This window comes from Bufo bufo, chromosome 4 (assembly GCF_905171765.1).
Source record: "Bufo bufo chromosome 4, aBufBuf1.1, whole genome shotgun sequence".
NCBI classification, from domain to species: Eukaryota; Metazoa; Chordata; class Amphibia; order Anura; family Bufonidae; genus Bufo; species Bufo bufo.
Window position 1 is genome coordinate 607,161,038 of NC_053392.1, and position 144,179 is coordinate 607,305,216.

A 144,179-nucleotide genomic window follows, 5' to 3' on the forward strand; every position below is an offset into this window, starting at 1 on the left:
CCATCATCTAAACTTAAGAAAACAACACAGTATGAGTAACAACGCAGCAAAAACTTTATCAAACATATACCTGCCTATTTTAGCCCTTTGACTTATGCCATACTTTAGCCAGCAGCAAGTTGAGGACTTTTGTTTTTTTTTAAAGAAAAACAAACTACAGGGTACCTCTGCTAGGCTAATATAGCCTTAGGTGTTATGCCTATTTAGGATAATAACCCAATCAATACTTTGAGACTACCTCGAAACAGAGTAATATATATGCGTCCATATATCTACATGGAATACAGTGACGACAAGTTAGTCATAATTGATAGACAAACAATATGGTTAGTATAACTGTTCAGTCTCTTTTCAGTCATACAATACCACCACCAATCATATGAAATTTATGATGTGTCTCCATCTTCCAATTTTTTTGATTTTTCAATCTCAGTTCAGCTCTTGGCGTTTTTAGCACTGAAATAAAACTCTACACAAACATTATGTTAATGATCCTGTGGAAAAAATTGATTAGTAATCAATATCATTAATCATTTATTGACTTTCTATAATTATTAATTTAATGAAGTAGTTTGCTTCGTTTACTGGACATTCCTATGTCAGAGAAGTATTAAATAACTTTTCCTTTACTCTTTATTCACTTCATGAAATAAAGAATTTACATTCAATGGAGTTGGGAGAATCTTACTCTTCCTTTTCATTAGGCTGACTTAAAAAATCAGCTCGCAGCGCAGCTCTGTGACCTCTGACCTTTTCACTGACATGTACCTATATTTAGGAATGTGCTCCTCACCCCTCCCTTAGGAGACTTTTTAAGGCAACTAGGGTTAGTTAACAGAGCAATTTAAGATACAGTTTTGCGCTTTTCACTACAAAACAAATTAGCAGGTTCTAGGTACTCTGCTTAAAAAATAATAATTCACAAACAGATAAAAAAAAATCTGAAACGATTAATCAGAGATATATAAAAACAATTCCCCCCTTAGGGAATTATCATATCTGCGGCAATTGCAGATTGTACATTAGGATCCTATAAGAAAGCATGGTTACATTAGCATACATAGCAATTAACCTGTTTAAAACTGTTTTCTTATAGATTCTATTTATCAATAACATTGGGTCAGACTTTATGTATAAAGTTCCTCTATTATCCTGTAACGCCCTGAGCTACTAAACTCAACCTCCCTGTATATGGGGGTAAATCTCCAACTATGGGAGTTAACTGGCCAGGAATTAATAGGAAGGTTCCTGAGTCAAACAAAGGACTAGAACCGGACCCTGTACCGCCTAGGCTAATGAGACCTACATCTGTTCCCTATCTTGGGACAATTTACTATTAATTTCTGGCGATACAAAAACATCAATTATGTTTAGCATGGACAAACAACTCCTGAGTTGATTTACATGTCATGCACTGGTTGCATTCGTGTAATAACACTTTACTGCAACAACTCATCTGCGGTTCTGGTATGGGCTTAACCCCTTCAGTACCAGGACATTCATATTGACTGTATATACCACGCCCTTCTAAGGGTTGTAAACGTGATCTGGCTGTAACATTCTAATGCCAGCAACAATATACATGACAATTTATCATTAATATGTCATCTCATCAATCAATCTCGCTGGGGCCTCCATTTATGTCGGTGGGTAATAATTCAATTAAGAATTATTAATTATGGTCATAAAAATTATTAATCATAAAAAAATTAAATTTATAAAATTTGTCATAAATTCTTAAAATCATGACCTGGTGAATTGTAGACAACCTAATTGATACAATTCACATCTGAGTCCGACTATTTCCTCAGATAAATAAGTTCTTTTTGACGTGAGATGACGTTAATGATAAAATGTAGTTCTACATTATGCAATAATACATAGGTATTATAAAAATATGCAGATTTATTGGTTACAAGGTTATAAACATATATAAGTAAATAAACACAATGATACATGCAAATGAATATATATAGCGTTAATATAAAGCATTACAAGCTTAACAATACATGTGAGTGGAAATAACTCGTCACATTATAACAAAGCTATTATTAGGTTAGGATATCAAAATATGAACATAAGTTATATACATTACTTCTGTTCAGAGAAAACCTCATGATATCAGGATGGGCATGTCTAATCCTAGACATCATTATAGAATGCTAAATACATTCTGCCCCCCCTAACCAACTACACATCACATGACTTCAGGCATGGGCAAATCCATCCAAGGATATAACTTAGAAGAGATAACTATATCCTTCCGCCCCATCCTGGACTATTTTCAAATATATAACTTTGGTAAGACTATTAAGACAAATAACAGGGATCTAGGATTTTGCTAGACCATATCTTAAATGGGAAGGACTTGAAATAAGTCTTTCCTGTGGGAATCCATCACTTAGCTTGGCGAAGAATGTTCTATCAATAAATATATATATATATATATATATATAAGCAATTATTTAATGCTTTGCTAGATTATGAGTCCAGATTCTTCTGCAGGTAGAATGAAGCCTCACAATATCCTAAAACTACATCTCAATATGGAGATGATCAATTAATTTAATTATTTATTTATTCGCCAATCTAGATGGTATAATTTCACCCACACTATCAAATTAGTCTTAATAAAATGAAATATCATTTCCTGTGTCTCTTACCAAGTCCTAGTAGGAATCTCACTTCTGCTCCTAGGAAAGCTGGGTGGTCCATCATAGCGCATCTCACCATGGCATTCATCTAGATAGACCTCAACTTCTCTTCTCCTCTCTTTCTCCTTCTCTTTTCCTTTCTCCTTTTTTCTCTAACTCCTGTGTATGGCTTATGATCCCAAACTTATCAGTTAGACACACCTTCCTGGTTTGGAACTTTCCAATCATTGTCGGATGGGCGTGACCATTGATAAAAAAGTGACATCATAACCTTACCCAGAATGCACTTTTGCTACTGTTGTAATGTCACCTACTGATACCTAGGTGGCACTGCTGTATAAGCTATCTGCATCATAGTATAAAGGGTTAACTTATGTAGGTCTGAATATACATTTTGACCTTAGAAGCTTTAATTCAAAGCCATAGGGATTAATTCTGACACTTGTAGCAATTAGAGACAGACCTCTAGGCGTCTCTTTTGAATGTTTTTCACACTTAATTTATGGATCGTAAATGGCTTGTTTTCTCACAGAGATATCAGTACCTCCTCTGTCATACCAAAGATGTGATTAATTGTTACAAAATACACATCTTCACAGACACTCTTCTAATGAGAAATATATACAATATACTGGATACATGTTGTCTTCGTAACATATAACAATATAATATAAAGTAATATATATATATATGTCCTACTGATTTTCTTATGCTAAGGACTAAGGCTCAATAAATGAATACATACATATTATGTATTTTGCTTCATTTATAAATGCCTAATTGTATAGGTAATTATCACCAGCTGCTTCTTATCTTATCTCCTGTCATAAATTTAAGTAAGTAAACAAGGCGGATTCTTCTCAGACTGGTACATTCATGAGAAGGATAACACTGAAGAGTATAAACCTTTGTGTGACCTTAATTTGGCCTACTCAAGACATACAAAATTGCAACTATAGTCGAGCATGGCTCTTAAAGGCAATGAACATCCATTTTGACAATAATGAATTGGATATCAATGCATTTACCTATGAAAAGGCACAACAAGGTGCAGTATTATAGTAGTTATATTCTTGTACATAGGAGCAGTATTATAGTAGTTATATTCTTGTACATAGGAGCAGTATTATAGTAGTTATATTCTTGTACATAGGAGCAGTATTATAGTAGTTATATTCTTGTACATAGGAGACAGTATTATAGTAGATATATTCTTGTACATAGGAGCAGTATTATAGTAGTTATATTCTTGTACATAGGAGCAGTATTATAGTAGTTATATTCTTGTACATAGGAGGCAGTATTATAGTAGTTATATTCTTGTACATAGGAGCAGTATTATAGTAGTTATATTCTTGTACATAGGAGCAGTATTATAGTAGTTATATTCTTGTACATAGGAGCAGTATTATAGTAGTTATATTCTTGTACATAGGAGCAGTATTATAGTAGGTATATTCTTGTACACAGGAGCGGTATTATAGTAGTTATATTATTGTACATAGGAGCAGTATTATAGTAGTTATATTCTTGTACATAGGAGGCAGTATTATAGTAGTTATATTCTTGTACATAGGAGCAGTATTACAGTAGTTATATTCTTGTACATAGGAGCAGTATTATAGTAGTTATATTCTTGAACATAGGAGACAGTATTAAAGTAGATATATTCTTGTACATAGGAGCAGTATTATAGTAGTTATATTCTTGTACATAGGAGCAGTATTATAGTAGATATATTCTTGTATATAGGAGCAGTATTATAGTAGTTATATTCTTGTACATAGGAGCAGTATTATAGTAGTTATATTATTGTACATAGGAGCAGTATTATAGTAGTTATATTCTTGTACATAGGAGGCAGTATTATAGTAGTTATATTCTTGTACATAGGAGCAGTATTATAGTAGTTATATTCTTGTACATAGGAGGAAGTATTATAGTAGTTATATTCTTGTACATAGGGGCAGTATTATAGTAGTTATATTCTTGTACATAGGAGCAGTATTATAGTAGTTATATTCTTGTACATAGGAGCAGTATTATAGTAGTTATATTCCTGTACATAGGAGCAGTATTTTAGTAGTTATATTCTTGTACAAAGGTGCAGTATTATAGTAGTTATATTCTTGTACATAGGAGCAGTATTATAGTAGTTATATTCTTGTACATAGGAGCAGTATTATAGTAGTTATATTCTTGTACATAGGAGCAGTATTATAGTAGGTATATTCTTGTACACAGGAGCGGTATTATAGTAGTTATATTATTGTACATAGGAGCGGTATTATAGTAGTTATATTATTGTACATAGGAGGCAGTATTATAGTAGTTATATTCTTGTACATAGGAGCAGTATTATAGTAGTTATATTCTTGTACATAGGAGCAGTATTATAGTAGTTATATTCATGTACATAGGAGACAGTATTATAGTAGATATATTCTTGTACATAGGAGCAGTATTATAGTAGTTATATTCTTGTACATAGGAGCAGTATTATAGTAGTTATATTTTTGTACATAGGAGGCAGTATTATAGTAGTTATATTCTTGTACATAGGAGCAGTATTATAGTAGTTATATTCTTGTACACAGGAGCAGTATTATAGTAGTTATATTCTTGTACACAGGAGCAGTATTATAGTAGTTATATTCTTGTACATAGGAGCAGTATTATAGTAGTTATATTCTTGTACATAGGAGCAGTATTATAGTAGTTATATTCTTGTACATAGGAGCAGTATTATAGTAGTTATATTCTTGTACATAGGAGCAGTATTATAGTAGTTATATTCTTGTACATAGGAGGCAGTATTATAGTAGTTATATTCTTGTACATAGGAGGCAGTATTATAGTAGTTATATTCTTGTACACAGGAAGAAGTATTATAGTTATTATTTTCTTGTAGTTACAGTGTTATTGTAGTTATGTTCTTGTACAAAGGGGCACTATGATAGTAGTTATAACAGTGTACTGTGTGTCTTTTTGTAAATGATTTTCAACTTTTAATTACTTTTACTAATCTGCTGTCTATTTTTACATAATAAGCTCCAACTTTTACTGACATCATTGTCTTATGGTTTTCAGGATTGGTTCCGTACCATTGATGTGAATCGGACAGGATACCTTGATAGATTTGGCTTTGCAAAAGCCATTAAAACAGCAGGTAGAATTCTCAAGATGAGCTGCAGAATATTATGGATTTTTATTACTGGGTATTACAAAGGGTTAAACCCTTGACATTAGAGCAGCACGACCTTCGTGTCCCTCACCAGTCAGTAAATCACTGCAGTCCCAGATCTTTAAGCTGGAAAATATGGATGGATACGTTCTTCCAGTGAACAGACAAAGGCTTATTACATACACTTTTAGAATAAGATGTGGTAACGCTGATGGATCGGCTGCGCCAACTCTGAGTTTAATGGTATTGAGGTTTTAGGGTTCATTGAGGGATGATCACTGTGTAATGACATTAATCGTAATTCACGGGGGAAGGGGGGGGGGGGGCAGATCCTGAATCAGGAATTTGTGGAGTTTCTTCTTTGATTTGTTCCAGTCTTTGCATTAGAGATGAGCAAATCGATTCTTAAAGAATTGGATTAATTACAGATTTCACTCAAATTCTGCTGCCAAATTTAGCGATTTGCATTGGACGAATCTAGCAAAAAAGGTGCCATGGCCCTTTTATAGTGAAATTTGGTGGAGAAAATGGCAGGGAATGGGATAATGATGATGGAGGATCACATAACCTTGAGAGGGAAAGGACTTGCCTGGATTGACTCTGGGGGGCTGGCAGAAAGCCTGGGAGCCAATCAGGGGCAGTAGTTAGAAAGGTCCTCCAGCCTTTTGGCCGGGGAGACGCTATTCTGAGCATAGATGGTGATCTGAGAGCTTGTATATTCGCAATATCTGTTAAAAAGCAAATACAGACACAAGCCATAATTAATTAGTTACACTTTATCAATAGTAAGAAAAGTCAGGGTTTTAGGGAGGGACTGTTTTCTCTTTATACAGCTTCTTGCAAGTGAAAATTTTATGTTGCACTGCAAATTCTTCAATCAACAAAATCCTGCAACTCTCCCTCCTGTTTTAATAAAATCTCAAGTTTCTACAGTTTATAATTGTTTTATAGGCTTATTGTGAGCACCTCCAGCATCAATAGCATAAATTCTGCTGCAAATGCATTGTATTGCACCAAGATACCGTGCAGGTTCAGTGAGCTTGTTGTACTGGAATAGCATGATTAATATACGTATTAATTAACACATTTTATTGTGTCAAGATAGCGTGCCGTTTTAGTGAATGCATTGCACTGCTATAACTGCATTAAACCCTTTAGGACCTTGTGATTTTCTATTTTTGCGTTTTCGATTTTTTTTACTTTCTGCCCTCCCAGAGCCATAACTTTATCATTGTTCCATTCACATAAGCGCATGATGGCTTGTTTTTTGTGGGCCAAGTTGTATTTTCTAGTGGCACCATTTAATAATGCATATGATGTAGTGGGAAGCTGGAAAAAATGAGGTGGAACTGGAAAAAAAAACGCAATTCCCCCACAGTTTTATGAGTTTCGTTTCTACAGCATTTCCTATGCAGTAAATCTGACCTATTATCTTCATTCTCCAGTTCAGTATGATTATGGTGATAACACATTCATATAGTTTTTCTTGTGTTTTAATACTTAACTATATAAAATCTTTGGAAAAATACATTTTTTCTTTGCATCTCCATATGCTGACCTTCATAACTTTTTTATATTCATGTCTATGGAGCTGTGAGAGCTTTTTTTTGCGGGATGATCTGTCGTTTTTATTGATACCATCTTGGAGTGTGTACCACTTTTTAATCCCTTTTTAATGATTTTTTTGGGGAGGTTAAGCAACGGAGAAATGGTGAATCGGCCATTTAGATTTTTTTTTTCCATTACAGCGTTCACCATACAAGATGAATACATTTATATTTTAATAGTGAAGACATTTTGGGATATGAGGGTGCAATTTATCTTTAAATATTTTTATTGTTTATTTTTATTATGGGAAAAGAGGGTGATTAAATTTTTTAAAATATATTTTTAAAAACTTTATTTAACTTTTTTTCTGCATTACCCTGCAATGATTTATCATTGCAATGTATTGCAGATTCACTATGTTCTTATGGAGCCCTGCCACTTTTAAGCCTCCAAAGGCCTACAGCTGTAATAGGCTAAGTTTCTTCAGAGAGACCCAGGCTATTACCTTACCACGAATGAACAGCTTCCCCGATTGCAGCGCGAGGGAGCTATTCAGGCCATGGGAGCGCAGCACCCCCAGGGAAAGCTGCCTTAGATGCTGTGGTCACAATTAACCATGGCATCTGAGTGGGTAATGTCGGTGAATGGCATTATCGTCGATAGCAGACATTAGCCTCGGGTATCTGCTGTTTAAATGGCAGCCTCTGCGTTCGGGAGTGGGTGCCATTTTTATAGACAGGACTTCCATTGTACATGTACGGTGAAGGTCCAGAAAGGGTTAAGAGCAGTTTCATTCCATGCATTGTGTTACCATTGTAAATTGTCAATACCAGTATGCAGTGTGTTTTTAGAAGGAAAGGGACATTGTATTGCACCTTTGTCGGCAAATTACAGAAAAACACTTGAGATTTTGCTAGTACCATTCAATATTCTGTGTACCAATACTGTTACTTTACATTTATAGGCCTCATATTAAAATGTATGGTAAATGAAAGAATACAAAACAAAAGATCCATGTCTCATCATCCGAGAGTCAGGATATGGGTGGCTGTATGGGTGTAGTAGTGCAAACAGCAGCAGCACCAGCTGTCTGGCCAGTAGTAGCAGCAGGTCACAGTTTTTCCTGGTTTATGATATGTGGCAGATTATTGCGGAATAGATGGTTCACTTATCATTTCAGTCACAGAAGGATGATGTCCATGTCACCTCCTGTGAGTCTGACACCGTGCCTTAGAGCCAGGGCTCACAGCATTCCTCCTGCTCCTCCTCCTCCTTGCAGCACCAGAGAAGCTTTCCAGTTGTATAATCTCTGTCTTCACTGTCCCCTCCTAGTGGGGAACCTTCTTTTTTCCTAAGAAGAGGCAACAAAACCCCACATGCTATGGAAGATACTCAAGAGAGTCGTTGTGTTGATGAGTTGTTTGAGAGCAGTCAGAGGTTGCTCTTCCGTCATCCCTTGTTGCATCAGTGTGAGCATCTGCTCTAAGATGGATATATCAGTTGTCCCTATAGATGCCACAGTTGTCCCTACTGACAAATCTGGTAGCTTCTTCGAAGCGGCTGAGTACACAATAAGCATCTCCAATCGGATGCCACTGACTGACCTCAAAACAACACATGCTCCCTGTTGAGGTGGTCTAGCGCATGGCAAAATCATTCAACGATTCTCTTACAGACCCTATAGCATATGCATGGTGAAGTTCCAGCTAGTTGGAATGTCGTGGATCAAGCGGTGCAACGCCATACCTTTCTGTCACTGCAAGTGCAGGAAGGATCTCCTTGCCACATAAAAATGGCTGAAATGCGATGACAGTCTCCTGGACATTGCCAGAACCCTCTACAAGCCACTGTACTTTTTAAAAAAGCATTGCATGACTAAACTATCACATGCACCATGAAAGGAGCATCTGTTATTTCCCTCAAATGCAGCATGATCACTATGTTCCTGCTCTTGTCCCTGACCACCTTACCCAGTTGGAGTTGGGGGAAAGACAGCCAGCGCAATGTTTGCTGCTTGGTACACTTAGCATCTAATCTACTATGGGGCTATTCTTGTTCCAGGCAATCAGCTCTAACACCGCATGGCAATGCTGTGCCCTGCTTCTGATGGGGATGGGAGGATGTCCAAGAGGGAGGATGTGAAGGATCGCGGATAAGCGACTGGCGTGGAAACCAGATCGACACAAATGTGGAGGTGTCAATTGGATCTAGCCTTGTTGCTGCAGTGCTAACTCCCCGCGAAAAACATTGACCCAATAGTCTGTGAAAGACATGTACTGTCTCTGCCCATAACAGCTGCACTAGGTGTCCACCATGGCGTCCACCTTGGCTACACAGTGAGAATTGAAAGGAGCAGCCCACATTCTCTGGCACGTGACAGTACAAGGCAGGAATGGCTATTTTGGAGAAATAATGGTGGCTAGGTATCTTCAAGTGAGGCTGAGCTCATGCCATCATCTTCCTAAAGGCAGCAGAATCCACTAAGTGATATGGCAACGATTGCACAGCCAGCTACTTGGACAGGTGGGAGTTTAACTTGCCGCACCAGTGGATTGTTACCTGGCCACACATCTTGTTATCGATGACTGATGATGTAGCGGAGAAGTAGGAGTAGTCTCAGTGGGAGAAGCAGTAACTGATGATGACAAGGAAACTGTAGTGTACGTGGATGCGGCTTGTCTACTGCAAAGGAGACTGGGAGAAAGAGGACACACTTGTTGCACTAGCTGGTGGCCACTTCAATTTTCACACAATAACTGGTGATGCTGCATCATGTACTGCAGTACAGCCGTGGTGCCTATTTTTGTGTTTGAATGCTTTCGGCTTGTTTTCAGCCTACAGAGCTTGCACACGGCAATGCTTTTCTTCCGGCATTATAAAGAAAAACTGCCAGATGGGAGATATTTGCACACTCTGCACAGCAACCCAAGCTTGGCTTAGGTTTGGCATGTTTTGAGCCTGCACCCACAGTATCAGCTGCATCACCAGTTCCCAAGCTGACTGTAATAGAAGCAGAACTGGCTCTAGCAGCTTATTGGAGGTTCTAGCCATATTCCTCCAATGTTATCGCCTCCTTAGCACCTCGATCTTGCTCCCAGGTCCTATCCAACACACAATCTTCATCATCCTCGTCACCCTCCCGCCACTTTTATCAGACAGTGATATGTTATTGTGGGCTCCTTGGACCTTTCCTGATTCCCCGATCTGTGTTTGCCCTGCGTGCCACTGTATGCTACTACTGCCCTAAGTGCCACTGCTACCACCACCTCAACCAACACGGGTATAAAAATGGCATTATTGCAGTATTGCTTTTGCCGTAATATGAAATGCATTCAGTAACATGGGTATAATGCACTGATATGCCCAAATACAAATGGTAAATTTAAACTGGTTTTTAGATGACAAAATATTGTAGTTGAAAAAAAGTGCAATTGCTCACCATTTGGAGCAGAATATATTGGGGTGCTTGCAATAAGCCTAGAAACCGTTAAAATATGAGGTTTAAAAAAAAAAAAGCTTTCTGTTTATATACCAAAAAAAATATTTTTCTTGCAGGGTTTGGTAACGTAAAACTAGCTGCCAGCAGCTGTATTTAACACTCAACTGACCTGTACTCCCTGTCTCACTCCCTCACTCTCTCTATATGCTCTCCCTGATCAAAGTCCCTAAAATATACCCAATTATATCTTCTTATTCTCTCCCTATAGTCTCCTTAGTGTCCCTATCACTATCACGACCGGCGTGCCGATCACATATGTGACGCAAAGGGAGGGAAACGGGAAGGCCCTGTCCAAGGGAGAGGGAAAGGTGGTGACCCCTAACTCACCTTGAGGCTGGCACCTGACTGCCCTGACGTCCCTAGTACGCCGATCACGTGCCTAAACCCTGGCTTTCCCTAAGATGAGCCCTAAGTAGTGAATAGGGCGGTGGGGACACTAGTCCGCACCACTAACACTAAGGCCTCTTTCACACGGGCGTTGCGGAAAAATGTGCGGGTGCGTTGCGGGAACACCCGCGATTTTTCCGTGCGAGTGCAAAACATTGTAATGCGTTTTGCACTCGCGTGAGAAAAATCACGCATGTTTGGTACCCAAACCCGAACTTCTTGACAGAAGTTCGGGCTTGGGATCGGTGTTCTGTAGATTGTATTATTTTCCCTTATAACATGGTTATAAGGGAAAATAATAGCATTCTGAATACAGAATGCATAGTAGGTGATCAATTGAGGGTTAAAAAAAAATAAAAAAATAAACTCACCTTCTCCTTTTGTTCGCATAGCTCCGGGTCTCTTCTTTACTTCTCAAAAGATGAACTATCGGCTAAAGGACCTTTGGTGACGTCAGATCACATGCTCCAATCACATGGTACATCACCGTGGTGTGAAAGGGGCCTAAAGGAAAACGCCAAGGAGAGGACAGACAATACTGACAAAACATATAATCCCAGGTGGGCGACAACAGCGAACAACAAAAGCCCAACAGGGATCGGGAGGGTAACGCTCTGGAACGACAACCAGGAATCACAGCTACACAGCTCCAGTGGGTCAGTATAGAGTGTCCAGGCAGGAAGCTCTATATCTGGCAACCAGAGAAGAGGGAGAGGGGAATATAAGGAGGTTGGGAGTGCTGGACAAGAAACAGCTGAGGAGAAGAAGCTACGGATCCCTGAGTGAGCCAAAAAGGATTGCAAGGCAAACCCAGAAAGCTACCATTAAGAAACAGCACTATCTTTAGACATAGAGCACGCAGCCACCCGCTGCGACTTCCTGACCCCGGGTAATAACGGAGTCGGACGTGGCTCTTGACACCCTCGTGACAATCACACTACATACTGGCTTGTGTCTGTAATAGGTTTTAGTTAGATACTGGCACAAGCTGAAGACAGTATGGCGATTCTTCTCTCTCTGCATATGGACCTACCTGCCTACGGCCCCCTCCAACCACTTCCTCCCAGTGTCGTGTGATCCTCTATATCCTTTCTACGTCTTGGTTTTCGCCGCCAATTCACAGTAAAATGGCACTGGTTGCAGTTTTTGCATGATTCATGCAAAGCGAATCGCAAAAACAGCGGATTCTTTTGTTGGGTGAATTTTTGCGAAATTTGTAAAGAATCTGATTAGTTTAGAATCGATTCGCTCATCTCTAATATAAAACTATTTTGGACTTCTTTGGCAGGTCTGCTGGTTAGTGACACGGTGCTGAACATCATGGTCATGAGATACGGAAACTACGCACAGAAGCTGAGCTTTGCGGACTTTGTCTGCTGTATGATCCGACTGGAGACTGTGACAAGTAAGTGATGTAAATCTGGAGGTCGTTCTGTGGTATTTTTGGGAATTTGTAGTGAAGTATTAGTACAGGCTGCATGGATAAACTACCTTGCCCATGTACTACAGGAAGCACTGCGGCCACCTACCTAGGATTTAGGCCACAATACATGTTGAAACTTATTAATGGGTATCAATAGCTGTAAAGTTGCAGCATGAAAGTGAATTTAGTCCATGACGATCAATTCATCATATCACATGCAGCGCTGCACCGGTGTCATGTCCCAGCTCCAGCCTGTATTACCCTTCACTGACTGACAAATCAGAATAGACACTGACTATGGCCTCATGCACACGACAGTATTTTTTCACGGTCTGCAAAACGGGGTTCCGTTGTTCCGTGAACCGTTTCCGTTTTTTTTCCCGTGTGTCTTCCTTGATTTTTGGAGGATCACAAGACATGAAAAGTGAAAAAAAAATCTAAGTCAAGTTTGCCTTGAAAATGATAGGAAAAAAACGGACACGGACGCGGATGACAATCTTGTGTGCCTCCATGTTTTTTCACGGACCCATTGACTTGAATGGGTCCGCGAACCGTTGTCCGTGAAAAAAATAGAACAGGTCATATTTTTTTCACTGACTGGAAACACGGATCACGGACGCGGATGACAAACGGTGCATTTTCCGAGTTTTCAATGGACCCATTGAAAGTCAAAGGGGGCCGCAGAAAATCACGGAAAACGGAACAACGGACACGGAACCCAACAACAGTCGTGTGCATGAGGCCTATGGCTGACAGTATTATGGAGGCACTGTGCCTGACGCTGCTATGGAGGCACTGACTATAGCAGACAATATTATGGAGGCATCAACTATGTCTGACATTATTATGGAGGCACTGACTATTGCAGACAATATTATGCAGTCACTATTTCTGTTATCATTATGGAGGCACTGACTATGGCATACAATATTATGGAGGCACTGTGCCTGACGTTGCTTTGGAGGCACTGATTATTGCAGACAATATTATGGAGTCACTATTTCTGTTATCATTATGGAGGCACTGAATATGGCAAACAATATTATGGAGGAACTTACTATGCCTGACAATGTTATGGGGGCACATATTATGGCTGGTAATGTTATAGATGCTCTGAGTATGAATGGCAATCTAAAGCCGGCATTGACAATGGCTCTAAATTTTATGGAGACAATACCCATGGATGTCAATGTGTTGCCCGATGCTGGCAATGTTATGGAGGCACCGAGCATGGCATGGGTGTGACTGGCAAGACGTGTGTGTCTGTGAACTCCTACCCTGTGTGTCCCCCATATGAGACAAGATATGGAGGTACTGTACTTTACACACTGTATGGCCCATGTGACAGATATAACACCCCAGTTATCATCATCCATTTCCAGAAGTCTTCAGGAGCTTAAAGAATGGAGCGGGAGTCTACCTGAGCGCAGAGGAGGTGAGTGACACATGACAACTACATCACCCATCATTCTCCTGTGCACAACTTAAATACCAGTCCACAGTGCAGCAGGCAGTGCCAGCCCAACAGGTTACCCTGGCTGATCCCCCTCTTCAATATCCATGCCATGCCAAGTCAACTAAGCATATTAAAGGGGGATTCACATCTTACAAATTCATGGTATCACTAAGATCTGCTATCACTTTAAGATCGGAGGAGGTCTGACCTCAGTGACCCCCACTAACCTGAGGATGAAGGACACTGCAGTACACCAGCTCTGCAGCCCCTCCATTCTCAGGATCAGTGGAGGTCCCAGAGGTCGGACCCCCTCCAATCATAAAGTAAAGGCCTGACTTTCTAAAAGGGAGAACCCCTTTAATACATCATGAACCCATTGCAAAAGCTGAATATGTGACATGTGGATTCTGTCCTGTTAGTTTGCTACAATGTATCAATGCAGATAAACTGTATCAGTGCAGACTGTTAATGTCACACAGAATTGTCCAAACTGGATACAGCTGTAAAAAAAACCTCTTCCCTGAGAAACATTACATCTGTACAGGGTTTCCAGGCACACTGCCATTCACTGACAGCAAGCAGAGATCAGGAAAAAATGGCATATTGAACCAAAAAGTCGATTAGAAAACATTACCGAACTTTTATTTATGCAATGTCTGTTTTCCAGAAACCCATTCTCACACTATTGTCCCTTTTTATTGGTGCAGTAGTAGTAATGTGACTTTTTGCTGCACCCTAAAATGAAAGAGAGAAAGATAAGCAGCAATCAGGCACTGCTTTTCCTGAGCCTGTCTGAAAAATCTGACATGGCTGCTGTTCTCCCCTTCAGAGCAGGCGCTCATAGGTGCCTCACAGGCTCTTATATAACGTAGATCAGCCATCTCTAACCTGCGGCTGTCCAGCTGTTGCCTGATGGGAGTTAGGGTTTCATTAAAGAACCACATGTTCCAGGCCACTGCCTGAGATTATCAGCGACAGACGGGAAGGAGTAGAAGATCGTACACATTATCTGTGATCAACGCCGATCCTGCTTTTTGCAGAATTGTTAAATGACTGTGCGGATTGTGTGTTTTCTTTGCAGTGGATGCAAATTATTATGTCCAGCTGATCAAGGAGGCAGGTAAGTCACTGTACAGGCCACCATAAACAGGAAGGGTGTGGCCACAAAACTCTGCAGGATATAGAGCTGAAATCTCCCAGCATTCCCTGTCTGTTCTTCAGACCGTGTACAGAGTGTTTTTTTATTATTTGTATACTAGAAAGTGGTAACCAAGTTCTGTAAAGTCATCACTTGTAGGCAAACGTAAATGCCCCCCTTCCCCCCTACAACATAGGAGCTCGGGAGTATAATACAGGCTGGAACTCAGGATCAGTACAGGATAAGTAATGTAATGTATGTACACAGTGACTGCACCAGCAGAATAGTCAGTGCAGCTCTGGAGTATAATACAGGCTGGAACTCAGGATCAGTACAGGATAAGTAATGTAATGTATGTACACAGTGACTGCACCAGCAGAATAGTCAGTGCAGCTCTGAAGCATGATACAGGATGTAACTCAGGATCAGTGCAGGATAAGTAATGTAATGTATGTACATAGTGACTCCCCCAGCAGAATAGCGAGTGCAGCTCTGGAGTATAATACAGGATGTAATTCAGGATCAGTACAGGATAAGTAATGTAATATATGTACACAGTGACTCCGCCAGCAGAATAGCGAGTGCAGCTCTGGAGTATAATACAGGATGTAATTCAGGATCAGTACAGGATAAGTAATGTAATGTATGTGCCCAGTGACTGCACCAGCAGAATAGTGAGTGCAGCTCTGGAGTAAAATACAGGATGTAATTCAGGATCAGTACAGGATAAGTAATGTAATGTATGTGCCCAGTGACTGCACCAGCAGAATAGTGAGTGCAGCTCTGGAGCAAAATACAGGATGTAACTCAGGATCAGTACAGGATAAGTAATGTAATGTATGTGCCCAGTGACTGCACCAGCAGAATAGTGAGTGCAGCTCTGGAGTATAATACAGGATGTAACTCAGGATCAGTACAGGATAAGTAATGTATGTACACAGTGACTGCACCAGCAGAATAGTGAGTGCAGCTCTGGAGTATAATACAGGATGTAACTCAGGATCAGTACAGGATAAGTAATATAATGTATGTACACAGTGACTCCACCATCAGAATAGTGAGTGCAGTTCTGGAGTATAATACAGGATGTAACTCAGGATCAGTACAGGATAAGTAATGTAATGTATGTACACAGTGACTGCACCAGCAGAATAGTGAGTGCAGCTCTGGAGTATAATACAGGATGTAACTCAGGATCAGTAAAGGATAAGTAATATAATGTATGTACACAGTGACTCCACCAGCAGAATAGTGAGTGCAGCTCTGGAGTAAAATACAGGATGTAACTCAGGATCAGTACAGGATAAGTAGTGTAATGTATGTACACAGTGACTCCCCCAGCAGAATAGCGAGTGCAGCTCTGGAGTATAATACAGGATGTAACTCAGGATCAGTAAAGGATAAGTAATATAATGTATGTACACAGTGACTCCACCAGCAGAATAGTGAGTGCAGCTCTGGAGTAAAATACAGGATGTAACTCAGGATCAGTACAGGATAAGTAATGTAATGTATGTACACAGTGACTCCCCCAGCAGAATAGCGAGTGCAGCTCTGGAGTATAATACAGGATGTAATTCAGGATCAGTACAGGATAAGTAATGTAATGAATGTGCCCAGTGACTGCACCAGCAGAATAGTGAGTGCAGCTCTGGAGTATAATACAGGATGTAACTCAGGATCAGTACAGGATAAGTAATGTATGTACACAGTGACTGCACCAGCAGAATAGTGAGTGCAGTTCTGGAGTATAATACAGGATGTAACTCAGGATCAGTACAGGATAAGTAATGTAATGTATGTACACAGTGACTGCACCAGCAGAATAGTGAGTGCAGCTCTGGAGTATAATACAGGATGTAACTCAGGATCAGTAAAGGATAAGTAATATAATGTATGTACACAGTGACTCCACCAGCAGAATAGTGAGTGCAGCTCTGGAGTAAAATACAGGATGTAACTCAGGATCAGTACAGGATAAGTAGTGTAATGTATGTACACAGTGACTCCCCCAGCAGAATAGCGAGTGCAGCTCTGGAGTATAATACAGGATGTAACTCAGGATCAGTAAAGGATAAGTAATATAATGTATGTACACAGTGACTCCACCAGCAGAATAGTGAGTGCAGCTCTGGAGTAAAATACAGGATGTAACTCAGGATCAGTACAGGATAAGTAATGTAATGTATGTACACAGTGACTCCCCCAGCAGAATAGCGAGTGCAGCTCTGGAGTATAATACAGGATGTAATTCAGGATCAGTACAGGATAAGTAATGTAATGAATGTGCCCAGTGACTGCACCAGCAGAATAGTGAGTGCAGCTCTGGAGTATAATACAGGATGTAACTCAGGATCAGTACAGGATAAGTAATGTATGTACACAGTGACTGCACCAGCAGAATAGTGAGTGCAGCTCTGGAGTATAATACAGGATGTAACTCAGGATCAGTACAGGATAAGTAATGTAATGTATGTACACAGTGACTCCACCAGCAGAATAGTGAGTGCAGCTCTGGAGTATAATACAGGATGTAACTCAGGATCAGTACAGGATAAGTAATGTAATGTATTTGCACAGTGACAACATTTGTCACATCAACCATTACAGATATCAATATATATCTGTAGTTAATGGATATATTTAACCATTATCTTGTAGGAGATGACTATCCACAACAAATCCATGTTGGTGACTTGCCTGCACAGCTTTTCTTCCGATTCTTTATGCTTGAGACTGATGATGTTTCGCTGTAGTTTAAATTCCTTTCTTCCTTTTATAATGTGTGATAAATGTGTTGTATTATGTAATACAAAATTTGCAGACTCTTATATCACCCACTCCAAACTGATCTCTTATGTCAGTGATGTTTTTGTAGATAATTTCTTACATTTAAAATGAAAGCTTAGCTTAGGCTACTTTCACACTAGCGTTAATATTTTCCGGTATTGAGATCCATCATAGGGTCTCAATACCAAAAAAAAAAAAGAACGGAGTGCTCCAAAATGCATTCCGTTTTGTTCTCATACGGTTTGCTTTCCCTCCGGGGAAAATGGATTGGTCCCTCATTGACTTTCAATAGAGTTCATGACGGCTATGTTAAAGGCTATGTCTTGGCTATGTTAAAGATGACACAACGTTCATAACGGATGCAGATGGTTGTATTAGGCTACTTTCACACTGGCGTTTCTGGGTCCGCTTGCGAGATCCGTTTCAGGGCTCTCACACGCGGTCCAAAATAGATCAGTTCAGCCCCAATGCATTCTGAATGGATAAGGATCCGTTCAGAATGCATCAGTTTGCCTCCGTTCAGCCTCCATTCCGCTCTGGAGGCCGCCTGCAGCGTTTTGATGTCCGCCTGACGATGCAGAGCCAAACGGATCCGTCCTGACTTACAATGGGGACGGATCCGTTTTCACTGACACAATATGGTGCGATTGAAAACGGATCCGTCCCCCATTGACTTTCAATGTAAGGACATTGGGCCCTATGGGAATTCGCTCTGGCAGTTAGGATTAGCGGGTGCAGCACAGAGGCAAAGTGCAAGTTCTTGGTTCACAACATCAGGGTTTATTCACACGTGAAAGCAAAACAAAAACGCAAGTTGCTTGTTGATCGTTCACACACATGAAAAGTTCATATACAAAACAGTCACCTTTTCTCCTGGGTGTTACATCACACCCTGTTGGAAGTTCTGCCTTCTCAAGTCCACAGGCAGGCGTTAGGCGCCCTGTTCGCCCTCACAGGGGTCTTATCCCTCCAGACCGGCTCAAGCCACAGATCCCAACACAGCCCTCAGATCACAGCACACAGACCTCCTGACCGCCACTGTCAGATGGTGGTAATCCTCTCCACCTGGCAGTGCTGGCTTATTTTTATGCCTGGCAAAACCCGGCCTGGGACATGGGGAGTAGTCACCCAGCCAGCACTTTGATTACTCCCAGTAAGAGCCGTCCCGGATCATCTATTATAGTCATACTAAGTATCAAGGTGTCAAACAGCAACTGCTGCTGAGACATAAAAAACGTCTCTTACTCCACCAAGGCCAGGAACCTCCGTGACACATACCTATCATCCACAATGATTCCTTGTACCTTCTTACAGCCCCCAGAATAAATTTTACTGGTGGGTTCTATGCACAAGAGTCCGACACTGGTCAGACACCCTGGAGATCACATACTCTGAAGGGCAGAGGAGCATTTACGCAAAGAAAGCCATAAAACATGCAACAGTCAGACAAAATTCAGAAATCCTTTTTGTGACTTTATCTCCACATGGAATATAATAGGACATTCAATGTCCTATTCTATACTGAGTTGCCCTCCGCCTTGCATGCAGGAGTTAAAGACCCACAAAATATCTAGGATATCACACTTACCATCAACCTATATAATAATCGAACCACAGTAATACAAGGCAAGGAAGGACAACCTAGTTATAATGGGCAGTTGGTGTGAAACCACTGTGCCAACTAACCAGTTTAACTTTGAGATATCTATAAGGGCATTATCTTAGTGGTGCCTTGATTTTCACCCTTCAACCTCTATACAGGAATCTAGTCTTCACTGCAAGGGAGCCACCTTGAAATAGTCCCAGTGTAGTTGGCATGGAAGTCACAGACACCCAAAGACACTGGTGCGAAGCACTGAGGGATCAGGCAATATTTGTAGTCAAAAACACGCCAAGGTCAGTGCAGGCAGCGTTTGTGCATATCTGTGAAACCAGTCCAAAGTCAGGACAGGGAGCAATGTTACAATATGGTGGTCAAGCTATAGTCAGGGCAGGCAGCGGATGATCAGATGAACAGGCAAAGGTACAGAACACAGGCAGACAAACAGATAAACACACCTTCACTGGAACACTGGGAACTTAGGAACCTATTGCTAAGGCACCTCTCCTTGGGGAAAGTTTAAGTACCCACAGATGTCCAGCCATGGGCTGGTGAAATACAGAACAGATAAGCTGGCCCATTAAGTGCCAGGAGATTTGTACCCAATGGGACAGGGATCTAGCAGCCAAGAGCACGCTGCAGGCTGCTGCAGCGGCGGCCAAGGGCTTCAGCGACTGGTCCTGTCAGAGGAGGGCAGAGGAAGGCTGGCAGGGGGAAACTGCATCAGGAGGGGGAGTGTAGCGGCACCCATGCCCTTCCTGGATAGTGGGACAGCGGAGGAGTTGGAACACTGCCATGACAATACCCTTTCCCTTACACAGCCCCTCTTCTTTGGACCGGAGAATTGTAAGAACTTCTTCAGGAAAATTGGGACATAAATGTACTCCAAAGGTTTCCAGGATCTCTCCTCAGGACCAGTGTCTTGCCAGTCAATTCGGAAATAGTTTTTCCCTTCAAACTTCTTCATATCCAGAATGCTGTTCACCTTCTACACACCTTCATAGCTGGCCAGGGGGAGAGGGGGGAGCAGGAGCAGAATGTCTGTAGTTGGTTGAGTACCACTGGCTTGAGGAGACATACATGAAAGGAGTTAGAAATCGGTCATGAGGCAGGAAGCCTCAACTTGTAAAATAAACGATTCAATTGCTTCAACACCTTGAAAGGCCTAATAAAATGAGGTGCCAACTTTTATGAGGTTACCAAGCCTAATGTCTCTCGAGGAGAGCCAGGTAAATTGAGATGAAACCTTGCGTTTTCAATCTACAAGTCTATTTCAGGCAGAGGCCTGTAGCAGGTAAGTTTTTTTCTCTTGCCAAATCTGAAAAAAAATTATTGACAGTAGAGTCAGTCCAGGAAATCAAGGTAGCCCAATCGTCATGGCGTGCCAACATGAAATGCCACAAGTCCTGGTTGATACGCTCAAACTGCCCATTGGTTTGGGAGTGATATGCAGAGGCAAAGTGTAATGCCACATTCAGAAGCTTGCAGACAGTTCTCCAGAATTTTCAGTTTTCCGATCAGACACAAAGTGATCAGGCAATCCATGTCAATGAAAAATATGTCAGGTCAGTAATAAAGTCCATAGCTATATATTGCCACAAGACCTTGAGTGCAGGAAAGGGAAGAAGTCCAGTCAGTCTGGTCTAGATACTAGGAAACTTATTTTGCACACAGGTGGAACAGGCAACAACAACAGCCTTGATATTCTTGTCAGCTGGATGGAAATGTAGAAAAAAATTCTAACTGGACGAAGAACAGTGACCATTGAGCTTGACGAGGTTTAAGCCACTGGGCAGACTGGATATAAGACAAGTTCTTATGGTCAGAGCAGATTACAGAAGGATGCTTGGCTCCCTCCAGAAAATGGTGCTTCTCTAGTGCCATCTTAATTGTAAGCAGCTCCCTGTCACCAATGGGGTAGTTGCCTGAGGAGAAGGCTTTAGAAAAGTTGTCACAAGTGACCATCTTACAGAGGAACTCTTCTGGATGAGGACAGCTCCGACTCCTATGGAAGCTGCATCCACCTCGAGGAAAAACTGTTTGAGTACATTGAGATGGTGCAGAACTGAAGCAGAGGAGAAGGCCTGCTTGAGTGTCTGGAATGCCGATTCTGCCTTGGGTGTCCACTGTGTAACATTCACTCCTCTGTGGATAAGGGCAGAGATAAGCCTCATTCACACGTCAATGTTTTCCCATCAGTGATTGTGAGCCAAAACCAGGATTGGAGTCTCGACAGACATAAGGTATAAGGGAAACATCTGCACCTGTTCTGTGTTTAGAGCCGCACCTGGTTTTGGCTCAAAATCACTGATGGAAATCACTGACGTGTGAATGAGGCTATAGAGGTTGCAAGAGTGGAATTATGTGGTATAAATTGTTAGTAATAGTAGGCGAAGCCTAGGAACTGCTGGACCACATGCAGGCCAGTAGATTGTGACCACTCTAATACAGCATTTTCTCTGGATCCATGAATATACCCTTGTCGGAAATGATGTAGCCCAGGAAGGGTAAGGACTTCTTCTCGAACAAGCATTTTTTAAACTTTGTGTACAGCTGGTTCTCCCGCAGCAGCGGCAGAACGATACAGACATGTCTCTGGTTTGTGGGCAGGTCGGGGGAGAAGATTAAGATACGATCCAGATATATCACAACACAGGAGTTAAGCAGGTCACGGAAGACATCGTCCACTAACTCCTGAAAGACAGTGGGTACATTTCAGAAACTGAAGGACATCGCTAGATATTCAAAGTTATTTGGTCACTTCAGCAATACAGATTAGCATCCAAGTTATAGCGTCACTTGGTGAGGTGAAGTTTCAGCACCAGCATAACATAAAGCAATTAGAAAAGCTACAATTTCTGGGGAAATTGTGTGAAATGTTCTTGCCTCCACCAGTAGTCTACAACTGGAGTGGGCGGAGTAACTGGGTGGAGTGGCTTGAGTAACTGTTGTGTGGTTGGAGTCGCTGGAGTAACTGTGGAAAGGTTGGACTAGGCAGAGTAACTTTATGGAGTGGGCAGAGTAACTGTGGAGTGTTTGGAGTAAGTAAAGATAGTAAACATTACACTAACCAATTGATTGATCAAATTTAAAAAGTGCACATGGCAAGCTTGATAGAGTGAGAAATGCATTTCAACTTCTATTTATTTATAAGCTCATTTAATTGCAATGTTGTTGCCCAAAGTGCTTCACAGTTACATTAAAACATACATTTATAAAAACATTAGCAGCCGATTTGTGTAGGTGGGCTTGAAAATGAGGGAGTGGTGGCAGTTTAGAAATCATATCCTGATTTTTCAGCTCACACTCTAGCTTTTGTCACTCTGCTGGCTGCTCACACACCTAAGTTCCTATGGCAACTCACTCTACAGCAAGGGCAGTTTAAAAACAAACTGCTCCAACTTGCTCACTTCCCATGTATAGTATGTCTCTGAATATTAAAAATGAAGGCACAGTCGCAGTTTAGAAATTGCCCTTCAAATTTGAGGTGGCTAGAGTTTCAATGAATGTCAATGGGCGGTGTAAGTTGCAAACAAATGGTCATATTGTGAAAACGATTTTTAGTGACAGCAGGGATAGCTGAACGTTTTGATATAAGATTTGTGTAGGTGGGCTTGAAAATGAGGGAGGGGTGGCAGTTTAGAAATCATGTCCTGATTTTTCAGCTCACACTCTAGCTTTTGTCAGCTCCCACTCTAGTTTTGAACATTCCGCCATTCATTCCTATGGGACCAATTTCTCCACAAAAACGCCGATATTTCGTTAACCATTCGGCGAAACGTTCCACAAAGTAATAGCACACCAATCGGGAACAATCTGCACGTTTCGGTATATTACTGTCTATGTAGTGTAAAAACTGTTGGAGGAGTTAGGGGGTATAAATTTGGCTATAATAATAAGAATATATATGTGAGATAACAGTAAGTGGTCTTGCCATGCATACCTGCCCGTCTGGGCTCTACTTTATTTACAGGCGATTCCTGTCTCATCTATAGATCACTGTTCACACCAGGGAAGATCTGGCTTCACACAGCCATACAGTCTAACAGCCCTTCTGGCTGTGACCACACAAAGCCTCTCAGGTTTCCTTCTCCCCCAGACTGACATTCTGTGGTCTGCTTTATTTCCCCAGTGATGATCCCAGCAGGCCTCACCTGAGATCACCTCGGGTTAGGGGAAAAACTTGTACTGGAGGGGTGTGGACTGGGAAATCCCTCTACCAAATCACCCAGTCCAAAGAAATACTGACAATATAAGCTTAAACAAAGAGCTCCAGCAGACTATGCTCTGCTGAAGCAAATGCATCTTTCTGGATTTCAGCTACCTCACCCAACTGAGGAACCTGGGTGAGAAATAAACTCCCTTCACTAATTTACTATACACATCACCACAATAGATAGATAGATATGCGATAGATGGATAGATAGATAGATAGATAGATAGATAGATAGATAGATCTGGATTGATCAATGTGGATCAGTGTCCATATCATAAAGGGGGTCCACCTTTTCGGTAGCTTTTTGCTGTAACGAGCTGCTCATCTGTCTAAGTTGCCTCTGTAAGCCTTTTGAATAATTACCACCGGGTAGATTTGAACAATACAGGGAAATTTCTGAGCCACCGCCCACAGCAACAAATCAGATCTTCTCTCATGCCCTGACCTGTAATGGAGAAACATAAGCTGTTGCTGGGATGGCTGGTGCACACAGTGGATCTCCTTTATGCTTGAGCTTCTCTACGTTGCACCCATAGATGTAAAAGATGTCCCTGGCCCCGGAGATTGAGCATGTTCTGCACTTGTCAAGTACAAAATCATTGTGTGAATGATCCACCCGTCCCCGGCTGCTACCCTCACACTTCCCTGCACTTGTGAGCGTCATAACTTTAATGCACTTTTTAATAGAAATCCAATTTTCATCAAGTTGTAGCTTGACGAGTCTCAAAATACAAAAAAGCCCCAAACCGAAGAATTTTATGGTGCAATTTTTGCTGTTTTACGGTATCCCATAACATGAAAAGAAACTGCTGAATTATATTAACCCCTAAACATCCGCCCTTCACAAATTAATATCCAATATCTGTGAAAATGCAACTACTAGGTGAGGAAAAATGGTTAAAAGAAAAATCCCTCTCCGGAATGAAAAAGTCACCAAATCACTTTAATCTTCTAAACAATAACAAAGTTATAGCTTGTAGCCAGCGAGTGATATTTCTGTAGAAATGTCCTTAATGAAATGCTGGCAGATTGTAAACATTGACTATCAAATGTGTTTTAGCCGTAAAAAGAAAAACTATGGCCCTGATTTATCAAAATCCACATCTGCTGTGCTGGTCTTAACAGGGCCTGATCTGCCGGAGGAGACATGGAATTTATGAGGCACAGACCTCGTTATAAATACCCTTGCTCCTCTGGCAGTCCGTGCGCCAGAATGAAATCTGCAGCAGCTCCAAGCAGTTTATGGAGTAAGTAATGATGAAGATGCCCATGACCCCACCCAATTCCTACCCTGGCCAAGCACTCTTTTCATAAACCTGGAGAGGGTGGTGGAAAAATGCCTGTTGGGACTCCTATGTACCTAGATTTTCTCAAAGCTCCTATGCACCCAAAAGTAAAAAAAAAAATTAAGCAACTTTGCAAAAATCATTAATAAAAAAAAAGAAGGTAATTTCAGGTACCTAGCCCCTATACAGAGCAATGTGTCTCCATAGACACATAAACCATCAGAAGACATCTGTACGACGTTGGACTATGAGCCAGACGTCTAGCTACGTGTATTCTATTGACCTCATGCCACTGCTTTCAAAGGTTACCATGGTGCACAGCAAGACGGCAATGGAGGCTTCATCGATAAGTCCTACTTTTCTCTCAGATGCAGCGATAGCTGGAGATTAGTCCGGAGACCATGTGGGCAACGCCACGAAGAGGATTCACAAAGGAAATGTCACACCGGTCCTACTCCCGGGATTATGGTGTGGGGTGGCGTAATGTATGGTCACTGGACCCCTCTAGTCTTCATTTCAGGTACACTAAAAGCTCAGCGTCACATTGATTTATATTGTGCAAGTGCATTCAACATGGCACACAGCGGCGTAACTAGAAAACGCTAGATCCCATGGCAAAATTTTAAACGGGGCTCCCTCTCCTCCCTGAGCAAGTTCCCTGCAACCCTACCTCTCACAGATAGTCATGACTTCCGACCAATGACATAGAACCCCCCCACACACAGTAGTTATACCCTCTTAGTCCCCCCACACAGTAGTTATGTCCCCTTAGTCCACCTTCACAGTAGTGTCCCCCTTAATGCCGTCACACAGTAGTACTCCTGCTAATATAAGTGATGGCCACAAGTGATGTAAATAAAAATCAGTAATACTCACTTAGACCCATTCTCCCGATGAGCACATCCCGCTCCAGCAGGCGCCATGAAGTGAGGTAATTGCACCTCCTGGGATGAGTAGACGAGGACAGGTCAGGAAATGCGCTCTTCTACTCAGTCCAGCAGGCTATGTCACTGCATCGCGCCTGCTGGAGGGTAATGGATGACACAGTCATTCACTAAAGCCCGGGCCTCACCTGGGTACACACACAGTAGTCATTATTACTGTGTGTATGTCATGGCCGCAGGGTGGCCACTTTCATAACCCCAAAAAGAAAGGCATCATATAGTACAACAATCTCTTTCTAAAAAAAAGCTAGAACCAGTCTTGTACCTCATGTGAATCCATAGATCTCCCAGCATTTCCCTGACTCTCACACTGAATCCATGCTTCTCCACTTTCTTCTCCAAAGTTTGACTAACTCATGTCACATGACGTCATCTCAGGTCCTTCACCACCACGTCTCCCAATCCCTGCGGAGCTCTGCCCCCTCTTGCGCTGATAACAGGATGGTGATATCATTACAAGTCCTTCGTTGCCACTTCTCCTCTCCACTGCCAAGCCATTTAAGCCATATTCTTATCAGTATCATAACAATTGCACTAATATAAGTATTTATAAGGTCAGAGATGGAACAGAGTGAAAATTCAGAGCCTACTACTGGAGAATCTCAAGGCTGCACAGAGACAAGGGTTAAAAATCTTTAATAAAGACCAACTAAAAAAAAAGATTTTAGCTCAAAATGAGTACAAAAGCCCCAAAGGTTGGCCCCAGGTTCATGTGGGCCCTTGGGCGATAAAGTCTCAGTGCGCCCCCTTACACAGTTATAACTCTCTGAGTACAGAAAATGTAGAGTGTTACCTGCAGTCCTATGTAACGGCACAGATGACACTAGTGCTAATAATGTGGTAGTGTTACCTGCAGTCCTATGTAAAACCACAGATAACACTAATGTAGATCATGGGGTAGTGTTACCTACGTCCCTAGTGTGCCTCCCTGTGTCTCTCCCACGGACTCCATCTTCATCTTTCCCCACATAGAACATCCTGATGCAGCTGCGTCAAGGCAAAGGAACACTGTGGGCATGGTGATGGTGACACACAGGGACAGACACACACACAGGGAGAGACACACACACACACACACATAGGGAGAGACACACACACAGGGAGACACACACACAGGGACAGACACACACACAGGGAGACACACACACACAGGGAGACACACACACACACACAGGGACAGACACACACACAGGGAGACACACACACACAGGGAGACACACACACACGGAGAGAGAGACACACACACAGGGAGACACACACAGCGAGAGACACACACACAGGGAGAGACACACACACACATAGGGAGACACACACACAGGGAGAGACACACACACACGGAGAGACACACACACACACAGGGAGAGACACACACAGAGAGACACACACACAGGGAGACACACACACACACACACACACAGGGAGAGACACACACACGGAGAGACACACACACACACACACACAGGGAGAGACACACACACACATAGGGAGACACACACACAGGGAGAGACACACACACACGGAGAGACACACACACACACACAGGGAGAGACATACACAGAGAGACACACACACAGGGAGACACACACACACACAGGGAGAGACACACACACGGAGAGACACACACACACACACACAGGGAGAGACACACACACACGGAGAGACACACACACACAGGGAGAGACACACGCACAGGGACAGACACACACACAGGGAGAGAGACACACACAGGGAGAGAGACACACACAGGGAGAGACACACACACACAGGGAGAGACACACACACAGGGAGAGACACACACACACAGGGAGACACACACACACAGGGAGAGACACACACACAGGGAGAGACACACACAGGGAGAGACACACACACACACACAGGGAGAGACACACAGGGACAGGCACACACACACACACACACACAGGGAGAAACACACACACAGAGACACACACACTGGGAGACACACACACACAGGGAGAGACACACACAGAGACACACACAGGGAGAGACACACACACAGGGACAGACACACACAGGGACAGACACACACACACACAGGGACAGACACACACATAGGGACGGATACACACAGGGACACACACACATACACAGGGACAGACAGACAAACACACACACACACACACACACACACACACGCACGCAGGGGAGGTCAAATACACACAGGGACAGATACACAGACACACACATCTAGCCCTCACCACATTCCAGCCAGGCTCCTGTCCATACTGGAAGACATCTCTCTGCTCCTCCGGCTGTTCACATGGGAGGATGACATCAGGAAGGTCCTTTAGCCCAGTAGGAAACTCCATCTACCCTGTTCTGAGTCCTGGGGCCGCCCACCCCAGCAGTGCACATGGCGTAAATTCTCTGCATTGCTGGGGTAAGCTGCCCTAGAATTCAGCACAGGCAGTTTAATGAAGACCAGGACACAACTGCAGGAGTGAGCGGGCACAGTGGGCCCCTCAGGAGCAGTGGGCCCCGGAACTTGCACGGGTGTGTCGGGTGCTGACGCCGTCCCTCTACATAGTCTTTAAACATCCTAAAGAACACAGCAAGAGCAAGATTCCAAAAGAGAAGAATGTCTCCATTCTGCAACATTTTCAAAAAGGGCGTGAGGTCTTCACTGGGAAATTATAGACTGGTAATGACTTAACAACATCCATTGTGGGAAAAATGTTTGAGGGCCTTCTACGGGACTACATACAGGACTATGTAGCTGTCAATACTATAATAAGTGATAGCCAACATGGTTTTACTAAGGACAGAAGTTATCAAACCAACCTGACTTGTTTTTATGAGGAGGTGAGTAGAAGTCTGGACAGAGGGAAAGCTGTCGATATTGTGTTTTTGGACTTTGCAAAGGTGTTCGATACTGTCCCTAATGGGTAAATTGAGGTCTATTGGTTTAGAAAATATAATTTGTAACTGGATTGAAAATTGGCTTCATGATCGTATCCAAAGAGTTGTGGTCATGATTCCTACTCTGAATGATCCCCATGGAGTCCCCCAAGGCTTGGTCCTCTGTTTCTATTTTTGCAGATGACACCAAACTTTGTAGTGCTTACTGTTTAGGCCTCCACTTGGCAAATGAGGTTCAATAGAGATAAATGTAAAGTTATGCACTTGGGGTCTTATAATCTGCATGCCACATATGTCCTAGCAGAAGTGAAACTGGGAGAGTCACTTATTGAGAAGGATCTGGGTATATAAGTAGATCATAGACTAAATAACAGCAATGCCAGTCAGCTGCCTCTAAGGCCAACAGAATTTTGTCATGGACAGGGATGTAATATTGCCACTATACAAAGCGTTGGTACAGCCTCTCCTGGAATATGCAGTTTAGTTCTGGGCACCTGTTCATAAAAAGGATGCCCTAGAGTTAGAAAAAGTGCAAAGGAGAGCGACTAAACTCATAAAGAGCCTGGAAGACCTTAGCTACGAGCAAAAATTAAACAAACTAAATTTGTTTAGCCTTGAAAAAAGACGTCTAAGGGAGGACATGATTAACCTGTACAAATATATCAACGGACCATACAAAAAATATCAAGGGAAGCAGTGGAGTACATAGAGAAGTAAGGGCTCCATACCAAGGATCAAACCAGACCCGCCACACAGGACAGAAGGGTTTCTGCCTAAACCCCTTGGGCCATTTTTCCACTGCCTCATTTTCTAAAGGTTGTTTCTTTAGACGGTAGAGTCCTGAAGAGAAGATAATCCCAACTAAGACTGGGCCCCCCCTTATCCTGGTCCCCATAGCAGTCGCATGGTCTGCCGCTACGGTAATTACGCCCCTGAAGGGAAGGTGTTCTTTGTTAAATGCCCTCAAAAAACAAGGGGGAACTTCCTAAGCCCGGAGAATAGAAGATTCAGTCATAAGAGGCAAGAAGCATTCTTTACAGTAAAATCTGTGAATCTCTGGGGCTGGTCACAGCAGATACAGGAGATGCTTCAAAAAAGGTTTAGACTTTTTATGTCAAAGTAACATTGAGGCTTCTGACAAAGTATAGAAATCTTGTTCTACACACCCTTTCCCTTTGGCCCAACCCCTCCTTAAAAGGAAGTAGGACATTCTGATTGCCACATCTGGATTCGGGAAGGATTATTTTTTCCCCTCATAGGATTTTTTTTGTCTTCCCCTGGATCAATGTAGCAGGATTACAGGTTATACTTGATGGACTTTTATCTGTTTTTAACCTTAACTACTAAGTAACATTGTATAATCTTCATGAAACCTGTTACATTTCCAATCTCTTGGGTGCGCCCGCAGTATAGACGATCTGCTTATTACGTCTCACTCACAAACGTCTACATTATGAAGGCGGTCTATTAAAACACAATATTCCGAACAGAATAATTCACTACAAATCCAAATGATTATTAGTGTCTTGGCATTTCTAGGCGGCGGTGACTTTGTTGTACAGATACGCTCATTAGTCACTTAGGAGGGCGACATATTAGATGTTCCCCCCTCCCCCATGTGACATTATCCGCGGACATTTAATGGAATGAGCTGTCTGTGAACTGCCGCTAATAGCAGCCGAGCCTCGTAACCATTAAGTAAAGTGGCATCATCAGAGCGGGCACAGACAGGCGGCACATTAACAATCTTACACTTGTAAAGCCCCCGTGTTAATGTGACTATGATGGCCGCTGTCATTGTGTTCGCTGATAACAATGGACGCTCGCTTTATAATCGACGGCGGTGACAGCGTCATTATCACTGTTTAGTTCAATCTGCACATGAGACACGGTTTATCAGATGACTCCATAATGGACGGCGGGTGTCGGGTCAATTAGTCCCTTAGAATAAAGTATCAAATGGAAATCAGTGATCAACTGCTGGAGGAAAATGACCCCGAGCTTAAAGGGAAACCCAACCTGATACAATATTCTTCTTTCTGATCTGTTCTTTAATTGCAGGTTTCTTTAGATGATTATGGACGTGAGAACCTTGAGTTAGAGAATGACTCATTGAATTAATTTCAACGGGAGAATATAGTGGACATCAATCATTTATCTATCTATCTATCTATCTATCTATCTATCTATCTATCTATCTATCTATCGGCGTGGCATGGGTAAATACATATTAGCATTGCCAAAGCAAGTGAGAAATAATTGTGTAGCTTAGGGGGACGGGGACACATCCAGGGTGGGGTATAGGAGTCCATGACATATCAGGCTCTGCTCAGTCTATGGCAGGCAGTAATATATTGTGCTCCTATGGCCGTTGTGTTCTCCTCTTCCCCAGCAGTATGGAGAGTCTCTCTTCCTCTGTATCACATATCTATGTTTGTATTGCATGTCTATCTATTTTATATTTAGGAGTCCTTCTGTGACTGAGGTTACTTATGTTCTTGTGGTTGTCCCCAGATCATATAAAGAAAACAGAATAAACATCATACTGTCAGAAAATAGAAGTCTAGGCCTGAACTGCTGGCAGCTTCTCTCAGGTTCTTCATCACTTAAAGAGTAGTCTCCGCTTTTGGTTTATTTTCCATATTGTGTAGGGACGCGGATGATAAACATTTTCGTAATGTACTTCCTTAGGGAAAGATATTTCTTTCTACTAGAATAAAGAATCTTCTTAGGGTACTTTCACACTAACGTTATTCTTTTCCGGTATTGAAATCCAGTAAAGGAACTCAATACCGGAAAAAAAACGCATCAGTTTTGTCCCCATGCATTCTGAATGGAAAGCAATCCGTTCAGTATACATCAGGATGTCTTACGTTCCGTCTCTTGTACGGTATTTGACCGGACAAAATACTGCAGAAAAATCCCGGGACACTGCCGTACTTGCCGGATCTGGCATTAATTTCCATTAAAATGTATTAATGCTGGATCCGGTTCCAAGTGTTCCGTAAATTGTCGCATTGCCGGATCCGGTTTTCCGGTCTGCGCATGCGCAGTTCTTTCTAGCTTTCTGCATCAGTTATTCCGGATGATACCGTAAAGACGTATCCTGTATTTCAATGAATAAGATCTGGAAAAAAAAGATATCCGGCAACGGAACTGCCTGACGGATTCTTCTAACGCTAGTGTGAAAGTGCCCGGAGCAAAGCTGTAATAGTGCTGCTAAGGATTATCTGTCTTCAGTCTGCAGAAGACTCCTGTGTGCAACGTGCAGAGGCTTCCAGGCTTCTTGTCCTGACCTTAGTCCCTGACTATGGACATGTGGCCTATCACTGTCCACCACTCTGCCTATCTGACCTGTTACACACAGGCATCTTCAGTGCTCAGAAAAATGACTCTCACAAGACGCACTCTTAGTGAAGCTCAGTTACAGCTTTGATAGAAGACTCTTTAAACCGAAACAACAGTCACTCTTTAAGGATGTCTCTCAGCCCACTGGTTTGCTCTTCGGGGGCTGATCTCAGACCCTTCCCTCTGGTCACTCTCAGAAGAGGTCTCTCTCTAGCTTGTCCTGCCCTCACCATGCCCACACACTCTCACTTATAGACATGTCTTTACCTCCACCTCTCATTGTGTTTGGCAGGGTCACCTAGTGCTCTTAGTGCAATGCCCCCTGCTATCTGACACCCTGTCCTTCTACAACTTGGCTTCCATGAGGACCTACTGCTGGTGCCGACTACTCTGATAGGATATACTGACACCTCCATAGGCAGAGCTCCAGCAGACCATCACCAGTGCGGGCTGACAGGTGCATGAACTCAATAGGGTCCATTAATATACAGTTAACAGGTCCCAAACGAGGGGACTAAACCTCGCTTGTTTGTGGGATTCAAACTGGTTAATAAGTTCTCCCAAGGTGCCAGGGGATGCGTTCGACCTAAAGAATCAGAGACCCAGACTTTGCTGGCTAAAGTATTCTCTGCCAGGCAACATCCGTAGACCAAATTTTATGAGTTATACACTGGGGGTCCAATCACCCCCCTTTAGCCATCAATTTTGATATATACAATCACAAGTATTTATTAAAGCAACCCATCAGAAACATAATGGTATGGAAGAACACATGTACATGTACACACAGACATGACTCAGAATTTAGCAAATGTCCCTGTTTATATTTCATAATGCCTCAGCGTCCGAGTATTTCCTTATAAATGTTACGAAATGTTTCCTTAAATGCATATATACAACATTTTGTAAAAAGAGGATGGAGTGGTTATACCTGCTCAAACAAGGAAAGTCCTGAAATGCTATTAGGAGCTGGTTTATAGTAACTTGCACTGTTGCTAACATAAAAAAACATAAAAACAAATAGATTTTCATAATTTTTTACCTTAATGTGCCCCCCTCCTTCCTGGGTCCTGTTTGGACAGAATCAGTCTCCTTCCCCCTCTGGCAGCTGACAATGTAGTTCATTTTTGTCCCTCTGCAGAAAGAGACTACTCAGCTATTCTGCCATTCTATTTCAGAGTATCTGCTCTTCTTCTGAACAGCAGGCCAAAAAGATTTTTTTATTGACTGCTGTGCAGTGAGCAGAGGGTCAGTATGCAGAGGCCTGGCTGTGAGGAGAGTGACTGAGCACGTGTGTCCAAGACAATCAGCTTATTAGGTGGATGTGCATATTGCCATACACTTTGAACAGTTGGCGGCACCGTACTATGCAAGTGAATGAACACCAGCTGGCACCATACTTTGTTAGTAAATGACCACCGGGTAACACCATCCTAGGTAAGGAAATGAATACCAGGTGGCACCATACTATATAAGTAAATGACCTCCAGGTGGAGCCATACTATGTAAGGAAACAAACACCAGGTGGTGCCATACTATGTAAGTAAATGAACACCAGGTGGTGCCATACTATGTAAGTAAATGAACACCAGGTGGTGCCATACTATGTAAGTAAATAACCTCCAGGTGTTGCTATACTATGTAAGTAAATGAACACCAGGTGGTGCCCTACTATGTAAGTAAATGAACACCAGGTGGTGCCCTACTATGTAAGTAAATGAACACCAGGTAGTGCTATACTATGTAACTAAATGACCTCCAGGTGGTGCTATACTATGTACGTAAATGAACAACAGGTGGTGCCCTACTATGTAAGTAAATAAACACCAGGTGGTGCCATATTACGTAAGTAACTGAACACCAGGTGTGCCATACAATGTAAGTAAATGAACACCATGTGGTGCTATACTATGTAAGTAAATGAACACCAGGTGGTGCCCTACTATGTAAGTAAATGAACACCAGGTGGTGCCATACAATGTAAGTAAATGAACACCATGTGGTGCCATACTATGTAAGTAAATGAACACCAAGTGGAGCCATACTATGTAAGTAAATGACCCCCAGATAGAGCCATGCTATGTAAGTAAATGAACATCAAGTGGAGCCATACTATGTAAGTAAATGAACACCATGTGGTGCCATACTATGTAAGTAAATGAACATCAAGTGGAGCCATACTATGTAAGTAAATGAACACCATGTGGTGCCATACTATGTAAGTAAATGAACACCAAGTGGGGCCATACTATGTAAGTAAATGAACACCATGTGATGCCAAACTATGCAAGTAAATGACCCCCAGGTGGAGCCATACTATGTAAGTAAATGAACACCATGTGGTGACATACTATGTAAGTAAATGAACACCAAGTGGAGCCATACTACGTAAGTAAATGACCCCCAGATGGAGCCATACTTTGTAAGTAAATGAACATCAAGTGGAGCCATACTATGTAAGTAAATGAACACCAAGTGGAGCCATACTATGTAAGTAAATGACCCCCAGGTGGAGCCATACTATGTAAGTAAATGAACATCAAATGGAGCCATACTATGTAAGTAAATGAACACCAAGTGGAGCCATACTATGTAAGTAAATGACCCCCAGATGGAGCCATACTATGTAAGTAAATGAACATCAAGTGGAGCCATACTATGTAAGTAAATGAACACCAAGTGGAGCCATACTATGTAAGTAAATGACCCCCAGATGGAGCCATACTATGTAAGTAAATGAACATCAAGTGGAGCCATACTATGTAAGTAAATGAACACCAGGTGGTGCCATACTATGCAAGTAAATGACCCCCAAATGGAGCCATACTATGTAAGTAAATGAACACCATGTGGTGCCATACTATATAAGTAAATGAACACCAAGTAGAGCCATACTATGTAAGTAAATGAACACCATGTGGTGCCATACTATGTAAGTAAATAAACATCAAGTAGAGCCATACTATGTAAGTAAATGAACACCACGTGGTGCCATACTATGTTAGTAAATGAACACCAAGTGGGGCCATACTATGTAAGTAAATGAACACCATGTGATGCCAAACTATGCAAGTAAATGACCCCCAGGTGGAGCCATACTATGTAAGTAAATGAACACCATGTGGTGCCATACTATGTAAGTAAATGAGCACCAAGTGGAGCCATACTATGTAAGTAAATGACCCCCAGATGGAGCCATACTATGTAAGTAAATGAACATCAAGTGGAGCCGTACTATGTAAGTAAATGAACACCAAGTGGAGCCATACTATTTAAGTAAATGACCCCCAGATGGAGCCATACTATGTAAGTAAATGAACATCAAGTGGAGCCATACTATGTAAGTAAATGAACACCAGGTGGTGCCATACTATGCAAGTAAATGACCCCCAGATGGAGCCATACTATGTAAGTAAATGAACACCAAGTGGAGCCATACTATGTAAGTAAATGAACACCATGTGGTACCATACTATGTAAGTAAATGAACATCAAGTGGAGCCATACTATGTAAGTAAATGAACACCATGTGGTGCCATACTATGTAAGTAAATGAACACCAAGTGGGGCCATACTATATAAGTAAATGAACACCATGTGATGCCAAACTATGCAAGTAAATGACCCTCAGGTGGAGCCATACTATGTAAGTAACTGAACACCATGTGGTGCCATACTATGTAAGTAAATGAACACCAAGTGGAGCCATACTATGTAAGTAAATGACCCCCAGATGGAGCCATACTATGTAAGTAAATGAACACCAAGTGGAGCCATACTATGTAAGTAAATGACCCCCATATGGAGCCATACTATGTAAGTAAATGAACATCAAGTGGAGCCATACTATGTAAGTAAATGAACACCAGGTGGTGCCATACTATGCAAGTAAATGACCCCCAGATGGAGCCATACTATGTAAGTAAATGAACACCATGTGGTGCCATACTATGTAAGTAAATGAACATCAAGTGGAGCCATACTATGTAAGTAAATGAACACCAGGTGGTGCCATACTATGTAAGTAAATGAACACCATGTGGAGCCATACTATGTAAGTAAATGAACACCAGGTGGTGCCATACTCTGTAAGTAAATGACCCCCAGATGGAGCCATACTAGGCAAGTAAATGAACACCAGGTGGTGCCATACTATGTAAGTTAATGAACACCATGTGGTGCCATACTATGTAAGTAAATGAACACCATGTGCTGCCATACTATGTAAGTAACTGAACACCACATGTCACCTTAATGTGTAATTTGTTAGCATACCAACAGCAAACATTGTTCATCTTCTATGCTTTATGCAGTGAATGAATAAAACCTCTTTCAACTGATTTTTAAGCCAATATAAAAGTGCTGTAAATCACAGTAAAATCACAGAGGTTGCTAATAAATGTAGGCATCGTGGTTGTCATTGGGGCATTTTGACTGCATAGGTTACATTGAGAGCATCTGGCTGTCATTATGGCTGCCATGGCAGGTAGGTGACATCCTAGTCAGCAAACTCCCCAGAGGAGCTTTATTACCCAAAGAAGCCATCAGGGGGATCAGAATCAGACTGAAACGTCAGAGAAAGGTTAGACGTTGCCTGGAGCCATAGCATTTAAAAGTACTTTGATTTGTCATGTAGTCACCTGCCTGGAGTGCGGGCTTTATACCTGAACATGCTATGGCGGTGTTATTTACATTTAGCATTAGACCTTTTCTATATGTACCTCTAAAGGAGAAGATTATTTGAGGGTGAGGCTAAAGTGGCACACCTGTTCTGTCACCTCTCGTCTGTAATTTTTGTCTTTCTTCTCACTCACTTATGTATTTCCTCCTCAACGTGTGAAACTTGAGCAACTTTATTTTCAATGTGACTGGAAACCATTCGCTCCAGGGCATCTATGACATGTTCTGACTTTTACTATCTGCCTTTTCCGAGATTTTGAGTATTGTGAACATTCAGGTGTGGGACCCTCCCACCCCTTGTATTTATCTGCTGGCGTGATACAGAGGATCATCAGAGAACCAGAAGTTTCCTGGAAGGTGAAGAGAAACAGTAAGTCGTCTGGAACAATACATAGAATATTCAGTAGAATCAAAGTTCAACATATTGGTTACTTTTTGTTATTTATTTGTACTTTCCTTTATTTATTTTTTATTCTTATTGGAATACGGCTTCATGCATCTTGTGTGCTGCTGTATGGTACGAGTGTATGATGCCATATGTACAGAGCTGGTCTTCCCTAGGGTCAATGCTTCTAGAGGAGAATAGTGGCGTCATATGGTGTCCTGCCTCCCTATGACATCAAAGGCACACAGAAGTACAGTACAGCATTATTTTATGTGTGATATATTATTACTTTACTGCAATTTTATGATTGTTATTATTATTACTCAAAGGCAAAATACAGTCATGTTTTAGAGGCCTCTCTGTATTTACATGGCGGTATTTTCACATGATTTTGGCAAGTTTTCTTTGCTGAAATAAGCGTAATATCAGCTGTGGATTTTTTCTATTCAAATTTGACAATTCTGCATCTAGAAACTACATGTCTGTTCCGCATGGATCTGATATGAGGGTCTGATCTGAGGATCTGATATGGGGGTCTGATCTGAGGATCTGATATGGGGGTCTGATCAGAGGATCTGATATGGGGGTCTGATATGAATTCTGATATGGGGGTCTGATTTGAAGTCTGATATGTGGGCTAACTTAAGGTCATATGTTGATATGATATGGGGGTCTAGCCTGAAAGGTATGTAAGGGGGTATTGTTTTGTACTGGTGCACATTATAACAGGGTATTTTTTGTACTGGTGCCCATTATAAAAGGGTATTTTTGTTCTGGCACACATTATAAGGGGGTATGTTTAGCAATGGCGCACATTATAAAGGGGTAGTTATTTTCTATTGGCACACATTATAAGGAGAATTACTACTAATGGGGAACATGATTTCTAGTATGGGCACAATGGGGGCATTATCACTATCGGGGGCATTATTAACACTATGCGCTCTGGCAAATAATTATTTCTGTTGGTGGGACTTTGGGGAGCACTTTTATTGTGGTGGGCACCCTGGCGCAGTATCAGCTTGGCACAATTATTTTTGGTGGATATTATGTTTACTCTTTTAGTGTTCGGGGCACTATTTGCGTGGTATCATAATCCCAGAGAGAGGAGGATGTGGCAGCTCAGTGTTGTGAAGTAACTTGTCCTGCTGTGTGATTAGGACGGGTTTTGTGTGCACTAATAGGACGGCAGCCATTTTATTTCCCTGGGCTTACGATAAAGTTTAAATTGGTTAATACTGAGGGTGTTAGGCTCCTGATTGCAATAGTATTCTATGAAACCTATAGGTTCATAAAACTCGTTTCAGTAATCTCCATAGCTCCCCCTAGAGGTGGCTCTGAACAGACAGAATTATATAATTTAAAGGGGAAGGGGGTCTATTTTTATAGTATGGTTTGATATATTGTTAGTTTAGGTGTCTCACCTGACACAGTGATAGCATATTGCTAGGATATGCCACCCATGTCAGATTGGTGCGAGTCCCACCTCTGGGACCCACACCTATCTCTGGAATGCAGCTCCCAAAGTGAACAGGAGCACAGTGCACATGCGCGGCCACCCTCCATTCATTGGGTGCAACGATAGCTGGCTCAGATATTTTCAGCAGTCCAATAGAAGTGGTTGCTGCCCTTTGCTTGGTGCTCTCTCCATTCATTTGTATGGGACTTCCAAAAGATACCCAACTATGACACTCGTCTATTTTCTGCACTCCCATGGAAATGAATGGAGGGAGGCCGTGCATGCATGGTCAGCTCTCCTTTACCTTTGGAGCTCTGTTCTAGAGATAAGTGTGGGCCTCAGAGGTGGGACCGGCCCGGTCGGCACCTATCTGACATTGGTGGAATATTCTAGAGATATGCCACCAATGTCTCAGGTGAGACATCCCCTTTAAAGTCTGTTTGCCGATGACACAAAAGTGTATAATAGGGTTGATATTCCAGGAGGGGTTTGTAACATGGAAAAAGATTTACCGGTAGCTTCAAATGGAAACCGCAGTTCAATGTTTCCAAATGTAAAATAATGCAAGAACCCTCAGTCTGAATATCGTATTGGCAGCTCTGTGTTAGCGAGGAGAGAAGGATTTAGGGGTCCTGATATCAGACAGCTTCAAAATGAGCAGGGAAAGCAAGTAGGATGCTTGGCTGTATAGCTAGCCAGTAGGAAGAGAGAAATTGTGATCCTGCTGTATGAGACCACATCTGGAATTCTGGGTCCAGTTCTGGAGACCCCACCTACAAAGAGAGATATAGATAAAATGGAAAGAGTGCAGAGACGGGCTACACAACATAGCAGGATAGACTTAAAGAACTTAATCTGTATAGCCTGGAGGAAAGAAGGGAAAGGGGCGATATGATCAAAACCTTTAAATATGTTAAAGGTTTAAATAAGGTTCAGGAGGGAAGTGTTCTCAAGAAGAAGCTAAACACAAGAACAAGGGGGCACGATCTGAGGGTAAGGTCAGGAGCAACGTCAGGAAATATTATTTTACTGAAAGAGTGGTTGAAGCTTGGAACAAACGTCCAGCAGATGTGGTTGGGAATCTACAGTAAGTGAATATAAGCCTGCCTGGGATGAACACGTCTATCCTAAAAAGAAATAATATAAGGGCGACTAGGTGGACTTTTTCTGCCATGAATCTTCAAAGTTTCAATGTATTTTTGGGTTATACTCAGAATTGGTCATCGGATACCTGATCGGTGGAGGATCCATCATCAACATTAAACAACCCCTTTAACAATATTTCCGTGCATTACCTTTATTTTCAGAGCAAGTATGAGCCTGATAAGAAGCGATAGCTTGAAAGGTTCATACATCTATCCCAGGATGGGCAGTCTGGAGCAGCCACGGACGTTTCGAAATCAAGATTTTGAAGTGTTAAGAGAGTGGCACCTGAAGAAGGGCATCCTGTTTTCAGATGAATCTTTCCCACCAAACATAAACAGTATTGGTTTGCGCCTGAAGAATGAGTTCAACACTCACAAAATAGAATGGAAAAGACCAAAGGTTAGTGGTGTGCAAAATAGTAGTGGAAATTAGTAAGGCGCCTTTAAGAAGGTTTACTTGCCTAATGAGCCCTATACCTTTTATATTGCACTCCCGTTGAGGTCAATGAGAGGACTGACAGTTAAAGAGAATCCGCCACCAGGGACCTGTTTGCATGGACACATAGCTGTGGCTCACCTGATTAAAACGCTGATTTTCTTTTGTTGATTTGAGGCTGCATTACCGAGTTAAGAAAAAGTATCATAATTAGGGGACAGTGCCTCAGATCAACAAAAGAAAGACAGTGTTTAACCAGCACCAGCACTGTACATGTATAGCTCTAAAGCGAAGTACAAACATGGAGCCCGCTCACACCGCTCAAACAGCAGAGACCCGCAGCTAATGACCACGACCGGGAATAATGCCTATTGCGGTCATTAAAGCCTTTAGATGCCGTGATCAAGTGAAATTGCGACATTTAAAGTGTGAAAAACCCAGAAGCTCGCGCTTCCGGGCATCTTACCAGCGTCCTCTTTGGCCAATGAGGATGCCGGTAATTGATTTCAATGCGCTGGGTCTCGCTGAAGAGACATTTCTGGAGATGTTATAATTGTTATAAAATCGGTGTCCCTGAAAGTTGAGAAGGATAAAGGGGTTTTCTAACCAAGCGAGTCTGAGCCACCCTCGGTCCTTCCAGTGTGCCTTTTCATGCTGGATGTGGGTGTTTTAATAACAAGAGAAAGCATTAGAGATGAGCGAATTTCTCAAAAATTCGATTCGGTCGGTTCGCTGAATCTTCTGAAAAGATTCTATTCGATCTGAATTTATTTGTGGCGAATTGCGTTAACAAAACAGCTATTTCCTGGCTACAGAGAGCATATATAGTGGTGTAGAACACTGTGCCTTGCAGTAACACGCATAAGGAGTCTGCTGTGGTAGTGAAATAATACTGTCAGTCAGTATGACATGCAGATGACAGGCGTCGCTCTTAGAATCACTGCACACTTCACTTATTTGGGCAGTCACGGGGCCAAAACTGACCAAATAACTCAAGCATGAACTTACATGTAAATGTTAGTGCCAGCTATAAAGAACCGTGTAGAGGCCCAAGATCCTACTATTGCATCAAAGAGCGCACTCCTTTTACACCGTCGTCAGCTGATTCCACATAGATGTCTACAGAACCTGTTCTATTAAACGCTTATACAAGTAGAGCCCACCGACAGAGTGGAGAGGGTGTCAGCAGTAAATTTGTGTTGACGTCACAGATTATTTTGCTCTTCCTCTGATCCGTCAAAACAATAACCCCCAAAAAGAGTATCCTGTCTGTGGAGCATCTGCCTTCACTTAGTCAGCATTTGGTCAGCAATCCATCAGTATTTCTAAAGCCCCCCCCAAAAAAAAATAGGAGTGGATCCAAAACAGAGATGACAAGTGAATGGAATATGTGCATGTCTTCTGTGGTTTGTACCCACTCCTGCTTTTGGCTACCAAATCATAAGACAATTCTGATGCAAAATAGGGACCGTGTCATACAGGCCTTACAGCTGCTACATAGACAGGATCCGTAGTGTGTCTCATTTTTCCTTCCTTCTGAAAGATCAGAAGAAGGGTCAAATAAATGATTATGTAAACAAGGCCAAAAAGGCAAAATAGTGGCCCAGTCATGGAGTGGTGAGGTAGCAGCAGCAGCAGCATGTGGAGACCACAGAGTGGCCCAGTGACATAGTTGGAAGGTGGCAGCAGCATGAGGAAATCACAGAGTGGTGCGGTGGCAGCAGCATGAGGAGACCACAGAGTGGCCCAGTGACATAGTATTGAGGTAGCAGCAGCATGAGGAGACCACAGAGTGGTGAAGTGGCAGCAGCATAAGGAGACCACTGAGTGGCTCAGTGACATAGTGGTGAGGTGGCAGCAGCATGGGAAGACCACAGAGTGGTGATGTGGCAGCAGCATGAGGAGACCACAGAGTGGTGATGTGGCAGCAGCATGAGGTGGGGAAGTTGCAGCAGCATCAGGAGACCACAATGTGGCCCGGTGACATTGTGCCGAGGTGGCAGCAGCATGAGGAGACCACAGAGTGGCCCAGTGACATAGTGGTAAGGTGGCAGCAGCATGAGGAGACCACAGAGTGGTGATATGGCAGCAGCATGAGGAGACCACAGAGTGGCACAGTGACAGAGTGTTGAGGTGGAAGCAGCATGAGGAGACCACAGAGTGGCGCAGTTACATAGTGGTGAGGTGGCAGCAGCATGAGGGGACCAGAGAGGGGCCCAGTGACATAGTGTTGAGGTGATAGCAGCATGAGGAGACCACAGAGTGGCCCAGTGACATAGTAGTGAGGTGGCAGCTGCATAAGGAGACCAGAGAGTGGCCCAGTGACATAGTGTTGAGGTAGCAGCAGCATGAGGAGACCACAGAGTCATAAGGTGACAGCAGCATGAAGAGACCACAGAGTGGCCCAGTGACATAGTTTTGAGGTGGAAGCAGCATGAAGAGACCGTAGAGTGGTGAGGTGGCAGCAGCATGAGGAGACCACAGAGTGGTGAGGTGACAGCAGCATGAGGAGACCACAGAGTGGTGAGGTGGCAGCAGCATGAGGAGACCACAGAGTGGCCCAGTGACATAGTGGTGAGGTGGCAGCACCATGAGGGGACCACAGAGTGGCCCAGTGATATAGTGTTGAGGTGGCAGCAGCATGAGGAGACCACAGAATGGTGATGTGGCAGCAGCATGAGGAGACCACAGAGTGGCCCAGTGACATAGTGGTGAGGTGGCAGCAGCATGAGAAGACCACAGGGTGGCCCAGTGACATAGTACTGAGGTGGCAGCCGCATGAGGAGACCACAGAGTGGCCCAGTGAGAGAGTGGGTAGGTGGGGGGCAATACCAGAAGAAACAGGTTTCTTTTGTCAAAGTGTAGCTGTGGCACCATGGAGGATCTAGTCTGATGGATCAGGCACTGGTGTTTGAAAATCCTGGCTGATCCATGCCTGATTCATTTTCACAAAAGGTCACATTTTGGGTGGACAGGCGAGTTCTCCTTGGGGTAACTATGGCTACACTAAACACCCGCTCTGATGCCAGACTGCTGGCCAGGCAGGAAAGCTTGTCCAGGGCAAACTCGGCCATTTGCTGTTACAAATTGAGATTGGCTGCCCAGTAGTCCAGGGGATCTTCTATGTGGGATGGCAGGGTGCACTCCAAGTATGGCACAACCTGCTGGTTCAGGTTCTGCTCTATGTCTACATGCTGCTGCTGGTGAGTAGTTTCTTCAGTAGGCGGGTGAAGAAAACTGCTCATCAGCGACTCTAGACTTAAGTTGCTGCTAATGGAGCTGGTACTGCAAGTGAGCATGCATCGGGCCATTTGCGCAAGTGACTAGGAGGGAAGCCCTGCCTCCATCTCCACTGCATACTGCCACGGTGGGTCTGGGTCCTCTGCCTCATCTTCCTCATCTCCCTGTAGCTCCTCTGGCTGCTCCTGTTCCTCCTATCCTGTGACCTGTGTAGAAAAAACACCCATTTCTCTACGCATTGCTTGTGCTTGAATGTCCTCCTCCTCCTCTAGTTCAGCTCTCACAGGGCTCATGTGGCCGTGAGATGTAGTCGCCACGTCTCCTGTTCCCTGGCCAGCCAGATTTAGCAGCATGTGCTCCAGGACATGAATCAGTAGAATGACATTGTTCCTTCCATAGTCCTGGCGACTGACAAATAAAGTGAGAAATAGAAGGATAAGCAGGCACACTCTTATTTGGGTCAATCTATTATGATTTATTTGTAATAGTAAATACTTATTGTGGTTGTAAGGTCTTTTATGATAAAAAGTATGTATTAAAACATTAAAATATAAGGTGAGTGCTGGTGGTAAAAGTCATAGGATCAAGATTATGAGTCTATGAAAAAATGAAAAAAATGAAAAGAATGTCCTTTTTATTAAGTGATAAAAATTAAGAAAAATATAAAAATGTAAAAATAAAAAATAGTAAAAATGGTCATAAGTGGGTAATCACCACTAAGTAGAGGATGAACATTCGCCACTGGGTAGAGGATAAATGATGCGCTTTTTATAGTGATGCCTCTATTCATGGAATAGTCTTATTGTAGTGGTGCCTCTATTCATAGGGTAGTCTTTCATAAATCAGTAGCCGCTGGATAGAGGGTAAATGGTGCGCCTTCTATAATAATGTCTCTATTTATAGAGTAGTCTTTCATAGATCAATAGCGATATATATAAGAGATTTTTAGTTCAAGACTTCAAAATATATAATAGTATATATACAGTATAATGTAAATCGCTGTATTCTTTATATAAAGCTGTGGGAGGAAGGGATGCTCTGTGCCTGAGTGCGGCGTCCCGCACTGTCTCTGTCTACAGAGGTCACTTACCCTTCACCCGGCGCTGTTGTATCAGGTCCTCCAATGATGGTCGGCTGTTCCTGGGAAAGAGACATTATTCGTCACCGAGACTCCAGAAAATGCCAAAGGAGAGCATCAGAGCATGAACTGCTCACATGCTCATGTCACGGGGGTTGCCTGGGTGAAAATGGGGATAGAGCTGAACCCGGACAACCCCTTTAAGTATCGGCTTCTCTTATATTACCCTAGAGTGCCTGACATAAAGAGTCTCAGTATTCACAAAGAAACTGTACCAGCAGATATTACTGGAAAATGCTAACTCAGAGCAAAGCAGAATTTGGAGTGCAGCTCTAGATAAAGCTGATTATGTAACCCTAGACTGATACAGGTAAAATTATTTCTGCCTGCAACCACCACTAGGGGGAGCTCAGGATCTTACTGCAGACTGCATTATTATTGAGTTCAGACTATGAATAATGCATTGAGCTCCCCCTTGTGGAAAATGTAGACGAAGAAAATATTTTCTGTAACCCTCTGCTGTACAGGGGTTTGGAGCTGTATGGTAAAACCTGGTGTTCATGAATACTCATTCTCTTTATAGACTTAATGTGGTTATAATTATTGTTCTTTTATGCAGGAAATATGTCAGGAGCCGCACTTCATCGTGAATGGGACCAGCTTATTTGACATTTGGCAAAGTAGGCTCGGTAAGAATGGTTTGGCAGTGCGGTCAAATTCGTGAAAAAAGTTTTGTCTGCTAAACCTACCCTTCATTTAAATACTCTGGCCAGGGTTTTATTGGCACCCCTATAACCAAAAATCATGGAGACAGATGCTGCAGTGACCCCCTAGGTATGTCCTGGTGCAACAGATATTTAAAATAAGGTGGTGGTGCAAGTGTTCTGGAGATGATGGGAGTGCTGCATGCCAATGGAGCCAGGTCTTGAATAGAACCCCTGGTGGTTTACTCCAACCCTCCTATGACTGGTGGTGCCATTCATGACTCTCAGACAGCCACTACAAGACATCACTTTTAGATATTGGTTGGCTTCATACCCAACTGGGTCACCCATATGTCGAGGTGACTCATCTTATTCTGGGTAGGATGGATCAGCAGATCATTAATGATGAATTTTGCAGGTGATTGCTGGGTATTATCCGCTATTGGATCAATCACCTTGAAACCTGGACTAATGGGAAAAATCATGCCACCAGATCAGGTATACACAAGATCCTATGCTGGAATCTTCCATTTTAGGGTAAGATCCAATTTATTATTTTAGTGACTTATTTACATAAATTGTAAAAAGAAAGGTCTACCAAGTTGAAGATTTCCCATGTTTCTTATCTCCTTTTCACAATGGGAAAGCCGAAACTGAATCCCATATTCAGGATCTGGGGTGATATTAAATTGGGATTAGGTGATCTCCATTGCTCCTGGTACAGAAACCTGTGGTTCCACTGCTTCTCTGGCCTCCACTGCTTCCAGTACAAAGTCTTGTGGTCTCCACTGCTCCCAGTACAGATCTTTGAGGTCTCCAGTACTTGTGGAACAGAGCATTGTGGTCTCCACTGCTCCTGGACTGCCCCCCCCGGCCCGCCCACTTCTCCCTACGGCTTCGAGTAACAAGTAAACCCGACTGCCTAACCACATTTACATTACTGCCAAGGAACACCTCTAGTGACCACTCATCAGACGGCCACTAGAGGTGCTTCCTAGTCCAGTGTTGCACAACATGCAACACTGGCATTCACGCTAAACACTCCTCATAGAAATGCATTGATTCAAAGCATCTCTATGAAGCTACGCATGCGCAATAGCCTCCCAATGCTTCCCTATGGGAAAGCAGTGGGTTGGCTATGATATACTCACAGACTGCACATTCCTGTGCATTGTATACGAGGTGTGTGGATTTTTTTGGTGTGTGTGTTGTGGTGGAGGGCGTGATTGCATGCTAGGGTGTGGGAAGGCAGGATCCAGGGGGCCCAAGTAAATTTGTGCCCAGGGTCCAATCAATATTAAAGACGGCCCTGCAGATCCTTGTGGTTTTTATCGCTCCTGGTACAGAACCTTGTGGTTCCACTGCTTCTCTGGTCTCCACTGCTTCCAGTACAAAGCCTTGTGGTCTCCACTGCTCCCAGTACAGATCTTTGAGGTCTCCAGTACTTCTGGTACAGAGCATTGTGGTCTTTACTGCTCCTGGTAGATATTCTTGTGGTCTTCACTGCTCCTGGTACATATCCTTGTGGCCTTCACTGTTCCTGTTGTATATCCTTGTGGTCTTCACTGTTCCTGGTGTATATCCTTGTGGTCTTCACTGTTCCTGGTGTATATCCTTGTTTTCTTCACTGTTCCTGGTAGATATCCTTGGGGTCTTCACTGCTCCTGGTAGATATCCTTGTGGTCTTCACTGCTCCTGGTACATATCCTTGTGGTCTTCACTGCTCCTGGTACATATCCTTGTGGTCTTCACTGCTCCTGGTACATATCCTTGTGGTCTTCACTGTTCCTGGTGTATATCCTTGTGGTTTCCACTGCTTCTGGTACAAACCCTTGTGGCTTCCTGTGCTCCTTGTACAGATCTTTGTAGTCTCCACTCACAATACAATTCCTTGTTTTTCCACTGCTCCTGGTACAGACCCTTGTGGTCTCCACTATCCCCAGTACAGACCCTTGTGCTCTCCACTTTCCCCAGTTCAGATCCTTGTGGTCTCCACTGCCCCCTATACAGATCCTCATGGTCTCCACTGTCCCCAATACAGATCCTTATGCTCTCCACTATTTACTCCAATATTTACGCTTTGCCTTCTGTCTGTAATCCAGTCCTTTATCCCTTCTCTGAATTCTTGGTTAAGCTGGAATGTGAAATCTTAATATGTAGGATGAGCCAAAAGTCAGAAACCACTAAAGAACTCATTAGGCACAATTTGTATATTGCTATTCAGTTACTGTTTATCCATTTCAGTTACAAATGAGCACTGCATTACTAACCTGCATAATAGTGATACATTTCTATGTTATTCTGTGTCAGAATTTGTAGCACAAGGAGCAAATTCTCCAGGAATGCATTGGGTTCGAATTACCAGATAATGCTCTAGTGTTTCAGCTCATTGCACTTTCCTTTCACTGAAAGCACAATAAATTAAATCAAGGCGGGGAAGAGATGGAGGGCCGAGGAGGGAGCTGAAGCTGCATTCATTTAGCCTTATATTGTGAGAGGGGAAAGGGAGCATCTCATTTATGAGAGCACACAGCATTCTTCTCCAGTTCCACACCTGGAAGATCCTGTTCTCATCGCAATTACGAAGAGAAAATGTACATTTATTGAAATGACTGAGAAGGAAGTAAAAAAAAAAAAAAACAACATAACTGAGTGACAACCAACACAGTCACAATTATAGCTGCCACATTGGTTGTCAATCATGCCTAGTATGACAATGATAGGAGGGGTCTGACATAAATAGGCACATTGGCCTTTATGTACCCCTTTTTAAGGTTATAATACTGGCAATATCACCACCTCCCAAAAAAAAATAATACACTGGAACATTTTTTAAAAATATTTCGAATAGACAGATACTATGTATATTGTATATATAGACGATATGTTCTTTATAATCTTTGCTCTGTTTTTGGGTCTCCAGCTATGGCACCTTGGCGAGTGGGTCGACATTGTGATAGATGACAGGCTGCCATTCCTAAATGGAAAGTATTTGTCCGTGCAGCCATCCTGCGAAAATGAATTCTGGCCTTGCCTTCTGGAGAAAGCGTATGCAAAGTAATTATTCATCGCCTCAACCCGATGATTGAAGGACACTCGTGAAAGAAATGCATCGTTACCCATAAGCCTACTAGATCTTGGATACCTAAGGGTATCAAAATCAAATTGCTACATTGAAAGACCTATCATCAAGCCTTAAAGAGGACCTTTCGTGGGTCCAGACATTATGAAATAAGTAGCAGGATATGTAAGGCATAGAGCAGGGATTTAAGAGCGCTTCCAATTTTTTCTGGGCGCCGCTCTGTTCTCTCGCTGTGCCCCTCTGCAGTTTTCCCGCCTGGTATGCTAATGAATAGCATCGGTACAGGGAGGAGGAGACTGCCCTGTTTCTCAGTGGCTGTAGCGCTGTCCAATCACAAAGGAGAGCGTCACAGCCAGGGAGAAAAAGAAAAACCTCACCTTCTCCCTGCTTTTGACGCTCTCCTTCGTGATTGGACAGCGCTACAGCCAGGGAGAAGAAGACGCCCATTGAGAAACAGGGCAGTCTCCTCCTCCCTGTACCAATGCTATTCATTAGCATACCAGGCGGGAAAACTGCAGAGGGGCACAGCGGGCGAACGGAGCGGTGCGCCATAAAAAATAGTAAGCACTCTTAGATCCCTGCTCTATGCCCTACATATCCTGCTACTTATTTCATAATGTCTGGACCCATGAAAGGTCCTCTTTAAGGGCTTGTTCACACGACTGTGTGAAGCCCGTGCCCGTGCTGTAGACCGCAAATTGCCGCTTGTGCAGGTCCATGAAAGTCTGTATTCTACAGCATTAAAATATTAACTCCAGATTTATTACGGTTGGGGGCTTGTATAGTTTCTTGACTGATGTTCCTGGTGAATAAACTGTGGGTTCTTGCAAGGCATGTACATTAGAACCTGTAGTGCCTACAGATCCATCTCGTGGATTGGTAGGTTCTCTGTGTGCCACTATGTGGTGTCTCATGAGGTGTCATATTCTGTCTTAGGACCAGTTCCTCTAGGGTAGAGGAGGATATTCAGACGTGGTGGATTTTCCTGGTCTTTACAGGGCTAAAAATATATACAATACAGAATTTAAAAAAACTAAAAACTTTTATTGATTTTTTTAAAAAGATTTCTTGGTTCATATCAAAATTTACACTGGGGAGATCCTGCCGATGCCTTCACAAACCTGACCGGTGGGCTGACCATGACATTTGATTTAAGAGGCACCAAGGCCCATCATTATTGGAACATGATTCAATTTGCAAGTCCGGACACATTGATGGCCTGTATCAGCGATATGCAGGTAATGGACTATGTGGGGCTCCAATTGCATCAGAGCAGGCATTGGGTCTGGTTAATACCCCTATAGTGACCCACATGGATCACAGAAGCAACACAATCCATGCCCCTGAAACCGAAACTTGACATGTAAGGGGGGGGAGGGGGTAAGTCTTGCCAACCGTAGAGTATTTTGTCTTTCCCCTTCTGTCTACCTGTTCCCCCCTCTTTTCTCTGCTCGGCTGGCCACTACGTATGGGTCTCCACCAAACGCATCTGCCAGGATCCATGAAATGCAGTGATAAATGAATGATCTCTGGAAGCCTGACTTCCATGTGAAGGGATCTTGAGTGCTCATGCGTGACCACCGCTCCAATTACTTTTATGGGACTGATGGAGATAGCCCAGTGCCATACCATAGAGGTGAATGGAGTGGTGAACATGCAGGGTATGGTTGAGTACAAAAATTTCAACTTCTCGGAATTACCATTGCATTGGTTTCACAATGGTCGATGCACAATGCCAAGCTCTGAAGGATTAGACACCGGAGGTGTAGATGAGAACTTTACAGATATTCCTAATACTTCATTGTATTTCTGCACAAAAGGGAAGTTGGACTTTTTTAAATTGATGTCTTATGTTTTATAGGATCCTACATCCAAGATTCAAAATATAAAGCCGGTAAGATCCATTGCTTCATTTCTCATAGAAACATAGAAACATAGAATGTGTCGGCAGTGCTTTAAGTGGGCCAAAAGAGGTGCCGGTACTCTATTAGGCGCCGGTGCTCCCCCCCCCTGCACATCAGACCCCCCCATCACACACATATATATTAGTTCCTCTATGTACCAGTACAGTACCCCCCCCACCACCGCACATTCGTTCCTCTCTGTACCAGTACCCCCCTGCACATCAGACCCCCCCCCCCACTCATCACACACACACACATTAATTCCTCTCTGTACCAGTACCCCCCAGCGCATGCGCAGTGTCGGCCGGTGTCCTGCTGAGAACATCCATCCGATCACCGCACCTGTGCACTGGCCCATAATTTTTCCCTACCCTAACCGCCGGCGAGGCTCCCAGCGCATGCGCACTCTGCTGTGAAATTTCCCTAACCCGTCATTGTGCGCAGTGCGCCCCCCCAATATAATAAACATTGGTGGCGCAGTGCGCCCCTCCCAACACTCCAGTATAATAAACATTGGTGGCGCAGTGCGCCCCCCAATCACCCCAGTATAATAAACATTGGTGGCGCAGTGCGCCCCCCCTCAATATAATAAACATTGGTGGCGCAGTGGGCCCCCCCTCAATATAATAATCATTGGTGGCGCAGTGCGCCCCCCCTCAATATAATAATCATTGGTGGCGCAGTGGGCCCCCCCTCAATATAATAATCATTGGTGGCGCAGTGGGCAGTGCCAATGAGGGTTAAAAAATAAAAATAATAATTAACTCACCTCCTCCAATTGATCGTCTTCTGTTCTTTCTTCATGACCTGTCAAAGGACCTGTGGTGACATCACTGTTAGCATCACATGATCCATCACCATGGTAATGGGTCATGTGATGAGCTCAGTGACGTCACCACAGGTCTTGAAGAAAACAGGAGAACGGCAGCTACGCGATCATCTGGAGGAGGTGAGTTAAAATTTTTTTATTATTTTTTAACCCTCACTGGCACTTCCCACTGAGCCACCAATGTTTCTTATACTGGGGTGTTTGGGGGGGAAAGCGCACTGCCTACCAACGTTTCTTATACTGGGGTGTTGGGGGGGGGGGGGGCGCACTGTGCCACAAACGTTTCTTATACTGAGGGGGGGGTGGGGGCGCACTGCCTACCAACGTTTCTTATACTGGGGTGTTGGGGGGGGGGGGGGGGGCGCACTGTGCCACAAACGTTTCTTATACAAAAACAGGAGGCGGGTGCTGGAATCAAATAGCCGGCACCCGACCTCTGTGACAGGGAGCTGCGATCAGCTACAATTAACCCCTCCAGTACCGCACCTGAAGGGTTAACTCAACTGCAGCTGATCGCAGCTCCCTGTCACAGAGGTTGGCTGTCGGCTATTTGATTCCAGCACCCGCCTCCTGTTTTTGTATTCAGGTCAGTTATCTTCATTGGTGGCGCAGTGGCCACAGCCCCTCCCCTCCTCCTCCCGTCTCTCTTCTTATTGGCAGCGGCGGGGGCAGCAGGCAGGTCAGGCACAGGGGAGGAGGAACGAATCAGGTCAGACAGGGGAGGGCTAGATGGAGGGGGCGCCCCGAGGGAGAACACAAGTTCAGCCTCGCCTGCCGCATATTACATTGCGAGCTGTCGGCCGCCCAGCGCCCCTGTTACTATGGCGCCCTGTGCGGCCGCACAGCCCGCACACCCCAAAGGCCGGCCCTGCGCTCCGGTACCGGAAACCCACGTACTGGGCGCACGGAGAGGTGCTGGTACTCTCCAGGGCAATTTTTGGAAGTGGCGGTACTGAGTACCGCCGCGTTCCGGCATGTCGGCAGATAAGAACCATTTGGCCCATCTAGTCTGCCCATATCATGTAATGCTTCGTTTGAGCCGTGGGGGCACTGCAGGAGAATTGAATACTTGCAGCAGATCGATGAAGGTTCAGCGGTCAGACTCCTTGGTCAGCTTATTTTAGGGGATCCTTCTAGCAAACAAAGAAATTGTTGAAAATTGAGAACCCCTTAAAGGGCATCTCTCAGTAGATTTGTACCTATGACACTGGCTCACATGTTACATGACATCTGTGTTGGTCCCATGTTCCTATGTGCTCGTATTGTGAAAATTAATTAAGTTTTTTATTTAATATATTCAAATGAGCCTCTAGGAGCAATGGGGGCGTTGCCATTACACCTGACGGCCCTGCTCTCTCTGCAGCTGCTGCACCCTCTGCACTTTGATTGACAGGGCTAATGTTAATGATGTGCTCTGTACTTTACAGAGGTTCTACGCAGGCAACCGGAGGGGCAGTGTCCTTGACAACGTAAGTAGACCACCTCAATACAAGGCGTAACGTGAAGCTTCTGGGACCCCATGTGAACTCTGTAGCAGGGGCCCCCATTTACCATGTGCCATTTATCATAGTGATGTCATATGGCAAAGAGGCTTCCTCAAGCACCAGGGCCCGGGTGTTACTGCAACCTCTGCACCTTCTATAGCCCCCCCCCCCCCCAACCAACGTGTAAATGCTCTGTCTGTTCTCACCTAGAAACTGGCAGAAAATCCTCTCCTGGAGAACGGCCTCGTGGAACGTCATGCCTATTCTATAACAGACTATGCCATGGTAAGTGACGAAGGTGTGGCAAATGATAATCCCCCCTAGATTGTTATAAAAAGGGGTGCAGATAAAGTAGGGATAGTATGTAAGTATTGATACATACCCACTGTTATTATACTGGGTCCAGGCATAGGGCAGGAATTAAAGCACAATCGACCATACTGTATGATCACATTTATTTAGGGTAAAAAGAAAAAACCATCAGCAAGCATGCTTGTGGTTTTTTATTAGTCCAGTCCCGCCAAAGGACATATACAGGCCAGAAGATCACGGTATACAACCCTTTCTTTGTCTGAAAAGTATATGAGGTCCATGTCTAGGGAGATTCTGGCAGAGAAGGGGTACCTGGTTTGTGATTAGTAGCTCTGGTACTCATCAGATTCCTAGTAGAGATACTTTAGAATTACAGATTCATTAACAGCAACTTGTTTATGGTTTCCAGAATGTTTTTCCATGCTGAAAATAAAAAACTATTTTTTAAAAAAACTAGGCAAACAGGTAATTAAGATATATTTCAGGTAAACTGGATTTTCCAGGAGTTGACAATATAGAAAAAGCTTTAAAGGCTATGTAGACCATTGGGGGTAAATATTTTTTATTATTGCATTGTACTCACTTTGAGCTAAAAATCTTTTTTTCAGTTGGTCTTTATTAAATATTCTGAGCCCTTTTCTCTGTGCAGGGCAGATTTTATCTAGTAGCAGGGATGGGAATTTTCTCTCTGCTCTGTCAGCCAGGTAAACTGACGGACTCCTTATCTCTGCTCTGAGGGTTTTTGTACGGTTGTGACATCACAGGGGGTGGCTATCTGTGGATTGGCTGGCTGCACAGCATTATGGGTGATCTCACGTTCCCGGAGTTTTTACTTTCACTTTGTAACACGTGCAGCCACCATTTTAGGAAAAACTGATTTGTTACCACGAAGCGCAAGAAAATTTGGTTTCGAATCAAAGTTTTCCCAAACTTTGGACAGCTTCACTTCGCTCAACACTACCTATCAGGTTCTGATCTTGGGACTCGGCGATCTATTTAAACCCCTTCCTGGCCTTACACCAGTGCCAGTGATTGTCTCTGACTCACTAGCTGTGCTCCTAGTTACTTGTTCCTACGTGGTATTAGATTGCTCATTCCTCTGACCCCAGCTTGTCCTCGGACCACTTTCTGTCTCTCATTTGGTACAACATTGTCCATCTGGTTCTGATCTTGGCTTGTCTTCTAACCACTTTCTGTCTCTCATTTACATAGCTTGTCTGGTTCTGACCCATTTACGTACGATTCTGGTATTGTGTTTGTCTGTCTTTGTTGTTTGTCTACTTAGCAAACAGCAAAGCAGAGATGGACAAGAAAATAGCATAGGGACCGTCGACCAGTTGCGTTCTAGGGCTTGTACTGCAAATAGGTAGGGAAAGCGGGCTGGGTACTAGCCTTAGGGCTTACTGTCTTTGTCTGTCGCTACCTACAGTAGTTACATTATCACTGGCCCAAAAAAGACTTGGTACCAGCACTACTATGGACACCATGGCAGCATTAACCTCACAAATGGAGAGTATTTCTCAGTTGGTGCAGGATTTAGCAGAGAGAGTCCAGCATCAAGAATTCTGCCAAACTACTCCTCATGCTTCTGCAGCTCCGTCACCAATGGAGCCCAAGATTGGGCTCCCTGACCGCCTCTCTGGTGACCATAAGGATTTTGCAACTTTTAGGGAAAGTTGCAAGCTATATTTTCGATTTAGACCTCACTCCTTGGGTACCGAGGAACAGAGAGTCTGTATTATGTCTCTGTTGCAAGGTGACCCCCAGGAGTAGCCATTTGCACTTCTGCGTAATTCCCCTCAGTCTTCTGTATGATGAGCCGGACACCGCATCCTACACTGAAAGTCAGTTCCTCTCTTTGCGTTAAGGCAGGCAGCCTGTCGAGGAGTATTGCTCCGAGTTTTGCAGGTGGTGTATTGCGTCCGGCTCAAAAGATCCGGTCCTTAGATCAAAATTCAGACTGGGACTCTCAGACTCTCAGAAGGACCTGTTAGTTGGTCATTCAATTCAACGTTCTGTCTCTGTCTATCCTTTTTTATGTCTCTCAGTCAAATGTGGTGAAGGCGCCAGTAGAGTCTGAAGAGCCCATGCAAGTGGGTACCATGTCTTCTCATCAAAGGAAGGAAAATCTTGACAGGGTTTATATTGGCTGTAAATATCTCTTTACAAGGGAGATCTGTTTTCTACCCAGCATGGTGGTCTGGAATTACAAGAAGGTCCATTACCTAAATGTATTCAGGATCATTGTATTAAGGAACATTTTCAGGATGTCCTTGCCCCCACATCGTGATTATGACTGTGCGATAGAACTTGTAGCTGATGAAAGTCCCCTATGATTCCTGGGTCTGGTAATGTGAAAGCAGATACCTTGTTATGTCGTTTTTGGACCTGTGAGTCTATTGATACTAAACCTGTTACCATTCTTCCTCCTGGTATTTTCATTTCTGCCGTTAATCCTGATCTTGCATCCAAAAATCAATGTTGTCAGGATTTAGTTCCCAGTAATATTCCTTTTAGTAAATTGTTTGTGCCTCCAAATCTTTGTCCTAAAGTTTTGGAGGAGTCTCATTGATCGGTATTTGCAGGTCATCCAGGAGTAGCTGAGACTAAACTTATAGTCTCCAGAGCTTACTGGTGGCCTACTTGGTCACGAGATGTGGTTGCCTTTGTCTCGGCATGTGATGTTTGTGCTGGGACCAAAGTACCCAGGAGAAGTCCTGCGGGGGATGCCATCATGAATGATCTGTGCACAGTTTGGTCCCAGGCTCTTAAGAGCCTGGAAAATGCTCCAAGCATCTAAGGTGAACTGGAGTATGAGGTTGAGAAAATTCTTGACTCCTGGAGAATTCAGGGCTCTCTGCAGATGTGGTGATAAAGAGATAACCTGGTTTGCGGCTTGGGATGTTCATGCTCATCATCTGATTTAGGTACTACGGTTAGTACCTAGGTTGTGATCTTGGCTTGTCTTCTGACCACTCTCTGTCTCTTGTTTGATACTGCATAGCTTGTCTGGTTTTGATCCATTTACGTAAGACTCTGGTATTGTGTTTGTCCGTCTCTGCACTTAAATAGCATAGGGACTGTCGACCAGATGTGGTCTAGCTATCTAGAGCTTGTACTGCAAGTAGGTAGAGACGCTGGGTACTAGCCCTAGGGCTCCCTGTCCTTCTCTGTCCCTACCTACAGTCGTTACAGACTTAAGGCTTTATTAGACAGCCAGATTATGCAGGTGATTGTCGATAGGAAAACATTCCTTCCCAGCAATCGCCTGCCCATCAGCGGAGGAGACATATTTACATGCACCAATCTCCACAGAATGAGGAGCAGTGATCGCTACTCGTTCAGGTACTCAAGTAGTCTGGCAGAGTCTCTCCTGGCAGAACACTAGGGGCTATGACTGCTCTACTTATATACAGTTTCTAGCTGAACTAGAAGGTTCTAGAGCAGGGATCAGCAACCTTCAACACTCCAACTGCCGTGAAACTACAATTCCCAGCAGCCACTCTTACTCAGATGTTTTTATAACTGCCATAGAAGTGAAAGGAGGATTCTGGGAGTTGTAGTTTCCGAACAGCTAGAGGGCCAAAGGTTGCTGACCCCTGTTCTAGTGGGAGGAATGGAGTACAGATACACAGCCCAAACAGATACACTTCGATAGCACTCAATGGGAATGACCGAGCAGTTTTTCCAGATAAAAACAAGTCTTCAGCAACAACAAGTCTTCAACAATATAAACCAGACATCCAAAAGATCATTCTCTCTGGTTTTGGTGGCTGTTTTCCTTTAAAACATACTCTTTCCAAAAGTCTCTCAGTATTCATTAACCCTTTACACAGTGCCTTGCAAATGCAGTGCAAATGAACAGAATATATATATATATATATATACAGTTGCAATAAAAAGTATGTGAACCCTTTGGAATGATATGGATTTCTGCACAAATTGGTCATAAAATGTGATCTGATCTTCATCTAAGTCACAACAATAGACAATCACAGTCTGCTTAAACTAATAACACACAAAGAATTAAATGTTACCATGTTTTTATTGAACACACCATGTAAACATTCACAGTGCAGGTGGAAAAAGTATGTGAACCCTTGGATTTAATATCTGGTTGAACCTCCTTTGGCAGCAATAACTTCAACCAAACGTTTCCTGTAGTTGCAGATCAGACGTGCACAACGGTCAGGAGTAATTCTTGACCATTCCTCTTTACAGAACTGTTTCAGTTCAGCAATATTCTTGGGATGTCTGGTGTCAATCACTTTCTTGAGGTCATGCCACAGCATCTCAATCGGGTTGAGGTCAGGACTCTGACTGGGCCACTCCAGAAGGTGTATTTTCTTCTGTTTAAGCCATTCTGTTGTTGATTTACTTCTATGCTTTGGGTTGTTGTCCTGTTGCAACACCTATCTTCTGTTGAGCTTCAGCTGGTGGACAGAAGGCCTTAAGTTCTCCTGCAAAATGTCTTGATAAACTTGGGAATTCATTTTTCCTTCGATGATAGCAATCCGTCCAGGCCCTGACGCAGTAAAGCAGCCCCAAACCATGATGCCCCCACCACCATACTTCACAGTTGGGATGAGGTTTTGATGTTGGTGTGCTGTGCCTCTTTTTCTCCACACATAGTGTTGTGAGTTTCTTCCAAACAACTCCACTTTGGTTTCATCTGTCCACAGAATATTTTGCCAGTACTGCTGTGGAACATCCAGGTGTTCTTGTGCAAACTGTAAACGTGCAGCAATGTTTTTTTTGGACAGCAGTGGCATCCTCTGTGGTATCCTCCCATGAAATCTATTCTTGTTTAGTGTTTTACATATCGTAGATTCGCTAACAGGGATGTTAGCATATGCCAGAGACTTTTGTAAGTCTTTAGCTGACACTCTAGGATTCTTCTTCACCTCATTGAGCAGTCTGCGCTGTGCTCTTGCAGTCATCTTTACAGGACGGCCACTCCTAGGGAGAGTAGCAGTAACTTTCTCCATTTATAGACAATTTGTCTTACCGTGGACTGATGAACAGCAAGGCTTTTGGAGATACTTTTATAACCCTTTCCAGCTTTATGCAAGTCAACAATTCTTAATCGTAGGTCTTCTGAGAGCTCTTTTGTGTGAGGCATCATTCACATAAGGCAATGCTTCTTGTGAAAAGCAAACCCAGAACTGGTGTGTGTTTTTTATAGGGCAGGGCAGCTGTAACCAACACCTCCAATCTCATCTCATTGATTGGACTCCAGTTGGCTGACACCTCACTCCAATTAGCTCTTGGAGATGTCACTAGCCTAGGGGTTCACATACTTTTTCCACCTGCACACTGAATGTTTACATGGTGTGTTCAATAAAAACATGGTAACATTTAATTATTTGTGTGTTATTAGTTTAAGCAGACTGTGATTGTCTATTGTTGTGACTTAGATGAAGATCAGATCACATTTTATGACCAATTTGTGCAGAAATCCATATCATTCCAAAGGGTTTGCATACTTTTTCTTGCAACTGTATATATATATACAGTCCTGACTTGAAAAATGGCAAAAAAATCTTATTTTACATTGTTGGATCTTAAGAAGGTTCCAAGTAGAGCTTCAACATGCAACAAGAAGAAATGAGAGTGAGAAAAAACATTTTTTGAGCATTCAATTAATTGAAAATAACAATTAAACTGAAACAGGCTGTTTTTCAGCTGATCCAAATTTTAGGACCACATGCCTTTAAAAGGCCAAATCTGTGCAAAGATGTGGATTAATTGTCATTTTCTGCCAGGTAGTCACACGTTGTGATAGCAAAAGCAAAAAAACTCTCCCTTTTTGAACGTGGTTAGGTTGTTGAACTGCATTAGCAGGGTCTCTCACAGCACGCCATCCTGAGGGTTATGGAACAAAAAAGTCAAGTGGAAGACCCAAAAAAATTTCATCAGCACTGAGCTGGAGGATCCAATTGGCTGTCCGTCAAGACAGTGGACGATCCTCGACCCAAATTAAGGTCCTTACTGGTGCTGACTGCAGCCCCATAACCATCAGACGTCATCTGAGACTGAAGGGCTTCAAAAACAAAAAACGTCTTCAAAGATCTCGTCTCCTTGAACGCCACAGAACTGCTCGTTTGGACTTTGCAAGAGAGCACCAAACATGGGACATTCAAAGGTGGAAGAAAGTTTTATTCTCTGATGAGAATTTTTTTTACCTTGATGGTCCTGATGGTTTCCAACGTTACTGGCATGACAAGCAGATCCCACCTGAGATGTTTTCTATGCGCCACAGTGGAGGGGGCGCCATAATGGTCTGGGGTGCTTTTTCCTTCAGTGGAACAATGGAGCTTCAGGAAGTGCAGGGGCGTCAAACGTCCGCTGGCTATGTCCAGATGTTGCAGAGAGCATTCCTAATGACTGAGGGCCCTCGTCTGTGTGGTAACGACTGGGTTTTTCAACAGGACAAGGCTACAGTACACAATGCCCGCAGGACAAGGGACTTCTTCCAGGAGAATAACATCACTCTTTTGGCCCATCCTGTGTGTTCCCCTGATCTAAATCCAATTGAGAACCTTTGGGGATGGATGGCAAGGAAAGTTTACAAAAAGGGACAACAGTTCCAGACAGTAGATGGCCTTTGTGCGGCCGTCTTCACCACTTGGAGAAATGTTCCCACTCACCTCATGGAAACGCTTGCATCAAGCATGCCGAAATTAATTTTGGAAGTGATAAACAATAACGGCGGAGCTACTCATCACTGAGTTCATGTTTGGAAGTTGGATTTCTGTTTTGGGGGGGTTTAGGTTTTTTTGGGAGGTGTGGTCCTAAACTTTTGATCAGCTGAAAAACAGCCTGTTTCAGTTTATTCATTGTTTTCATTAAATTGAATGCTCAAAAAATGTTTTCTCTCACTCCCATTTCTTCTTGTTGCATGTTGAAGCTCTACTTGGAACCTTGTTAAGATCCAGCCGTGCTAAATAGGATTTTTTGCCATTTTTCAAGTGGTCTTAAACTTTTGATCAGGACTGTATATATATCACAACAAACATATAAAATGCAGTTACACAGTATGTCAGTGCAAGTTAACCCTTTACAGTGAAATAACAGGGGCAAATGTCCAAACTTCAAAGTACCCCTGCTCCAGGGCACTACACTCACAAGGAGTTTACTGACCCCACAAGGGTTTTATTAAACCCACCAAGGTTTTACTGAACCCACAAGGGCTTTACTGAGTAATGTAGAACATGCTACAATTTTTCTTGGTGTAAATTGAGGAAAATCAGTTTAAAATGGAAAAAAAAGCACTCTTAATTTTCCAGATCATTTTCTTCTGATGAGCTCAGCACAAAAACACCAATTAAAATGTTTCACTTTTTCCGCACATAACCTCATTTAAAAGGTAAACGTTAACGACAATAAAACTGCAGAAAATGCTTGTTCACATCAGGTTCTGCTGGCCTATCAACTATGGAATGGTTTAACACACACACATACATATACAGTATATATATATATAATGTCTTAGACCCCCTGCATGTGGCAGAGTCATGTGCAACAGTCCATACAGGGGACCATGCAGTCCCTATAGTTGTGGACTATGGAACCGCGACACTACTTATACTGCCATATGGATTATTCAACTCTACAGGGAGTGCAGAATTATTAGGCAAGTTGTATTTTTGAGGATTAATTTTATTATTGAACAACCATGTTCTCAATGAACCCAAAAAACTCATTAATATCAAAGCTGAATATTTTTGGAAGTAGTTTTTAGTTTGTTTTTAGTTTTAGCTATTTTAGGGGGATATCTGTGTGTGCAGGTGACTATTAATGTGCATAATTATTAGGCAACTTAACAAAAAACAAATATATACCCATTTCAATTATTTATTTTTACCAGTGAAACCAATATAACATCTCAACATTCACAAATATACATTTCTGACATTCAAAAACAAAACAAAAACAAATCAGTGACCAATATAGCCACCTTTCTTTGCAAGGACACTCAAAAGCCTGCCATCCATGGATTCTGTCAGTGTTTTGATCTGTTCACCATCAACATTGCGTGCAGCAGCAACCACAGCCTCCCAGACACTGTTCACAGAGGTGTACTGTTTTCCCTCCTTGTAAATCTCACATTTGATGATGGACCACAGGTTCTCAATGGGGTTCAGATCAGGTGAACAAGGAGGCCATGTCATTAGATTTTCTTTTTTTATACTCTTTCTTGCCAGCCACGCTGTGGAGTACTTGGACGGGTGTGATGGAGCATTGTCCTGCATGAAAATCATGTTTTTCTTGAAGGATGCAGACTTCTTCCTGTACCACTGCTTGAAGAAGGTGTCTTCCAGAAACTGGCAGTAGGACTGGGAGTTGAGCTTGACTCTATCCTCAACCCGAAAAGGCCCCACAAGCTCATCTTTGATGATACCAGCCCAAACCAGTACTCCACCTCCACCTTGCTGGCGTCTGAGTCGGACTGGAGCTCTCTGCCCTTTACCAATCCAGCCACGGGCCCATCCATCTGGCCCATCAAGACTCACTCTCATTTCATCAGTCCATAAAACCTTAGAAAAATCAGTCTTGAGATATTTCTTGGCCCAGTCTTGACGTTTCAGCTAGTGTGTCTTGTTCAGTGGTGGTCGTCTTTCAGCCTTTCTTACCTTGGCCATGTCTCTGAGTATTGCACACCTTGTGCTTTTGGGCACTCCAGTGATGTTGCAGCTCTGAAATATGGCCAAACTGGTGGCAAGTGGCATCTTGGCAGCTGCACGCTTGACTTTTCTCAGTTCATGGGCAGTTATTTTGCGCCTTGGTTTTTCCACACGCTTCTTGCGACCCTGTTGACTATTTTGAATGAAACGCTTGATTGTTCGATGATCACGCTTCAGAAGCTTTGCAATTTTAAGAGTGCTGCATCCCTCTGCAAGATATCTCACTATTTTTGACTTTTCTGAGCCTGTCAAGTCCTTCTTTTGACCCATTTTGCCAAAGGAAAGGAAGTTGCCTAATAATTATGCACACCTAATATAGGGTGTTGATGTCATTAGACCACACCCCTTCTCATTACAGAGATGCACATCACCTAATATGCTTAATTGGTAGTAGGCTTTCGAGCCTATACAGCTTGGAGTAGGACAACATGCATAAAGAGGATGATGTGGTCAAAATACTCATTTGCCTAATAATTCTGCACGCAGTGTAGAGGCGATGAGGAGCATACCTCTGGACTTGCGTTACAGCATTCCACCATGTCTTAAATGTCAGATTCTTGCAGACCAGTATAAAAAGTCTCAGTACACCCTTCAGCTGAAGGTTGGGGAGCGGCAATGGCCTGGCACCTGACGCTTCAGAACCTCATGAATTTCAATTTATAGTGTATTGCAGAATTATTTATACCATATAGCATTGCTAACAGATTACTTTATGCATGGAGTTGTTATTTGGTTACTATAGGGAAGTATTATGTACCCTTTTTTTTGCCCTATAAGACGCACTCCCCCCCCCCAAATGTGGGAGGAAAATGGCAGTGCATCTTATGGTGTGAATGCTGCATGCTGCACTGCGCGGTCGGAGGTGTATCAGCAAGGAGGGAGGAGGAGCTGGGGGCCAGCATCTAGTTTTGTAATGGTTGTGGGGTCCGGTGCAGTCACTGTATTCTATTGCACCGGGCCCCGCTCACTGTACTAATCGTATCTAACTGCAAGCAATGTTTAACTATAGAATATGTTCAATCCAGCAGCCTGTACTTAAGTCCGTAGCAGGCAGGAGGCTGGGCGGGCGGGCGGGCACTGGCAGTGTAACTCACTACGTCACGTGCCTGCTCCGCCCACTTTATGAATGAAGCAGGCGGCGCGGGCACGTGACGTAGTGAGTTACGCCCGCCCAGCCTCCTGCCTCCTGCCTGCTATGGTCGTAAGTACAGGCTGCTGAATTGAAGATATTCTATAGTTAAAAATTGCCTGCAGTTACTGTAGATACGATTAGTACAGTGAGCGGGGCCCGGTGCAATAGAAAACAATGACTGCACTGGGCCCCGCTGCCATTAAAAAAACTAGTGTAGATGCCAGCCCCCACCCCCTGTATTGGAGGTCATTCACAGTGGCTGACACTGTTATGGGGGGGGGGGATCTGTGGATGACAAATAGTATAAGATGCTATTTATCTGTCATCCACAGATCCCCCCATAGCAGTGTCATGCCATCCACAGATGCCCCCATAACAGTGTCAGCCACAGACCCCCATAACAGTGTCAGCCACAGACCCCCATAACAGTGTCAGCCAAAGACCCCCATAACAGTGTCAGCCAAAGACCCCATAACAGTGCCATCCAGAGACCCCATAACAGTGCGTCATCCACAGATCCCCCATAACAGTGCGTCATCCACAGATCCCCCATAATAGTGTCATTCACAGGCTACCATTAGTTCAAAGCCCACGAAAGCACACCTTTTGGTTCAAAATATTTTTTTTCTTATTTTCCTCCTCGAAAACCTAGGTGCATCTTATGGGCCAGTGCGTCTTATAGGGCGAAAAATACGGTAAGCACTGTGACATTGTCCTTAGATCAGTTTATATAAGGAGCTTTAAGTCAGTATTCAACTTTTTTAAGCCCCCCTTCCCCCCCCCCTCCCAGGGGCTTGAATATGCTATCTTCAGATCATTATGCAATAAAGGTTGAATTTGCTATATTCTTATGGGGCCCTGCCACCTTCAGGCCCCCTTAGAACTACAACTGCAAAAGCATGGGTTTCTACAGAGACCCACCCTATCTCAGACAATGATTGGCTCCCCCGATCGCTGCATGGGAGAGCCACCACAGACGCCGTAGTCATAATTGATCATGGCATTTGAGGGGTCAAATGTCTGCAATTGGTGTTATCGCCAATCGCACACATTAGCCACTGGTGTATTTTCTGTGTAAAACAGCAGAAACACGGCAGCTATGGCGTCGGTTCCACTCTTTAAAGACCCATCTGTCTTACGGGCCGCAGATGTCGTGAATGGGTTAACATAGGCACAAAGAATGTACAAACACAACGCTGTCCAATCACTCCAGCAACAAGTGAGTAATATACACATGAAAATTAACCCGTTCAGGACCAGACTGTTTTCCATTTTTTCGTTTTCTTTTTTACTCCCAGCCTTCCCAGAGCCATAATTTTTTTTATTTTTCCGTTCACATAGCCGTATGAGGGCTTTTTTTTTTAAGGACAAGTTGAACTTTCTAATAGCATGATTTACTATTACATAGAATATAGTGGAAAGCTTGAAATCTGCCAAAGTTTTATGCGTTTTGTTTTTACAGCGTTTTCTATGCGGTAAACCAGACCTGTTACTTTTCTTCCATGGGTCACTACGATTACAGCGATACCATATTTATATAGTTTTTCTTGTGTTTTAATACTGAAAAAAATGCAAAGTTTTTTTGGGAAAAATAATTATTTGTTTCGCCATATTAAGACCCCCATAACTTTTTTTATTTTCATGTGTATTATCTATGTGAGGGCTCATTTTTTGCAGGATGATCTGTAGTTTCTATTGATTGTGTGCTCCTGAGTTTTTGAGCTCCCAGATGCCGTGGTCATAACAGGCAACCGGCGGCAATGACGCCAGCTGCGCTCGCGAGCGGACGCCATATTTAAATACCCGACTTCCACTGTAAATTTATGGTGGGTGGTCGGAAAGAGGTTACGAGCCACATACTATCAGTCACATTCGCAGTATGTACATACTGGGTCACTGGGTGTAAAGCAACACGCTTGTGAATCACATCAACATATATAGCACGCACAAAGTGTTGAAATATGCTGGCGAACACCTTATTAAAACACCAACGTACAATAACAATGTCTTGACCACGGATCATCGTAAGTGGGGCTATAGGGATTTAGGAAATCTCAGGAATTTCGGAAATCGTATTCCGATAAATATGGTTACAGTTCTACCCCAGCAGCCTGATTACTTACACGATGGTGAGACAAAGCCCGATGTCATCAATTGTTATTACTACATTTTTGGCCTTTTTTTGAAGGAGTTGGACTGGAGTCAGAGCAGGAGTTGGACATTGGCTTGCCGACTTCACAGTCCTGGATAATGCAATACAAAGCAGCAGTGCTGCTGACTATAGATGTGGCCGGGGGTCCAAGTTGTGTGAATAGCATAAGGGGAAACTTTGAAGAGGAAGCAGCGCTTGCCCCCTTCAAACGGCTGATCGGAGTCGAGACCCCACTGATCTAATATTGATGACCTATCCCGAGGATTGGTCATCAATATTACTCCACTGCACAACCACTTTAATCCGCCCCCGTATAGATATATAGTAATACTTATGTCTTTTCATAGGTTCCCTTTAGAGATACCATTGTGAAGCTCATTCGAGTATGGAATCCCTGGGGGTATGGAGAATGGAAGGGGGACTGGAATGACAGGTAACGTACAATGGGGGAACTTACTGTGAGGATCTGGGGTTTTGGGTCATATTAATCACCTGGGCAGGATAACGATGCAACTTTCTTTACTCTTCCATCCACAATCATACAGAAAATGCAGATAGACGGCCCAGATGAGCTGCACCAGTCCACAATATCGCGAGCTGGACCTGTAGTTCCATTGCCCCATACCAGGCTCTACCCACTGTCTTCCAACTTCTAGGTTGTCCCACAGCTTTAGTATCTCCCGCCGGTATCTTCTGCAGACACTGCTGATGCTTATACACCACAAACTAAGCACATGGATCCAACTTCAACCAGCAACAACTACATCATCACCCAGTCAGTGTCCTAAGTACCCTAATGCCGCCCCTAACTGTGCATTGGTGGATGTATTTCCCTGAGGCCGAGCCCCTCATCTAAGACTACACATGAGACCCGATGTGAGGATAGCACCACTGGGTCTACCCGTCACCACCCACATAATGGGAATAGTGGCTGTGAGGGCAATGGCTTAATTGAGGCCCCCGAGACCCTAACAAGGCTAATGGGATCATTGTTTCACTCTAATTACTAATCTCACGCCTGGCCTTATGTGCACATAGGGTCCGGCCAGCATGTCGCACCTCATGGCTCCAGGATCTGGGCGAGCATTGCATGGGTATGTATGGACTGTGTCTCCCACTGAGCCCCTTCCCAATTTCCCATGAAGCCACAAGGTCTGGAGGTTGAGGAAGTCCAGGTGGAAACCCCTCTTAACCTCCGTTTCCAGTGCTCTATCCGGATCCATTACCAAAGTTTATATACTCCTTAAATTACCAGAAAAGGAATGCACCTTATAAACCACAACAATAAAGCTCAACGTATACCAGCTGTGGATTCTGCTCTAAGTGGGGAATACAGGGAGACTTATCAATAGTATGCATTCAAAAAGGGTACAAAGTGCCCAAAAGGAATCAAAATAGAGGATATGGTATGATACGATTGGCACTATTTGTAAGGCACCACACCATAAAAATGCCAAACATACATAAAGAAACTCATCCGCAGGGGAGAATGGTCTAAAACCCCTCCTCAACTATTACAGAAGTAGGTGTGAAACCACTGTGTTACCCAACAGATTAAACTTTGGGCTAATTCTAAGGGCATTACTTAGAGATCCGCTGGTATTCACCCTTTAACCCCTATACAGGGATCTAGACTTTGCTGCAGGGGAACCACCAGGGCACTACTTCTTGGAGTAGTCTCCATGTGGTTAGCTGCAGAGAAACATGAGTCAGAGACACCGATGCTGGGCTCCAAGGAATCAGGCAAAACCATAGTCAAGGACAGCACAAGGTCAGGGCAGGCAGATTATGAGCAAGCAGTCTGAGGTTAGGACAGGCAACAAACATTCAATACAGAGATCAGGCACAGGTCAGGTCAGGCACTGGAATCAGGCAAAACCATAGTCAAGGACAGCACAAGGTCAGGGCAGGCAGATTATGAGCAATCAGTCTGAGGTTAGGACAGGCAGCAAACATTGAATACAGAGATCAGGCACAGGTCAGGTCAGGCACTGGAGAGAAAGAATCCAGGATTTGGGCAGAAGTCAGTATACAGGCAGACATATGATTACAACACCAATAGAAGTATATGTGGTTCAACAATAAATAACAAGCTAATCACACATCTATCATGATTATAGAATCAAATTTTTATTAAACATGTATTACAGACATGATTGGCATACACAAATAAATTAAAAACAGTTAAAAAGCATAATAAAGTGAAAAAAGTATTTTTAGGGAGGTACTATAAAGTGCAGATTAAAGAGTTCATAAACGAGTATTATACACATAGACTGCACAAAATGTATTTGCCAAGCATCTCTAATTTATTAGCATTAGCATTAGCATTACAATACGTTTTTGTACTTTATTTGGTTTGCAGAGAGCTGTTGCATTGTATGTTTTGTGTTTCTAGCCATAGCGGCGTGCACCTGCGCATTGGGATGTGCTGACCAACCCCCTTTTTTGTTTCCCATACACAGACTAATAGTATGGCTATGAAAAGTACAGATCAAATAACATGTGAAAAAAAAAAAAAATGTAAGCTTGAGAATGCTGACAGTGAAACGCTCGTCGAGGCGTAGTGGTGGTCTGACCTGAGGCAGGGACATAATAATTTGGTTAGTATTATATAGATATTTGCCTATATACTTTGTATTATACTGGATCACTTATATATACAGTGCTGCCCATAATTATTCATACCCCTGGCAAATTTTGACTTAAAGTTACTTTTATTCAACCAGCAAGTAATTTTTGACGGGAAATGACATCGGTGTCTCCCAAAAGATAATAAGAGATCCCCTGGTACAAGAGGCATGTACAAGAGGCATTATTGTGGAAAAAATAACATTTCTCAGCTTTTATTTACATTTGAGCAAAAAGTGTCCAGTCCAAAATTATTCATACCCTTCTCAATAATCAATAGAAAAGCCTTTATTGGTTATTACAGCAAACGCTTCCTATAATTGCAGACCAGCTTTTTGCAGGTCTCCACAGGTATTTTTGCCCATTCATCTTTAGCAATGAGCTCCAAATCTTTCAGGTTGGAGGGTCTTCTTGCCATCACCCTGATCTTTAGCTCCCTCCACAGATTCTCAATTGGATTCAAGTCTGGACTCTGGCTGGGCCACTCCAAAACGTTACTGTTGTTGTCTGCTAACCATTTCTTCACCACTTTTGCTGTGTGTTTTGGGTCATTGTCATGCTGAAATGTCCACTGGTGCCCAAGGCCAAGTTTCTCTGCAGACTGCCTGATGTTGTCGTTGAGAATCCTCATGTATTGCTCTTTTTTCATGGTGCCGTTTACTGTGATTAGGTTCCCTGGTCCATTGGCTGAAAAACACCCCCAAAGCATTAGGTTCCCACCACCATGTTTGTTTGGGGATGGTGTTCTTTGGGTTGAAGGCTTCTCCTTTTTTACACAAATGAAGGAAACATCATTGTGTCCACACAATTCAATCTTTGATTCATCTGACCATAACACAGAAGACCAGAAGTTGTCTTCTTTGTCCAGATGAGCTTTTGCAAAGGCCAAGCGAGCTTTTGTGTGCCTTATCTGGAGAAGTGGCGTCCTCCTTGGTCTGCAGTGTGCAGTGTCCGTTGGATTGTCTGCCTTGAGACATTGCCACCAGCAGAGCCCAGATTCACCAGGATGGCCTTGGTGGTGATCCTTGGATTCTTTTTCACCTCTCTAACTATCCTCCTGGCCAGCACAGGTGTCACTTTTGGCTTCCGACCACTTCCTCTGAGATTTTCCACAGTGAGGAACATCTTGTATTTTTTGCTCAAATGTAAATAAAAGCTGAGAAAAGTTTTTTTTCCACAATAATGCCTCTTGTACATCGTCTTATTATCTTTTGGGAGACACCTATGTCATTTCCCGTCAAAAAATTACTTGCTGGTTGAATAAAAGTAAATTTGCCAGGGGTATGAATAATTATGGACAGCACTGTATATATATATTTTTTTCTTTCACATGTTATTTGATCTGTACTTTTCATAGCCATACTATTATTAAATTTAAGGGTTCGCTTACTTTTCCCCCCTCTTCAATTACAGGGCATTTTATTAGTAATCAGTGCAGAAATCAGAGAATGACAAAGGGTTCACTTTTTCATCCTGTCCTGTGAATCTTTACGCAAGACATTGTGTTTGTCTAGTTCGAGTACACACTTGTAGTCAGCTCACCTGACTTCTTAATTGTGCTCCTCTGGGTGCATGGAAAATAGCTGGAAAGCTTCGAACATGAAGAAAAGAATATCCAGCACTCCCCGTGAGCGGTGTAACATCTTCTATACTTTATTTCAAAACATCAACATGGAAACATCTTAAACATCTTTGCTTAGGCTATTTTCACACTAGTGTTATCAGTTGTTTTGCAATGCCGGATCCGGCACTAATGCAAGTCAATGGGAATTAATGCCGGCATTCTGGCGACTGATCAGGCATTTTAGACGGACATAATATTGCAGCATTCTGCGGTATTATGTCCGGCCAAAACGCCTGACAGTGACTGAACGGAAGGCATACTGATGCAAACTGAACGGATTTCTATCCATTCAGAATGCATTAGGATATGCCTGATCAGTTCTTTTCCGGCATAGAGCCCTTTTGACGGAACTCTATGCCGGAAAAGAATAACGCTAGTTTGAAAGTAACCTTACGCGTTTCGATCATAAGATCTTAGTCATGGAATGTGTGACTACGATCTTATGATCGCAACGCATAAGCAAAGATATTGAAGATGTTTCCATGTTGATGTTTTGAAAGTGTAGAAGATTTTACACCGCTCACACAAGTGCTGGATATCCCTTTCTTCGATGTGTTGGTCTATAACCGAAAATAATCAGAACACCGGAAACCAGTTATTTACAAAGGGTTCACTTACTTTTTCTTGCAAATGTGTGGGATTTTGCACAGTGTGTGGGTATCTGGATTTATACATAAGGTGAAAACTGTAGTAGAGCACAAAAATCAAAAAAGGTTCATAATTTTATGTCTCCCTGTCATTAGGTGCCCCTTATGGAAGGAACTCAGCGAGAAGGATAGACTGAAGCTGCTGAGGATCGGTGAAGATGGAGAGTTTTGGTACGGTTTATTTACAGTCTGCTCCATTCAGCTATTTTGCCATTCAGTTCTGGGTCCATTCTTAGGTTGTGTCTGGTATTGCAGTTTTTTTTCCACTGAGCTGAATACGGCTGAGCTGCAATACCATGCACAATGTGCGGACAAGAGTGGCGCTGTTGGAAAAAACAGCCATGTTTTGTAATTCTGCAGCCTTTTACTATCGACACACATGGCTCACCAGATGAGGTCCATGCGATGACCCTATAGCAATGTGATGACGCTAACTGCCTGCATAGAACATCAAAAGCCAGGTCAATGTGGCTGCTAAAAGGGTTTAAATGAGGGTGAGGGTGTTAGAACTAACACAATTCACATCCATCTTCAGTGAGCCACAAACCACCTAGGCCATGGGCCAATGTAGCTGCCACAGGGACCCAAGCATGGTCTCAAAATGGTCTCCCTATGGAATACTACCTACACTAGAAAATGTTACTCCTGGTTTCCACATCATGACTCAGTCAAGATCAGGAGACGAAGCTTCTCTACCATAATACCACAGGTACTTCCAAAAGCCTGAAGAACCATTGCTGTGGGCCCAACAGGCCAACAACCTCCATTAGACAGTATTCCCACTATACGAGCTAAAACATTGATCAACCCCACAACAAGTCACACAGTACTGTGCCGAAAGTCATCACGAGTCCCCCAATGGTCGACACTATATGTAGGTATTAATATTCTGGTTCCAAGTACAGAAAGTTCCACACTTGGAACATCGGATAGCGGTGAGAAGTCCTGAAGTTTTGACCTTGGCTATACTTTGTTTCTTTTCAGGATGTGCTGGGAGGATTTCATTCAAGAATTTTCCAGACTTATTATCTGCAGTCAAGTTCCTGATTTTTTAGACTGGGGGGATCAACCCAAGAAATGGTACAGAAAAATGTTCCAAAGCCGATGGACAAAAGATAGCATGACTTGGAATAAAATAGATACAGGTAATTCTCTAGTTCAGTGGGTGCATAAGGCTAAGTTCACATCTCCGGTAACCTGATCCAGCAAAAATGCCAAATCCTGCCACTCATGCCGAAAAGCTGCCAGATCCGGTGAACTCTGGGAGACTGTTCTTAGCTGGATCAGGTTACCAGAAATGAACTTTCCTATATGAAGAAATTTTTAACTCGTTTCTCTCCTAGGGGGACTTGAATTTGCAATTTGTTTTAAATTGAATTTACTAGCATCCTATTACACCCTGCACAGGTAGGGCATAATAGGAGTCCTAACATGGAGGTTGTGGAGGGGCTTCACAAGGCACTGGCTGTCAGGACAACTACTCGACATCTGCAGTTGCAGGATAGTGGTGGGCAGAGGGAGACCTCTCCCTTTGTCTGACCACTTAGATGCTGCATACGTGGGGTTAAATGGTCGGGATAGGAATCATCTCTGATCCGGGCTGCTGCAGGCAGATGTCACTGTTTAAGGGCTCATGTGAGCACAAATATTTTTTGTCTGCATTGGATTCTGAATTTTTGCAAGTTGGATGCGGAGTCTGACACATTCACTTCAGTGGGGCTGCAAAAGATGCGGACAGCACATCGTGTACTGTCCGCATCCACATGTCCGTTCTGTTGCATCTGCAAAAATATTGAACATGTTTTATTCTTGTCTACATTATGGACAAGGATAGGACTGTTCTATTATGGGCTTGACGTGCTGTTCTGCAAAATGCGGAATGCACGCGGCCGGTATCAGTGTTTTGCGGACCGTAAAACAACCAACGGTCATGTGCATGCGCCCTGTATGGCGCTCCATGGACTCCTCACACACCTGTGATATACATGTAGGTTAAGGTGTGGAAAAGCATTAAGAAGTGGTAGCCTTATTTCTGGCTGTAATACCAGACATAACCCATGGACAGGACTGGCGCTGTTTCTGACTGGAATACTTATAGTATTATTTCCTCCACCTGTAATAAGTTATTGCATCCCCTTTAGATTTCTTGAACAGCAATCCTCTGTACAACATAAAGGTGACCGGATCAGACAAAGTCAAGAGTGGAGAAAATGTGGTCATATCTGTCATGCAAAATAGCCGGAATCGGCAGAAGGCTGGTGATTGGCTGCCGATCGGCTTCTTGCTGTTTCAGGTATGTGGAGCGTCGCTGGGTGATTGAGATGTGTGTAGAGGAGGGCGACAGGCGATGAGGCTAGTGATCATTTATGAATGGACGGGGGTGACAGGAGATACATACAGTCAGGTCCATAAATATTGGGACATCGACACAATTCTAACATTTTTGGCTCTACACACCACCACAATGGATTTGAAATGAAACAAACAAGATGTGCTTTAACTGCAGACCGTCAGCTTTAATTTCAGGATATTTACATCCAAATCAGGTGAACGGTGCAGGAATTACAACAGTTTGCATATGTGCCTCCCACTTGTTAAGGAACCAAATGTAATGGGACAATTGGCTTCTCGGCTGTTCCATGGCCAGGTGTGTGTTATTCCCTTATTATCCCAATTACCATGAGCAGATAAAAGGTCCAGAGTTCATTTCAAGTCTGCTATTTGCATTTGGAATCTGTTGCTGTCAACTCTCAAGATGAGATCCAAAGAGCTGTCACTATCAGTGAAGCAATCCATCATTAGGCTGAAAAAACACAACAAACCCATCAGAGAGATAGCAAAAACATTAGGCTTAGCCAAAACAACTTTTTGGAACATTCTTAAAAAGAAGGAACGCACCGGTGAGCTCAGCAACACCAAAAGACCCGGAAGACCACGGAAAACAACTGTGATGGATGACCGAAGGATTCTTTCCCTGGTGAAGAAAACACCCTTCACAACAGTTGGCCAGATCAAGAACACTCTCCAGGAGGTAGGTGTATGTGTGTCAAAGTCAACAATCAAGAGAAGACTTCCCCAGAGTGAATACAGAGGGTTCACCACAAGATGTAAACCATTGGTGAGCCTCAAAAACAGGAAGGCCAGATTAGAGTTTGCCAAACGACATCTAAAAAAGCCTTCACAGTTCTGGAACAACATACTATGGACAGATGAGACCAAGATCAACTTGTACCACAGTGATGGGAAGAGAAGAGTATGGAGAAGGAAAGGAACTGCTCATGATCCTAAGCATACCACCTCATCAGTGAAGCATGGTGGTGGTAGTGTCATGGCGTGGGCATGTATGGCTGCCAATGGAACTGGTTCTCTTGTATTTATTGATGATGTGACTGCTGACAAAAGCAGCAGGATGAATTCTGAAGTGTTTCGGGCAATATTATCTGCTGATATTCAGCCAAATGCTTCAGAACTCATTGGACGGCGCTTCACAGTGCAGATGGACAATGACCCAAAGCATACTGCAAAAGCAACCAAAGAGTTTTTTTTAAGGGAAAGACGTGGAATGTTATGCAATGGTCAAGTCAATCACCTGACCTGAATCCGATTGAGCATGCATTTCACTTGCTGAAGACAAAACTGAAGGGAAAATGCCCCAAGAACAAGCAGGAACTGAAGACAGTTGCAGTAGAGGCCTGGCAGAGCATCACCAGGGATGAAACCCAGCGTCTGGTGATGTCTATGCGTTCCAGACTTCAGGCTGTAATTGACTGCAAAGGATTTGCAACCAAGTATTAAAAAGTGAAAGTTTGATTTATGATTATTATTCTGTCCCATTACTTTTGGTCCCTTAACAAGTAGGAGGCACATATGCAAACTGTTGTAATTCCTGCTCCGTTCACCTGATTTGGATGTAAATTCCCTCAAATTAAAGCTGACCGTCTGCAGTTAAAGCACATCTGGTTTGTTTTTATTTCAAATCCATTGTGGTGGTGTATAGAGCCAAAAATGTTACAATTGTGTCGATGTCCCAATATTTATGGACCTGACTGTAACTCTGATTATACAATCAATAATCGGGGCAGAATTCAATGTATCCGCCGTTTAGTTATACAATGTATCCGCCATTTAGTTGTACAATGTATTCGCCATTTAGTTAAATGTTACATTGATTATATCGATTGCGCTCATTGCTCACGGCTCTGAAATTTATAGCCAGAGGTACAGAGGGGATTTGTTTTTCGCTACTGTTAATGTGTTTTCAAACAGATGTGAACTGAGGCTGAATTCAGATTATACACTCACTTATACAAATGAGCCTATACACATACAGTCCCATATCCATACTGTATATACATACCTAGACATACACCTATACCCATACAGTAAATACACACATACCCATACATACATATCCATGCAGATATCCCCCCCCCCATATCTACAAACTCCTACATACACACATATGGTACCCATACACACATACCGATGCATACACACATACTCATACATTCACTACCACAAACACATACATGTACGCATACCTATGCAAACACACATGCTCATACATTAGCACAAATACATACACACATACCCATACAGTTTATTTTGTAGCTATAGGTTTGCATTGGAAGCGTCTAGGAGCACCCACATAATCATACACAGACACGTGCACACACATATATACACTGCTCAAAAAAATAAAGGGAACACAAAAATAACACATCCTAGATCTGAATTAATTAAATATTCTTCTGAAATACTTTGTTCTTTACATAGTTGAATGTGCTGACAACAAAATCACACAAAAATAAAAAAAAAGGAAATCAAATTTTTCAACCCATGGAGGTCTGGATTTGGAGTCACACTTAAAATTAAAGTGGAAAAACACACTACAGGCTGATCCGACTTTGATGTAATGTCCTTAAAACAAGTCAAAATGAGGCTCAGTAGTGTGTGTGGCCTCCACGTGCCTGTATGACCTCCCTACAATGCCTGTGCATGCTCCTGATGAGGTGGCGGACGGTCTCCTGAGGGATCTCCTCCCAGACCTAGACTAAAGCATCTGCCAACTCCTGGACAGTCTGTGGTGCAACGTGACGTTGGTGGATAGAGCGAGACATGATGTCCTAGATGTGCTCAATTGGATTCAGGTCTGGGAAACGGGCGGACCAGTCCATAGCATCAATGCCTTCGTCTTGCAGGAACTGCTGACACACTCCAGCCACATGAGGTCTAGCATTGTCTTGCATTAGGAGGAACCCAGGGCCAACCGCACCAGCATATGGTCTCACAAGGGGTCTGAGGATCTCATCTCGGTACCTAATGGCAGTCAGGCTACCTCTGGCGAGCACATGGAGGGCTGTGCGGCCCTCCAAAGAAATGCCACCCCACACCATTACTGACCCAATGCCAAACCGGTCATGCTGGAGGATGTTGCAGGCAGCAGAACGTTCTCCACGGCGTCTCCAGACTCTGTCACGTCTGTCACGTGCTCAGTGTGAACCTGCTTTCATCTGTGAAGAGCACAGGGCGTTAATGGCGAATTTGCCAATCTTAGTGTTCTCTGGCAAATGCCAAACGTCCTGCACAGTGTTGGGCTGTAAGCACAACCCCCACCTGTGGACGTCGGGCCCTCATATGACCCTCATGGAGTCTGTTTATGACCGTTTGAGCAGACACATGCACATTTTTGGCCTGCTAGAGGTCATTTTGCAGGGCTCTAGCAGTGCTCCTCCTGTTCCTCCTTGCACAAAGACGGAGATAGCGGTCCTGCTTCTGGGTTGTTGCCCTCCTACGGCCTCCTCCACGTCTCCTGATGTACTGGCCTGTCTCCTGATAGCGCCTCCATGCTCTGGACACTACGCTGACAGACACAGCAAACCTTCTTGCCACAGCTCGCATTGATGTGCCATCCTGGATAAGCTGCACTACCTGAGCCACTTGTGTGGGTTGTAGACTCCGTCTCATGCTATCACTAGAGTGAAAGCACCGCCAGCATTCAAAAGTGACCAAAACATCAGCCAGGAAGCATAGGAACTGAGAAGTGTCTGTGGTCACCACCTGAAGAACCACTCTTTTATTGGGGGTGTCTTGCTAATTGCCTATAATTTCCACCTGTTGTCTATCCCATTTGCACAACAGCATGTGAAATTGATTGTCACTCAGTGTTGCTTCCTAAGTGGACAGTTTGATTTCACAGAAGTGTGATTGACTTGGAGTTACATTGTGTTGTTTAAGTGTTCCCTTTATTTTTTTGAGCAGTGTACATTCATAGGGCTAACCTTGGCAGTGTATGGTCATACAGGGTCCATTAGATGCACCTCATGAAGGACGATTCTTTTGACCACAAATCTGCTCTTTAGTCATTGTATCGCACTGTTATCAGGTCATGGTATGGGGCTGTTTTTGGTCACTCTGTTTGCATTATATGAACCGTTTATAATATACAATACAGCCAGGTGTCAACCGCATTTTTACCGTTCGGGGGTTCAGTAAGGGGCACTGTTACTATGTGGGCTCTCTACAGGGGTACTTTTACTGTGTTGGGATGTAAATTAAGGGGGGCACTATTACTGTGTTGGGTAGCATGATCATGTTGGGACACTTTTGCACTCTTACTATGAGGGGGGCACTATTACTGGCTGCTAAGAAGGCACTTTTTAGGGGTATTATTACTCTGTAAGAGGAGTGAGTGGGCATTATTGGTGTGTAGGGGCAATAAGGAAGTATTAGTACTATGTGAGGCCCAGAGATGGGCATATATGTATAGGGAGCTATTACAGCCCGGGGCATCTGTCTGGGACACCATTTTTTTAGGTGGAGAAACTGTAGTTATGCCACCACTAGATCTGAAGTACAGTATTTGGGTCTTTACTACATAGCACGTACAGAAATGTGGGCCTTGGCACAGTATTGGGGCATCAGCAAATAAAGTAGCATAAGGATGTGAAATATGTGGATAGGGCGGATTTATTCCTACTTGATTTCTATCTGGTTTCTGAGACGACATGGAGAGGTGAGCTTTTGAGATCTGTTCAAATGATGCCGTGCTGCATGGTGGCTGTTGTTGCTGTGGGTTGGTGGGGTCCAGTGCCAATGACAGTAGGGGTGCTGTTGAGCTGCTGGGTCTTGTTGCTGGTTGTGGCAGTGGTGTGCCAAATTAGAGACCCACTTAAAGAGTCCACCTGGACGTGGTGAGTGGCCCATGCATTTAGATTTTTATAGAATTTGAGTTTTGGGAAAAACTTCAGCGAATTTTGATTCTACAAAATAGATTCAATTATCTCTAATTATAGATTTCTATAATCATTATTGTTTATAATTCTTATTAGAAGTAGTATTTTATTTTACTAGTACTATTTTATATTATTAATATGTAATATTCATATTTTATTTAATTATTTTATCATTACTTTTTAAATATTAGTAGAAATAGTAGTATTTTATATTATTTGTATGCTAATATTCATATATGAATATTACTACTTCTCATTATTTTAGTAGTATATTATTATTATTATTACAGTAGTAGTATATTATACTATCATTCAATCTTTACTACATTATTTTTATCTTATTATTAATATTAAAATTATAATTAGTATTATTCATATTTTACTATCTTTTATTATAACTTTTGATTACTAGTATTTTAATTTATTTTATGTTAATATTCATATATTATTATAATTAGTTTAAGTGACTATTATTATTATTAATAGTATTTACTATTATTTTTACATAATAATAATAATAATAATAATAACATTGTATTAATAGTAGCCTATGTTATTTTTTATGTAATATTATTCAAATTTCATTAAATTATTTTTATTATTATTACTACTTTTTAATTATTATTAGTGTTTTATTTATATTTTACTATTGTTAATATATTTTGATTATTATTATTATTATAAGCAGTAGCGTTATTTTAAGCTTATATTCATATTTTATGTTAAGATTTGTATATTAGGATTACATTATTAATCAGATAATATTTTGGTACCATTCTAATATTCTGTCTTATACCTGTTGCCTTGTTATTACTAATATACTTTTAGATTATAACTTTATAATGCTGACTCCACTGTCCTCACACTTCACAGCTCCCAGACTCTGAAGACAAACCTCTCAATTCAGTCTTTACTCTGGAGCAAATATCCTCAATAACTTCCTTCAAGAAGCACTATGTCGTCAAAGCATTCAACTTGGCGCCAGGGAGATATGGCGTCATCCCTTACACCACACAGAAGGAGCACGAGTCTTCATTCCTCTTTCAGGTTTTCCTGAAGAGTGACGACTGCACTGAGTATGTCAACTCACCCTGCTTCACACCTAAGCTAGAAGCTGAGCTTGGATCCAAGTTGTTTTTCCACTTTAAAAATCAAATACCGAAGTTATTCACTGAAGTCTCGCGAGACTTCGCGAATAACTGACATGTCTCGTCGGAGGCCGTACATTTATCTCCGTACAGCATTATCTCCGTACAGCATTAATCTGAAGTTTTCAGCAAAGTCACTTCGGATCTAGGATCCAAAGCTCACTTCGCTCATCACTAATGGCAGCACATGGAGCTTGTATGGCAGCACATGGAGCTTGTATGGCAGCACACGGAGCTTGTATGGCAACACACAGAGCTTGTATGGCAGCACAAGGAGCTTGCATGGCAGCACACGGAGCTTACATGACAGCACATGGAGCTTTTATGGCAGGTTCCATGTGCCTCCATATAAAATTAGGGACCAAAGGATCTACAATATGGTCCATACTTCTATAGTGAGTACAATTAGGATACTCCTGTATGCAGTGAGCTCCCCCTAGTGGTAGTCATGTAATTGATCTGTAGTTATATAAAAAGTGAATGTGGATTGTGACCCCTACTGGAAGAAGGGTCGCTGGAAATTCAAGGTCAAAACATTGATCTTCTGTATTGTACAAGCCAACACTCTCCAAAGTGCGGTAAAACTGGAGGGTGCCTTTAATGGGATCTGTCACCAGGATATTTACTGGTAAACTGGGTACCATGCCCTGTAGGGCTAGCTCAGCTAAATATATTGAGATGTCTAGGCAGGAACCTAGCAATGCCAATAAGGAAGGAGAGGGAGGGGCTAGCTGTAAAAGCAGGAGGAGGAATGGTGCACAGATCGGCTTGGGCCCACCCTCTGTGCTCTTAACAGCTCATTTACATACATAATTACAAGTACAGTTCCTGTAGAATGAAGAAACAGATTGCCAAGTTAAAGGTATTATATTCAGCGGAGTTAGACCTACAAGACAGTATGCCCGATTTATCAGCGAATTTCCTGGTGACAGATCCCATTAAAGGCTCCTTTCAGTTTTACCGCACTTTGGAGGCTGTTTGCTTGTTCAATACAGAAGATCAATGTTTCCAATTTTTTTTAAAAAACATAAATTATTATAAAGGGTCGTATAAGTATCTTGACATTTTTCTTGCACTTTTTTGGTTTGTTTCTAATCCGTTTTTCATTGCTTTATCTTAGTGATATGGGTTCTCAACAGAGTCTTAAGGTAGGTATGACTGAGCTATGTACTATGTAAATGTAAAATACTATTGATACGCATACAAGGTCGTAGCTACGGTGGAAGTAGGGGAAGCGGCTGCTATGGGGTCCGAACTCAGAAGGGGCCCATCCCGCAGGAGGCATGGGCGGACTGGGAACTTGAAGTGGCACTGGAAAAAAATACTTAAAGTGTCCCTGTTTTGTAGTCAGGTCCAAATTGATGGAAGGCAGGGCCAGAAATACCATATGTGCCAGATTATACCGCTCCAACAGAGCCAAATACCGCAGTCCACCACAAAATACTGACAGCAGCACAAAATACATCCCCAAAAACTTCCACTGGACGGCCGCGAGGGCTCAGGCGGCCCCCTGGGCATTTTCCAGTTAAGGTCTATGGCCAATCCGCCCCTGGCTATGGTGGAAGTGGCTGCTATGGGGTCTGAACTCAGAAGGGTCCCACCAAAGAGGAGGACTAAAGCATTTTGTCAGGGCCCCCTTAACAGTACTATACAATGACATTATATACAGTGACACTATATATGGTAACATGACATACAGTATATACAGTCAGGTCAATAAATATTGGGACATCGACACAATTCTAACATTTTTGGCTCTATACACCACCACAATGGATTTGAAATGAAACTAACAATATGTGCATTAACTGCAGACTGTCAGCTTTAATTTGAGGGTATTTACATCCAAATCTGGTGAACGGTGCAGGAATTACAACAGTTTGCATATGTGCCTCCCACTTGTTAAGGGACCAAAAGTAATGGGACAGAATAATAATCATAAATCAAACTTTCACTCTTTAATACTTGGTTGCAAATCCTTTGCAGTCAATTACAGCCTGAAGTCTGGAAAGCATAGACATCACCAGACACTGGGTTTCATCCCTGGTGATGTTCTGCCAGGCGTCTACTACAATTGTCTTCAGTTCCTGCTTTTTCTTGGGGCATTTTCCCTTCAGTTTTGTCTTCACCAAGTGAAATGCATGCTCAATCGAATTCAGGTCAGGTGATTGACTTGACCATTGCATAACATTCCACTTCTTTCCCTTAAAAAACTCTTTGGTTGCTTTTGCAGTATGCTTTGGGTCATTGTCCATCTGCACTGTGAAGCACTGTCCAATGAGTTCTGAAGCATTTGGCTGAATATGAGCAGATAATATTGCCCGAAACACTTAAGAATTCATCCTGCTGCTTTTGTCAGCAGTCACATCATCAATAAATACAAGAGAATCAGTTCCATTAGCAGCCATACATGCCCACGCCATGACACTACCACCACCATGCTTCACTGATGAGGTGGTATGCTTAGGATCATGAGCAGTTCCTTTCCTTCTCCATACTCTTCTCTTCCTATCACTATGGTACAAGTTGATCTTGGTCTCCTCTGTCCATAGGATGTTGTTCCAGAACTGTGAAGGCTTTTTTAGATGTCGTTTGACAAACTCTAATCTGGCCTTCCTGTTTTTGAGGCTCACCAATGGTTTACATCTTGTGGTGAACCCTCTGTATTCCCTCTGGTGAAGTCTTTTCTTGATTGTTGACTTTGACACACATACACCTACCTCCTGGAGAGTGTTCTTGATCTGGCCAACTGTTGTGAAGGGTGTTTTCTTCACCAGGGAAAGAATTCTTCGGTCATCCACCACAGTTGTTTTCCGAGGTCTACCGGGTCTTTTGATGTTGCTGAGCTCACCAATTCGTTCCTTCTTTTTAAGAATGTTCCAAACAGTTGTTTTGGCCATGCCTAATGTTTTTGCTATCTCTCTGATGGGTTTGTTTAGTTTTTTCAGCCTAATGATGGCTTGCTTCACTGATAGTGACAGCTCTTTCTATCTCATCTTGAGAGTTGACAGCAACAGATTGAAAATGCAAATAGCACACTTGAAATGAACTCTGGACCTTTTATCTGCTCATTGTAATTGGGATAATGAGGGAATAACACACACCTGGCCATAGAACAGCTGAGAAGCCAATTGTTCCATTACTTTTGGTCACTTAACAAGTGGGAGGCACATATGCAAACTGTTGAAATTCCTACACCGTTCACCTGATTTGGATGTAAATACCCTCAAATTAAAGCTGACAGTCTGCAGTTAATGCACATCTTGTTCGTTTAATTTCAAATCCATTGTGCTGGTGTATAGAGCCAAAAATGTTAGAATTGTGTCGATGTCCCAATATTTATGGACCTGACTGTACGTGTAGGAAGTGGACAGAGTGGCTGCAGGGCCTGGTCTGACAGAGTGATCTTGACCAGCCACAGGACTGGGGGGTTGTACAGGAGGAAGGGGTTGTGAAGAAGTTGCTTTTAGTTTTCTTTATTCTTGCCTTTTAGGGATTGGAAGTGCCTACACATGAAACTATCTTCAAAAATTATGCCACCAAGGTAAGTTTTCATTCCCACCTTGAACTAGATTTTCAAGATGATCCAGTACACCTTGGTTTTGGGACTCAGTTATGGAGAGGGGATAATTTGAGATGTCACATGACCATATCTGTCATATAGCAGCATAGCTAATGCCTCTGCAAATGCCTGTAGGTGATGAAATGCTGCCTAAAGCCACCACCCAGCGGGTCTCACCACATATGACCTACCCTTGGCGCTGTCATAGGATGGCAGCTTTACAACATGTCAATTAGTCAAATTTCTTAGGTTAACATTTTGAAAAAGTTAGAAAATATGCAGTGGCCGGGCTTGGGGTGGCCCCAATGCTAAGCTGGGTCCCCCCGGACACCATTGAGGTGTCACCATGTGTTGCTGCTCTCCGGAAGGGATGGTAAGGCGTGGTGCACCCCAATAGGAATTAAGTCCAGAGAGTCAGGGTCTGCGTTGACCAGGGTGCTTCTTTACTGGAGGAATTCAGATGCAAAACAATACAGGTGAGGCATAGGTCTGGCTTCTTCAGTCTCCTCCCTGGAAGAAGAAAGGTTTGATGCTGAGGAAAGGCTTGAGCTAGCTGTCCCTCTCTCTCTCTCTCAGAAGGCTGACATCCTGGTCAAGGACCCACGGTCTGTAGCTCGGTAGTCTGGGTGGCTCCTTGGTCACAGGGCTGGTGACCCATGTTCTGTGGCTCAGCATCCCTATTTCAGGGTCTTCTTCTGATCACTCATGCAGGCTGGCATTAGTCTCCCCACAAAGCACTGTTCCCTAACTGCAGAACACTAGGAGTTCTGACTGTTCTCCTTATACAGTACAGACCAAAAGTTTGGACACACCTTCTCATTCAAAGAGTTTTCTTTATTTTCATGACTATGAAAGCATCAAAACTATGAATTAACACATGTGGAATTATATACATAACAAACAAGTGTGAAACAACTGAAAATATGTCATATTCTAGGTTCTTCAAAGTAGCCACCTTTTGCTTTGATTACTGCTTTGCACACTCTTGGCGTTCTCTTGATGAGCTTCAAGAGGTAGTCCCCTGAAATGGTCTTCCAACAGTCTTGAAGGAGTTCCCAGAGATGCTTAGCACTTGTTGGCCCTTTTGCCTTCACTCTGCGGTCCAGCTCACCCCAAACCATCTCAATTGGGTTCAGGTCCGGTGACTGTGGAGACCAGGTCATCTGGCGCAGCACCCCATCACTCTCCTTCATGGTCAAATAGCCCTTACTTTCAAAGTTTTCCCAATTTTTCAGCTGACTGACTGACCTTCATTTCTTAGAGTAATGATGGCCACTCGTTTTTATTTACTTAGCTGCTTTTTCTTGCCATAATACAAATTCTAACAGTCTATTCAGTAGGACTATCAGCTGTGTATCCACCTGACTTCTCCTTAATGCAACTGATGGTCCCAACCCCATTTATAAGGCAAGAAATCCCACTTATTAAACCTGACAGGGCACACCTGTGAAGTGAAAACCATTTCAGGGGACTACCTCTTGAAGCTCATCAAGAGAATGCCAAGAGTGTGCAATGCAGTAATCAAAGCAAAAGGTGGCTACTTTGAAGAACCTAGAATATGACATAATTTCAGTTGTCTCACACTTGTTTGTTATGTATATAATTCCACATGTGTTAATTCATAGTTTTGATGCCTTCAGTGTGAATCTACAATTTTCATAGTCATGAAAATAAAGAAAACTCTTTGAATGAGAAGGTGTGTCCAAACTTTTGGTCTGTACTGTATATAGTTTTAGCTAGACTAGAACCTTCTAGTGGGAGGGGTGGAGTGGAGTGGAGAAGCTCAGCACAAACAGTTACAATGTTACCACTCCCGTCTGTCATAGACTAACATTAGAGCTTCAGTGATACTCACTGGCAATGACAGAGCAGATTTTCCCAGACAAAAACAAGTTTCCAGACATAACAGAGCTAAAACCAGACATTGAAAAGGTCAGACTGTTTGGGTTTGGTGGTAAACAACGTCTGGCTTATCCATCCAAAAACATGCTCTTCTTCAAAGTATATGGCAGTTGTGGAAAATTACCAGTTTCTCAGTATTCATTAACCATTTCCACAGAGCCTTGCAAATACAGTGATAATGAACAGGATATATATGACAACATACATATAAAATGCACTAACACAGTAATAAACAGTATAAGTTAACTCTTTCAAGATAAATAAAGTAAGACTTAACTATGCATAGGGAAAATAGGCAAATGTCCAAACGTCAAAGTACCCCTTGCTCCAGGGCACTACACATAAAACATTGGCCATCCTTGGTCAGCCTTGATAAATCTCTCCGATGGTGCTTTTTGTGGCCCTGCAGCTGCACAATGCCAGTCAGGGGTTGGAGGGTAAAGAAAGTCACAGCTGTACAATATTAATCAGACAATGCCACAGTTGAAACATGGCAATCCGGGACTGGAGAGGTGATAAAGCCAAAGTTGTATAATGCCAGTCAGAGGCTGGAGTGGAGAGAAAGCCACAGGTATATAATGTCAATCAGGGGCTGGAGTTTTGAAAAAGTCAAAGTCAATGTGAGGCTGGAGAGATGAGAAAGCCAAAAGGTGCATAATGTAAATCAAGGCTATGTTGGAGAAAAAGCCACCGCTGCACATAGGGTCGTATACAGATTGGATGAGGCTGTATAGCAAAACTTAGTATGGGCCCCCCTGCCTTGTTAGTTTTCTATTAAATCATACCAATATCCTATAAGTTGACATTTTTTTTATAACGTGGAAGAAATTGTAACAAAAAAGTTATTTAAAAAAGTCATCCTCCACTTTTCACCATTTTTTTTAACTTCTGTGTCGGAAAAAGTGGAATATGTGCTTTATAAATATGGTCCTCACTCTGACCACCATATTTCTTAATTTATTACCAGACAATTGGTAAAAATAATAAATCTATTTCTTTTATGTCACAGCAGCCACCACTAGGGGGAGCTCAGTGCATAGGAGTTTATACAGTTACCATTTACTAGAATGGAAGCTGAAATCTGTTTGGCATTCATGTCAGGAAAATAGGAAGGGGTTCAGCTTTGGCCATCCTTCCCCCGGGCCCTGTAGTAGTTGCATGGTCTACCTCCATTAAAGGTGTGCCTCTGGCTGCACAATGTCAATCAGGGGCAGGAGTGTAGAGAACACCATAGCTGCACATTGCCAATCAGGGGCTGGAGTAGAGAAAATGCGGTAGCTGCACAGTGTCAATCAGTGCCACCACCATGAGACATGAATTAGTGTTGGGGGGTAATGAGGTTGGCTGTTCTTTCCTTTAATAGTTGATACCATAGGTTCCCATAAAAAAAAAACCTTAACACTACAGGATATGGTGTGGCAATACCAGTTTGTAAAAAGTTTTTCCCAGGGAATGGACTGCCAGGTTGGGGTGGTAGATCTTGTACAGCCTGTACTAATCCTATTCCCATTAAAGTCGTTGTCCAGGACTGGAAAAACATGGTTGCTTTTAGCAGCTCAGCCCCGTACACTTCAGTGGAGCACATGTGTAATACCAGACACAACCCATAGATAGATGTGGTGCTGTTTCTAGAGGCACCAACATCAATATTCCACATGTTTGTGGCAGGTGGAGTTTCATATAGTATCCATGTTTTGAACTGAGATGGTCAGCGAACTCCTGGTGTGAAGTGTAGATTTGTGACTTTAACACAAAAAATTGGCACTAAAGCATTCATGAATCTGCCCCCCATGGGTGTATTGAATGTGATTAATTATAGAATGTTTTTAATTTAATGATTTATTCTCTAATAGGGATCCAAATTATACTCCTGGGATTTAAAACGACTTCTGAATGACATTGTTAGAAAAGGTAAGACTGAGGGATGGATGATAGAGGGATAGATAGATACTAGTCTAAATTTGCTTACCGAAATGTATCTTTCCTTGAGTCCAAAGGCAGCACAACACAAAGGGTTAATGCCTTGCTCCTCCTATCTAGGACAGAAGATAAATTATTAGTAAATCAGACTAATTAACCCCCCCCCTCCCTATAAAGGAGTGCACACCCACTAGGTAGATGTGTTTTTTTGCAAGCAATGTCTTTTTCAGGGAGGGATATTTGTTCTGCCTTTGGACTCAAGGAAAGATACATTTCGGTAAGTAAATATAGACCTTTCTTATCGTCCTTCAGGCAGCACAACACAAAGGGACCTGAAAAGCAGTATTAAACAAGGGGAGCAGAAGATTTCAATTACTTACGGTAATTATTTTTTCCTCTAGCCCCCACAGCGACATGTAACAGGAGGATACCCCGCCTCCCCCAGGGACAGTAAACAACATGGAGATCTTTAGAAAGTCCCCTCCCCTTACCTGCTCCAGTAAATAACCGAGAAACTCTGGAAAGGATGCAACATATTAATATATTATCAAATTTTAACAAAACATGAACAAGAATATTTTCCAACAAAGAAAAAATTCAATATAGAAAAAGCAAAAAAATAATGGGGGGGGGGGGGGAATTCCCCATGCCGCTGTGGGGGCTAGAGGAAAAACCAATTACCGTAAGTAATTAAAATCTTTCCAAACGCCCCCACAGCGGCACGTAATAGGAGGAATAACAGAGAAGCTCTAAATTAGGGGGGGGACTACCACAGATAACACTCTGCGAGCAAAAGATAGCTCTATTCCTTAACACATCTAACTGATAATGCCTAAAAAAGGTGGAAGGTGAGGACCAGGTGGCTGCCTGGCAAATCTGTTCTAATGGAACATCAGTTGATTCAGCCCAAGATGCTGCTACCGACCGAGTTGAATGGGCTTTTAGACCTGCTGAGGATGAGACTTTCTTTGAGTCATAACACAGCAAGATTGCAGATCAGATCTAATAGATGTTCTGAAAATTGAACAAACAGTCTGTCCGTCTTTCTGAAGTCCTCCGTGGCTTTAAGGTAGGTCAGTACTGCTCTTCTCACATCTAGGTTATGAAAACGTCTTTGTTCCTGACTGCCAGATGGAGAACCAAAGGATGGAAGAGATACTTCCTGTAGACAGTGGAACTTAGAGACCACCTTGGGCATAATAGAAGGAGAGTGTTTTAATACTATTCTATCATCTCTGATGGTTAGATAAGGAGGTCTGCACAAAAAAGGCTTGTATTTCCCCCACCCTTCTAGCCGTGGTAATAGCTATCAGGAAAACTGTTTTGAAAGTAAGCAATTGTAAAGATATCTCCGGTAAGGGCTCAAAGGGACTGTCTGTTAAGGCAGATAATACCAGGTTTAAATCCCAAGAGGGAACAGTGGGCCTGACCATGGGTTGTTTTCTCCAGGCCCCTTTCACAAATCTTTTGATGAGGTCCACTTCTGCCAGTTTAATATCCAGAAAGACACTTAGAGCCGATATCTGGACTTTAATTGTGCTAACTCTAAGACCCTTTTGTAGACCCGACTGGAGAAACTCCAGAACCTTAGCGATCATAAAGGGGCCCCTGATATCACCATCTGTAAATTTAATAAATAACTGCCAGATTCAGTTATAGATCTTTGATGTCACACTTTTGCGGCTATAGAGAATCGTGGAAATTACTGCATCGGAGAGGCCTTTTTCTCTTAATAATTCCCGCTCAGGTTCCACACTGCTAGCTGAAGTCGAGTTGCCCTGGGATGCCAAACTGGGCCCTGGTGAAGGAGATCCGGGACATCCGGTAGTAGACAAAAGTCCCCTGCTGACATCTTCAGTAGTAGTGGGAACCATGATTTCCTGGGCCAATAAGGTGCAATCAGAAGCAACCTGTGGCTTCCCAGCAACACTCTTTGTAGAACCCTGGGGATTAGTGCAAATGGAGGAAAGGCATACAAGTTCTCGTCCGGCCATGGCTGGGAGAGGGTTGACTATGAATGGGTGATCTGTGTAGGATAGAGAACCAAACTTTTCTGTCTGTCTGTTTAGTCGCGTTGCGAATAGAATTACTTCTGGAAAAACCAATTTTTCTGTTATCTAAAGAAATATTTTCCGGTTCAGGCACCATTCGCCCTCTATCAAGACATCTCTGCTGAGAAAATCCGCGACCTTGTTGTTCTTTCCCCTTTATGTGAACTGCTGAGACTGACAGTACGTTTCTTTCGGCCCACTGGAATATTTATTTTTAGACTTTTGTTAGAGCTGGACTTTTTGTGCCCCCTTGTTTGTTCAAGTAAGCTACAGTTGTGGTATTGTCTGATAATATTTTTATCTCCTTTCCCCTGAGTTCTGGGTGAAAGGCTTTTAATGCTTCCCAAACTGCGGTTAACTCCCTTAGGTTGGAAGAAGCTAAGCTTCGATGTTTCTGCCAGGTACCTTGTACTATGGACTGATCTGAAAAGGCTCCCCAACCACTTCTGCTGGCATCTCTAGTGATTGTAACAACGTCTGTTTGTTGCCAAGGAACGCCCCTGCCTAAATTTTTCCTGATCAGCCACCAGCTTAAGGAGTCTTTTACGTATTGAGGAACTCTCACTTTCACCTCCAGTGAGTCTACACTCTTGTTCCATCTTCTGAGCATGAATGACTGGAGGGTCCGAGAGTGAACCTGGGCCCACCTTACTGCTGGGATAGCCGAGGACATCAGACCCAAGATCTTCATTATCAATCGGATTGTTACCTTGTATCTGCTGCGGAACAGGGTTAACTCCTGACTGATCTTCTGGATTTTTTCCTGTGGAAGAAAGGTCTTCATGAGTTCCGAGTCCAACAATATCCCTGAAAATACCTTTTTTTCTTTTCTGGACGGAGATCTGACTTCTCCATATTTATCAACCATCCTAGATCTGTTAGACACCGCTTTACCAATTCTGTGTGTTCCAGAAGTAGATCCTCTGATTCTGCGGCAATAAGGAAGTCGTCTAAATAAGAGACAACTAATATTCCCTTCAGATGTAGGTCCGCTACCGCATCTGCCATTCCCTTGGAAAAGACTCTCTGTGCTGACGTAAGGCCAAATGGGAGGACCTGGAACTGGTAGTGATCTAGAGTTGCTATAAAGATGTTTCTTTTTAATAGACTGATCGTGGATTTTATACTCTCCATCTTGAAACGCTTGTAAAGCAGATGATGGTTCAGCCCTTTTAGATTTATAATGGCTCTGTAAGAGCTGTTCGGCTTTTTTACAAGGAATATAGGAGAATAATATCCTGTTCCTTCTTCCCCCGGGGGGACTGGAACTATGGCTTCTTTCTGCAATAAGATCTTTACCTGGTCTAGGATTAAGGACTGGACCGATCTGGTTTTTCCGGTAATCTGGAAAACATCCTGGGGTAGAGAGGAAAATTCTAGCCTTAGGCCTGACGAAATTACGTCCAGCACCCACGGAGAGCTGGAAATATTTCTCCAGGCCTGGACGAAATCCTTTAACCTTCCTCCTACCCTGCCTCTGGCGTCATTGTTTTGATGATTTCTGGAAAGAATCTGAGGGGTTGAATAAAAACCCTTTTCCTCTTCCCCTTCCCAAACGCCATCGGGATGAGAAATCTCTTTTTTTCTGATCCTGCCTGCCTCTCGATGATGAAGGAAAGTTTCGTCTTTGACGAAAATTCCTCGGGTCTGAGGGAAACCCCTTCTTTTTATCAGTGGCCTTTTCTAAGATGTCATCCAGGACCGACCCGAACAATCTATCTCCTTCACATTCCTTATTAATTAATCTCGTAATATTGGAGTGAAGGGGAAAGGCTCTCTTTTTTCTCCTATACCCTTGAACATAAGGTCCTGCACCGTCTTGGGTTGTTTGGATTCTTCTAAGTTTAGGGTCACTCTAATAGTTTTTAACAATGCGTCAGTGTCCTCTATGGAACAAAGCGGCCTCCCAGACTCATCCTCTGAGTAATCTGACTCAGACCCGGAGGGAAGTTCCCCTTCATCTAAATTATCTTCCTGACCGTCAGTCTCTAAGGAAGCGGACATTTCGGTCATGGAAGTAGAGGGTCTCTGAGACGTGGAAGCTAATTTTTGATCCAGCGCACTGCTCACTACCTCCTTTATAATGTGTCTGATGTTATCCAACAGGGAGGGAGACTCCTCAGAAACAATTTTTTCCAAACACCTTGAACAGAGTTTTTTTTTATATCCAGACGGCAAACCCTTTTTACAGATGGAACATTTTTTGACCCACTGCGAAGATTCAGCTGATTTCTGAGCCTCCCTGACCGGGATGCCAGTTTTAGCTGGGTCTGCAGGCCTGCGTATCGCGTCCTCTCCTGGTGCCGACATGCTTGGATCGGCTGCTGCACAGAGGACGCCAAGTTATATCCCCGCTCGTTGTCTAGGGGAAACTGCATCATGCTCCTGCGTCCCCGGAGCTCGGCTGCTCGTGAGTCAAAGGCTCACATGATTCGCGCGTCCTCTCGCGAGATCTCGCACGGAACGCCGCCCGGGGCCGCCCCCACCGGTGGACTTACGCCTAGGAACCAGGAAGGGCCGCACCGCGCCCCGCAGCCCTGCTCCTTGCCCGGAGTTCTTCTTTGCTGACCGGGCGCTGCTCCTGGAAAACCAAACGTTCTTCCACAGGAGGATCTCCGCGTACTCCCAAAGGGACAGAAAACAACTGGAGCAGGTAAGGGGAGGGGACTATTTAAAGATCTCCATGTTGTTTCCTGTCCCTGGGGAAGGCGGGGTATCCTCCTGTTACGTGCCTGTTACGTGCCGCTGTGGGGGCGTTTGGAAAATCAGAGCCTTAATAACCACTTGTCTGTCAAAGGCTGAACTGCAAGCACCAGATACATCCAACCCATATTGTTTTGTAAAGGTGCATGGAGAAGACCATGTCGGGCCCCTGCATATTTGATCCAATGCCTTTTTTTTTGTTCCCCTCTTTTTCCCCTTTTTTCTGCCCAAGCAACTAAATGGACGGAGTTGAGTATGCTGTAACTCCACCTGGTAACTGGAGTACTTGAAATTTAGAAGCAGACTTTAATAGTATTCTTAATCCAAGCAGTATAGGCTTGCTGGCCTTTATACTTCTCTATAAACAGCTGGTCAGCCGACCTGAAGGACCCTGGTTCTCCAATGAAAAGTAGATGAAGCTTGTCTTGTTCAGCTGATTGAGGATTTTAACAGATGAATTTCTTAACTTTCATTCATGTCAGATGAGACCTTTGGTAGGATATGGGGCATCAACCTTAAAATCAAGTCTTGACGTACTTTCAGATATGGCCCTTGCAAAGTCTGACACCTTCTTGGATGATGCAATTGCCACTAGAAACAGTGGCGTGCCCAGGGGGGGGCTGGGGGTGCGGTCCGCCCCGGGTGTCGGCTCTGATGGGGGTGCCAGCAGGCCCAGAAGCAATGAGTGCTTCCATCAATACAGATGGAAGCGCTCATTGCTGAAGCGCTGACACCCACATACTGCGGCTGGGCAGGGAGCGGAGCGCATAGTTCCCTGCCCCGCCGCCGATCACCACCATAGGCTTCAGGCCTGAAGCCTATGCAAAAGTGAAATCCCAGCGCAGGCACGCGTGATGACGTCATCGCGCGCGCCTGTGCCGGGACTCTATGAGAAAGTGCAGGTGAGTATTCAGCTTTTAGGTATTTTTTTCTTTTATGTGCCAACTTTGGGGGACATGAGGGGGCCGGGTGCACACAGGAGGACGTGTGTGGGGGGGGGGGGGAATATGGTGGGATACTGTGTGGGGGCAAATTTTTTTATTTTATTTAATGTGCCAACTTTGGGGGACATGAGGGGGGTGCACACAGGAGGATATGGGGAGGGAATATGGTGAGATACTGTGTGGGGGCAAATTATTATGGGAGAGATTACTATGTGGGGGGAAAATTACTATATGGGCAATGTGGAGGACACTACTGTATGGGGGACACTACTGTATGGGGCAGTGTGGGGGACACTACTGTATGGGGCATTGTGGTGGACACTACTGTATGGGGGACACTACAGTGTGGGGGGCAGTGTGGGGGACACTACAGTGTGGGGGCAGTGTGGGGGGCACAGCAGTGTGGGGGGCATGGCAGTGTGGGGGGCACGGCAGTGTGGGGGGCATGGCAGTGTGGGGGGCATGGCAGTGTGGGGGCCTTGCTATTAAGGAGGCACTGTAGGGGCCATTCTAATATTTCTGGAGACACTATACAGGGATTATTACCTGGAGCACAATATAAGGTGTTATTACTGGGGGCACTCTAGGGGACATTATAGCTGCTGTAGACACTATAGGGACATTTGGGGTAATTTATCAAACTGGTGTAACGCAGAACTGGCTTAGTTGCCTATAGCAGCCAATCAGGTTCCACCTTTCATATTTGACAGCTCTTTTGGAAATCCAGTTCTACTTTACACCAGTTTGATAAATGACCCCAATTATGTCTATTAGGGTCACTATTTTGTCAGCAGTATAGTACCTGGGGCATTGGGGGGCACAGTGGGCACAGTATTGGGGGTGGCAGCAGGATGACACTGTGGGGACACCAGGATGGGGGGGGAATTGATGGAAAAATTGAGAAATCTAACGCGTCTGTGTTACAAACTCTGTAGAGACAAGATGTGGCTGAAGGAATTTGCCATGGCGGTCTAACGGAGGAGAAGAGGAGAGAGAAGGTCTACATGACAGGAGATGTCCCTGGATGTAAGAGGTATGTGGCCAAGTATTGGGGAAGGGGGGTGCCAGAGAAAGGACCCGCTCCGGGTGCCAAACACCCTAGGCACGCCACTGACCAGAAATAAAACCTTCCAAGATACAAACCTTAGTGGTGCTTCTGTAAGAGGCTGAAATAGAGATTGAACCAGGGCCTTTAGGAGAACAGCCCGATCCCAGGCTGGAATAGGAGGATTAATGGATTCATTTAAATTGAATAAAGAATGTAAAAAATGTAAGACTTCAGACAGATCAGGATTCCGCTAAGTTTCCACTGCCATATCTTACAAGCCCTTCTTCAGTCCTAAACCGTCAGATTCCAGACTGTAAGCTGAAACATCTCCAGCTTGGGTGCTGTAGGCCTGCTTGAACCAGAAGATTTGGCTGGACTGTATCTCCAATAATTTCCTCTGGAAAGTTGTAGCCAGTGAGGGATCATGCCCTCCTGGCCAGATGAGCACTATGGCTATGGCTGAGACTCATCTCATTTTCCTGAGCACTCGGGATATGAGAGGAAATGGAGGAAAATTTGGATAAAAATTCCTTCCCAACTGAAAGACAGGCCATCTATTCTTTCTGGTGGATCCAGATGAGATGAGGCAGGAAATAAGGTAAAATGAGTGCAGATAAGCGAGATTTGTGGGGCACGAAGGAGACTGAGGATGTCAATCACCTTTACAAGGGCGTGCCAAACGGTGAGAGGACGGAGCCTCTAGGTGAAAAGTCATTATTTAGCGCGAACGGCGGCAGGCAGGGAGATATAAGTCATACCGTTATGTTCTGCTGACATTAGCACATCGCTCATGTCAACCAGCTACATAACGGTATTTCTGATGACAGAAACCCTTAAACCTCTTGTGCCATTTTTTACTTAACATGTTGCCCATCAATTTTAGCTCAGCTGCACCTGTATACTTCTACTCCAAAATGGCTCCTGAGATGGAGACATTGCCTCCAGGCCTGAAGGTAATAACAGTGCTTGTAACAGCCGATCCAGCACTTCTCACAGGGACACACCCTGAAACATACATTGATAGTTTGCAGGGAACACCCGCTGCACATGAGAAACTCACCAGGACCACTCCAGGATAAATCTCAGCTCAATCCTCCCATGGAAACCCCCGATGGGAAAAATAAATCCTGGAAACCACTTCCAGTTCAGTCATGTCACGCAGTTAATTCTGGAACAACCCTCCAGCTCTATAACCTGCATATAACTCTGGAGACACTTCCAGCTCTATAATATCAGGCTTAGGCCTCATGCACACAATCGTGCCGTTTTTTGCGGTCCGCAAACCGCAGATCCACAAAAAACGTAAGCCGCCGGTGTGCCTTCCGCAATTTGCGGAACGGAATGGGCGGCCCATTGTAGACAGGCCTATTCTTGTCCGCAAAACGGACAAGAATAGGACACGCTATATTTTTTTTGCGGGGCCACGGAACGGTGCAACGGATGCGGACAGCACACGGAGTGCTGTCCGCATCTTTTGCAGCCCTATTGAAGTGAATGGGTCCGCATTCGAGCCGCAAAAACTGCAGCTTGGATGCTGTCCTGAAAAACAGTTGTGTGCATGAGGCCTTAGTAACCATACTGGCCGTCACAGCAGCAGACGCCTCTGTATGTGTGAGCTTCATTGTCCTAGACAGAAGGGAAAAAAAACATCTACCTAGTGGGTGTGCACTGCTTTATAGGGGGTTAATTAGTCCGATTTACTAATGATTTATCTTCTGTCCTAGACGGGAGGAGCAAGAAATTAACCCTTTGTGTTGTGCTGCCTGAAGGACAATAAGGAAATCTATATATGGTATGGGATAGATAGATAGATAGATAGATAGATAGATAGATAGATAGATATGAGATAGATAGATAGATAGATAGATAGATAGATAGATAGATAGATATGAGATAGATAGATAGATAGATAGATAGATATGAGATAGATAGATAGTTACTATATAATTATATATTTTTTTCTAGAATATCCGTATCCATATGGAGCAAAATTTACCATTGATGGCAGCCGGGAAATACTGACATCATTAGATGTATCCTTTAAATTATTTGTATAATTATTACTTTATTGTGCATTTATTTTTCTGTTTTTGATTTACAAACCGGATTCCAAAAAAGTTGGGACACTAAACAAATTGTGAATAAAAACTGAATACAATGATGTGGAGATGGCAAATGTCAATATTTTATTTGTAATAGAACGTAGATGACGGATCAAACGTTTAATCCGAGTAAATGTATCATTTTAAAGCAAAAATACGTTGATTCCAATTTTCACGGTGTCAACAAATACCCAAAAAGTTGGGACAAGTAGCAATAAGAGGCTGGAAAAAGTAAATTTGAGCATAACGAAGAGCTGGAAGACCAATTAACACTAATTAGGTCAATTGGCAACATGATTGGGTATAAAAAGAGCTTCTCAGAGTGGCAGTGTCTCTCAGAAGCCAAGATGGGTAGAGGATCACCAATTCCCACAATGTTGCGCAGAAAGATAGTGGAGCAATATCAGAAAGGTGTTACCCAGCGAAAAATTGCAAAGACTTTGCATCTATCATCATCAACTGTGCATAACATCATCCGAAGATTCAGAGAATCTGGAACAATCTCTGTGCGTAAGGGTCAAGGCCGTAAATCCATACTGGATGCCTGTGATCTCCGGGCCCTTAAACGACACTGCACCACAAACAGGAATGCTACTGTAAAAGAAATCACAGAATGGGCTCAGGAATACTTCCAGAAACCACTGTCAGTGAACACAATCCACCATGCCATCCGCCGTTGCCAGCTGAAACTCTACAGTGCAAAGAAGAAGCCATTTCTAAGCAAGATCCACAAGCTCAGGCGTTTTCACTGGGCCAGGGATCATTTAAAATGGAGTGTGGCAAAATGGAAGACTGTTCTGTGGTCAGACGAGTCACGATTCAAAGTTCTTTTTGGAAATCTGGGATGCCATGTCATCCGGACCAAAGAGGACAAGGACAACCCAAGTTGTTATCAACGCTCAGTTCAGAAGCCTGCATCTCTGATGGTATGGGGTTGCATGAGTGCGTGTGGCATGGGCAGCTTGCATGTCTGGAAAGGCACCATCAATGCAGAAAAATATATTCAGGTTCTAGAACAACATATGCTCCCATCCAGACGTCATCTCTTTCAGGGAAGACCCTGCATTTTTCAACAAGATAATGCCAGACCACATTCTGCATCAATCACAACATCATGGCTGCGTAGGAGAAGGATCCGGGTACTGAAATGGCCGGTCTGCAGTCCAGATCTTTCACCTATAGAGAACATTTGGCGCATCATAAAGAGGAAGGTGCAACAAAGAAGGCCCAAGACGATTGGACAGTTAGAGGCCAGTATTAGACAAGAATGGGAGAGCATTCCTATTTCTAAACTTGAGAAACTGGTCTCCTCGGTCCCCAGACGTCTGTTGAGTGTTGTAAGAAGAAGGGGAGATGCCACACAGTGGTGAAAATGGCCTTGTCCCAACTTTTTGGGGATTTGTTGACACCATGAAATTCTGATTCAACATATTTTTCCCTTAAAATGGTACATTTTCTCAGTTTAAACTTTTGTTCCGTGATTTATGTTCTATTCTGAATAAAATATTAGAAGTTGGCACCTCCACATCATTGCATTCAGTTTTTATTCACGATTTGTATAGTGTCCCAACTTTTTTGGAATCCGGTTTGTATTTATTAATTTTTGGTTATTTATTGTGTTTTTGTGCTGCGGCTGCAGTCCTGTCTGTCCTGCGCCCTCTGCCCCTGTGTCTACTGCTGTTCTTCTGGAGAATAGTTTCATATGGAAAATCTCAACTCCAGAACAGAGCCTGGGACAAGTGGTAGGTACGGTAGGTAGTAGCATAGGTTGCCATAAATGGGGGGGAGAGTGGAACGTATGGGCCGAAGGCAGGTAGACTTCTGAAACCACAGTTTTGGGCACCATTCTGGTGGGTACTGAATCACATTGCATACATCTCCTTTGCTTAAAGTTGAAAGTAGATTTTTTTCCTGAACACAGGCACAGATTTCCAGAAAAGGAAAACTTGATGCAAGAACATTTGCTCACTTATGGACACTCATCACCCAATATAAGGTAAATCGAGAAAGAGGACACGGGGGGGGGGGGGGGGGGGGGAGATCACAGGGTCAACATTTTCAAAATGTATCTAATATGTATTCCATTCAGCTCCCATTGAACTCAATGATACATCTGTCTTCAGTCAGCTCTGCGGCTCCCCCTAGTGCTGTAGCTCTGTGGCTATTTAAAGGGAAGTAGGGCATCTATTTCAACGAAAATACAAAGACTGATTTCTATAAGAATTGGAATGAATGATATTTATTAGTGTTATCATTATGACATTCACCAGTATATTCAGTATCTGGTAACTGGTGGCATCTATAAACATAATCATGGAGTTCTGTAGTCTATACAGGGTCATAGGTCATTGGTAGATACAGGATACAAAACATTTGGCATGAGCAACATTCAACCCCAAATGTCAGGAGTATAAAAGCATCATATCCTAGGGTTCACTAGCCCTCCCAGATCCATTGTGGATATTGGGGTATATGGAGTATTTCTGATTACATTGGTGCTGTCACACACTGAGCGCCCTCTGGTGGCAGGCACAGTCAGTGCATTGCAATGTTTTTCCTTTGATCTTGACTTCTGCCATTCAAAGTGGAACGTGGACTTGTTCAGCTTGTTACAGAAGTGCAGTAATTTCCTCAACTCAGCGGCATTTCTCATTATAGTCTATGGAGTGTCACATCAACAACAGGGCAGGGGTCGTGTCATTGTGCCATCGGCATCATATTGCTTAAGGGCTACAGACGCCTACTGACATGGAAAAAATATGTTTATATATTTTATGTAATACATGCTGCATATGAGATGTGTATGATCCCCCCAGTAATACATGTAGGATGTGAGTGTGTAATCCCCCCAGTAATACATGCTGGAGGTGAGATCTGTGAGATCCCCCCAGTAATACATGCTGGAGGTGAGATCTGTGAGATCCCCCCAGTAATACATGCTGGCTGTGAGATCTGTGTGATCCCCCCCCCCCCCCCCCCAGTAATATATCCTGGATGTAAGATGTGAGATCTGTGTGATTTTCCCCCAAGTAATACATGCTGGATGTGAAATGTGAGATCTGTGTGATCCCCCAATAATACATCCTGGATGTGAGATCTGTGTGATACCCCAGTAAGACATGCTGGAGGTGAGATCTGTGAGATCCCCCCCCCCCCCCCCCAGTAATACATGCTGGCTGTGGGATCTGTGAGATCACCCCCCCCCCCCCCAGTAATACATGCTGGATGTGAGGTCTGTGTGATCCCCCCAGTAATACATGGCTGGATGTGAAATGTGAGATCTGTGTGATCCCCCCAGTAATACATGCTGGCTGTGGGATCTGTGAGATCCCCCCCCCCAGTAATACATGGCTGGATGTGAGGTCTGTGTGATCCCCCCAGTAATACATGGCTGGATGTGAAATGTGAGATCTGTGTGATCCCCCCAGTAATACATGCTGGCTGTGAGATCTGTGTGATCCCCCCCCCCCCACCCCAGTAATACATCCTGGATGTGAGATGTGAGATCTGTGTGATCCCCCCAGTAATACATGGTGGCTGTGAAATGTGAGATCTGTGTGATTCCCCAGTAATACATCCTGGATGTGAGATCTCTGTGATCCCCCAGTAATACATCCTGGATGTGAAATCTGTGTGATCCCCCAGTAAGACATTCTGGATGTGAGATCTGTGTGATCCCCCAGTAATACATCCTGGATGTGAGATCTGTGTGATCCCCCAGTAAGACATTCTGGATGTGAGAGTTGTGTGTCCAGGTTGTTGCTGCTTTCACTAGCTCCCATGTTGCAGCACAGAGTCCGCTGTGGGTTCTCTCATTTGTCTACACTTGTATGCCACATATGTGATTCTCCCCTCAAAGACTGGCTTGTGTGTGATTCCTCAGCCAGTGTGGGCTGCCTTTGCTGGATCCTCTCCCCCCTATGTTCTGCTGTGTGCAGCCTCCTCCCCTCCCTGCTTCTATCTCTAACATTGAGAGAAGGGGCTGGGGGTATCAGAGACCTCCAGTGGTTACAAGTCTGTTCAGCCATGTGATGGACACAACTTTTTCCAGTACAGTTACTCAGAGCCATGTCCATGTTACCATCATGTGACAAGGGAAGATTTTTTCCCAATGGAAGTAAACACTGAAAGTTCCTATTGAATGACAGCAAGCAGAGATCTTGCAAACTGCAATTTATTGATCCAGAAAGTAAATTGGAAAATTGTTCCTTTAATGTACACCCAAGGGGGAAATTGTAACCATGATGCCTGAGTACATGTTCAGCTTCCATTACGTAGCCGGTAGAGATATTAACTATATTAAGTGTGTTTCCCTTTAAGGATCTTTTTTCTATAATGGACACCAATCACTGTGGATTCCTCCGTTTGACCGAATTCCTCACGATAACACAGAAAGCAGGTGAAATATGGATTAAATATTCTAGATTAAAGGATTTTTTGCTCATAACTCCCTACTGCAATAATGTCACCTTTACTGCCAAATATCTGTATGAAGTCCTTCTGTTACTATGGGAAAACTCTGGGCAAAACTGATACATTGTTATATCTAGCACAAGACTTGGGGGGCGGAGCATGACTCAAGGAGAGAATCTGTCATGCCCCGCCTCTCAGGTCCTGCACTAGATGTAAGAATGTATCAGTTTTACTGGTTGTTCCTTTAAGTCCTAACTCCACTGCAAACCTATAACATCCAGCGTCACAACATTTGTGTGTTCCTGCGAATATAATATGTATAATGTGTTAGCTCTAGTTGCCTGGCAACCTCTTGTCTAGCTATGTGGGTGACTACCAGTGAAGCCAGGGGTGCCTGTGGGGAAAATTGAAATGCCCTCCTCCCATGCCAAATTCTCACCCTCACCCCTTCCCACCAGTCCTACTGCTAAAGACATACATGGAAAACATTACATACAGAGCTACAAAGCATACAGGGTAATACAGCGCCCCCTACCTCTTACATCCAGTGACGTCTCCTCTGATGTAGATATTCTCTTTCCTCATCTTCTCCATTCACTCCAGACCACGATGATGACTTCTTTCAGCCATGTCTCGTCTCTGCAGAGTTTATCACACAGACATCTTATTTTTCTACCGTTTCTATCATCCTCCCACCTACTAAACATCCTATCCTGCCACCCCAATACAGTAATAATGCCCTGCATTGTGCCGTTACTAGTAATCATGTTCCCTATAGTCCCCCAGTAGTTAAAAAGCCCACCATAATGCCCCCCAGTATTAATAATTCCCCTTATAATGTGTGCCAGTAAAAAGAAAAAGGCCCCTTAATGCCTGCCAGTACAAAAATACCCAATTATGTGTGCCAGTAAAAAAATACCCAAATATGTGTGCCAGTAAAAAAATACCCAATTATGTGTGCCAGTACAAAAAAATATTCCCTCAGAATGTGTGTCAGTACAAAAAATGTGTCAGTACAAAAATTCCCCTTTATAATGGGCGCCAGTACAAAAAATGCCACCTTCTGTGTGCTAATACAACAATGCCCCCTTAAAATGTGTGCCAGTACAAAATAAATCCCCTCTTAGTGCTCCCAATAGAGCCAATGTCCCTAAAGTGCCCCCCTATAATGTGTGCCAGTACACTCGACACTAGGAATGAAGCCTATCAGAGGGACCGTTCAACTGTATTGCCATCCTGAGGCCCCAGATACAGTTGAATATAGAGAGATGAGTGCCTTCACAATGGAAGCGCTCATTGCCCATGGTCCTGCCGCCGCCCCCCCTTGTCCCTAGGTGACCCTACTTGAGGCTCTCACCTCACCTTGCCTCATTGGCTCTGCACCCTGAGTGATGCATACAGCATGTAAGTGGTCACAGGAAGTTCCATCTGCCGCACACTACTGCTCCATGACATACATGGTGCTACTTTGAGATGAAAAAAAAGAACACAGTACAGTGTCTGTATGGAGAAGGGGTTTTGTAGGAGGAAAACTTCATCCTAAAATATCTTCTAATATTCTGAGACATGTCAGAAGTCATTGGTAGGAAACTGTTCCCTGTGATCCCCACTGATCACTAGAATAAAGGTACCACGGTGCTCCTGCCTATTAATCCTCTAACCTGGAGAACATCAGATATTTTATCAGAGTCAGGGCCTGCCTTAGGTTGGATAGTACCCTCTGATATACCCTGCTTCAAATCCCAACTGCCATAAACACAGTTTTACTCCAGGTTTCCATAACAACCCAACCATTTTTCTTTACTGCTTAAACGGGCGGGTACTGTGGATGTCACTGTATTTAAAAGGAGCGGGCACAGTGGAGGTCACGGTTATTAAAGGGGCGGGCACACTGAAGGTCACTGTTAAAGGGGCAGTCACTGTTAAAGGGGCGGTCACTGTGAAAGTCACTGTTAAAGGGGCGGTCACTGTGAAAGTCACTGTTAAAGGGGCGGTCACTGTGAAAGTCACTGTTAAAGGGGCGGTCACTGTGAAAGTCACTGTTAAAGGGGCGGTCACTGTGAAAGTCACTGTTAAAGGGGCGGTCACTGTGAAAGTCACTGTTAAAGGGGCGGTCACTGTGAAAGTCACTGTTAAAGGGGCGGTCACTGTGAAAGTCACTGTTAAAGGGGCGGTCACTGTGAAAGTCAAGGTTAAAGGGGCGGTCACTGTGAAAGTCACTGTTAAACGGGTGGTCACTGTGGAGGTCACTGTTAAAGGGGAGGGCACTGTGGAAGTCACTGTTAAAATCACTGTTAAAGGGGCAGGCACTATTAAAGGGGCGGGCACTGTGAAGTTCATTGTTAAAGGGGAAGGCACTGTGGAGGTCAATGTTAAAGGGGCAGCCACTGTGGAAGTCAATGTTAAAGAGGTGGGCACTGTGGAGGTCATTGTTAAAGGGGCAGGTACTGTAGAGGTCACTGTTATGGGGGAAACTCAATATCTTTTTACAACCCACGGAAACATAAAATGAAATAGATGAAATATACCCGTGCAAAGCTGGGTCCTTCTGCTAGTCTCTTATATATATAAAAATAAGTTTCTGTCTGTCTGTCTGTCTGTTCTTTATGCGGGACTAAATGACTGGACCGATCTTAACCAAATTTGGCACACAGGTACATCAGGTTTTAGACCGGGTCTCCGCTCTCTAGGACGTACCGTTCCTGAGATATTCCCAATAGAAGCCTGCAAATCTTTCACTCATATCCGAACTGCGATATACACGTCACATGTCCCTTATCAGCTAATAGAAGCTCGCAGGCCCTTAGTCTCCACATACACACAGTTTTACTCCAGGTTTCCATAACAACCCAGCCATTTTACTTCACTGCTATAGGTCAGCTTTAAAGGGGCGTTCACTGTGGATGACAGGGGCCACTGTTAAAGGGGCAGCTGCTGTGGAGGTTACTGTTAAGGGAACAGGGGGCACTTTTAAAGGGGCAGCTGCTGTGGAGAGGTCACTGTTAAGGCATCAGGGTACTGTGAGGTCACTATTAAGGGAGAGGGGTATTGTGGAGGTCACTGTTAAGGCATCAGGGTACTGTGAGGTCACTATTAAGGGAGAGGGGTATTGTGGAGGTCACTGTTAAGGCATCAGGGTACTGTGAGGTCACTATTAAGGGAGAGGGGTATTGTGGAGGTCACTGTTAAGGGAACGGGTTAATGTGGCGGTCATTTTTAAAGGGACAGGTGCTCTGGAGGTCTCTGTTAAGGGGGCAGGGAACAGTGGAGGTCACAGATAAGGGGACGGTCCCCCATGGAGGTCAGTGTTAGGGGTGGGGTGCTGTATAGATCACTGTTAAGGGGGTAAGCCCCTGAGAAGGTCACTGTCAACGGAGTGGGGTGCTGTGAAGGTCAAAGTTAAGGGGATGGGCTGCTGTGGAGGTCCCATTTTAATGAGGCAGGGCACTGTGGGGGGGTCAGTGTTAAGGGGTGGTGGGCTGTGGAGTTCATTGTCAAGGGGTGCAGGGTGCAGTAGAGGTCACTGTTATGGGGGATACAGTCGATATCTTTTAACCACACACACAAACATTAAAGTGTAACCGTCAAAAAATCAATTTTAGCATATGTTACTGCTGCAGCAGCATTATGCATAAAGCAGTCTTTAGTTTCTTCACATACCACTGTTTTCTTTGTACTCCAGGTTTCCATAACAACCCAGCCATGTTTCTTCGCTGCTGTAGGTCAGCTTTAGGATAGGGCTACACGACGACATGTGTCGCATGACAAGAAGTCTCATGACACATAGTGCACAATTGCTGTGAAACTCACTGTTAAAGGGGCGGGCTGACGTGAAGGTCAAAGTTAAGGGGATGGGCAGCTGTTGAGGTCCCATTTTAAGAAGGTGGGGCACTGTGAGGGGGCCAGTGTTAAGGGGCAGGGTGCTGTAGAGGTCACTGTTATGGGGGATACTGTCGATATCTTTTAACTACACACAAACATTAAATGAAATAGATTAAATATACCCGTGCAAAGCCGGGTCCTTCTGCTAGTCTAATATATAAAGCTAAGTGTATGTGTATATGTCCGCTAAAGGAATCCGCACCATTGCATTTACAATCACAAAATTTGGCACACAGGTACATCAGGTGTCCGGGAAGGTTTTAGACAGGGTCTCAGCTCTCTCGGACGTACCGTTCCTGAGATATTCCCCAAAAAATGCAAATATGGCACATCACATGACCTACATTAGCCAATAGAAGCCTGCAGGTCTTTCTCCTCATATCTGTCATAGCTGAGGATGGGGAAAACCCTCAGCCGTGCGATTCCACGAGATGCAAGTCGCTGCTCGGCCAGGACCACAGAATTAGGGAGCAGGTCACCTCCTAGAGCTTCCCTAATCTGACCCTGACTCCTAGCTGCATGAGCCGACCTCGAAGGTAGGAGGGCTCATGCTCAGGAACCTCGGATCCCTACTAACCCTCCGCAGATCCCTGAACTAGGAGCTGGGTAGACCACCTGTTCCTCCTGGATGCGGAGAAACAGGAGTCTAGACTGGCCGAGCTGCCAGGGGATATAAACATAAACAGACTATGGATATGGCAGGAGAGTGAAAGACTTCCACCCCTACCTGCCACAGACACACTGACTGGATCCCTGGACACAAGTGCTGAAGTCCACACTCAGACATCAAAGGACACAGCACACATAAACACACAGGAAGCCAGAACCATAGCTGCACTAATCACAGACACCACATAAACATAAACTTAACATCACAACATTTATGACCACAAGGGTGGCCCTCACTGGCAGATGGTATAAGGGACCAGGAGAGTGCCTCCAGCTTACAAACAAGGCTGGAGTACCCCTCAGACATCAGGTCTCAACTGAGGCTATATAGCCCAAAGTGGCCACACCCACACAGACACACCCAGTGTTCACACACACAGAAGGGAATTAACCCTTCTCACACCAGGGAAGGGAAGACAGACACTTAAAGGAGAAAGTGCACACATAACTAAAACCCTGTGCACACCAGACATACAAAAGACACACCTAACAAAGATAGGTTGCCAGGTGCAACCGCATGCACATTGCAGCAAGCTGCCCAGCACCAGCTCAGGCTGCTAAACTGCGAATTAACTACATGTTGCCAGCGGCAACCACAAGTGAGGCAACATACTAGCGGCCCTCACCTGTGGTTGAACAACCAAACCAAACCGCAGGCAACAGCATGCGGATACAGGAGTCACGACCATTACCATGGTCGTGACAATATCCCAACTGCCATAATCACGGTCACATGTCCCTTATCAGCCAATAGAAGCTTCCAGGCCCTTAGTCTCCACATACACACAGTTTTACAGGGAGTGCAGAATTATTAGGCAAATGAGTATTTTGACCACATCATCCTCTTTATGCATGTTGTCTTACTCCAAGCTGTATAGGCTCGAAAGCCTACTACCAATTAAGCATATTAGGTGATGTGCATCTCTGTAATGAGAAGGGGTGTGGTCTAATGACATCAACACACTATATTAGGTGTGCATAATTATTAGGCAACTTCCTTTCCTTTGGCAAAATGGGTCAAAAGAAGGACTTGACAGGCTCAGAAAAGTCAAAAATAGTGAGATATCTTGCAGAGGGATGCAGCACTCTTAAAATTGCAAAGCTTCTGAAGCGTGATCATCGAACAATCAAGCGTTTCATTCAAAATAGTCAACAGGGTCGCAAGAAGCGTGTGGAAAAACCAAGGCGCAAAATAACTGCCCATGAACTGAGAAAAGTCAAGCGTGCAGCTGCCAAGATGCCACTTGCCACCAGTTTGGCCATATTTCAGAGCTGCAACATCACTGGAGTGCCCAAAAGCACAAGGTGTGCAATACTCAGAGACATGGCCAAGGTAAGAAAGGCTGAAAGACGACCACCACTGAACAAGACACACAAGCTGAAACGTCAAGACTGGGCCAAGAAATATCTCAAGACAGTTTTTTCTAAGGTTTTATGGACTGATGAAATGAGAGTGAGTCTTGATGGGCCAGATGGATGGGCCCGTGGCTGGATTGGTAAAGGGCAGAGAGCTCCAGTCCGACTCAGATGCCAGCAAGGTGGAGGTGGAGTACTGGTTTGGACTGGTATCATCAAAGATGAGCTTGTGGGGCCTTTTCGGGTTGAGGATGGAGTCAAGCTCAACTACCAGTCCTACTGCCAGTTTCTGGAAGACACCTTCTTCAAGCAGTGGTACAGGAAGAAGTTTGCATCCTTCAAGAAAAACATGATTTTCATGCAGGACAATGCTCCATCACACGCGTCCAAGTACTCCACAGCGTGGCTGGCAAGAAAGGGTATAAAAGAAGAAAATCTAATGACATGGCCTCCTTGTTCACCTGATCTGAACCCCATTGAGAACCTGTGGTCCATCATCAAATGTGAGATTTACAAGGAGGGAAAACAGTACACCTCTCTGAACAGTGTCTGGGAGGCTGTGGTTGCTGCTGCACGCAATGTTGATGGTGAACAGATCAAAACACTGACAGAATCCATGGATGGCAGGCTTTTGAGTGTCCTTGCAAAGAAAGGTGGCTATATTGGTCACTGATTTGTTTTTGTTTTGTTTTTGAATGTCAGAAATGTATATTTGTGAATGTTGAGATGTTATATTGGTTTCACTGGTAAAAATAAATAATTGAAATGGGTATATATTAGTTTTTTGTTAAGTTGCCTAATAATTATGCACAGTAATAGTCACCTGCACACACAGATATCCCCCTAAAATAGCTAAAACTAAAAACAAACTAAAAACTACTTCCAAAAATATTCAGCTTTGATATTAATGAGTTTTTTTGGGTTCATTGAGAACATGGTTGTTGTTCAATAATAAAATTAATCCTCAAAAATACAACTTGCCTAATAATTCTGCACTCCCTGTACACCAGGTTTCCATAACAACCCAGTCATTTTTCTTGACTGCTGTAGGTCAGCTTTAAAGAGGAAGGGCACTGTGGATGACACCGTTAAGGGAGCGGAGTGCTGTAGGTCACAGTTATGAGGGCAGGTAGGGTGGCCATTCAGCCACCCTCAAAAGACGGACTTAAAAACTCCGCCCCCAGGTCCTGCTAAACCACGCCCCCGACACCGATAGTAAACGCCCCCTCCCACTCCGTAGCCGACGGGGATTGAAAAAATGAAGGTAAAAATCAACTTCTGTCAGCTGCAGGGGTGGGGGGTGACTTTCTCCCAGCAGCTCACGCTCAGACAGAACAGTGCTGCTGTCTGAGAGTGAGCTGTTCAAAAGGCCATCCCTGTGTCCGTCCAGGCTCTGCACCGAACGGAGGACAGGAAGTCTGAAAGCCGGACGGTCCAGCCTAAATCTGGACCTCTGGCCACCCTAGGGGCAGGCTGCTGTGAATATCACAGTTAAGGGGACGGTCTGCTATGGAGGTCAGTATTAAGGGGAAAATTTCTGTAGAGGCCACTGTTAAGGGGGTGTTGTGTTGTGGAAATCACTGTTAAGGAGATGGGGTACTGTGGAGGTCACTAATAAAGGGGCGGCCGCTGTGAAGGTCACTGTTAAGTGAGCGGGTTGCTGTGGAGGTCACTGTTAAGTGAGCGGGATGCTGTGGAGGTCACTGTTAAAGGGGATGGCGCTGTGGAGGTCTCTGTTAAGGGGGCAGGGAATGGTGGAGGTCACAGTTAAGGGGACAGTCCGCTATGGAGGTCAGTGTTAAGGGACGGGGTGCTGTTGAGGTCACTGTTAAGGGGGCAGGGTGTTGTGGAGGTCACATTTTAAGAGAATGGAGCTCTGTGGAGGTCACTGTTAAGGGGGCGGATTATTGTGGAAATCACTGTTAACGAGACAGGGTACTGTGGAGGTCACTAATAAAGGGGAGGCCGCTGTGGAGGTCACTCTTAAAGGGGAGTGTGCTGTGGATGTTACTGTTAAGTGGGCAGGCTGCTGTAGAGGTCACTGGTAAAGGGGCGGGCACTGTGGAGGTCACTGTTATGGGGCAGCGGGGTACTGTGAGGTCACTGTTATGGGGCAGCGGGGTACTGTGAGGTCACTGTTAAGGCAGTCGGGTAATGTGGCAGTCATTGTTAAAGAGGCAGTCGCTGTGGAGGTCTCTGTTAAGGGGGCTGGGAATGGTGCAGGTCAGTTAAGGGGACTGTAATCTATGGTCAGTGTTAAGGGGCAGGTGCTATGGAGGTCACTTAAGAGGCGGGCCCGTGAGGAGGTCACTGTCAAGGGTGTGGAACTCACTGTTAAAGGGGCAGGCTGCACTGAAGGTCAAAATTAAGTGGGTGGGCTGCTGTGGAGGTCCCATTTTAAGGAACTGGGGCACTGCTGGGGGAGGGGTCAGTGTTAAGGGGTGGGGGGGTCAGTGTTAAGGGATGGGGGCTGTGGATGTCACTGTTAAGGGGAGGTGTGCTGTAGATGTCACTGTTATAGTGGATACTGTTGATATCTTTTAACGACGCACAAACATTAGATGAAATAGATGAAATATACCCATGCGAAGCCGAGTCCTTCTGCTAGTATTGTATAAATGGCATGGTCAAAATCACCGAATTTACTGTCATCACCATTAGGAAATGTCCCCCAGATTTACTCTTCACAGCGCTGTCCATGACGGCTCTTTGAATACTTGTTCTCTTCTTTTATTTAGGGTTCAATGTCCACAACGATCACCTACAACAGCTTTTTGCTCGATATTCAGACGCCGAAGGGAAATTGAGCTTTATCGACTACCTTATCTGTATGATGCGACTGAAGGGCGCTCTGAGTAAGTACGGAACCCGCGTGGCATTATAGACCGCCACCCTATAAACACAGCGAAATTAGGGGTCCTCATGGATGTCAGTTAAGATGGAAGGAGGAATGCTTTGGGTGCAACTATTTGATTTGTCATATAGTGCCCAAATAATATTGCCATATAGTGCCAAAATAACATTATCACTTAGCACCATATAGATGTGGCAAACAGCTATTTTGCATAAAAAGTAAGAAGACACTTAAAGGCTATGTACACCTTTGGGGGCATTTTTTTTTAATTATTGCATTGTACTTATTTTGAGCTAAAAATATTTTTTTCAATTGGTCTTTAATAAAAATATGAAATCCTTTTCTCTGTACAGAGCTGAGATGCTGTAGTAGCTGCCTCTGGATTTTCTGTCTTTTCCGTCATCTTGGGAGTTTACAGACTCCTTATCTCTGCTCTCTGACCTTATAAACACTCATTATAGCTCAGTTCTTATCTTACTGATAAGAATGTGGCTTAAATAAGTGTTTATGACCTCTCAGTAGTTTAGAGATAAGGGTTATTAGATGACCGGCAGAATGTAAAAGCGAAAGTACCAGTCACACAGTTAAAAAAAACACTTAACTCTTTGTGACAGAATGGCTCAATATTTTTAATAAAGGCCTATTGAAAATATGATTTTTAGCCAAAGATGAGTAAAATGCAATCATAAACAAAAATTGCCTCCAAAATGTGTACTTAGTCTTTAAAGGTATTTTTGGTAAGCTGCGAGGAGGGGATTTGGAACTCTGTATCCGAAAAACATTGTTTCACACCCTATATGAAATTCTGGACCTACCTCAAGAAAATTAAATTATAATTTTAGGATAGGATTAATTATAGGACTTTCCTGACCAAGACCCCCATCCTAAACCATCATCCTTAATTTTATATAATTCTATAAACTATATTATATAGTATTAAAGGGGCTGTCCCTAGAGATGAGCAAATCGATTATAAAATTAGAGCAATTAGTATTCTGGCCTGTTTTTGGAAAATTGCGCCCCCTGCTGGTTAGAGGTCTGCTCAGTTTCTGGGCGGCACAGACAGACAGCCTCGGACGCCATGGAACATTAATTAACTGTTTCTTTTCCATGATTTCAGAAACTTTTGACACGCTGTCCACTGATGGTAAAGGAGCGTACATTCATTTCGAGAAGGTGAGTGATTCAAAGAATGAATTCCAGGCGTGTCATAAACAGGGCAGACCGAATTAAAGAGGAAGTGACCCATAAATCACCTTCTGTAGGAGTTTGGAAGCCGTGTCGGAGTCTGACAAGAGTCCAGGCTGCATGGTGACCTATACACTAAAATATCATATATTATATATCAAATAATAACCTTAACCACTTGCCTACCGCCGCACGACTTTCTACATCGCTGCGGTAGGCTCTTATCTGTAACCTGACGTATAAAAGCGTCGGGTTACATCGCGATCTGCCGGCCGCCGGTGTCATCAGACAGCTGCGGTCACAGGGAGGTGTGCCATGGCCAGCGCGGAGCGGTCAGGCAGTAATACACGCTTGTAGCACTCTGCTACAAGCGTGTATTACATTGAAGAAGCTGAAAGCCGCCAGGGAGAGCTTTTTCTTATGTAAGAGCGCCACCTGCTTTAAAATGAAATGTGGCAGAAAGGGGTTAATTCACTTTAAAAAAAAAAGTAAATAATAAATAAATAAATAATAAAAAAAATCCTTAAAATGTCCAAATTTCCCCAAGATGAATAACATAAAAAAAAAAAAAAAAAAAGTCACTTTAAAGGGGCTTGTAGCGTTTTGGCGCTGTACATGATTTTTCTGGCAGTACGGTACTATAGAGCCAGCAATAGAAAAATAGGCCACCAAAATCCAAAATGCGCTGCAGTCTTATGAAGTCTTGCGGAGGGCCCAGCCAGTAGATAAATTACATAAATAGCGTCCATTTTCAGGGTGCAAGCGTCGTACGGGAATGGTTTTAGAAATGTTTTGTCTTGAAACCTTTTGTAATACGGTAGTAAGAAAAAAATTGATAAGAAAGGAAAAATTTTTTTTTTTTTTCCTAATTTTCACAGTTCTTCCTTAACCACTTCCCATCTGGGCCATTTGCCCCCTTCCTGACCAGGCCAAATTTTGCAAAACTGACATATCTCACTTTATGTGGTAATAACTTTGGAACGCCTTTATTTATCCAAGTCATTCAGAGATTGTTTTCTCGTGACACATTGTACTTCATGATAATCATAAATTTGAGTCAAAATATTTTACCTTTATTTATGAAAAAAATCCCAAATTTACCCAAAAATTTAAAAAATTCGCAATTTTCTAAATTTCAATTTCTCTGCTTTTAAAACAGAAAGTGATACCTCATAAAATATTTATTACTTAACATTCCCCATATGTCTACTTTATGTTGGCATCATTTTGGAAATGTCATTTTATTTTTTTAGGACGTTAGAAGGCTTAGAAGTTTAGAAGCAATTCTTCAAATTTATAAGAAAATTGCCAAAACCCACTTTATAAGGACCAGTTTAGGTCTGAAGTCACTTTGTGGGGCCTACATAGTGGATACCCCCATAAATGACCCCATTGTAGAAACTACACCCCTCAAGGTATTCAAAACCGATTTTACAAACTTTGTTAACCCTTTAGGCGTTCCACAAGAATAAAGGAAAATGGAGATCAAATTTTTAAATTTCACTTTTTTGGCAGATTTTCCATTTTAATCAATTTTTTTCTTTAACACATCGATGGTTAACAGCCAAACAAAACTCAATATTTATTACCCAGATTCTGCGGTTTACAGAAACACCCCACATGTGGTCATAAACTGCTGTATGGGCACACGGCAGGGCGCAGAAGAAAAGGAACTCCACATGGTTTTTAGATGCCATGTCCCATTTGAAGCCCCCTGATGCACCCTTACAGTAGAAACTCCCAAAAAGTGGCCCCATTTTGGAAACTAGGGGATAAGGTGCCAGTTTTATTAGTACTATTTTTGGGTACATATGATTTTTTGATCATTCATTATAACACTTTATGGGGCAAGGTGACCAAAAAATTGGTTGTTTTAGCACAGTTTCTATTTATTTATTTTTACAGCGTTCCTCTGAGGGGTTCAGTCAAGTGACATTTTTATAGAGCAGATTGTTACGGACGTGGCGATACCTAATATGTATACTTTTTCTCATTTATTAAAGTTTTACACAATAATAGCATTTTTGAAACAAAAAAATTACGTTTTAATGTGTCCATGTTCTGAGAGCTATAGTTTTTTTTATTTTTTGAGAGATTTTCTTATGTAGGGGCTCATTTTTTGCGGGATGAGGTGACGGTTTTATTGGTACTATTTTGTGGGACATACGCATTTTTGATCACTTGGTGTTGCACCTTTTGTGATGCAAGGTGACAAAAATTGCTTGTTTTGACACAGTTTTTTTTTTAGTTTTTTTACGGTGTTCACCCGAGGGGTTAGGTCATGTGATATTTTTATAGAGCTGGTTTTTACGGACGCGGCAATACCTAATATGTATACTTTTTTTTATTTGTTTCACTTTAACACAATAATAGCATTTTTGAAACCAAAAAAATGATGTTTTAGTGTCTCCATGTTCTAAGAGCTATAGTTTTTTTATTTTTTGAGAGATTTTCTTATGTAGGGGCTCATTTTTTGCGGGATGAGGTGACGGTTTTATTGGTACTATTTTGTGGGACATACGCGTTTTTGATCACTTGGTGTTGCACCTTTTGTGATGCAAGGTGACAAAAATTGCTTGTTTTGACACAGTTTTTTTTTTTTTTTACGGTGTTCACCCGAGGGGTTAGGTCATGTGATATTTTTATAGAGCTGGTTTTTACGGACGCGGCAATACCTAATATGTATACTTTTTTTTTATTTTTTCTATTTTTAACTTTTTTTTTTCATTCCTTACTTGGGGACTTTTTTTTTTTTACATGTGAAGCTTTTTTTAATTTTTTTATTTTCAACCTTTTATTTTTATTTTTTTTATTTTACACTTTTCGTCCCCCATAAGGTCATACAAGACCTCTGGGGGACATTTGCTTCACTTTTTCTTTTTTTTTTCACAGTTGATTTCTCCTGTAACTGGGGCTGACATAGTAGCCCCAGTTACAGGACAAATGCACCCCTAGAGAGGCTGTACAGCAGCAATCCTGCGCTGTACAGCCTCAGAGCAGGGCTGATCGAGGTCTCTGAGAGACCTCACACAGCCCCTGCACTCTCCGGGCCCGGCGGTCACATGACCGCCGGGCCGGAACAGGAAGCGCACAGCGCTTCCTGCTCTGCATACACAGCGCTCGGTGAGCGATGTGTCTGCAGCGATCTAGAAGGCAGGGACACCTGGGCACTGTCCCTGCCTTGTCTTAGGGTTGCCCTGCTGTCACTGACAGCAGGCAACCCGATCAGCAGCTGCACGATTAGCGTGCAGCTGCTATTTCTGAAAGGACGTTTTAAAACGTGCTGTCAGAAATAGACGTCCACCCATAGGACGTTTATATCCTATGGGCGGACGTGAAGCGGTTAAATATATATTTTTTTATATTATATCCATCATCTAATGGCACTAAAGAAAGGTTTAAGGTGTCCCGAGAAAAATAATATGAAATACATGTCGTTTGGCTTAGAAATGAATTAAAGTTAGAAACTGAAAAACTGGCCTGGTAAGGAAGGGGGATAAACACTCCGGTAATGAAGTGGTTAATAGTAATAATAGAAATAATGATAATAATAATAATGCTTAATAGTACTTATAGCTAATTGCAGAAGTATTACATTGTATACATCACACTCCTCCATGATAATGATGCTCAGGGCTGGATTAAATGGAGGGCACCAGGGGCTGACGCCCGGGGCCTCCACCACTACAGAGAATGTAGGGGCCTTCACCAGATCTGTAGGTTTGGACTAATGCCTGCTAGCGCTGGACTTGAGCACCTTGGTGTATCTTGTGCTGTTGGCAAGTAAGAAGAAATGGAAGGAGGAGAGAAGTGTGCAGAATCCCATCCCTTCTTACAGCCAGAAGTGGCTGCATGAGGACCTTCTCTGCCCTCCTGCTATTGGTGAATGACTGTGGGAGGAAAGTCAGGGTTCCCCTGAAGCTGCTGCCTGAGACTATTGGATGACCCCCCACTGAGACCATTGGCTGTCTTGGCCGACCATCCTAATTAATGTCCTCTTGCTCCTCCACCTTCAACTCCTTCTCCTCCTCTTTCAGTGGCAGCTCCTCATCTTTGTCATCCTCCTCCTCCATGTAAGATTTCTTTTGTGTGTCCCCAACAGCTATATGGTGGACAGCAAGATGCGTTAGCTCCACTTCTTCCTCCGTAGTCTCCTGCTGCATGAGCGTCAGCGTCTGTTCTAAGATAAATATGAGGGGGATGACGTTGTTCATGCCACAGTTGTCCCTGCTGACGAACTTTATGGCATCTTCGAAGGGCTTCACCACCCGACAGACGTCTGGGATGAGCTGTCACTGCCTTAGCTAGAAGCAACACATGCTCCCTGCTGCTGAGTCATTCTGCTGAGTCATTCATGTGCAATGCTGAATTCCAGTGAGTTGGCATGTTGTGGATTAGGCAGTGTAGCGGCAGGCCGTTCTGCCACTGCAGGTCCAGGAAAGCGTTCTTCGCCACATAGGAGTGGCTGAAGTACTGGGACAATCTTCTGGACTTTACCAGCACCTTGCACAAGCCAGTGTACTTATTTAGAAAGCTCTGCACCACTAGGTTGATGACGTGCGCCATTCAGGGTGCATGTGTTATTTCGCCCAGGATCAGGGCAGCCAGGATGTTACGCCCATTGTCGCTGACCTGTTGCCCAGTTAGAGTCAGCTGGGTGACAGCCAGCGGGATGTTTGCTGCTTGATCTACTCGAGCAACTGCTCGCCCGTGTGGCTACTCTCTCCCAGGCCGGTCAGCACCAACATGGTGTGGCAACATTTGACCTGACACATATGATAGGAAGGAGAGGTAGTGCGAGCCACCCTGTGACCAGTTGCTGTTGGGTACAGGGATGTGTCCATAGAGGAGGAGGCACATAAGTGCCTGGTGTGGGAGCTAGGCCGACACAATCGTGGGGGAGGTCAAAAGGACCTGGCCCCATTGCCAGGGTGCTGCCTCACCGCTGCTGAAAAAAACATTGACCCAGTGGGCCATGAAAAAAAATGTAGTGCCCTTGCCCATAAGAGCTGCTCCAGATGTCCACCGTGACGTGAACCATGCCGCACAGCGAGAATCACAGGGAGTGGGCCACGTTGTCCGCCATGTGAGAGTACAAGGCAGGGATAGCTTTTTGGGAGAAATAATGCCGGATAGGAATCTTCCAGCGAAGCTGAGCACACGCCATTAGCTCCCTAAAAGTAGCAGACTCAACTAAATGGTACGGCAGAACCTGCACCGCCAGCAACCTGGCCAGGTGGGAATTAAGCTTGTGCACCATCTGATTGCTGGAGGCAGAGTTGTTTACTGGCCACGCATTCCGTTATCAATGACTCAAGATGGAGCAGAGAAGGAGGAGTCTGAGCAGGGAAGCAGAAAAGGATGATGATGATGTGAAAGACACTGTACTGCCCGTGGATACGGCCTGCCTGCCGCAAGCTGAACTGGGAGAAGGAGGGAACTCCTGCAGCCGTGGCTGGCTGCCAACTCTGTTTTCCCACGGGATGGGATGATTCTGCATAATGTGGTTTAATAGAGTTGTGGTGCCTACGTTTGTGTTTGCCTGCCCACGTTTTATTTTGCTCTTGCACAGCTTGCACAAGGCAATGCTTTTGTCTTCCGGCAGCATGGAGAAAAACTGCCAGACGGGAGCTACATGTGCAGGGGTAGAGGCAACCAAGCTGGGCTTAGCTCTGGCACGTTTTGGGCCTAACCCAACCACTGCATCAGCAGATCCCAAACCAGACGTTGCCCTGGCTGTTCTTTGGGAGGTACGTGGCCTCTGCTCTTCATTGCTGCGCAATCAGCCTCCTCCTCTGAAGTTTCCTCCTCCTCAGCACCCTGATCCAGCTCTCAGGTCCTATCCAGCACACAATTGTCATCGGAGTACTCACCCTCCCCTTCGCTTCTATCAGACTGTGGGATATGGTGGGTTCTTTGGCCCCCCTCCGCTGCTCTTCCCTGACTGTCACTGTCGCTGCCCCCAACGCCAAAAGCGCAGCTACAGGGGCCACTACTACCACTACCACCAACACGATTATGCCTGGGGTCTGCAGCCTCCTCCTCCACCTCTTCTTCAGGGCAGAACAACTTCTCTCACACAAGTTGTCAAAAGGGAGACTCTCTTGACTATCTGCCATAGGGTGTGGTGAGGTTTCCTTGCCACTTCCTAGGAAAAAGGAAGGCGCCCCTGTGGGAATGGGCAGTAAAGACTTGGAGGACTCCAGTGAAAGTCTTCTTAGGGGCTGCAAGGAGGAAGAGAAGGAGGAATGCTGTAACCCCTGGCTCCACAGCATGGTGTCAGACTCTGAAGTCACCTCCACTGCATCCTGCTGCAACTAAGGGGAGTGAGCCATCCAGTCCACAATCTCATCCTCTTTCTCCTCAACTATAATGTTACGCCTTTCCAAAGCCAGGAACAACTTCAGCCTACTACTACTACTTCTGGCCAGATAGTTGGTGCTGCTACTACCCACATTCTGGCTCTGTGTCTTTCGTTTGGAACCCTTCCGTAACCCAGACATTTTTGGCCCTAATATGTTGTGCACTACCCTGTGTCTTGATGTAGTAAACACATGTACAGTACATGCTGATAGTTTGAATATAATTAACACGCCCCCAAAAAAATAAATTTGATTAAAAACGTGTAAATAAAAGGAAACGGATATGGGCCTAAATTTGTTATCACTCCCAGATAATTTTGTGTGCTACCGTGTCTGTTAGTGTAGTAATCATGTATTTATGCCGCTAGTTTGAATATAATCAACAACCTCGAAAAAAAAGACATGTGAAATAGGGAAATAGATTTGGACTAAATTCGTAATCACTTACAGACCCTTTTGTGTGCTGCCCTGTCTAATGGTGTAGTAATCACGTATGCTGATTAAATTACATTTCACAATAAAAATAAAAAAAATTATTCCAACCGTGTGGAAACTGAAAATACGTAAAAAGACGACTGAGGCTTGACGCTCAATTTCAACTTAACACACAGGTAGATTTCTGCCACACCATGGGTATTGCAGCAGTAATAACGTATATATGCTGCTTAATTAAATTAAAGCACCCCCAAAAAATTTAATTGCGACCATGCGGAAACTGAAAATACATAAACGGACGACTGAGGCTTGACTCAATTTCAACTTAACACACACAGGTAAATTGCTGCCACACAGTCGGTTATGCTGCAGTAATCAAGTATACCGTATTTTTCGCCTTATGATGCGCACTGGCCCATAAGACGCACCTACGTTTTAGAGGAGGAGAAAAAAAAAAATTTTTTTCATTAGACTGCAGATCCTACCAATTCCTACAAATCAGAATCCCAAAGTTAATCAGACCTCAGCTCAGAGCCCCAATAAGTCGCCCAATGTTAATAAGAAATATATAGCAACAGATGAAAGATGACATCAGGAGACATCTCCGTTCTAAGGGGTTAATAGGGTCTCTATGGGGAAAGATATCCCTTAATAGTGTATCCTCTTCATTACTAACCTCACTATCACTAACTAGTCATTATCTTTCATCTTTTGCTATATATTTCCAATCGGAAATCTATTTACTGACCAGGGCTGATGTAGCTGCACATGTTGACCTGCACTCTTAGGTCTTTTTAGGTGACTTTAATAAAGATTGAGTTTTTAAGGGTCTTTCTGTCGTTTGAACTAGTTTTGCTGAAGATTAATAGGACTCAAGTAATATTGATGATATATCTTAGTATTTTGATGAACAATGTTAATAAGATCCTCAATCAGACCTCAGCTCAGACCCCAATGTTAATAAAACACCAATAAGACCTCAGATCAGACCCCCAATCAGACCTCAGCTCAGACCCCAATGTGAATGACCCCCAATCAGACCTCAGATCAGAACCCCAATATGAATAAGATCCCCCACACTCAGACCTCAGATAAGACCCCCAATGTGAATGACTCCCAGACCTCATATAAGACCCCCTTGCTCAGAGCAAATAAAAAAAAAAAACTCTCCTTATCTCTCCTGCTCCAGACGCCGCCACCACTCCTAGGATCCAGCTTTCTTCTTCTTCCTGCCATGCTCAGTGCTGTGTCCTGACGAGCACAGCGTGAGGTCACAGTCAGTGGTGTATCTTGGTTTTGTGTTGCCCTAGGCGAGACTAAACTTGGGCACCCCCCTAATATAAATTTTACCCACCCCTTCCTGTCAAGGCCAAACCCCTTTCTCTCTAAACCCCACCCCTTCCTATGTGCCATCCACAAATCCCCCCTAAACAGTGCCATCCACAGATCCCCCCTAAACAGTGCCATCCACAGATCCCCCTCCCCTAAACAATGCCATCCACAGATCCCCCTCCCCTAAACAGTGCCATCCACAGATCCCCCTCCCATAAACAGTGCCATCCACAGATACCCCTCCCCTAAACAGTGCCATCCACAGATCCCCCTCCCCTAAACAGTGCCATCCACAGATCCCCCTCCCCTAAACAGTGCCATCCACAGATCCCCCTCCCCTAAACAGTGCCATCCACAGATACCCCTCCCCTAAACAGTGCCATCCACAGATCCCCCTCCCCTAAACAGTTCCATCCACGGATCCCCCTCCCCTAAACAGTTCCATCCACGGATCCCCCTCCCCTAAACAGTGCCATCCACGGATCCCCCTCCCCTAAACAGTGCCATCCACGGATCCCCCTCCCCTAAACAGTGCCATCCACAGATCCCCCTCCCCTAAACAGTGCCATCCACAGATCCCTCTCCCCTAAATAGTGCCATCCACAGATCCCCCTCCCCTAAATAGTGCCATCAACAGATCCCCCTCCCCTAAACAGTGCCATCCACAGATCCCCCTCCCCTAAACAGTGCCATCCACAGATCTCCCCCCTAAACAGTGACATCCACAGATCCCCCCTAAACAGTGACATCCACAGATCCCCCCTAAACAGTAACATCCACAGATCCCCCTCCCCGACGCTCACAGGAGTACATTTATAAACGAATCAGTAACTTTAACTTTAATCATTGCTGATCTCTTTACTTGGATACCTTACTCTGTCTTAGCTCCGGTAACAGCAGGCAGTGTGGGCGGCGCTCACTCACTGACGCGCCTGCGCCGCCTAGTGGGAGGAGCTGCCTGCTGTTACCGGAGCTAAGACAGAATAAGGTATCCAAGTAAAGATATCAGCAATGATTAAAGTTAAAGTTACTGATTAGTTTATAAATGTACTCCTGTGACCGGCGTGGCCCTGTATATTCTAACCCCCAGGCAAGCGTCCTTGTCACCATGGGAACGCCTGGGGGTTAGAATATACCATCGGATCTTCTGAGTATACCGGCATATAAGACGGATGGGACAAGGGGCAAACAAGGCATTTTGCCGCCCCATTGGCAAGTGCCGCCCTAGGCAAATGCCTTGTTTGCCTCGTGATAGATACGCCACTGGTCACAGTGCTGTGTGCAGTCATAGCACAGCGAGCGGCAGAGGACCAGGAAGCGGTGAGTACAGAGCATTCACCGCTTCCTGATCCTCCTGTACTAATGAGTATACGCCCCATAAGACACACTGACATTTTCCTCCCACTTTGGGTGTCTTATAGGGTGAGAAATACGGTAAATTTATATATATGCTGCTTGATTATATTGAACCCCACAAAAAAATAAAAAACGGGGAAACAAAATTAAAGTGTTTGCTTGCAGGTAGCTGCTTTTGAGGTGCACCTGCACTTCTGATATCAGGCACAGCTCTAACACGCCCAAATGGTGTTACCACTTGCTGCACCTTCCTATTGTCTTTATTGGTCTAACCTCATGTCATCTTATGCAATTATTCTAGGTCCTCCACAATGTGCATTCCTATTATTGTTATGCAACTGTTTATTTCATGTAATGTGCCTGGTTTACCAGCAGGTGGCAGCAAATATGGTAGAGCTGTACTTAGATAGAATGGGACCTTCCATTCCATCCTAACCCCACTCTGGAGAGAAGTGGGCTTGTCCTACTTCCTGCAGGAAGAGTGGGGACCAGTTAGAAGTTAGTCTAGCTTACCCCCTGCTAGGGGAAGGGTGTGCAGGGGCACATCTCTGCTGGATGTGCCCACGCCAGCCAGAGCACCCTAAGCTCTGCTGGCCATGGAGGCCAAAGCTTGAAGCCTCAGGAGCCAGGAGGAAAGTTCCTTGGCATAACCTAGAGTCAGACTACAAAGTGAAGTGCAGCATACAGAAGAAGCTGAGTTATACAGCCAGCCTGTCAGTACAGCAGATTCTGAGAGAAACAGATATAGCAGAGTGGAGTTTGCCTGCCAGTTTCATGCTAAAGCCTGCTGGAACCAAGACAAAGCCTGTAAACCGTTTTGGAGAAACGTTTACCAAAGTAAAGCTGCCATTGAACTGCATCTCAAGGTCTGGAATCAAGTTATTCTTTTATCCCTCAATTATTCCCACTATTTATTGCTTCGGAGCCAAAGCCTGGGATCCAGCCCTATCCAGGTAGGAGCACTGTGACACACATAGAGACATTTTAGGCCGCACTATACTAATCGGCAATTCCTAACACCTGGGACACACATAATATATAGAGGGCCCTGGGGGGAGGCACCCGTTGCACAGCCACGGGTCCTGTCTCCTCTCTCCTGGTCTGTCAGCTGCTTCTCTCTATTGTACACAACACACACAATCCTTATTGCAATCCTAGCCTTTCCCTTCACTCTCCTTGGCAATAAGCTTGATTGATTTCTGACTGTCCCTTATTGAATTCTCACTCTCCTTGATAGTGGTGAGCGGCATAGGCAATATTCAATATTTTGTTAATTTTTCGCATAATATTCGCAATAAATTCTCCATTCTCCAATCTCCAGTCATTATTTTCGCAATTGCGCAAATCGGCACTAATGATGCGCATATTTTTTGCGCAATACATGCAACTTCACATTTTATCAGGTCTGAGTAGATATTACTGATTGGTGCACTAACTATTGTTCTGGTCCCAACTGGTTCGCTCAAACTGTATAGTGGTAATGTGTAATAACCGGGTAGGTTGTGTATATCCCACCCAGATACCTCAGCTGGGTGAGGTAAATGAAGTCTGGAAATGGTGTTGCTTCAGTAAGGCATAGTTGTTGGAGCTGTTTGGTTTAGTGTTATGGGCTGGATTTTTATTTGGTAGGTTTGGCAGTGGGACCTTTCAGTCCACACACCTTTCCACTGCACATATTCCCTTTAGACCTCATGCACACGGCCGTTGTCAACTTGAATGGGTCCGTGATCCGTCTGCACCGTCACTCTGTACACGCATGCTCCTCCAGGGCCAAGTTAGATGACTATGAAGGAATCTGGCGCTATCAATCAAGAAGCAAAGGCAGAGGAAGCAGGAGGAGCACATGTGCACTCAGTGGCTTGGATCCGCCCTCAGTGCACTTAACTGCACAGTTGAATATGGGTTAAAATTACTTTTTCTCCAGAAACATACAACTGATCGGCATAACAGAGGTGAGTTAGGGAGACCTGTGTATTAGGTAGAGCCCAGACGGGCAGGTGTTTGTTTTGTATTTGTGTTTTGTGGTGCTGGAACCTCATATCACCCAGTAACGTTAACTGAGTGAAGAAAAAAAATAAAGCACCCTGTGGACCCTGTGAGAGAGCGATCCCCTACTATATATATATATAAAGCCGATCACCTGACAATTAAGCAAAATTATCATTTGTCTCTCTGTGTAAACACAGATATGCTGATCTCAAACTATGAAACTCTATGGGGATCAATAATCGTAGTAGGGATCATTCATTCCCATACAGCAGCGATAATTGTTGCATCTAAATGCAGTGAGCAGGTGAATTGTCAGGTAGCCGTCTAAGGAGGCCAGACTTCCAAGCCAAAATGTGAAATGCACTGCTATGGGCGAGTGAATAAAATCATGACCAAGCAAATGCTAAATTCTTTAATTAAGTAATAATTATATATATAATACAATTTGTTTTCTTTTCTATTTACAGTGGATGCAGTTAATGATGTAGAACTTCTGCCTTGTGCATTGATGCTGAATGCATGAATAAGGTTTGCTTCATAAAAAAAGTAAAACCCCACCTGAAACTGACCATCACTGGCCAGAAGTACAAGAACCATCAATGTTCTGGATTACTGGACTTCGTGTTATATCTGTTACTTTGTATCGATTCATATAAAAAATCCTATCTTGGACTTTTCATGCCTTCTGTGCAATGATGACATCTTACATAGATTTTTTTTTTATTGATTAAGACCCTCCTTAATCGGGTCACAGATATATGAGTTAATTCAGCTGCCTCATGGATGACCGCTGTTTGGGCCAACAGTACCAACAACTACATAGGGGACTGTTAATGTCGCTTGAAGTCACAGAAATCGGTCTTCGTGCACACGACTTCCATCGCTGGTGTTCCTTGACCTGCAGAACAGTAAAAACTAGTTGTCCCAGCCAGCTAGGTCAAAAGGACAAACGAGCAACAAATAAAATTAGCTGATCATTGGAAATGGCTGAAATATGTGATTAAGGAACAGTTTTGGTTTACGCCAACATGTGATAAAGAGGTCCTAATCTATGGCCATAGCGTGCATCCAAGGAATTTATGTAAGTTCTTACTTCTATGACATGGTTGCTTAGTTCAGTATCTCATGGGTCTTCTTATCATGGGTGGTCCTTGGCTTGCAGATTCTGCAAGTTTAGAAAATCAGGGAATATGTTTATTCACGCAGAATAGATGAGCAAGTCTGGGCCCTTCCGTTGAAGGAGGTGGTTCCATAAAACAGTCCATGTAAAGGGCTTTATTGGTTTGCACATTCATGTAGAATTGTATGGGCGTCTTGCATATATTGTGCTGTATACTGGACACATCGGGTGTATCACTAAGATACAGTATAATGAATCAGTATGTAAGTAAACTGATTGTTGCTAAAATGTGATTGTCTCTTGTGTCTGAGGGCACACTGGAGGGAATGAGTGTGAGGGAACAACCTCTAACTACCTACATATCTTTGTGGTCCCTAAGAGATATGCATGGCCTCTCACTCAAGGATGGTGGAAGGAATGCAGTTGGACACCGATGAAGCTTGCAGCAAGAATATATACTGGTCTCACGTGGCGCAAAAAGCTTGACAGTTAGTTACAATAGTTTTACAAGAGGCCACAGATTTAGTGGTTACAGTCTCACATGTGGCAACGAGCTTAGTGCTTACTGATGTTCTCAGCAACAGAACAGTAACAGAAGTACTGATTCCTTGTCTACGGTAATACATGAGTAGTACTCCAGATCACCATTTTTTATTTTTCTACTGTCCCCATTCCTCAGAACTGTGCTGAAATACATTGTCAGGACAGCCATGCATGCACACATGAGTCCTCTCCATTATGTTAGAACTGCACAGCAGTCCAGGATGTGTATTTCAGTGCAGCTTTGAGCACTGACATTGTAGAAATGGGGAGCAGAAGGAAAATAACAAATAGTAATCTGGACTGCTTATCTCCAGTGCTACTCATATATTACTGTGGATAATAGTCCAAAATTGAGGCGACAGATTCCCTTTAAGAGGCAACAGCTTGGTCTCTCACTTGGCCTGGGGTTCACCCAATGTCCCTGAGCACTGACACTCTGGTTGGAGTCTCCTCAACGGGGCAGCAGTTAGGATGGCAAAGTTGCAGCTGGTACCATGGTATCTCTTCAAGGTGGCATGGTGTTGCACAATATGGACAGCCTCTGACAGGAGCTCAAAGGTTGCGGTTTCTTTATTCTCACAATCACCAGCACACTCTATACTGTTCCTTTACAGCCACGGTATCCCTCTTCTCACAACACACATCACTGCACAACTTACTTGCAGGAAGGCTGGCTGGTCTTGGTCGCAGACCAATCTTCTCTACATGTCTTGGCTGCTATCAGAAAGTGATGACTTCTTTGTACCCCTAAGTGCTGGATTCTACATCTCTGTGGTGTTCTTCTGTGTCTTTGCCTTATCTAGGACCTGAGGTGGCACACCTTTCTAGTAAATGACTCTGACTTCCACTGCTAGCTAGCTACATGCAGGAATCTGCCATGTCTCCCAGCTCACACTAGTGCTGAGTCCCTCTTCTGCCTCTGACGATGATCTCTGCTTGCTCTTCTGTAGATTCCCTCTGGGGAACATGCTAGGTTGTATAGGGACAAAAGCATCCTAACCCCCAATACTGACCTGTGACTCTGCCCAACCTTCACCACATTACCAGCCAGTTAAGCCTGTACTGCCGCCAATGGTTCACGTAAGTGGTGACGCATATATCATCCTGCAACCCCAGCTTGACTGTATCCTTACATAAATATTAAAGGGGTCCTCTCACTTCAGCCAGTGACATTTATCATGTAGAGAAAGTCAATACAAGCCACTTACTAATGTATTGTGATTGTCCATATTGCCTCCTTTGCTGGCTGGATTCATTTTTCCATTGCATTGTACACTGGTCATTTCCAGGGATTATGGCCACCCTGCAATCCAGCACCGGTGCTTGCACACCAGCCTATGAGCACTTTTGCAGTCCCGGTGACCAGAAAGGCCGGTGCTTGTTCCTATAGTGTGCAAGCATGACCACTGCTGCTGGATTGAAGGGTGGTCGTAACCCCTGGGTACGTGTAATGTATAATGTTATGGAAAAATGAATGAAGCAGCAAAGGAGGCAATATGGACAATCACAATACATCAGTAAGTGCCTTGTATTAACTTTCTCTACATGATAAATGCCACTTGCTGAAGTGCGACAACCTCTTTAAAGAGCATCTCTCAGCAGGATTAACCCTATTAAACCAGACATAATACCTGGTCCTGCTGATTAAAATGACCAGCTGCTTCTTTCTGGAGAAAAAGTAATTTGAATCCATATGCACCGAGGACGGGCCCAAGTCACTCTGTACACGCATGCTCCTCCAGGGCCAGGTGAGATGACTATGAAGGAATCTGGCGCTATCAATCAAGAAGCAAAGGCAGAGGAAGCAGGAGGAGCACATGTGCACTCAGTGGCTTGGATCCGCCCTCAGTGCACTTAACTGCACAGTTGAATATGGGTTAAAATTACTTTTTCTCCAGAAACATGCAACTGATCGGCATAACGAAGGTCTGCTATTAATCTATCTGCTATTATACCTGCTTTAATAGTTTTGATCCTGCTGATAGATGCTCTTTAAAGCAATTTATAGAGGTTGCAATACCAAATTTACCTAGGGTTTTCATTTTTGGAAATCATTTATCTTTCTGTCGCTATATTCTAAGAGCCATAACTTTTTCCTTTTTTTTTTCTTACTTCCAAAGGTCTCTATTGACCGTGTCATCTTAATGGTTAAACTGCTGGGATTGGAGTCACCTTTGATCCCATGTCAGCTGTAATACACAACTTATAGCCACTGTGTATGTGTATTATGCTTGGTGCCAACTGCTACATCAGAATCAGAATCAGCATTATTCGCCAAACATGACACAATCGATCGTGCTCGGAATTGGGTTAGGCACAGGTACAGGCATAGTACTAGGGGGGGGGGGTAAGGTTCTGCGATGGCGCATCAGGGGCGAGGGATTATGAGCGGGAGATGGGGCGTGGTGAGTTCAGCAGTCTGACGGCCTTTAGGAAGAAAGTGTTCAGCCTCCTCGATGTCCTTGCAGGGATGGCCTGATACCTGCGGCCGGACTTTAGATGTCTGAAGAGATGATGGCCCAGATGGGAGTGGTCATTGGATATTTTCAGAGCCCTGGAGCGCAGTCTGTTAGAGAAGATAGAGTCAAGGGGTGGTAGTGGCAGTCGAGTAGTTCTCTCCGCCGAGCTGATGACCCTTTGTAGTTTGCGCTTGTCACTGGCTGATGAACCGGCATACCAAACCAGAAGAGACGAGCACAGTACCGACTCGATGGTGCAGGAGTAGAAGAACTTCAGTAGGTCCTGTGCCATGCCGAACTTCTTCAGTTGTCGAAGGAAGTAGAGCCGCTGGTGAGCCTACTTTATGATGGACGAGATGTTGGGACGCCAGGATAGATCCTCAGAGATTGTCGTGCCTAGGAGGTGGGCGCTGGGTACCCTTGCGACTTCAGATCCGTCAATGTAGGTCGGGAGGGGAACTACCCTTCTCTTCCTGAAGTCGATGACCAGCTCGACTGTCTTTGTGGTGTTTAGGACCAGATTGTGCGCGCCACACCAGTTGCTGACCCTGTCTATTTCCTTACGGTAGGCCTGCTCATCGCTGTCGCTAATCAGGCCCACGAGTGTGGTGTCATCTGTGAACTTGATGACTTTAACTGAAGCCTCCTCCGATCTGCACTCGTTTGTGTACAGAGAGAACAGGAACGGCGATAGTACACATCCCCGAGGGGCGCCAGTGTTGGTGACCCTCGGTTTGGAGGACAGATTGCCTAATCTAACAACCTGGGACCTGTTAGTGAGGAAGTCCATGATCCAATGTCGTAGTGTTGGGTGGACATCAAGCGCCGTGAGGTTCCTCTGCAGGATACTGGGGGAGATGGTATTAAAAGCCGAGCTGAAGTCTAGAAGGAGGATTCTCGCGTATGTGTTGGGTTTGTCAAGGTGTTCAGTGACGTACTCTAGACACATGTTAATCGCATCGTCAGTGGATCTGTTTGCCCTGTAGGCGAATTGCAGAGGGCCCAACCGGTCCAGAGTGGCGGGCTTCAGGATGGAGAGGACCACCTTCTCTAGGGTCTTCATGACCACCGAAGTCAGAGCCACGGGCCGGAAGTTGTTTAGATCAGAAACGCCCTGTTTCTTCGGCACAGGGATGATAGTTGAGTTCTTAAAGCAGGCGGGGACATGTCCCTCCTTAAGGGATCTGTCAAAGATTGGGGTGGGGCCAGGGCCAGTTGGCCTGAGCAGTATTTCAGGCACGCAGGAGTGACACTATCGAGACCGGGGGCTTTCCGCGCATTTAGCTTGGACAGCAGGGTGCGAACCGTAGTCACATTCACTGTAGGGGAGTCGGCGAACGGGCAAGATAATGTGGCAGCAGGGACTGGGGAACCCACTCTGGGTGACATTGGCCGAGTTGCACCCACCTCAGTCGAGGTCTCGAATCTGCAGTAGAACCTGCCCAGCTCCTCTGTATGTATGACGGTTGGTGTTAGCTGCGCTACTACATGTGCCAGGGGGTTAATAGAGCGGCTTTGGCTCCCCTTCACCTTGCACATTAAGAGGACACAAGACTTGTTATGGGAAGAGAAGCTGAATGGTTTTTCCGCATTTGCTATACACGCCTCTGCTAACAGCAGTAATCTCTGGTTGAAATGGACTCAATTTCTAATCCATTTCTGATGGACAATATTTATTTGAGCCGCTGCCATAATAAACCACCTAAACCAGAGCAAACAGCAGTGAGAATGGATGGATCCGGCATATGAATCAACATGTACCAGGGACAACTGGGGCGAAAAGATTTAGGAAAATAAACGAAAATGTGAAAAGTGTCCGAAATCCACTGCCCCGTCCCGCAGACAGCCCCCGACCTCTGCAGAAGTTCCTGGACTGATACACTAGTAGATAAGAAACCTAAAATCTCCATTATGATTATTCATTCAAGATCCCTGTTTGCTAGCAGTGAATGAGAACAATCAGAGGCAGTAAACCTGTAGCCATTACTGGTATCAGCTGAGAAGTGGATACAATTGTATCTAGTCTAAACACACATCCCTCTGCTAGTTTGCTACAATGTATCAGTCTGGAGATCACAGAGCATTGTCTAGACTGGATACAATTGTCTCCACTTCTCAGCTTGGAGCAGGACTAGCTCTGGACAGGTTTACTGTCTGAATGGAAACATAACATCTTCTCATTCACTGACAGCAAGATAATATCATGAACTGGTGAGGACTTGCACTATAAATGTAATGAAAAGCTGCAGAACGTTTCATTTGTACCCTGATTAAATTAGAAATACCATTATGGCTGCATGTTCTCTGACATCACTTCCTGCTCTGCAGGGATTGGCTAAAACTGCACCTCGCTGACTTCCTGTTCTTCCCGCCCCCTTCATTTAATGCTGGTAATAGAGAGCTCTCTACTCCCTTATGGCTGTTTCCTCCTATATTTTCAGTTTTATCAGTATTAGACCCCATTCACACGTCCGCAATTTCGTTCCGCATTTTGCGAAACGGAATTGCGGACCTATTCATTTCTATGGGGCCGCACATGTGCTGCCGGATTCTGAATTGCGGGTCCGCAATGCCGTTCCCGAAAAAAAATAGAACATGTCCTATTCTTATCCGCAATTGCGGACAAGATTAGGCATTTTCTATTAAGTGCGGGCGATGTGTGGTCCGCAAAATTCGGAACGCACATTGCCGGTGTCCGTGTTTTGCGGATCCGCGGATCCGTGGATCCACAAAACACACACGGACATGTAAATGGACCCTTAAAGGTTTTTTTCTGGGAGTACAATACTGATAACCTATCTGCATTATAGTGGGGGTCCGATTTCCAGCACAACTGCTGATCAGCTGCTTGAAGAGGTCGTGGCGCTCTGGTCAGCACTGAGACCCTTTCCTAGGCCAGTGACATCACGTATATCAGTCACATGACCTGGGCGCAGCTCATTTTCATTTGTGTGAATGTTCCTGGGCTGCAGTACCAAGCACAGCCACTATACAATGGATGGCGCTGAGCTTGGTAAGCTATGAGGAGGCCAGAGCACTCACTGGAGCATCCTGGCCTCTTCGAAGAGATGATCGGTGGCGGTGCCAGGAGTCAGACCCCCCATTGCTGACCTATCCTGAGGAAATCTCATCACTATTGTACTTTCCTTTTAAGAGCACAGTGCATGTGGCATACTGGAGGAACCAGCTTTCTTTTGAGGGGGCTTTTAGTGGCTGTCACTGTACCCATCTTAAAAATAATCAATGAAACAATTTTTAGCATTTCATAAATTTTTTTGCAAATTTTTTCTGTTTTCAAAACTGCAGAAAGCAGAAATCCCACATTTTACTTTCATGCAGCTAAGGCCTCATGCACACGACCGTTGTGTGCATTCGTGGCCGTTGTGCCGTTTTCTGTTTTTTTTCGCGGACCCATTGACTTTCAATGGGTCCGTGGAAAAATCGGAAAATGCACCGTTTTGCAGCCGAGACCGTGATCCGTGTATCCTGTCCGTCAAAAAAATATGACCTGTCCTATTTTTTTGACGGACAACGGTTCACGGACCCATTCAAGTCAATGGGTCCGTGAAAGAACACGGATGCACACAAGATTGGCATCCGTGTCCGTGATCCGTGGCCGTAGGTTACTTTAATACAGACGGATCCAAAGATCCGTCTGCATAAAAGCTTTTTCAGATCTAAGTTTTCACTTCGTGAAAACTCAGATCCGACAGTATATTCTAACACAGAAGCGTTTCCATGGTGATGGGGACGCTTCTAGTTAGAATACACTACAAACTGTGTACAAGACTGCCCCCTGCTGCCTGGCAGCACCCGATCTCTTACAGGGGGCCGTGATCAGCACAATTAACCCCTTCAGGTGCGGCACCTGAAGGGGTTAATTGTACTATCATATCCCCCTGTAAGAGATCAGGGCTGCCAGGCAGCAGGGGGCAGACCCTCCCCCCCTCCCCAGTTTGAATATCATTGGTGGCCAGTGCGGCCCCCCCCCTCTATTGTAATAATAGGTTGGTGGCCAGTGCGGCCCCCCCCTCCCTCTATTGTAATAATTCGTTGGTAGCACAGTGTGCGCCCCCCCCCTCCCTCCCTCTATTGTAATAATTAGTTGGTGGCACAGTGTGCGCCCCCATCGGCACCCCCTCCCTCTATAGCATTAACAACATTGGTGGCCAGTGTGCGGCCTCCCATCTACCCCCCCCCATCATTGGTGGCAGCGGAGTTCCGATCGGAGTCCCAGTTTAATCGCTGGGGCTCCGATCGGTAACCATGGCAACCAGGACGCTACTACAGTCCTGGTTGCCATGGTTACTTAGCAATAGTACAATAGTAGAAGATTCATACTTACCTGCTCCTGGCTGCTGCGATGTTCGTGTCCGGCCGGGAGCTCCACCTACTGGTAAGTGACAGGTCTGTGCGGCGCATTGCTAAATGAACTGTCACTTACCAGTAGGAGGAGCTCCCGGCCGGACACAGACATCGCAGCTCCCAGCTAAGTATGAATCTTTTACTATTGTACTATTGCTAGTAACCCGCTGCCACCAATGATCGGGGGGGGGGGGGGGGGGGAGAGATGGGAGGCCGCACACTGGCCACCAATGTTGTTAATGCTATAGAGGGAGGGGGGGCCGATGGGGGGCGCACACTGTGCCACCAACGATTTATTACAATAGAGGGAGGAAGGGGGGGGGGCGCACACTGTGCCACCAACGATTTATTACAATAGAGGGAGGAAGGGGGGGGGGGCGCACACTGTGCCACCAACGATTTATTACAATAGAGGGAGGAAGGGGGGGGGGGGCGCACACTGTGCCACCAACGAATTATTACAATAGAGGGAGGAAGGGGGGGGGGGCCGCACTGGCCACCAATGATATTCAAACTGGGGAGGGGGGGGGGTCTGCCCCCTGCTGCCTGGCAGCCCTGATCTCTTACAGGGGGATATGATAGTACAATTAACCCCTTCAGGTGCAGCACCTGAGGGGTTAATTGTGCTGATCACGGCCCCCTGTAAGAGATCGGATGCTGCTAGGCAGCAGGGGGCAGTCATGTAAACAGTTTGTAGTATATTCTAACTAGAAGCGTCCCCATCACCATGGGAACGCCTCTGTGTTAGAATATACTGTCGGAAATGAGGTTTCACGATCTAACTCATATCCGACAGTATAATCTAACATAGAGGCGTTCCCATGGTGATGGGGACGCTTCAAGTTAAAATATACCATCGGATTGGAGAAAACTCCGATCCGATGGTATAAAAGGGACTCCAGACTTTACATTGAAAGTCAATGGGGGACGGATCCGTTTGAAATGGCACCATATTGTGTCAACGTCAAACGGATCCGTCCCCATTGACTTGCATTGTAATTCAGGACGGATCCGTTTGGCTCCGCACGGCCAGGCGGACACCAAAACGACTTTTTTTTCATATCCGTGGATCCTCCAAAAATCAAGGATGACCCACGGACGAAAAATCGGTCACGGATCACGGACCTACGGACCCCGTTTTTGCGGACCGTGAAAAAAAACGTCCGTGTGCATGAGGCCTAAATTAAAGTAAAAAAAAAAACAAAAAAAAAACAACAAGATTCCCCACTATCACAACTGGTTTATCTCCAGCGTCAGACACGGAGATGGTGTAACCTGAAATAATGAGATTAGGTTTTTGGATGGGAATTGTAAATCATCAGCGCTGCTGCAATGAATAGCATTCTCATTCTAATCATGCAAATGCAATTTTACAGAATCCAAGGGGACATTAACTTTCACAACTTGATGATAATTGTAAAATGCCTAAAACTACACCCTGCTGTTTGCACGATTCTCATTAAGTTTGGAAACACTGACTGCATGGCATGCATCTGAATGCTAATCCTGAGTCGTGAAGCATGGAATGAATTACAAGGGCGACAGAAGCGTCGTTCTCATTGTCTTTGCACAAAGGTCTTGTCTAATTAGTTTTTATCATGTTTTACTTGCTTTTGATGCTTTATTGACATGCGTAGCATTTGCCCGATACCCATCTATAAAATGGGGGTAAACAGTACTTTTCATGGTGTCAAACTTTGCATTGCTGCAGCAACATTTTCTACCACTAGAGGGAGTAGTAGAGTCTTGCACACCTGTGCTTATTGAAATACATATGCAACCCTTGTATGCTAGATCCTATGTGAAATAAGTGCTGGGTACCGCTCCTGCAAATGTGCTTGCCTCCTTTCTCCTGGGTCCTAGAGCTCATGGTTGCTTTTAGGCTATGCACAATTGTTCTTAATTTTCAGCCAATTATTGCCAGTCATACCCTTTTTATTGTCCCATTAAGACAATATGGCTCATTATGGTACACAATGCACAGAGGGCAGGGGTCATATTCGAATTCGCGATATTTCGCGAATATTTTGTAGAATATTCGTCGAATATTTGCAAATTCAAAAAGTTTCGTAATTCAAATTTTCGGATTCGACTTTTTTATTGCTATAACTTCGTTTTTTCGAATATTCGTAATATTCTAAAACAAGAATATATAGCAATATAGCGAATATTCGAAAAAACGAATATAGAGCAATTTAGCTAATATAGTGCTATAATCTTCTTTGTTTAATAGTTGTAATTTTTTTCTCATCTGAAGTTCAGATTGGACTATAAAAAAAAGACCGTAATTAGACTTACCGGTAATTCTGTTTCCTTGAGTCCACCATGACGGCTCTACTATGAGATTGACCCTTGACCTCTGTAAGGGCAGGAACACACAGAGTTTAAAAGGCCACCACCCACACTCACCCTCAGTGCTTTCCAAATTACCAAGTGGGTGTAGCCTTAACCTAGGCAATATATGAATATTTAATTAAATCACTCAATAGTAATACACGTGTATATGCAGGTAAAATAGAACAATGATAAATACTAAAAACTATTAAAATAAATAGATGACCATATGTAGGGTATAAGCCTCAAAGCTATATAGTCCAGCAAAAGTCCAAAATGTAGTTCCCAATACGTGCAATGTTGGTATGCAATAGGTGGTATTAATTATGATCCCTTAGGGATAAGTCCATAGATGTATATATGGATTTGTATCCAATAGATTGCTATGCAAATATTGGAGGACTCAGTTATTCCCGGAGTAGCTTAGGAGATCCGCTTTATGAATAAAGTGTTCCAATCGACATCAAAAGTTCAAGCCTTCATATATTTGTAGCTTGTAATAACAGCTTAGACGTTCTTACCTTCCTCTGTATCGAGGATCCAAGACGCTGGTGTTTGTTAGCGTCTTCCTCCTTGCCTCTCTAGCCGGCTTACCCGAAATATCGCGGGAGTTTGAGCGAGACTTGCAACTTGGTCCGTGCTTGTAGCTCTTCCGGCTTGGTGCAGAGGAAGGAATCTTGCGGTCCTTGGTTCTTTAGTGCCGATGTCAGTTCGACTGTCCTGGCAATTCAATTTTCATAGCGTGGCCACGCTTATGACTACGGAGGTGCTGTTCCCAGGTATCTGATCCGGCCCTGATCTAAAATTTGCACCCACGGAAAAACTGGATAAGTTTTCAGTTTATATAGGGATCCAAAAATTTATAAGGAATCTTTGTTTGAAAAAACATTTTTTAAAAAGTCCCATAGTAAGGATGGACCCCAAGGATCAATTAGGGAAGGTGATACTTAAAAATAAGTCGACGCTATTTCCTCGTAATGAAATTAGCGCTGAAATGTCCACTTTCCAAAAGAATGTGGAAATGGACATACGCAAATTAAATACAAAAAATAGTGGACAGGAGAATTTAACTAGACAGGAGTGTCATGCTATAAAACAACTGCAGAAAAATGAAAAGATCACCATACGCCCCGCAGATAAAGGGGGCGGAGTAGTGATCTTGAATACCATGGATTATAATAGTGAGTGTTTGAGACAATTGGAAGACATGAATACATATGAGAGGTTGAGGAGTGACCCGCTGAGTGGCTTTGATCAAGAACTCAAGACATTATGTAAAAAGGGTCTGGATCTATCTGTCATTTCTAATCAAGAACATGACTTTATTTTGGGGACACAGAGGAGACTACCTGTCTTCTACTGTCTCCCCAAAATCCATAAATGTATGGTAAAACCCCCTTGTAGACCAATAGTCTCGGGTATTGGATCTATATCTTCAAACCTGTCGAAGTATATAGATGTACAAATACAACCCATTGTGAAAAAAACGAGCTCGTATATTAAGGACACAACCCATATTATACAAACATTAGAACAATTAGAAGTTGAACCAAATTGGGTTATGGGCACACTTGATGTACAGTCCTTATATACGGTAATTGATCATCAACAGGGTATGAAGGCAGTAGGAGAACAAATGAAGAGGGATGGTAGAATGAATGAAAAACACATGAATTTTGTTCTAGAAGGTATCAGTTACATCCTGAATCATAATTATTTTTATTTTGAGGGTAACTTCTACCTACAAAAATGTGGGACCGCCATGGGGACCAGATTCGCCCCGAGTTATGCAAATTTATTTTTGGCAGAATGGGAAGAAAATATCATCAAACCCAAACTTGGGGCGGATCTGGCCCTATGGCGAAGATTTATAGATGATATAATTTTTGTTTGGAAAGGGAGTAAAGAGAATCTACAATTGTTCCTGGAAGCTATAGGCCAGAATGAATTTAATCTTAGATTTACCTCAAATATCATGGAAGTGACTGAATTCCTTGATCTAAAGATTAAAAAACAAGATAATAGATATGTGTGCAATACATTCACCAAACCTATATCCAAAAATAGTTTTATACAGTTCTCCAGCTGCCATCTACCAAGCTGGTTAATCAATATACCCTATGGCCAGTTTGGTAGAATCAGACGTAATTGTACACAAGATGAAGATTCTGAATTGGAAGCCGTTAAAATGAAGGACCAATTCTTGGATAAACAATATCCAGAGAGTATTCTAGATGAAGCTCTGATAAAAACCAGAAATAGAGAGAGACAAACTTGGTTTCAAGAAAGGGAGTTGCAAACAAATAAAAGTCAGGAGAATGATGTAATAAAAAGTAGAATTATTCTCCCATTTAATAATAATTATAAAAGAGTGCAAAAAATTATAAAGAATCATTGGCACCATATTCTGAGTGACAAACATATAGGTCATCTATTGCCAACCACACCATCTCTAACATTTACCAAAGCACCCAATTTGGGTTTAAAAATAGCCCCATCCATTAAGAAACCAACAAAGAAAGACAATACTATGATGGGCACTTGGATGAAACTGAAGGGTTTCTTCAAGTGTGGCAAATGTATGGCATGTAGGATCAATTCTACACCGAGGAAAACAATGACTATTTCTTCCACTCAGAACACTTACAAATGGGAGATCAAAGACTGTCTCACCTGCAATACCGCCGGTGTCATCTACCTTATACAGTGTCCATGCAAAAGACAGTACATAGGACGAACCAAACGTCCCTTCAAAACCAGATTGGCAGAACACATATCCAATATACGGAAGGGATATGATAAGCATTGCTTATCTAAGCATTTTAGAGATATACACAATAAAGATCCATCCAATCTGGTTTTCACGGCACTGGAGAAGGTAGATGCACACTGGCGAGGAGGCAATTATATCAAACAGATGTCCAAGATTGAGTCAAGACGTATATACGAGTTCGGATCTATGCTACCAGCGGGTCTGAACGCTGAACTAGAGATTTTTGGGTTCTTGTAGGCTGGGTGCCCCCGTGCCGACTCATACGCCGCAGTTGGGCCATTTATTGGCACTGCGTCGTTGACTCGGACAGGGGCCCCCAGCCCCATACAACTCCATCATCTCAACTCCAATATCCTACTCATCTGTTTCCATGATTCCATTTCCATGGATCATTCATGGTTATACGGAATAAAATCGCAGTATGACACCGGATAAATTTGTATAATATATCCGCCATGAATTTCCTCAATTTTAAGTCGTAAAACATATTAATAAATTTTATATTATCATGTATTATGTCCATATTTATTTTCTTTTATCTATTTTAACATGTTTATTGATATTGTTATATTATTTATGAAGATATGGTGACCAGACATTATACTGTCATGAAATCTAAGGTATAGACATGTGAGTACATCTATGAAACTTTATAATGATATAACTCTGTAAAGTAACTATAAATATCAAATTAGTTTATGCCACAAGCCTTTAAGGGTTAAAGGTAATATACAGCAGAAAAAACGCATATGCGTTTCAAAAAACGCACGAAAACCGCATACAGAGAATCGCTTGTTCCATATGAAAATCCAGATCTCCATAGTTTGAGTTCCTAACTGGATAACTGGATATAAAAGGCGGAGGCTGTCAGGTGATCTGATACCACTGATGAAGGGATAGTTTATTCCCGAAACGCGTCTGGGCCGGATCAGATACCTGGGAACAGCACCTCCGTAGTCATAAGCGTGGCCACGCTATGAAAATTGAATTGCCAGGACAGTCGAACTGACATCGGCACTAAAGAACCAAGGACCGCAAGATTCCTTCCTCTGCACCAAGCCGGAAGAGCTACAAGCACGGACCAAGTTGCAAGTCTCGCTCAAACTCCCGCGATATTTCGGGTAAGCCGGCTAGAGGCAAGGAGGAAGACGCTAACAAACACCAGCGTCTTGGATCCTCGATACAGAGGAAGGTAAGAACGTCTAAGCTGTTATTACAAGCTACAAATATATGAAGGCTTGAACTTTTGATGTCGATTGGAACACTTTATTCATAAAGCGGATCTCCTAAGCTACTCCGGGAATAACTGAGTCCTCCAATATTTGCATAGCAATCTATTGGATACAAATCCATATATACATCTATGGACTTATCCCTAAGGGATCATAATTAATACCACCTATTGCATACCAACATTGCACGTATTGGGAACTACATTTTGGACTTTTGCTGGACTATATAGCTTTGAGGCTTATACCCTACATATGGTCATCTATTTATTTTAATAGTTTTTAGTATTTATCATTGTTCTATTTTACCTGCATATACACGTGTATTACTATTGAGTGATTTAATTAAATTTTATCCACATGCCAAATGAAGTGTGCTCGCCTATTACTATAATTTGCAATTCCTTGTTTTGAGAGGGTGGGTGTCCCTCTAACTAGGCTAGCAGCACCTGTTCCTACATTTCGTTTGGAGTGAGCCACCATCTTTGATTTTTACTAATATATGAATATATACATTATTTTTATTTTTTTTATATATATATTTTATTTTATTTTTTTTGAGTATTAATTCATACTCAACCCCTCCTTAAATCTCAGGGGGGGAAATCTGGGCCATCATGGTGGACTCAAGGAAACAGAATACCGGTAAGTCTCATTACGGTCTTTCCATTTCGTCCACCATGACGGCTCTACTATGAGAACTACCAGATTATTAAACAGGGTGGGTAACTGCTTGTAGAACCTTCTGACCGAAGGTTAAATCCACAGAAGCTGACACATTAATCCGGTAATGTTTGATAAAAGTACTTATATTCGACCAGGTGGCTGCTTTACAAATCCTGTCAAGGGAGACACCTCCTCTTTCTGCCCATGAAGACGCCATAGCTCTTGTAGAGTGAGCTTTTATATTCGTGGGGCTATCTAGACCCGACTTCTGGTAGCAGCAAATAATAGTAGATCTGATCCATCTTCCGATCGTGGCTTTGGATGCCTTTTTCCCCCTGTTTGGACCCCCATACTGAACAAAAAGGTTATCATCTTTCCTAAATTCTTTTGTTGAGTCCAGGTATTGTATGATAGTATCCCGGACGTCCAGGAGCTGGAACTGATCTTGTGATGGGTCGTCCTTGGGAAAGGATGGAAGGATGATCTCTTGGTCTCTGTGAAAGTCCGACACCACTTTTGGGAGAAAACCTGGATCTAAACGTAAAACTATTCTGTCCGGGAAGATCGTGAGGTATGGTTCCCTGCAGGACAGCGCCTGGATTTTACCCAGACGTCTGGCTGAAGCGATTGCCACTAGGAAGGCTGCTTTTAAAGATAGGTGTTTGAGAGATATATCCTGCGTAGGAGAAAAAGGCGAATTCGTAAGGTTTTTTAGGACCAAGTTTAGATCCCATTGAGGCGTCCTAGGGGTTAGGGAAGGTCTCAATCTTGAGGCAGCTTTTATGAACCTCCTTATCCACCTGTGACTGGCCAGCAGGGCCGCTGATAGGCCAGTACAGCTGGCCCAGTTGTACCGGGCCCGGCTGGCAGGGGGGCCCGGGCTGCCGACTCCCGAGCCATTATAATTTTTTTGCTGTCAGTGGACTGGCTCCAGTAACAGCAGGCAGTGTGGGGGCGGCGCTCACTCACTGACGTCACACGCCTGCTCCTCCCACTAGGCGGCGCAGGCGCGTGACGTCAGTGAGTGAGCGCTGCCGCCCGCACTTGTTACTGGAGGCTGGAGGGTGGAGGGAGGAGGCAGGAGCTGAATGTAAGGTAGTATTTTAGTAAAGAGACGAGCGCTGTGCCTGTGCTAAAATTAAAGTTACTGTCTGCAGCCTGCACGGCTGCACCAATTTATTAATGTATACTACTGTGAGTGGCGGGGGGGGATCTATATGGATGACGTCATGACGGCACTGTTATAGGGAGGGCGGGGGATCCGTGGATGGCACTGTTATGGGGGGGGGGGTCTGTCATGTGGATGACACTTATGGGGGGGGCCGGGGGGTCTGTGGATGACACTTATGGGGGGGATCTGTGGATGGCACCATTATGGAGGGGGATCTGTGGATGACACTGTTATGGGGGGGATCTGTGGATGACACTGTTATGGGGGGATCTGTGGATGACTGTTATGGGGGGGATCTGTGGATGGCACTGTTATGGAGGGTATCTGTGAATGGCACTGTTATGGAGGGGTATCTGTGGATGACACATAGCATAAGATGCTATATACGGTATGTGTCATCCACAGATCCCCCTCTATAACAGTGCCATCCACAGATCCCCCCATAACAGTGCCATCCACAGATCCCCCATAACAGTGCCATCCACAGATCCCCTCCATAACAGTGCCATCCACAGATCCTCTCCATAACAGTGCCATCCACAGATCCCCTCCATAACAGTGCCATCCACAGATCCCCTCCATAACAGTGCCATCCACAGATCCCCTCCATAACAGTGCCATCCACAGATCCCCTCCATAACAGTGCCATCCACAGATCCCCTCCATAACAGTGCCATCCACAGATCCCCTCCATAACAGTGCCATCCACAGATCCCCTCCATAACAGTGCCATCCACAGATCCCCTCCATAAAAGTGCCATTCACAGATCCCCTCCATAACAGTGCCATTCACAGATCCCCTCCATAACAGCGCCATTCACAGACGACCCCCCAGCGCCATAAATATCACTTGTAGACAAATCTGCATGTTGTTTCAAGGCGGCGTCTGGGGAGGGGCCAAGGGCGGGGCCAGGGGTGTGGCTGAAGGAGGGATCAGGGGGTGGAGCTGAAGGGGGCCCCGTCATGTATGCTGTACGGGGCCCCATGATTTCTATCAGCGGCCCTGCTGGCCAGGTCCGTATCATAACAAGCCCCCAAAGCAGAGATCTGTACTTTGAGAGTACTTGGTCTAAGGCCCAGATCTAACCCTCGTTGGAGGAAGTCTAGCACTTTTTTAATATTGGGAGAAGAGTTTACGGGAGGAGTCTGGCCTAGCCAACTACAATATTTTTTCCATATCTTAAGATATATTGCAGAAGTAACTTCTTTCCTGCTGGACTTAAGGGTGTTTATGACTTTCTCTGATAGCCCTCTGCTTTTTAGGATTTCGCGTTCAGGCTCCAGACTGATAGTCTGAAAAGACCTGGATTCTGGTGAAGAATTGGACCCTGAGAGATAATGTCCTCCTGTGGGGGGATTATCCAGGTTTCTTCCAGAGTTAGTTCTTTTAACACTGGGAACCAATTCCTTTTTGTCCAGTACGGGACAACCAGTATTACTGTTACTGGGTCCGATCTTATTTTCTGCAGCACCCTGGGTATTAATGGCCAAGGGGGGAAGGCATAGGCTAGATCCCAAGACCACCTGACTGAAAATGCGTCTGTCGCCCAAGGGTTGTCTCTTGGGTTTAGGGAGCAAAAGGTATGGACCTTTGCGTTCTTTTTTGATGCAAACAGGTCTATCTTGGGGGTCCCCCACCTCCTGGTAATCTGCTCGAATACGATTGAGTTTAGGGCCCATTACCCCGGATCTATGGTTACTCTGCTGAGAAAATCCGCCTGTATGTTTTCTGTACCCTTTAGATGGACAGCAGTGATGGATAGAACGTTCTTTTCCGCCCAGGAAAATATTTTTTCTGCCAATTCCTTTAAGCTTGATGATCGTGTGCCCCCCTGATGTTTCAGGTATGCTACGGCTGTTACGTTGTCCGAGTGGATTTTTAGGTGTTTTCCGGAGACCCTGTCCTGTGATACCTTCAGCACCTCCCAGATTGCCCTCAGTTCTCTGTGGTTTGAGGAACATTTTCTCATGGCGTCCGACCAAGTGCCCTGGTAATTTATCGAGCCTATTTTTGCTCCCCATCCCGTACCACTTGCATCCGTGTTTATTTGAATCTCCGGATCTTTTACCCAGGGTACACCCTTTTGCAGGTTTTCCTCTTTCGTCCACCATTTTAAATCAGATTTTACCTGATTCGGGATGGGGATTTTTTTCTCTAGAGAGCACTGTCTCTTGTCCCAAATTCTCAGGATCCAAGATTGGAGAATCCTGGTGTGGGCCTGAGACCAAGACACCGCTGTTATGCAGGAGGTCATTGTGCCTAGGAGGCTCATGGCATTGCGAATGGAGCACTGGGATTGACTTCGGAATTTTTGTGTTTTTTCCATAAACGACGTAACTTTTTCCCGAGGGAGGGATGTCACCTGGGAGACCGAGTCCAGTATTACCCCCAGAAATTTCATTTTGGTTGAGGGGACTAAACTTGATTTTTTTCAGGTTTATTACCCACCCCAGGTCTGAAAATCTGTGCATCAGGTCTCTGGTAATGCTGGTTGTCTCCTGCTCCGAGGGTCCCAGGACCAAGTATGGGAATTTTTTTATCCCTTCTGCTCTCAGGGGGGATATCATTTCTACTACTAGTTTTGTGAATACCCTTGGTGCAGAGGAGATTCCAAAGGGTAACACGGTGAACTGGAAGTGTCTTACAACTCCTGAACTATGGCAAACCTGAGGAATTTTTGCGATGATCTGTTTATGGGGACGTGATAGTACGCGTCTTTTAAGTCTATGGACGTCATGAAGTCTCCTGTTCTGATCAGGGGAATGATGGATGTTACGGATTCCATCCTGAATTTCCTGTATGCGACTGCTTTGTTTAATCCTTTTAGATTTATAATAGTGCGGAAGGTACCATCTGGTTTTTGTACCAGAAATAGACTGGAATAATAACCCCTTCCTCTTTCTGTACTTGGGACTTCTGTCACAACGCCTGAGTCTATAAGTTGCAGGATACCCTGCCAGATTTTTTCTATAATTTTTGGGCTGTGAGAGGTTATTTTGAACCTCTTTGGAGGGGCTGAGGAAAATTCTATCCGGTAGCCATCCCGAATTATATTTAGGGCCCATGGATTTTTTGTAATGGACTCCCACTGGGACAGAAAATTCTGCAGTCTTCCCCCTACTCTGGCGTCATTGTTTATCTGCTTGTTTATTTTGGGGGTTAAGAAGGAAACCTCTGCCTTTTCCCCCCTTCTGGTAACTCCACCTACCCCCCTTTCCTTTGCCCCTATAGGGTCTAGTTTGGGAGTTGGAGGAACGAAAGGGCTTCTTTTTGGTCTCTTCCGGGAACCCCTTTTTTTTGTCTGCAGCCTTTTCCAGGATAGACTCTAATACGGGTCCAAAAACATATTCCCCAGAAAACGCTATGGAGCATAGTTTGGCTTTTGATGCTCTATCCCCTCCCCAGGCTTTCATCCACAAAGCTCTCCGTGCGGAATTGGTGAGGGCCGCATCCTTAGCGGCGAACCTCACCGATTCCGCCGAGGCATCCACCAAGAAGGCCGTGGCAGATCTGAGGAGTGGGATAGAGCTCAATATTTCCTTTCTAGGAGTCTTGTTTTTGATATGTTCTTCTAGTTCGTTAAGCCAAAAACACATAGATCTTGCGACCGATGTTGCGGCTATGTTGGTTTTGACCCCAAACATAGCTTCCTCCCAGGATTTTTTTAGGAGAGAGTCGGCTTTCCTTTCCATTGGGTCCTGTAGTTGTGAAGAGTCCTCAAATGGGAGGGAAGTCTTCTTAACTACTTTCGCCACTTGGATGTCAATTTTGGGGGTTTCGTTAAATAATTTGACGTCCGCTGGATCAAACAACAACCTGTTTCTGAATTCACGAGATACCCCTAGTCTCCTCTCGGGGTCAGTCCACTCGTCTAAGATCATGTCCTTTAAATTTTCATTCATTGGGAAAACTTTTAACTTTTTAGCTCTGAGTCCCCCGAACATCTCGTCTAAGACAGACATTGGTTTTTTCACCTCCTCAATCCCCATGGTTGCTCTGACAGCTCCCAATAGCTCCTCCATATCCTCGGAAGAAAATAAATATTATTTACTATCTTCTATTATCTCCCCCTCTGATAGAACGTCAAGGAGCATCATTCTGTCCAGAGGTGGAGGCCTCCTCGTCCATAATCTCCGAAACAGAGGAGGATGGGGCGGATAATCTAGGTTTTTTTGCAGCAGGAGGTGTAGACGGGGCTGATCTGAGGGAGGCCAAAGAGGACTTAATTTCGTTCTGAATAAGTGTTTTGACCTCGGACAAAATTGACGGTTGCTCCTCTTTTATAAGATCTTTTATGCAGCTCTGGCAGAGCTTCTTTTTATAATTCTCAGGAAGCTTTTTATTACAAGTTGCACATCTTTGAACTTTAGACCTTGTTCTGGGCTCTTTAACTCCCTATAAGAGAGGAGCAGCCAGGTATCAATAGACAAAACAGGCAAGTAAGTCAAAAAAGGATACATCATTTTGTCTTTCCCCACAGGGGAACTCACTGTTGGAGTAGCCGAGGGAGTTTCAGAGTCCATCTGGGCTGTAGAGGCGTCCGGGGCTTCAGGAGCAGACATTAGTGCTGTATGCGCCAGGAGGAAGATTGGTGCCACTGCCTGTTTGAATCTGCCGCCACAAGTAGTCAGTCCGGCGTCTGACATCACCGCCGTGCGCCCGATCCAAGCTCCGCCCCTTCCGCCCCCAGCCGCCGGGAGCAGAGTAATGCTGAGGCTTCCCCAGAGTCGGCGTTCAGCATGCTGCTTCCCTGCGGTCAGCTTCCTCAACATAGGGAAGGGGGACCGCACTGTGGGGAGGGATACAGGCTCCTGAAGCAGAAGCGAGATCGGCTCTATATGGATCCCCTGCCCAGCATTGGACCAGACCGCAGGAGGGCAGGGGACGAGGACGGAATCCTCAGGTAAAAATAATAAACTTTTCTTCACCTCCACCAGGAGGGCTCTCTGTGTGGTTGACCCCGTAGGGACAGGAAACACTGAGGGTGAGTGTGGGTGGTGGCCTTTTAAACTCTGTGTGTTCCTGCCCCTACAGAGGTCAAGGGTCAATCTCATAGTAGAGCCATCATGGTGGACGAAATGGAAAAGATTATAGCACTATATTAGCTAAATTGCTCTATATTAGTTTTTTTTTCGAATATTCCCTATATTGCTATAACTTTGCTTTTTCGAATATTCGTATTATTCTAAAACAAGAATATATAGCAATATAGCGAATATTCGAAAAAAACGAATATAGAGCAAAATTCGCAAACACTACTACTCCTAAAGTCAAGTATATTGCAGCCTTCTTATTGGCCCACAAGCTAGAAGCAGGGAGGGATCATGTGTACTGATTTAAAAAAAAAAATCAAATAAAAAAAAAAAGGGGATTTTTTTTTTCTGAATATTCGAAATTACGAATATATATAACTATATTCGAAATATTCGCGATAAAAATTCGAAATTCGAATATTCGTGATCAACACTACCCCCACACCCCTGCATCTTATCAGCTATGTACTGTGCATCCACCAAATGCACTGCCACGAGACATGGGCAGATGTGAGTATGTAGTACCTCAGAGCGGGCACTACTATTGCTACACCCTGCGGAAGTCTCTAATGGCTAACCAATAATGTCATCTGTGTATTTGATTCCAGGTCCTTTGATATTGTGCCTTAATGACATTGCTACATAACTTATGTATTGTATTACATGTAATGTGCCTGGTTGGCCAGCAGGTGGCAGTGTGTCTGGCAGAGAAAGATCTTTAGATAGAATGGAACTTACCATTCCATTCTCCACCCTTTTGGGCTGAAGTGGGCTAGTCCTGCTTTCTACCAAGGGAAGAGTTGAAGCTATGTTGAGTTGTGAGTTGGAAGGAGGCAAGACATGGTGCAGTGAGGGGAGCATCCCTTACTCCTGCACTAGGAGTATTCCAGGGGAAGCAGCTCATAGAGCACCCCAACTCCTTGCAGTTTATAGACTGAGTATTAGGAGGGGGTCAACGACCAAAGGCACCCCACTCAAAGGTACCAGAACTGCTAGAAAGTCCAGAAACCAGACTGAAGCCAGAGCTTAGCACAGCAGAGGGAGAAAGCAAGGTGTTCAAGTTTGCCTGCCAGTTTACCCTAAAGTTTACCCTAAAGCCTGCTGGAACCGAGAGAAAGATCAGTTGTTGTCTGGATGCAATTTTTTTTTATTTATGTAAGGCTACTTTCACACCTGCGTTCGGGTGTCCGCTTGTGAGTTCCGTTTGAAGGGGCTCACAAGCGGCCCCGAACGCATCCGTACTGCCCTAATGCATTCTGAGTGGACGCGGATCCGCTCAGAATGCATCAGTCTGGCAGCGTTCAGCCTCCGCTCCACTCAGCAAGTGGACACCTGAACGCTGCTTGCAGCGTTCGGGTGTCCGCCTGGCCGTGCGGAGGCAAGCGGATCCGTCCAGACTTACAATGTAAGTCAATGGGGACGGATCCGTTTGAAGATGACACAATATGGCTCAATTTTCAAACGGATCCGTCCCCTATTGACTTTCAATGTAAAGTCAGGCTCCTTTCACACTTAGAATTTTTTTTAAACTATAATGCAGACGGATCCGTTCTGAACGGATCCAAATGTCTGCATTATAGGAGCGGATCCGTCTGTGCAGACATCAGACGGACCCGCTCTGAACGCTAGTGTGAAAGTAGCCTTAAACTGTTGAACTTCATCAAGTCTGGACTTGACTTATTCTCCACCAACTACAACTCTCTTCTTTGAATGTTACGAAGCCTAACCCTGGGGAGTGATGGTATCCAGGTAGGAGCACCGTGACACACAAACTATTCAGGCCACATCACCACTTGGTATTCCTAACACTGGGACCCAATCGTCCCTGGGGGCGGAACATTGCAAGTAAACCTGGCTCTGTCAGTCAAAGTAGTGGGAGCACAGCAAGGAAAGAAGTTGAGTGCAGCTTTGGATGCAACAGTAGTGGCGTCGCTAGGGGGGGCGAGGGGGGGCAATCGCCCCCCCTATGTTGTCCTTTGCCCCCCCCGGTTGCCCCCCCGCTGATTCCCCCACGTGAATACTAATGAGCGCTTCCATTATGGAAGCACTCATTAGAACCGAGAGTCCAGG

At 43.9% G+C, this 144,179-nt stretch overlaps 2 protein-coding genes across 2 annotated transcripts in view; both read left to right on the forward strand.

Annotated features, from left to right (window-relative positions):
* LOC120999635 (calpain-13-like) overlaps positions 1-18,080 on the forward strand; it is a 21,947-nt gene extending 3,867 nt beyond the window's left edge. Inside the window, exons 2-6 of the mRNA XM_040430608.1 lie at positions 5,745-5,823; positions 12,561-12,677; positions 14,078-14,130; positions 15,233-15,271; positions 17,951-18,080. Coding sequence (XP_040286542.1) covers positions 5,745-5,823; positions 12,561-12,677; positions 14,078-14,130; positions 15,233-15,259 — 276 coding nt within the window. The 3' untranslated portion in view covers positions 15,260-15,271; positions 17,951-18,080. The remainder of the gene's footprint in view (positions 1-5,744; positions 5,824-12,560; positions 12,678-14,077; positions 14,131-15,232; positions 15,272-17,950) is intronic.
* A 19,262-nt stretch (positions 18,081-37,342) lies between these two features.
* LOC120997543 (calpain-13-like) lies at positions 37,343-121,118 on the forward strand. The gene is made up of 23 exons (XM_040427634.1): positions 37,343-37,403; positions 40,185-40,422; positions 45,396-45,465; positions 45,899-46,017; positions 48,404-48,537; positions 49,626-49,800; positions 50,424-50,456; positions 52,723-52,764; positions 52,990-53,064; positions 65,410-65,495; positions 70,061-70,135; positions 70,949-71,109; positions 72,106-72,257; positions 78,073-78,275; positions 79,468-79,495; positions 81,841-81,891; positions 85,665-85,722; positions 94,443-94,510; positions 96,507-96,575; positions 98,900-98,978; positions 107,638-107,754; positions 108,874-108,929; positions 120,883-121,118. Exons 2-23 carry the CDS (start codon positions 40,192-40,194, stop codon positions 120,901-120,903), a joined length of 2,103 nt encoding a protein of 700 aa, XP_040283568.1. The 5' UTR covers positions 37,343-37,403; positions 40,185-40,191; the 3' UTR covers positions 120,904-121,118.
* The last annotated feature ends 23,061 nt before the right edge of the window (positions 121,119-144,179 follow it).

What these genes read in the sequence shown, in the direction of transcription:
- LOC120997543 (XM_040427634.1), top strand. Translation starts at nt 40,192, where the DNA reads ATGAGCCTGATAAGAAGCGATAGCTTGAAAGGTTCATACATCTATCCC. An exon ending in CTGGAGAAAGCGTATGCAAA is followed by an intron (nt 48,538 to 49,625) that starts GTAATTATTCAT and finishes TTTTTTAAAAAG; the next exon opens with ATTTCTTGGTTCATATCAAA. An exon ending in TCAAAAATTATGCCACCAAG is followed by an intron (nt 81,892 to 85,664) that starts GTAAGTTTTCAT and finishes ATTCTCTAATAG; the next exon opens with GGATCCAAATTATACTCCTG.